The 144,179-nt window shown below is 40.1% G+C and overlaps 5 protein-coding genes across 7 annotated transcripts in view; 3 read left to right on the top strand and 2 right to left on the bottom strand.

Annotated features, from left to right (window-relative positions):
* Positions 1 to 777: 777 nt before the first annotated feature.
* On the bottom strand, positions 778 to 8,495 carry LOC147179780 (YTH domain-containing family protein 1-like). The gene is made up of 6 exons (XM_086067291.1): positions 8,063 to 8,495; positions 6,641 to 6,665; positions 5,764 to 5,843; positions 4,069 to 5,679; positions 2,080 to 2,124; positions 778 to 1,971 (listed from the first exon to the last, which is right to left on the bottom strand). Exons 1-6 carry the CDS (start codon positions 8,087 to 8,089, stop codon positions 1,945 to 1,947), a joined length of 1,815 nt encoding a protein of 604 aa, XP_085923417.1. The 5' UTR covers positions 8,090 to 8,495; the 3' UTR covers positions 778 to 1,944.
* birc7 (baculoviral IAP repeat containing 7) lies at positions 8,424 to 20,010 on the top strand. The gene is made up of 8 exons (XM_086067292.1): positions 8,424 to 8,576; positions 10,596 to 11,224; positions 14,388 to 14,487; positions 14,588 to 14,669; positions 14,815 to 14,860; positions 16,634 to 16,843; positions 19,530 to 19,595; positions 19,697 to 20,010. Exons 2-8 carry the CDS (start codon positions 10,693 to 10,695, stop codon positions 19,903 to 19,905), a joined length of 1,245 nt encoding a protein of 414 aa, XP_085923418.1. The 5' UTR covers positions 8,424 to 8,576; positions 10,596 to 10,692; the 3' UTR covers positions 19,906 to 20,010.
* A 1,068-nt stretch (positions 20,011 to 21,078) lies between these two features.
* Positions 21,079 to 65,891, bottom strand: nkain4 (sodium/potassium transporting ATPase interacting 4). Of its 2 annotated transcripts, XM_086067293.1 has the most exons (7): positions 65,522 to 65,869; positions 50,809 to 50,946; positions 49,014 to 49,094; positions 43,958 to 44,158; positions 35,192 to 35,252; positions 25,899 to 25,983; positions 21,079 to 24,090 (listed from the first exon to the last, which is right to left on the bottom strand). In XM_086067293.1, exons 1-7 carry the CDS (start codon positions 65,573 to 65,575, stop codon positions 24,081 to 24,083), a joined length of 630 nt encoding a protein of 209 aa, XP_085923419.1. In that variant the 5' UTR covers positions 65,576 to 65,869; the 3' UTR covers positions 21,079 to 24,080. The 2 variants fall into 2 exon arrangements, with proteins under 2 accessions (XP_085923419.1, XP_085923420.1); XM_086067294.1 differs by lacking the exon at positions 25,899 to 25,983 and having other exon boundaries at positions 65,522 to 65,891.
* Positions 65,892 to 73,174: 7,283 nt separating this feature from the next.
* On the top strand, positions 73,175 to 127,270 carry LOC147179783 (uncharacterized). Of its 2 annotated transcripts, none has more exons than XM_086069863.1 (9): positions 73,175 to 73,520; positions 107,957 to 108,166; positions 111,427 to 111,481; positions 111,583 to 111,673; positions 111,783 to 112,177; positions 113,460 to 113,612; positions 114,398 to 114,538; positions 118,281 to 118,415; positions 125,613 to 127,270. In XM_086069863.1, exons 2-9 carry the CDS (start codon positions 108,036 to 108,038, stop codon positions 126,099 to 126,101), a joined length of 1,590 nt encoding a protein of 529 aa, XP_085925989.1. In that variant the 5' UTR covers positions 73,175 to 73,520; positions 107,957 to 108,035; the 3' UTR covers positions 126,102 to 127,270. The 2 variants fall into 2 exon arrangements, with proteins under 2 accessions (XP_085925989.1, XP_085925990.1); XM_086069864.1 differs by having other exon boundaries at positions 73,175 to 73,516.
* Positions 127,271 to 131,497: 4,227 nt separating this feature from the next.
* Positions 131,498 to 144,179, top strand: part of slc2a4rg (SLC2A4 regulator) — a 43,572-nt gene continuing 30,890 nt past the window's right edge. Inside the window, exons 1-2 of the mRNA XM_086069076.1 lie at positions 131,498 to 131,937; positions 133,624 to 133,859. Of these exons, the coding sequence (XP_085925202.1) occupies positions 131,692 to 131,937; positions 133,624 to 133,859 (482 nt within the window). The 5' untranslated portion in view covers positions 131,498 to 131,691. The remainder of the gene's footprint in view (positions 131,938 to 133,623; positions 133,860 to 144,179) is intronic.

Here is a 144,179-nt window from a genome sequence, read left to right on the forward strand (position 1 = left end):
CGACCGCAGCTAGCGAGCACTGCACACAGTCAAAATCACTGGAGAGCGCGTATGTGTCTTTTGTACCTGGTGGTTGGTTTGTGGCTGTTTATTTCAGCCACAAGACATCGAATTAATTTTGCAGCAACCAGAAGACTGCATTCAATAATGTTTAAAAAAAGGTTTGCACCTCCTCAAAAGCCCAAACAATCTGTTTGGAAACTATTGTTGTCATCTCTTCGTCATTAATGGCAGCTGTTTTTCCGGGGTTTGCGCAGCTGCACATTGATGACATGTCTCGAACCAATCATTGGCCTTCAAAATAATTACGTCACGTTTTGGAACTGCAAAAGAGTAGATACCAGAAAAAGCGAGTAGAATAGATCCGGGTGGATTTGTTAGTGGAGATGGGGCTAAATGACAAGTAGAGTAAAGTAGATACCGGCGGTGGAAAGGAGGTTTTATATATCCGTTTTCATCAGTCTCAGGGTTCCTTTTATTCTCTACCGCCATCTGCGGTCAACTGAAAATGACTTCAAAGTGCCCTGGGCTCGCATTACCAACATCAAGTGACCAAACCCAGAAAAAAGGTGAGCTGTGACACCTGCAATGCGAGCCCGAGGGCGCTTTGAAATAATTTTCAGTCTACAGCAGATGCTGGTATAATACAAAACGACAGCAACCCGAGATGGACGATAACGTGGACTAATAGATCGAAAATGTATTGTGTGTTCGTGTAGCAAACAAAATGATTTCACGTTCAGCCGCAAACAAACCAACAAAAAACACATAAACCACTTTTCATTTGTTTTTCTTTTCTTACTCGATCGTAAATCACTTACAGTTATTAGGTTATACATTTTTCGACTTTCTCCATGAATATATAGGCTCCTACGTTAAAGCTTAGCATGACAATCAACATGAGACTTGGCAAACTCAAGTACGGAGGAGGGACGGGCAAAAACAAACAAACATGAGGATTAAGACAGAATGGTGACAAATAGAGCAAGCCCTTCCCCAATTTGGTGGGTCAAAAAAACAAAAGCAACGACATCATGACATCTTTTTGATTGTAAAAACAGAAAGTGGCGGATGCAGCATCCAAAGAAAAAGCAACAAAGAGGGACAAAAGATGTGGAGAGTACAATTTGATGTTTTGTTGTTGTTTGTTAAAAGGGCGATCGATGGTCCTGGCTTTTGGAGGACTTTTTTTTCTTTTTTTTTTAAAGTTCTTTCCCAGAATCCTCCTGTGAAATGTCTCGAGTCTTGTGTGATGTCACACGATCCCTGATTTCTCCAGCAGTGTCACTGTTAGCAGTTCAATTAGTGGGCAGGAAAAAAAAAAAATACACTAAAGCTCCAGAGAACAGAAATGGAAGTTGTCAGTAGTATGCCCAAAAAAATAGAGATTTTGTAAATCTGAATGAAAAATAAATCACTGAAGTTTTTTTCTTTTTATTGTTATTAATATGCACAGTTCCAAGTTGCCTTCAGGATGCTCCAACCCTGTTAACAGCTGGACCTCTACAACTTGGCAATGCTGCCCCCACGTGGACAAATAGTGGTAGGACATGGCCATTCCTGATTGTACGGAGATAAAGTGGCAGATTTATTCTGGGGGACACAGTCAAACCCTGATGCAGCTGAGGAGATAGTGGGCGAGGAGACAACTCGGGCGAGATGTTCAGAAAATGTTCATTTTTTTTTTTAAACTACATTAAATTTGAAGTGGGTGGAGGTCAAGGTCATTCATAACACGCATGAAATCAACTCAATCCCTGCACAAGAAGTGTTGCATGTGGGGTAGAAGGAACACGGGGAAAGGGAAGGACAAATTCATTGATGTCAAAAAATTCCCAGAATTGGAGAGGACAACACGAAGGGCTTGTTTGCATTTCATATTCTTCTGTCTCTTAAATCAATCGTGTCCTAGTGTAACTTGATCAAGCCGAAAATAAACATCCTCTATTGTTTATTCCTGTTTTGGCGCTCCTGTTGGGGGGGAAAAATGACAAAGAACAAAAACACAAAGTGACATCAGTTTCAATACAAATCAAATGCAAATCGACACTAACAATTGAGAGAAAAAGGTTGTCTGACCTGATCCATGCGAGAGCGGCTCTGAATCTGAGCAGGTTCAAACGTCTACGAGGAATTAAAAAAAACAAGAAAAAAAAAGATGTGAGCAGAAACGGGAACCAAAATGTTAGTTTGATGATGCGCTTGTGCTCAGCAGTCGCAGCGCAACATGAACAATCAGATGAATCACTTTTGCTACATGTTACAGTGCCACCCTGATTTTTTTTTTCAGTACTAGAATAAAGTGTAATTGCACATCCACTATAGGCAAATGATACAATTTATAGTCGTACCGGAGTTGAGGTTTAGTGTTTTCTTCTTCTTGGGAGGGCGTAACAAAACAATTAAAAATAAAATAAAATTGAGAAGCACTGGTATAACCGTATGTCTTATACTGCCCCCTGGTGGCCAAGGCACACCAGAAAGAACAGCAAAACACCCATTTTTACTATATTGTTTTATTAAGTACAATATTATGGAGTGCTGTTTTTCTTCATTATAATACACAGTATTTTTTGTTGGTTGGGGGTGGGGGGTGTACAATACGCAACTCGAGTCCACCGCCCTCAGCCAATAACATCATTTAAAAGGCGTTACTGTTAAAACCAACATCATTTCCTGTCTGGCCCCGAGTGGCTCTTGCACTGGACCGGAACGTGCCACATCCAATATGGCTACCACATCTTCTTGGCGGCCAGCATGTTGAGGTGGTAGCCATATTGTATGTGGCTCAGAATCCTACAGTGCATCTCTTTGAGATGACATTCTCAACTCCATGAAAATATTTTAAGATGATCATGTGGGCGAAACGAGTAATACGGGTACCTCGATTAAAAAAACAAACAAACAAAAAAATCAGATTTTTAAAATTTGGCGTGCAACTTCGGGACAACGGTCACGCTATGAATGACAGTGAGAAGGCCAACTTTAAAATAAACCTTTCCTTATCAAATAAAATGCAGTATGGTCAATAAACACCTCGGAATGCTTTTATTTTTGAAGTTGTTCCCGGCAGTGTATGGTGGCGTGGCGGCATTCTTGACTCGTCTTCCCAACTGTAGTTTATATTGTTGTCACAAACTGTTGCCAACAATGTGAACACAGCGTCATCCTGAAATCTCAAATTTTATTTTTTATTTACATTGATATTGTTTTTTATAAACATTTTTAATTATATTTGCTATATCAGTTTTTATTTTGTGGCAGTTTTGGTCCTCCATACTACAGTGCCGGAGAGAAACCACACTTGGCAAGACAACCACCAATTACTACATTCGCCAAGTCGTTCTTTTTCAGATAGCTGTAGCAGAATAATGGCGGCGAAACATGTCAGCCTCCTGTAATGTGCGGCGCTACCCATTTAATATAATTGGCTATTACTGTCTTTTTTTTTTAAGTGTTAAGTTAGCACATGTACACACATCTCTAAAAAATCTGAGCTCGCAAATAAATCATCAGTCAAGCCAATAAAAATTTTGCAATAAATCAATAATATGTTCTATGCAGCCTCACTAGTTTAAAGACAGTATTCTGGTTAATATTGTGTTAGTCGAATATGGGTTAAGCAGCAAAATCTAGCAGTTTTTATCTGTATCAGGAGGCGGCCATTTTGCTACTTGCTGTCGAATGAAAATCACAGTTGCTCAGGTAACAACCAATCACAGTTCAGCTTCAGAAAACAGGTGAGCAGTGACTGGTCGTTACTTGAGCCCCGAGCAACTGTGATGTCATCTTCAGTCGACAGCAAGTAACAAAATGGCCGCCGCCTGAGATAAAAATGACTGGATTTGGCTTCATTACTCATATTCCACAAATGTACTATTAATCAGAATGTTATGTATAGACTAGTGAGGTCACATATAACATATTACTGTCAAGAAATATTTGAGTTTTAAGCTTAAAACGGTTGGATGAATTGTGAGCTTTACTCATGCTTTTAAACACCCTGCCATTACTTCATACGCAAACGTACATCCCAAAAATGTTGGTTTGTGAGGCAAGTGCACCCACCTTGCGCACCTCCTCCTCTTCTTCCTGTCTCTTCTCGTAGTGAGAAAAGTCATCAAAGATGGAGGTGGTGTGTTTGTAGGTGGTGATGATCTTGAGCACCTGCTTGGCCTTCTCCAGGGGAACCTCCTGCGTGTCTCGCGAGTTGGTCACCGGCTTGTTGTCGTTGTTCTCCAGGCGGATGTGACGCAGCTGGCTATTGGGCACGTCCTTAACAAACAACCAGCCGACGTCAAACTTGCCCTTCCACTTGTCCTGCGCCCAAACGCCGGCGCTGGTGCCGTAGTCCACGGGCGAGCGCATCTCGGCCACGCCGCAAAAATGCCCGCTGCCGTTGACGCTGAAGAGCAGGAACACGGGGCCTTTGCCGTTCATGGCGCGGAAGGCCGAGTCCAGTCGCTTGTTGCCGTGCTCCGTGCTGCACCAGATGGAGTACTTGATGGAGCGATGGATATCGTCTTCGGAGTAGCTCTTAATGATGAAAACGCGGCCGTTCTTCAGGTTCCACTCAAAGTCCTTGGGGTTGTAACTGTGGGAGGCACGGAGCTTCTCCAGCACCGGGTGGGACTCGCCACCAGGTCCCTGGTTGGCACAAGTTTGGGGGCCGCAGTTTGCGCTACCTAGCATACCCATCATGCCGCTACCGTCGTGGCCGGGCCCGTAGACTTGGTTGCGGTTACGTGGGGCCACCCAACGAGTTTGGGGCTGCGGGGGCTGGGTGTGGTTTTGGTAGGGCTGATGGGGTGGCGGGTGGTGCTGGTGGTGGGGCGGTTGGTGCTGTAAGGCCATGGGCTGCATCTGAGGCTGCACCAGAGACTGCGGAGGCTGCATGGGGGCCTGATGGGGGATGGCGTGAGGCAGACCGAAAGGCTGCTGCGCCGCCGGGGCCACTTTGGTCACGGGTCCCTTTTCCCAGGTGCCAATGTTCAGGTTGTGTTTGATGGGCGGTGGGGGCAGAGCCCCCCCGAGGTTGGCCAACCCCGGCTTCAACTTCGCTTTTAGCTGCTGCGGTTTGGCGGGCTTGCTGGCGATGGCTGCCCAGGAGGCGGGTTTGGGTGGGGGCATTCCGATGGGCGTGGCTCCGTTCCCCGCCGCTGCCAGGCCGGCTCCGCCGATCACCGAGCCCACGGCCTTGATCGCCGACGCCTGGCCGGTGACGTCCCCCCCGATCTTCAAACCCACCATGCCCTGCTCCAGGCTGTTCATACCGGGGGCTTTGTTGAGGGTGTCACTGTGAAAGCCCGTCTGCCCGTCGGGCACGAGCGTGCCCCCGAGAGAACTGGGCGGGTAGCTGTAGCTGCCGCCGTAGGCTGAGCTTTGAGTCTGCTGGCCCTGGGAGCCGCTCGTCCCCCAGGCGGAGAAGGCGGGGTTTTCGGGGAAAAAATTAAACCTGTGAGGGTAAATGCTGCTTCCCAGGCCGCCCGGCTGGCCGAACACCGTGTCCGGCATGAAATGATGGTCGCCATTGCTCAAGGGTCCGTAAGGGGTGAGGTAAGGAATTGGAGGGTCCCCGCCTGTGGACCAGGGAGCCTCGCTGAGCGGGTACGGAAAGCCGATGGAGGGAGCGTAGTAACTGGACAGGTAAGGATCGGTGATGGACTGGTAGCTGTTGTTCTTGATGCGCGACGTGAGCAGAGAAGCAACATTAGCACATAACATCATGTCATTTTGGTTTTCATCTTACGAAATAGGATTTACCTGAGTTGATTGACCTGTGAGGTATGGCTCAAAGTCATTGTCATGGACTGTCTCCTTCTGATGCAGTGAACCGTTTTGCACTACCAAAAAAATTAATCAAAATTTTTTTTAAGGATACAAACTTTGGACAAACAAAAAATTAATCAGTTAAGCAATCAGTCGATAAAGCCCATCTCGGCAGTCTGCCGCGCACGTCGTCATAGCAACAAATGAAGGGATTTTGCCCTGGAGAGACAAACCTTCCAACTAGCTTAGCGACAGCTACAAGACGCTGGTATGAGACAAAGAGGGTGGATTTACCGGACCAAAATGCACAAAAAGAAAAAGAAAAAAAGAAAAACCTTTCATAAGTAGGAATATTATTGGTTCTATTTTCCAAATGTTTTGTAGTAGCACAGGCTTCGACGTCCACAAAAATGTCAACCAAATTAAATGAAGAGCAGTGAAGACTTGACGAATGCAAGTTTTCGTCAGGGGTCGCTCAAGGTTGCAAAAGTGTGAAAAGATGTTTTTGCCAGACATTTCCAAATTTCTTGTTGCCATCAAATTTTGAACAAAAAGAAAAAGTTATGATTATTTATTTGTCCGGAAATCACCCCCCCCCCCTACTTATTATAGAAAACATAATGAATATTTATCCTTGTTATTTTTATGAAGATTTTGTTAGGTTTGATTTTTATCTCCCTTGTCACCGCCCCCAAATTCAAGTCAATTATACATGGATTTTTCCTATTGACAGACCAACCCAGTCCAGTATTTATTTTAAAACGAAAATCAACTTTAAGATAAATAAATAAATAAAATCTGTTGGGCTGTACTCATTTACGTTGAAGACTGTTTCCGGTTCTAAAATGAAGACAATGCAGTCGTAGCTCACCTTTAGAAGCTTGTCCCTTTGATCGCTGGATTCGCGTGTGAAAAAGAGGAAGGGGATGGGGCGGGTGGGGAAAAAGCAGAAAATATATGTTAAGATATTGTGAGATCGTACCCTTTTAATTAAAGAGCGATTCCCAACCAAGGGGTCGTTGCTCATGAGTGTGCAGTAACAGATCGCCAGTGCTGCAGGAAATGATGCAATAAAAACGTCCTTTGCCAGCGATGTATAGTGACAGGCAGAACAATTAAATATTCTTATGGTAGAGAGCAAATGCAAAATGCAATTGCCCTGCAGTGTGTATCCACCTGTTGACGTTCATACAACTTTGCGTCCTGATAAACAAACGGGCTCAGATTTCCAACCAAGTCAATTCATGAGTAAACTGAGACAAGATAAAGGTACTCTTTTTTTCTTTTAGTCTATCATTTGTTTCTTGTATTGTAAGATTATGACTATGTATAATTGTAATTCTTGTAAAATTTTGATTTTTCATGTAATTCTACAACAACTGCTGTCTCGTTTTTTAATGTAATATTATGAGTTTATTGTCTTGGAAATTACTAGCTTACTTTTGTTTCTGTACAAATGAATTAATTCCTGTCAAATTCTTGATTTTTTGTTTAAAATTTTTGACTTGATTCCTGTCAAATTATTATTATTATTTTCTGACTGTATTTCGACTTTATTGTAATGTTTTTCCACACTATGACGACTTTATTGCAGTTTTATTTTTTTTTAATATACAGCATATTCCATCTTTCGCCTTGGATTTTTTCTGGTAATATTTAGATTTTATTGCAGTGCCGTAGTATCACAACTCTGTCATATACCTGTAATTTGATTTCGTCACCGTATGACTATGATTTCATGAACAAATCGAAGTTTTGCTTGTAAAATTGAGACTTTACTCTCGCAAAATGACGTCTTTTTTACGGTCGGAAAAAAAAAACTAACTTCAGGAATACAACTGCTATGTCGTTTTTTATCCAATATTCAGGCCTACTCAGCTTCTGCATTTCAATGTTAGTCGTACTCCGAGAGCCAAATCTGTCTTTGGGGTGTTAAAAGTTTTTGAGTGTCACTGTGCAACATCATGACAGAAACGCTGCGATTCAGCAGTGTTTTACTGGTTAGCTTTAGCATTTGGGGAAGCCGCTGGTCTCGGCGTTTGTGGTGTAAAGGGACATTTCTTCCCCCCCACCCCACCTCTCTCTCTCTTTAGCACGGTACCGCGCAGGTATGATTCGCCCGAACGTGTCGAGCGACACGATTTCTCTTGGACTCGAGTTGCGTGAACGCTTCCAAGTTGCTGGCGATGTCGAGCGCCTCCAAGGAGCAGACAGCCCCGTAGGTCGCTCGCTAAAGTTAGCAGGCGGCTAGCTCGCCAGCTCTCCACAGGCGAGGCGATTTGGCGTGTCCTACCTGAGGGTCAATGCTTGTGGCAGACATAATTCATGAAGCAAGTCCCTGGATTCTCTCAGAGCCCGGCCCGCTGACTGGATTTCAAGCTCCGGGATGTGCGAAGCGAATTGGCAGCTGCCAGGCTGGAGTTGCCACTTGTGCTGCCTGTTAGCAGTGTGGCTAGCGAGCAGTGCTAGTAGCTCAGCTGTGCTGCTCCCTTTCCGCTGTGCGTCTTCCCTCAACTTGCACGTTTCCTCCTCGCAAAAAAAAAAAAGAAAAGAAAAGAAAAAAGAAGTCCTTCGGGGAGTTTTCAAGTTATGGCAATGAGTCACAGCGGGGATATCCTGGCGCAGCGATGTCTTTCCTCGTCGCTTTTTACTTTGACGATTTGATTTCAGGGAGCGAGCGAGCGAGAGAGAGCCCCCTTGTGTTACGTTAAAGCCCAGTACAGTACGAGACTTCCCCAATGGCTGCTCCACACACTCGGGCCGCCGACACGGTTGCACTTCCCCTCGTCCGCGCTGGGGGGCGAAAGGTATTTTTTTATTTTATTTTTTTTCAAATACAAAAAAAAAAAGGGGCAATACCATTACAATAATTTTGCAAATTCACATAACGAGTACAATCAAACAAATAACAATACAGGGCATTACCATTTCAAATAAAGGACAGAAAGGGCAATGAAAAAAAAAAATCACAAGTACTGTCTTTCAATAAATGACGCCAGTCTTGCTGCATTCCTGGCATTAATAAGTAACAGCGAATTATTGTAAGATTTCAATTCCTTTTTCCAATGAGCAATATACGGTTTTGTTCTAAAGAAACGACATTTGTGCATATATTGTTTACCTAGTAAAATAAGATTGTTTATGCAAAAATCAAGCTGGGGGCGAAAATTTCCACATCAAGTTGATGATCGCGGAATGGTTAGGGTCATTCCACCCCATCCCCAAATTGCAAAATACATCCTTGGCATGATTATACAACAAAAATAATTCATAAACAGCATAATAATTATAATAATAATAATTATGTTATGTATATTATGTATGTATGTTTTTTTTGTTTTTGTTTTTACCTATAAGAGATCATTTTCCACCAGTGAGGAAAAATAAATAAATAAATAAATAAATGCATTAATTAATTAATTAATTTAAACACAAATAATCAGAGAAAGAGGAATTGATAATACTAACGGATGTCAAAAGGGCAGGGAAAATGGTGTTGGGATTGCTCATGTAGGGAAAATAGTATAATGCAAAATTGTTGTTGTAATAATAATAATAATAATAATAAAATAATTCATTTTCATTTTCAGTTAGTAATAATTACAATAATATAATTAATCAACCAGGATAGTTTAATAAAAAAATGTGTACATACAATTACATCACAATTCACAATACCTATAATACTTACAATAAATAAATTTGACAATTACTTAAGGAGATTGGTTAATAAAATTAAATTAATAAATCCATTTTAATTAACCAATTTGATAGGGTAAATAAATAGCTAAATTAAAATGAAGAACGGAAGAGTTTTACAGCAGTCACTCAAAGTCACCAACAGGCGGCAGCAGTGATATTTCACGTTCTACTGTACGTTCCAGTTTAATGTTCAGGCAAAATCCAAATTAAATTTGATAAATAAATAAACGCGTCATGAAATATGTAATTATTTAATACCTATTTTTATTTCCATATTTAATTATTTCACTATTTAATGTTGTCTTGTGAGCCTTGTGAAGACTTGTTTTATACTTCATCAGTTTTATATCTTTATTGTTAGTGACATGTAAAGCAGTATTTATACAGTACATTTGAACATTAATATGTAAATTAACATTTCAGATGTAATTTTTTCCTTGTGGAACGTAGTGCCGCCTTTTCATCATAACCATAACGTTTTATTTCATCTTTAAGAGCAGTTTAAAAAAAACACAACAACTTTTATTTATATGCATTTTAAATGCAACTTTATTACTTTATTATGGACACAATAGGTCTATAATAGACATTGCAAAAGTGCATACAAAGCATGGAATACAAAAGGCGGTTATGTCTTAAAAATGACAAAAGCAATAGCAAATTTACTTTTTATGTGTAAAACATTTTAGTAGAAGTATTACTTAGGTACATATTTATTTCTTGTAATAATACAACCCCCCCCCCCCCTAAAAATATTTCCATAATGTTTTAATATACTGTATTCCTGTATATTTGTAATTTGAAGTTTTTTTGTGGACTTCTTTTTTGGAAAATGTGTCTTTTTTTTTTGTTAAGGATTACAACTGATGCCTTGTTCTCACTAAACATTTGGCTCTTTTGTGTTTTAATGTTAGTCATTGTGGTCATTTCTCAGCAAAGTATTTTTTTGGGGTGGTCCAAAACTTTGAGAACCACCACTTTAGAAAAGTATATTTTCTAAACTGTTTGGCATGATCGTTAGAGGTGGAGCAACATGGCCTGTTTGGTCAGTCACTCAGTGAGCCACCAATGAGAAATCATTCCAGCATTGTGTGCGCCCCACCCCCCCCCCCCCCCCCTTCCAGAACGAAGGCCACCATGCAGGCCCCCACACAACGTCGTATGTCAACTGCTGTCTTTCACTTGCTTTGAGCGTGCGCTCCACTATGGACGGCAGAAGGGATGCGGGGCACAGCACAAACACGGACAGGAATCCCCACCATGACCGATGACAGAAGCACCATGCTCTACATCCTGGAGGAGCCTCAGATGCGCCGAGAAGGCGAGAGGCTTCGAACCTTTCGCAGCTGGCCGCCGGACGCTCCCGTCACGTGCGGGGATCTGGCCAAGGCGGGATTCTTCTTTTTAGGTCCAGGAGATAAAGTCCAGTGCTTCTGCTGCGGCGGCGTTCTAAGATGTTGGGTGCAAGGGGACAGCCCGGCCGCCGAGCACAAGCGCCACTTCCCTACCTGCAGCTTCATCCTGGGCCGCGCCGTGGGAAACATTCCGCTGCTGAGCGGATCGCCCGACTCCGTGGACGGGCAGCTGCTGAGCCAACTCCAGAGGTTGACGATGGACGACCAGGGCGCGGCGGGACAGGCGGTCTACCCCGAGATGGAGGCGGAGGATTCCCGGCTCGCCACTTTCCACAATTGGCCCACGGAGGCCTCAGTCCAGCCGGATGTTCTCATCAGAGCTGGATTTTTCTACACAGGTGCTCTTTTCCTACTATATTCTACCCCAAGCAACATTTGCATATCCGCATCATGGGTCCGATATTTAGCTTTGACTGAGTCAGTGCTCGAGTGACCTCTCATTGTGAGAGTTGATAATTGTCCTGCTGAGTCATGATGTTGTGAAGAGAACATCCTGGACTGAGCTGGGGCGGCTAAAGCAGCAGCGACGCTGCGACGCTGCGACGCTGCGACGCTGCGACGCTGCGACGCTGCGACGCTGCACTCAGACCTCCACCAAGACCAAACCTGATTTGGACTCGCAAACATATCAGGGGTCACCAACTGTTGCGTCCTCAAATGAAGGACGCTAACGCTTCACAAAGCTTAACTTCCTTCAGCTGTAGCTGCATAAAAATATGCCAAATATTGCAATTTTATAACTTGTTGACAAAAATAACTGGCTTAATGATAAGATGGCACGAAATTGTTCCTTTCCGAAACAACTCTAAAAGCTGTAATTGTTTAGTCGGGTTAATCAAGCGGACTCTGTTTCGGTCCGTTGTGGTGGTGAAGGAGCTGAGCCGAAAGGCAAAGCTCTCGATTTACCGGTCGATCTACGTTCCTACCCTCACCTATGGTCACGAGCTGTGGGTCGTGACCGAAAGAACAAGATCCCGGATACAAGCGGCCGAAATGAGTTTCCTCCGCAGGGTATCCGGGCTCTCCCTTAGAGATAGGGTGCGAAGCTCGGTCATCCGGGAGGGACTCAGCGTCAAGCCGCTACTCCTCCGCGTTGAGAGGAACCAGTTGAGGTGACTCGGGCATCTGGTTCTGATGCCTCCTGGACACCTCCCTGGGGAGGTGTTCCGGGCATGTCCCACCGGCGGGAGGCCCCGGGGACGACCCAGGACACGCTGGAGAGACTATGTCTCTCGGCTGGCCTGGGAACGCCTTGGGATCCCGTCGGAGGAGCTGGCTGAAGAGGCTGGGGAGAGGGAAGTCTGGGCTTCCCTGCTAAAGTTGCTGCCCCCACGATAAGCGGTAGATGATGGATGGATGGGTTAATCAAGTCCTTCTCAAATAGGGTGCTGGCCCCCCTGGTGGGGGAGGGGGGGGGGCTAACTGGCTGGGAACATGTTTTCTCTCAAACTAGAATAAAGTGTAATTACGCACCCACTACAGTAGGTGGCAGCGGTGCTCTCATTGTCAAAGAAGAAGAGAAGAGTATGGGGATAGATGCCACGGACTTCCGACTTCCGGGTTTTACACATCAGCGCCGCCGCGGTCCAACACTCGCACCCCCACTCCTGCGCCCCCAAACCGCGCGCTACGCGTCACGGCTATCTGAAATGCTTCGGACACTGAGACAGACACTCGCAGTCTCGCACCCGTCGACGGGAACGCGCAAGTTGATGGGTGAAAACCCGGAAGTCCCGCCTCCTCCGTGGCATATAGTCCATTAGTGCCTCTGCAGAAGCGTACTTTCAAAAATTTTTATAGACAAATGATACTATTTATAGTCGTGGCTGAGAGATGGTGGTGTGTGACATATTTTCTTCTTCCTGGGTTCATAACAAAAAATAATTGAGAAGCACTGGGTTCGTTATCCATACTAAGAAAATATACATTTATATAAGCATCATTTATCTATACAGTACATCAAACGGCATGCCAAAATGCACACCAAGTCAAAGTTTAACCTTTAAATCTTCACCTATTTGGCCGTTTACAGATATATGAGGTTTTTTTTTTAGCATTGATTACCAACCCGGTGGGTCATGACCCAAAAAGTGTGCCACGGATCCAGTAAAAAAAAAAATTGCAGGACCGGAAGTGACGTCATAGGATGACCACATGTGGCTGCTGAGGGCGCCTTTATTACTCTCTACAGGGGCTAAAATGTGAAAGGCAGTTAACAGCCAGCCAACTGCACGTCCTCATTCATTCACTTCCGCATCACTCAACAGGCCAGGCCCACCTTTTAAAAGCCCACACACATTTAGTGTCACAGATACTACAGTGTAGAACACGATAACGGTGAACCCAGGTGGAAAAAAAATAATAACCTGCATCCAGGGTTGGGAGGGTTACTTTTAAAATGTATTCCTTTACAGTTACAAGTTAGCTGCTAAAAAAATTAGCTCGTAATGTAATCCAAGTACCATAATATTAATGTAATGTAACTTGATTACTTTTGGATTACTCCAATATTGAGTATGCTCATGAAGACAAAATACAAATAAATATATATTCTTTGCGGAGGTGATAGGGACCCGGGACCCGGGACCCGGGCAGCCTACAAATAGCAAAAATACTTGTGTAATTAAAAAGCATGTAGGCTATTGATTGATTGATGTCCATATGCTGTTTTCGAACTGTCACTGAAAGCATAGCTAGCTAGCTAGATAGCTAGCTAGCTAGATAGATAGATAGTCATCCAATGAGGATGACGATGTGTGACATCAACTGCAAAATTAACTTTTATCCCAGTCACATGTTTAGCCGTGTGTATGTTGTGTATGATGTTTAAATAGTGAATTGGTGGGAGGAAGATTTGTTTGGAAGGTGTAACTCACATTATGGTGGTAGGCTAGCGGGCTAGCTAGCAAGAAGCTACAGCGCGTAGCATGCCGCTGGACTCTCAGCTCAAACTTTCGCTCCGAGTAAGTTCCAGTGAATACCGGTCGCCATTTCCTCCTCCCATCCGTGAAGCTTTTTCAAACTGCCCGCGTGTGGAGTACGCGACTCGTCAGTTTGTTCGTTCGTTCCCACTTCCCCGACATGTAGCAACGGTCCCAATCGCGCGGTCGTGCATGCGCACTCTCGCTCTGTCGCTCTCTCTCTCATCGTAGAAATTGTAATCCTCGAAGTAATCCCCATTTTTAATAAATGTACCTGTAATCTAATTACATGTTTTTTCCTGTAACTGTAAGGGAATACAGTAATCTGATTACATAACAGCGGTACATGTATTCCGTTACTCCCCAAGTCTGCCTGCATTTCACGTGCATATATTTTGGATGAAGCTTTAAAATACACCTAAATAATAAAGAACGATCACTTCCGCAACACGCCTAGGAAGTTCTTGGCATTCTGTTGTGTGCCACTAGAGGGAGCCCATGTATCATTTTTGCCTAAACTTCGTACTGGTCAAACTGTGTTTAGTCGCTCAAATCTGCTGACCGGTGTCTCTGCTGTCAGGTCACGGCGACAACGTCAAGTGCTTCTACTGTGACGGGGGGCTGAGGAATTGGGAGCCAGGAGACGACCCCTGGCAGGAACACGCTAAGTGGTTTCCACGGTAACGACACAGGCCGCTACGATGACTTCATCGACATAATGCGAAAATGCATTTTGTGCATTCACAGCAAGTAAAAGAGGATTGTTGTGTTCTTTTACAGTTGTGAATTTTTAATCCAATCAAGAGGACAGGAATATATAAGCAACATCCAGGATGCCCATTTCCATCTGGGTGACACTGTGGTGAGGTTTTTTTCTTTCTTTTATTTTTAAATCTCTACCCATTTGGAATGATGTGCTCATTATCATCATTATTAATAACTTGGCACCGGGACTGAATGGTGATTAGTGGTCATTTATTCAATCTTAAACCTATTTAAATCCCCAGGGTGGCTCACAGACGTCCACGGGCAGAGAAATTGGCTCCAGAAATGGTAGGAAATGCATTCGAGAGCGATATTTGCTGTTTTTGCTTTTTTACATGTCAATCTTCAACTGGTTTTTGCGTCCGCGAAAGGAAGAAACTGGGGCTGCACGGCAAGTTGTAACCAGTAGAGAGAAAATATCGAATCAAATGATTTGCTGATTTAATTATTTGGATCACAGCCTGGTGCCACTTTGTTTGGCTCGTACAATGGCAAAAAAAAAGAAACTGAAGCAAGCACTGTAAAAAATACTTTGTTAATTGAATTGACTTGACTTGTTTGCAATACGAGAAGTTATCACAAATTTGATCACTCAAAATATATAAAAATGATTAAAGCAGTGTTAATTTTGACAATACATTTTTATTTAGTTTTAGTTATAGTCTTTTGACTAAAATTAAATAAAGTTTTAGTCATAATTTAGTCTGCTGATTGTATTTTAGTTTTAATCCAATTTTAGTTTTTCGATGTTTTCCTTCATCATAAATTTCAACTTTTACAGAAAATTATAACACACCTATATTGTAACTGTAGCTTAACACACAAGACAAATTTAACACAATGTTGTCTTTATTAAACTAAGGTTCAATGAAACATTTTGAACTGACAATAATATGCTGTCTTAAAACAAACAAAAAAAGAATCGCATAATTACCTGAGATTCATTTTACAGCTCAACAATTAACTCATTCACTGCCATTGACGGCTATAGACGTAAAAAAATCATTAAAACTATTTATATTAGTATCACATTTCTTTCACTTTTGTTAACAAGAGTATGAAAACCTAGATTTTTTTTTATTGTACATTTAGAACAGATATAAAATGTGTGATTAATCGTGAGTCAACTAGTGAAGTCATTTGAATAATTACAATTACAAATTTTAATCGCCTGATGCCCCTAATTTAAAAAAAAGAAGATTATTAAAAATTAGTGGATCAGGCAATTACATTTTTTAATTGTAATTAATCGCATGACTTCAATAGTTAACTCACGATTAATCACAAATTTTATATCTGTTTAAATGTACAATAAAAAAATCTAGGTTTTCATTTTGTTAACAAAAGTGGGAAAAAAATGTGAAACTAATAGAAATAGTTCAAATGAATTTTTGACGTCTATAGCCGTCAATGGCAGTGAATGAGTTAACTGTCTGAGTGGTTCTTTTCTCCCACCCACATTTAATTCCTTCTTCTGATTGGATTTTGTGAATTGTTGTCACTGTGTTGTTTTTGTTGTCATTTTAGTCATTGACCAAATTGTCAGTCAATTTAGTTGTCGTCATCATTTGAATGAATCCATACTCACATATGGGGGCCGCCATTTTGTCTTTTCACCCTCATGAGAGGACGAATTCATGAGAATGTGTCGAATGTTCACCAATTCCTGCAGCTCTTTTTATATTGCTCCCCTTAAAGGGGAAGTTAGGTAAAAAAAAAATCCTTCTGCCAAAAATATGTTCAGATAAACACGGCATTCTGATTAAGGTTGCGTTTGTTGAATATGAGTTAAGCAGCAAAATCCAGCCGTTTTTGGATGGACACATACAACACATTATTGTAAAAAACAAACAAACAAAGAATTAATTTCCCCTATAAAAAGTAGTTCACCGACCACCTGATTTGGATGTAAATACCCTCAAACGTTTCTGGTTTAAATTCTAACCCATGGTGGCGGCGTTCAGAGCCAAAAAGTTGACAATTGTATCAATGTCACAATAATCAAAGCTCAAAGTTTCCGCAATGTTGCTTGAAACCTGCCTGGTTTGCGTCACCTCCCAGACGTGGTCAGCGGCTTGGCAGCGTCGTCGGTCATGCTCTCGCCAGTGGTGCAGACGGTGCTCCAGATGGGATTTGAAGCCAGCCTGGTGGAAAGTCTGGTCCAGACCAAGTTCCTTTTGACAGGCCAACACTACTCGCACGTGTCCAGCTTGGTCAGTGATGTGCTGCAAGCCGAAGAGGAGGACAGGCTGAGAAGGCCGCAGAGCAGAGGTAACGTTTGGGAGGCCAAAATAGGGATTACGGTACCGATAACTGGGGCCATACACATTAGGGAAATTATCCCATTTATTTTCATTGCTCCAAAAAACAATATTTACAGTATTTACTATAGTGGTTCTGAAATGTTTTACACACGTATATACCACTCCCCCCCCGAAATTGGCTTGAGTCTCCATGTACATATTAAAGGACCAAAATTAAAATACAGCAGCGTAGAAAGTAGGGGTGTGCCCAAAAAATCGATTCTCATAAGAATCACGATTCTCATTTAGTACGATTCAGAATCGATTTTAAATGTCCCAAAATCGATTTTATTTAAATTATTTCATACTGTTTTCCCTTTGTTTGTGTGTGCCTTTATTGGGAGCGCTGTTTATGTTGTACCTGATTTGGCCACTGAGGGGTAGTGTGGTTCCACACGGTTTAATACACTGTTAAGTTGTTGCTACATTAGAGAGTAGAAGGGAAAAGTCACCATCAAGTTATTCCAATAAAAGTTTTATTTTTTTTGCAGTGTGGAGCCATTCTTTTGGAGCTGTTCTTTTGAGTGATAAAAGTGCCGCGAGTAGCGCGCTAATTAGCAGTAGCGAGTCAGACTGGAATCGATCATTACGATTCCTTGAACATCTATAAATTGAAGCAAAAATCATTGTCAATCAAATCCCTTTGAATCCGAAATCGTTCTTAATCGAAAATCGAATTCTGCATCGAATCGCACACACAAAAATCGGAATCGAATCGTGAGACATTCAAAGATTCCCACCCCTAGTAGAAAGCCTAAATATTTATCAAAATAGAAAGAGAAATTAGGAGTACGAACCTAAAGTTATATTATTACAAACAAGAAGATACAATAAAAATAATTAAGTCAAAATTGAAAAGAAACGGCAACATTTACAATATAAAAGATTATGAGGGGGGGGAAATTATCTGAGACTAAAGATGCAATAATACAAGAAATATGGAAACATTTTAAGATGAGAAAAAAACTTTTACGGGGAGTCAAAACGTCTAAATCTCAAGACGATAAAGTCATAATATAAGAAAAACCTCAACATGATGTCACATTGAGATTATTTTATGGGAATAAAATCAAAAAAACAATTATTCAAGAATCAAATTGTAATTATTTATGTCAAAAACACATTTTCAAATAGATGAAGTGGTGGGTTGCTAACATTAAAAAAACAAAAACAAACTTCATTCGTCTAGTACCACCATTATATACATGTTTTATTCCTAAATAGCATGTTTATTATTACTGTAAGCCATTTCAATTCAAATGTATTGGACATAGAAGTAAAATAAATATTATACCTAAGTAAATGTTTGAGAGACAAACAACTTAAATTACACTTTGGGATTCATGCTGACTAAAGATGCCTGTCGGTGGCTTGAGTGACCCAGAACCGTATAGAGAGTTTGGCCAACTCGGTTTCGGCAGGGTAACGAGATGGCGTCCGTATATCATGTGACCAGCAGTTGACCAATCACAGCGTGATCAATCACACCGTGATTGGTCAACTGCTGGTCACATGACATCATAACGCCTTTTTGTTATCCCGGAGCTAACGAGAGGTTAGCATTGTTTTGTTAGCAACATGTTCTGTTCTCCCCGTGATAACTCCCACAGTCCCTCGGTTGTTTGTCGGTGTGAAAGGTTATGTCTCTGGATGGGTCAGTCCTGTGATCGATAGGTCAGCAATCAGAATTCCAGTGTGAAAAAATTAAACTCCAGCCTGTTGACCGTTAATATGAACGGGCTAGATAGAATGAGTTTGATTGGAAGTGGATGAAAGCACAATTTAGAGTGACCTCTAGTGGGGAAGTTGATATATTACAGCCAGTGCTGCAACACATTTGGATTCTAATCTCTTGCACAAAGGGCATTATTGTTGGGTTTTAAGCTCTCATATTTGAGAAATGTAGCATGTGGCTGATATTGATCTCAATTACAGGACGGGAACCTGTTCTAAATTTACTTTTGTAGTAGATGACTGCTCATTTTTTTTATCGTCATACTGGCCGCGGGTGAGCTTAAACTGCCTCCCAGCGGCCAAACCGCTTCCCTCGTTGAGTCGTTACATTCTATGAATCTGTTTTTATAAAGTATATTATCATTCAGAGCTATATTTGCTTATTAACTCATTCACTGCTATTGACGCCTATAAACGTCAAAAAATTCATTTAAACTATTTCTATTAGTTAATTTTTTCCCACTTTTGTTAACAAGAGTATGAAAAAAATTATTTTTATTTTTTTACATTTAGAACAGATATAAAATTTGTGATTAATTGTGAGTTAACTAGTGAAGTCATCAAATTTTTTAATTAGGGGCATCAGGCGATTCAAATTTTTAATTGTAATTAATCTCATGACAACTAGTTAATTTAAGATTAATCACGAATTTTATATCTGTTCTAAATGTACAATTAAAAAAAATGTGTTCATACTCTTGACAAAATTGGAAAAAAAATGTGAAACTAAGAAATAGCTCAAATGAATTTTTCACGTCTATAGCCGTCGATGGCAGTGAATGAGTTTAGGGGGTTTGAGGGTCTGGAACTCCATTTTAAATGTGGTGCTGTATTAGACAATCACACTCATTTTCACACCGATGGACCATTTTTTTATTCAACGAACCCTAACAAGCATGTTTCTGACTTCATGATAACAGAGCCAGACGGGAGGCGAAGATCTGACGCTGGGGACGTGAGGACGCTATCACCACTTCGAGACAAAGGTCACAAACGTCTTCCATGCAACGCAACTTCAACCATCTTTAAAAAAAACTTTTTTTAAATTATTTTGGGGGGGGAAGTGACGTTCTTACACTCTGTCCAGTTTCAACAGCGCGGGAACCCAGTCCCGAAGAGCTCCTGAGGCAGTTGCAGGAGGAGCGAACATGCAAGGTGTGCATGGACAAGCTGGTGTCCATCGTCTTTATCCCGTGCGGTCATCTGGTGGTGTGCGGCGACTGCGCCGCCAGCCTGCGCCACTGCCCCATCTGCAGAGCCGTCATCAGAGGCAGCGTCCGGGCCTTCATGTCCTGAGATGACCGCGGCGCTTTTTCCCGCTCGCTTGCCGTTTGCTGCTTTATGTCAGCAGTGAACTGAAATCTACAATAAACATTTGAAGCTGCTCAGAATTACGCTACATATTGATTTTGATGATTTGTTCGTTGCTACTTTAGCGGCAACATTTTTATTTACAATAATATAGTCTATGTTCCCTATTAACTCATCCACTGCCATAAATTCATTAAAAAAAAAAAAAAAAAAAATTCAGGCATCAGGCGATTACATTTTTTAATCGTAATTAATCGCATGACTTCACTAGTTAACTCACGATTAATCACAAATAATATATCTGTTCTAAATGCACATGAAGACATTTTTTTAGGTTTTCATACTCTTGTTAAGAAAAGTGGGGGGAAAATGTTATAATAGAAATAGTTAAAATGAAATTTTTACATCTATAGCCGTCAATGGCAATATCATTTTTTTATTGTACATTTAGAACATATATAAAATTTGTGATTAATCGTGAGTTAACTAGTGAAGTCATTTACGATTTAAAATTTGAACCGCCTGACGCCGCTAATTTTTGATGATCTTTTATTTTTTTTTAAATTGTATATTTTTTAAATTGTAATTAATTGCATGACTTCAATAGTTAACTCACGATTAATCACACATTTTATATCTGTTCTAAATGTACAATATATTTTCTTCTAAGTTTTCATACTCTTGTTAACAAAAGTGGATTTTTTTTTAACTAATAGAATTAGTTCAAATGAATTTTTGACGTAAATAGCCGTCAATGGCAGTGAATGAGTTAATATTGTGTTTGTGGAATAAGAATTAGGCACATTAGTTTTCATCGATTTTGTCCTCTACTGCCCTCTGCTGTTGACTCAAATTGACGTCAAAGTGCCTTCTAGCTCGCATTGCGGAGCGTCACGGCTTACTTGTTCGTAACGTTGAGCCCGACGGCACTTTGACGTCAATTTCAGTCGACAGTAGAGGGCGGTACAGGACAAAATGGCAGTTGAGATGGATAAAAATGGGTGGATTTATCTTCTTAAATCTTTTTTTATTTTTTATATTTTTTATTTTTTTTATTTTTATTTTATTTTATTTTTTTTCTTTAAGAGCTCAGTATTGTTCATCTTCTTAAATCTTATTCTACGCTGGTCAAAAATGCTCGTCTAAAAAAAAAAGAGAATCATTTCATTTTTTTAATTAAACACTTATTTACATGGACACAAAGAATCAATATGGGAAAGGGGAGACAGTCCGATCACATTAGCTTTGGGAACAAATTGGAAGAGAAATAGAAAACACTTTCTATATAAATATGAACAAAGATGTGTCATTCTTTTCAGCACATAGAACCGTTCTATGTTCTAAAAAGCTATATTACACTATGGACGATGCGGGATTTAGTAACATTTCTTTCTAATACTGGTTATTCACAATAATTGCACACACACTAAACTAGCGCAGTGATTCCCAACATGGCGGCCGCAGTCCATTGTCCCATTTCACCTCATATGTCTGAAAATGATTGATCAATTACAAATATATCTTTGCCAGCAATTGAATAATTTGGATTCAATGGCACAATAAGGTACAATAAATTGCATCCGCATGTTGCCTTTTGTACGACATTTGTGCAAGTCATACGTAGCTCCCTGCGAGTATTTTTTGCATCGTGTTCAATTGAACTCATTCACTGCCATCGACGGCTATAGACGTCAAAAATTCATTTGAACTATTTCTATTAGTTTCACTCCCCCCCCCCACTTTTGTTAACGAGTATGAAAACCTAGAAAAAAATGTATTGTACATTTAGAACAGATATTCGTGATTAATCTTTAGTTAACTAGTTGTCATGTGATTAATTACAATTAAAATTTGTAATCGCCTGATGCCCCTAATAAAAAATAAAAAAAGATTATTAAAAATTAACGTCAGACGATTACATTTTTTAATTGTAATTGATCGCATGACTTCAATAGTTAACTCACGATTAATCACACATTTTATATCTGTTCTATATCTGTTTTCATACTCTTGTTAAGAAAAGTGGGAAAAAAATAGAAACTAATAGAAATAGTTCAAATGAATTTTTGACGTCTATAGCCGTCAATGGCAGTGAATGAGTTAACAGGACCACATTACACACATTTGTGAGGAACAAGATCCTTATATCATACTTTTTGTGACATTTGTATTTGGTAGCGTGCTGGAAGATTTTCAAATGTGAAATTCACATCAATAAAAGACACGTTTGCATTTGGATGAATGAGATTTGAGCGATCACATTCAATGTGGTTCATTGTATGGTCAAAAGGAAGCACTGGGCTGAGTTGATATTTTGGGACCAGCCGGCCGGCAGTGCGGATATTACTGGCATCTGATAAGCTATTTGCAGCTGCCAACAATCCACAAAATGGTCTGCGAGTAGAACAAAAACAAGGAAACATCACATCTGTTCACAACTCTTTTGATCCTTGAATTTATAAAGCGGCAACACATTTCAAGAGGTCAAGAGAAACAAAACCTCGAATCAGAAAAATACATAAAATCAACCCAAAAAAGAAGGAAAAAAAAAGAAACAAACTTTTTTAAAGCCTTTTGCTCTTGCATATGGACGGAGTCACCAGCAGAGGGCAGTAAGGCAACAGTGGATTTGTCTCCTACTAAGTGAAATGGAGCACATAGACCAAAGGCAAAGAAAAGTGCTCAAAAGCATGACATGCCTTTGTCGAAACAATGTAAACAAGATAATACGCAGCCAGCTGACGAGCGGGGTGGTTCAGTTGTTGTTTTGATACACACGCAAAGTCAGGTCCGTAAATATTGCGACATGGTCATAATTGTCACAACGGATTTGAACCTAAACCAACAAGATGTGTTTAATTGCACACGGTCGTCTTGAATTTGAGGGAATTTACATCCAAATGATAACAGCCAAGTGTCCCATTACTTTTGGTCCCTTAAAAAGTTGGAGACTGTTTTAACTCATTCACTGCTATTAGTTAATTTTTTTTCCATTTTTGTTAACAAGAGTATGTAAGCCTAGATTTTTTGGGGTCCATTTAGAACATATAAAATTAGTGATTAATCGTGAGTTAACTAGTGAAGTAATGCGATTAAGTACGATTACAAATTTTAATCGCCTGATGCCCCTAATTTTTAATAATCTTTTCAAAAAAAAAAAAGATTATTAAAAATTAGGGGCGTCAGACGATTACAATTTATAATGACTGCACTAGTTAACTCACGATGTGTTCTAATACAATAAAAAAAAATTCTAGGTATTCATACTCTTGTTAACAGAAGTGGAAAAAAATGTTGAACTAATAGAAATAGTTCAAATTAACTTTTGACGTCTATAGCCGTCAATGGCAGCGAATTGAGTTAATTTGGATGTCAATTCCGTACCCTCAAATTAAAGCTGACAGTTAAAGCACATTTGGTTCTTTTCATTTCAAATGCATTGTTGTTTGTGGTTTGGTACCAAAAGGATGAGAATTGTGTCCCAATATTTACGCACCTGACTGTACTTCTATTTCAAATGTTTGTTGACGTTTTGTTAACAATAGGTCGAGTTTGTATTACAATCCCACGTTCAGCTACCAGCGCTTTAAACATTTTTTTTTTTTTAACACAAACACTTCATTGACGGCAACTTGGCTGTGCGTGAAAATAGTCACAAACATACAACTTAGAAAATTTGAAAACTTTGCATGCCATGACTTTTGTATTCTTGATATCGAACATTATTTACATCGTCTATTTTTGGAGGCGTGGCCCTGCAGATGGCCTTCCTTTTCTGGCCTGCCCGTCAAGTTAACAGGCAGTTGGGTTCATTCCACTAAAATTCACCCCTCCCGCCAGAATGTGAGCCCAACCAGCAATGACATGCAAAACGACTTCAGCTCCAACACACAGTGCCGCACGCTTGGAATGCTTACCTCTGCAAGAATGCAATACAAAAATATTTACCAAAAGTTGCTTCAAAACAAAACGTTTGACACTAATAAAGAGGAAGACGATCAAAGTGAGGCGTATTTTCCACGCGGCCCACCAGTGAGTGCCATGTTTGACGAAGAGTGGAAAAGTCTGGCACAATGTCCCAAAATCGTGGGACCGACATTTGGTCATATTGTGGCAAACAACTTCAGCGTCACTTCCCTCCGGAATGATTGATCTTCTATTTATGTAGACCTGCAGAGAAAACATGGAAAAAGTCAACACACTAAAATGGCGTGACCGACTGAAACGTACTCTAAGGTCAAGTTTTACATTTATTTGAAAACAATTAGGGCCCGACCATTATGGATTTGAGGCTGATATCGATTCATAAAAAATATATATAAAATGCATTTTTATTATTATTATTTTTTTTTAATCATTGCATTTCAATGGGTGTCAATAATATGCAAATTTTCGTTATTCACAGACTGGCCTGATCTCTATTCATCTCGAATAGTGGGAATCCACTGTAAATATATTGTTAATAAAAACATAAAAACTTTATTTTTAGAATTTCGGACAAGGCCCTCTTGCATAAAATTTCCAAGGACGTCACATAATTGTTGAATAGGACACACCAACATTAAGAACTCATTTTGTAAATTTTTTCACAAAAATCAACTCACTCAAAATTTGCCCGGCATATCCTTCCAAATCCGAAGAAAAGAAAAAGCCTACTCTGCTGTAGTGTAGGGCAGTATAAGACATGTCTTCCATCTCGTGGTGAATGGTGATAGTACAAATTAAAACTATAGTTGACCCCTTCATATTTGCAGTTCCAGCACCACCAACATGAACAGCGTTCCCAATAAAGGCACAAACAAGGGCAGGACAGTATAAAATCATGTAAATAAAATCGATTTTGGGACATTTAAAATCGATTCTGAATTGTACTAAAAGAATTGCGATTCTTATCAGAATCAGTTTTTAGCTCGCCCCTAATATATATGTATATATATACAATTTTCTCTCTCTCTCTATATATATATATATTGTTTTTTTTCTTTTCTTTTAAAAAAAAAAAATATATATATATATTGTTTTGTTTATTGGGATGCAATTATTATTGGCTGATGTTTGAAGGGTAATAATCGACCGATTTAATCAGTTGAGCCCTAAAAACAATGCCTGCGCATAGAATTAGGCAAATTGGTCCTTGCATACAGAAAAACAAATTCTCTCTGAGACTTTGAAGACAGAGCCACAGGACACAAAGCAAGGACACAATAGTCCCGAATCTCAAGACAAAGTAGACAAGCTCATTTTATTATACTTAGCTATTCGTATTTTAATTGTTATGATCTTGAAACGGATGGCATTCAGAAGTACTTCTTCATGCCGACGTTTGCATCTGAAAATGAAGTAACACGCGCATCTAAAAATCTTGCCTATTCAGTGTGCTGAGTGAGGGATGGCCAAATCAGAAGAATTCCATGGAAAATGTTAGATACTATTAATAGAAGCAAAGTGACATTTTGGGATTATTTTGGAATTAATGGAGAGCAAAAAATGTGCAAATGTGACTGTTTGCCTTGTTGGCTGGCATTTCTGCCTGCACGGCTTTCAGCATAAAGACAAATGATGCCAAGTTTTCCCGTATTTCCTCAGCTTACGCTCCTGGAATATGGTACGGAAAGTAAGAAGGATTAGAAATAGTCTGGCGGACAAAAGGAAGGATTAGCGTTTGAATGTAATTTTGGGCTTTTGTAATGATATACAGTCCGGTTAAAAAATATTTTATATTAAACATTTTTTTGTCTCAACACAGCCACAATGGATTTCAAACGAACAAGATGTTCTTTAAAATAAGACTTTCAGCTAGAATTTATCAAGTGGATCGGAAATTGTTTGCTGTGATTGATGAGTATTTTGGGAGGAGATGGAATATGTAACCTTGAGGTAGGGATGCAACCTTGACGTGAAACGTGACAAATGTATGCAAGCACTAAAATGTTTTGCGGAATATTCACACGCACGCACGCACGCACGTCCATACTTACAGGGACACAGGCTTTAGGAGGAGATGAGATGGTTTCTCATTGACATGGTAGAGTGGGAATGGATCAAATCCACCAATAAAATCAACTGAAAACAAAAGAAAAATCCAAATCATGAATTTGTGGAATGAGTTGAAATGACAAACACAACATCAGAAAAAAATAACATTTAAACGAGGAACAGAAATAGACGTGAAACACAAAGATGGCAGCAAAACAGAGTGGCGCCTTGAGCTAGGAGTGACCTGACTTGAGTTTCAGTTTTTCGACGTAAGAGCCACCACTCAACTGATTTTTTTTGCTTTGATACGAGTGCTATATAACTCAACTTACCTCACTTGACAACAAGTAGCAATTTGACTGACAGTCGCCCCCCAGTGGCCAAGTCGAAAACGCCAGAAGGAGTCGCAAATAATTATTTATGATGCACAAACTGTTGAAGGGGAAGTCAACCCCCCCCCCTCCCAAAAAAATATTGCCAGTAATATGTTCTATGCAGCCCCACTAGTCTAAATACAGTATTCTGGTTAATATTGTGAATAGGAGTTAAGCAGTTTTGCCACCTCTTGTCTCATGAAAATTACAATTGTTGCTCATGTCTCAGGCAACAACCAATCACAGCTCGGCTATAGAAAACAGGTGATTGGTCGTTGCCTGTGCCCTGAGCAACTGTGAGCAAGTGGCAAAATGGCCGCCCCGAGATGGATAAAAACGGCTGGATTTTGCTACGTAATTCATATTCCACAAATGTAATATTAATCAGAATGTTAGAATAGTGATGTCACATATAACATATTATTGTCAAGAAATGTTTAAGGTTGACTTCCACTTTAACTCATTCACTGCCATTGATGACTATAGATGTCAAAAATTCATGTGAACTATTTCTATTAGTTAAAAAAAAAAGATTTTTTTTATTGTACATTTATAAGAGATATAAAATTATCATGCGATTAATTACAATTCAACGGCCCTTATGTTTTATATATTTTTTATATTAAATTTGTTCAATTGTAATAAATCACATGACTTCACTAGTTAACTAACGATTAATCACAAATTTTATATCTGTTCTAAATTTACAATACATTTCTTCCCTAGGTTTTCATTTTCTAGTTAGCAAAAGTGGAATTTTTTTTCAAATTTATAGAAATAGTTTAAATGAATATTTGGCGTCTGTAGCCGTCAATGGCAGTGAATGAGTTAAATTCTTTACATTCTATTTAATGACAGTAGTATTACATGAATGTATAAAATACAATATTACAGAGTGCTTTAAAAAAAAAAAAACTAACTGAACAAATGTACTAATAAATGTTTATTTCTCAACACCACTGTATATATTTTTAGTATCCCCTCCTCACACACCCAAAAATAAAAAAATAAAATAAAAAAAATAGAACCCCATCACATTTTCTTTCATGTGTGCGACCGCTGTGAGCCCGAGGCAGCACGGAAACAGGTGGAAGGCGTCCGGCTGTCAAAACAGCCTCCGCGTTTTTATCGCTCACGCACAGAGGTGACCTTCGGCCGCACGGCCAACGCTCAACCCGCTCGGTTTATTTCCTCGCTTAGGAGGTCAGACTGGAGGTGAGGCGGCGAACAGCGAGCGTGTCAGGAGGTAGCGAAAATTGCTGCCGAGACATTTTGGAGATGAAGGCAAAAGCCTGTGTGATGTTGCTGAGGTACAAAGGCGACGAGGGAGGGGGGGGGGGGTGAGAGTGTGATGGAGGGGGTCACGCTCTACGCTTTGACTGACGGGAGACCAGAGAGATTAGGTTAAAGGGCCGCATATCAAACAGCTTCGTGCCCGGGCCCGCACAAACAGCACATGGAAAGAACAACTGACAGTGACGATAATGTGATTCATGAAAGCAGCAATTCAAACAGCCGCTTCCGTTCTTGCGAGTAAAAAAGGGCAGATACATCCTGCAAAGCCAACATTGACGGGGGGGACCGTCATGGAAACGAGAGTCAGGCCAGATCGGGTCCATCCTGATAAGCGGAAGCAGCGGTCTGCTGGATAGTGATAGGTTTGAAGGACGAGGGTTAAAAGCCACAAGAGGGGCCTGGCCCTTTCCTCCGCCACTCGTTTTTATCTCTTCATCACACACTCACAGCTTGTTTCAACAACTATGAAGCTGTCTTTTCAGCAGGCTTGATTGAACACATCTGGGAAGGCAACACTGATGTGATGGAAATTAAGTGCAACCTCACAAGTCGAACACGTAGAAATTGTCCAATTCGGTTTTTTTTTTGTTCTTTTTGTCTTTCACCATGCTACCACAAAAAAGTTCCACCGCTCATGACAAAGATAACTTTAAATGAGAGATGAACACACACACACAAAATTGGTGAATTTCTGCAAAGTAGAGGTTGACATTTTTTATTTATTATTTTATTTTATTATGCGGAGGGATTTACGCCTATATTAACCCATTGCAACACCCAACCACCGCCCCACCCCCCCGCCACATGGCTCCCACCCTTCTTGACACATTTGCTCCCCAAAACGTATATTTATTTATACATTTTATATATATATATTTTTTTTATTTAATTTTATTTATTTATGCTAGAGCATACAGAAGGCTTTGATGCAGCCTCTGAACTGAAGTGGGACGCTTGAAGAATGGTAGTTATTACAAAAACGGCCAGCAGGTGGCAGCAGAGTATAAGAGATCAACCAGGGCCATGTTGCAAAACGGCTCTTTCCCCCACTGTTTTAAACAGATTTGTGAATAATGATAAAACTTAGCTATATTCCAATGCTAATTGCTGCAAAACAGAAACATATAGAAATATACTTTTTCTTTTCCTGATAAAAGAAGAGATTAATCTTTCTTTTGGTAGGTTCCATGTTTTTATAGCAATATAACGCAATATTGTGTGGGCCTTGCAAAATCAGTCAAAATCCAGTAAAACAGCTGGGAGCGAAGGGGGTTGCTTCAGTGAAAATGTTATTACACTCTAAAAAGAGAATTGTTGACCAACTTCCAAAGTGAATATATTAAGTTTAATGTGCATTAAACTTAATATATTCACTTTGGATTAACTGAATTCAATCAATTGAAGCGATTTTTCCCCCAAGTTGGTCAACAATTCTCTTTTTCGAGTGTACACTTCATAAATAACGATGCTCAAGTTTGTCTGTTGTTTATTTTAAGATGGTTTACCTCAACTAGAAACCAGATTACAAATGTCACAAATGTTCACAAATGAAAATCCGCAATAGAGTGAATCCACAATAACCGAATCGCAAAGTAGTGAGGGAACACTATAACCCAAAATAGCATTTTTCCTTCAAATTTCATGAAATTAATGGCAATTATCTATTGTTCTCGTTTCTAAGGGCAGTTGATACTAATATTGGCCACCGTCACCCATTTTGCTTTTATTCCTATTTAAAATATATAGCATTTAATTTATTTTTCAGTTACCCGAGTTTAACCGGATACATTAAATACTTTTTATATGTTGCTGCTCTTGTGTTACTATTTTTATTTTGTATGTGTGTATATACTGTATATAAATATACAAATAAACAAAATAATATTTTAAAATATATACAGTATATACATATATCTGTGCGGCCCAGTACCAAAGTGGTAAAGGGGACTGGTTGAGGACCACTGCTGTAAATCATTTAGGCTGGAAATTAGACAAACTGAACCATGACAGACATTGACAACGTGAGCGGCTGTGTGAGAGACAGACTGGCAGGATGACAGCGGCACGAAACAAAGGCATGAAGTACCAGGAGGAAAAAGATGGGTTGGGGGTGGGACGAGGAAGTGTGGAAAAATGGCAGACGAGAAGTTGCAGAGAAATTGTGATAACAAGCAGATAGGCGGCTCAAGATATCACAACAAGGTTTCAAGCTAGAGGAGGCAACACAATGTTACAGAAATACTTCCATCCATTTATATTCCGAACCGCTTATCCTCACTAGGGTCGTGGGCATGCTTATATTACTTATTTGATACTGTCACACCGTACTAAACATGAATTTAAAATGACCACGTAGCTGAGCTTTTAAGTCTGCTAGCTTAAGGCTAATGCTAAATGGCATCTGTGTTGGGGTGCTATACAACTATCTAGACACACTAGACAAACAACCAATTACACTTACAATCACACCTAAGGACAATTAAGAGTCTCCATTTAACCTAAACCTAGCAGGCGACGACGTGCTAGCAATTTGCCCACCAGGCATGTGAAAAACTTTTGGCATTTTATGACCCGAGGACAAGGGACCACCTGCTTTGTATTCACCCAACAAACCGTCCAGTTTCACATTTATGCTGTGAAGGATTTTCTGGGACGTGACTCAGCACACGGGGCAGAAAATATAATTAGCAGACATGCTAATGTGAGCTTATCCCGGTGCTCGTCGGCACAACTCTCTGACCTACTTTACAAAGAGGATTTTCCCCACCACTTGCGCTGACGGTGTGTCTGCGCGTCAACCGATAAGTCTGTGTTAAGATTCACACGCTACGTCAGCCACGCGCCTAGATTAACACATATTACACACAAACACACACACACACAAATATGCAGCTAGCACATTACTGCAGTGATGCCATGAGATCGTTACGCAACTATATGAGATATGAGCCGTCTTATAACCAATTTTTGGTTTTGACTGACACAAACAAAACTAAACTAAACTAAACTTAAAACAAGGAAGATCACATCGTGTATTTCAAACAACCACACAATTTTTCCTTCCGTTGATTTAATGCTAACACACAATGCAAAACACCATAGACAGGCTAATGAATAGCATCACCAGTTGCAGCGTTATAACGCCGGATGCATACATAAAGACCACTGGCTTGGTCTTTTGCCACGAATTTTGCCCCATTCCCGACCAAAGAAACATCAAACACCCGACTATCAAGTAGGCCTATGTCTGATAAGATTGTCCTATTAAATTATCTGGCTGCCCGACGTAATTATATATAATAAAAATTATGTGTGTAACAGGCTTAAGCAAAGTATACTTGAACGTAAATGTGTAGACAGAGAGTATAACACTACTCAAAGGAAATTTTTCTTCATCCTTTCAGATTACCGAGTCACATACAGTAGTTGTGAAAGTCATCTTCATTTGAAGCGCGTTCACATTTGATAAAATATGGATTTTTTACTCACATTACAAAACATTTTGTTCTTTTTTGGGGGCAGGCTGGAGCAGATTAATGGCACATTCATTCATTCCAATGACAGAAGATGGTTTGAGATAAGTGTTTTGATTTACCAGTGTGGCCATGGAACGAACTTAAGGCACCACTTTATTAGTATTCAAGCCTGAACGCCATGTTAGTGATGCTCAGTATTTATTTTATTTTCAAATGTTTTTATTGGCTTTTATAGTATAAACACACACGAGCGACAGCAAGACAAGTGAAAACAGAACTGCAATAGTAACAACAATAATAACAATCCTACTACTACCTGTAATAATAGTAACTAACAAGAATCAGCCCAAACAAAATAAGAATATACAATTAACCAAACATAAAGCAAAACTCCAACACCACAGATAATGGGTCAATCTTGCAGCTTGCTCTGTCTCCAGACGAAAACTCTCAGTGAAAGTAATTCAGAAATGGTTGCCAAACCATATACAACATTTAAGTTGATCGCCTGATGGAGCATTTTAACTTTTCAAGCCTTAAATGTGCCATCACATCATCTACCACTTATCCGGGGTCGGATCGCAGGGGCAGCAGCTTTAGCAGGGAAGCCCAGACTTTCCTCTCCCCAGCCACTTCGACCAGCTCTTCCGACGGGATCCCAAGGCGTTCCCAGGCCAGCCGAGAGACATAGTCTCTCCAGCATGTCCTGGGTCATCCCCGGGGCCTCCCGCCGGTGGGACATGCCCGGAACACCTCTCCAGGGAGGCGTCCAGGAAGTATCCGAACCAGATGCCCGAGCCACCTCAACTGGTTTCTCTCAACGCGGAGGAGTAGCGGCTTGACCCTGAGTCCCTCCCGGATGACCGAGCTTCGCACCCTATCTCTAAGGGAGAGCCCGGACACTCACTAATTTCGGCCGCTTGTATCCGGGATCTTGTTCTTTCGGTCACGACCCACAGCTCGTGACCATAGGTGAGGGTAGGAACGTAGATCGACCGGTAAATCGAGAGCTTTGCCTTTCGGCTCAGCTCCTTCTTTACCACATCGAACCGATACAGAGTCCACATCACTGCAGACGCTGCATCTCCCGCACCATCTTGCCCTCACTCACTCCAAAGATACTTGAACTCCTCCACTAGGGGCAGGATCTCATCCCCTAACCCATTTTCCGACTGAGGACCATGGACTCGGATTTGGAGGTGCTGATTTTCATCCCAACCGCTTCACACTCAGCTGCGAACCGCTCCAGTGAGCATTTGACCCATCGTGACAATTTGGCCTCACAAAAGCAGCAATTGTTTACTCAGTGTGTGTGAGCATCTAGATTGCAACAATTTTTTTCCCTCAAGCTTTGTTAATTGATCAAGTTAACTAGTGTTATGCCATCCCGACTTTTGAGATCCAAATCTATAATCAGCCACAACCTCCAAAGTTTGAAACGATGAGGGGAAAAAAGTGCACGTCACCATAGCTACTGCCGGCAGGGAAGCTTAAAAAAACAAAACAAAACATGAAAGTCAGCAGAAAAGGGAGATGTAAAGAGAAAGAGAAATGCTGAAGCAGAAAGGGATTTTACTGTAGAAAGGCGCTTTAATCTACGAATCAAATGAGAATGGAAAATGAGAGCACCTTTTCTGGTTGATGTGTGTGAGAGCAAGTGTGTGTGTGCGCACAGGCAGACACGGAGCTTATTATAATAACAACGGGTTTGCAGTTGGAGATGTTGTAGCTGCAATTTACTGCACTTCAGTCTGGATCACAGAACTGCATGTTAATTATATCCAGAGTGTAGTTTCCATTAAGCAACTGCAGATAAAAATAAATAAAAAAATACATGTCACTTTGTGGCTACTGCAATTATAAAATACAGCAGCAACCATAAGCTTTGCTGACCCGATGCATAAATACTGCTTACACAAAGTGGAAGTAGCGGGAGGATGAACATTTCTGTTTTTAGCATAAAAGTTGTCATGTAAACACGAGAGGCGAGCATCTTTGGGTTTTGGTCAAGCTGACTTCAGCTGAGACGACACGGCTTGATTAGGGAGTGCGCGGTGCCTAAATGGTACCGTTCAAAGCATGCGGGGGGATCCGTTGGGTAAAATGTGAACTGCTCACAGCCAGTGGCTCTCTGGTATGTGACCACGCAGTTTAGACGTTTGAGCTGTTCCACACGAACATGCGTGCAAATTACAAGCGACTTCTAGCCGAACATGCAATTAGCTTGTGTTGTGTGTTTAAAAATCACATTGGACTTTTTGGGTGTCTGACCAAAGCGACTGACTTTATTACAGCCAGGGGCCAAAGTTATTTTAAAAACTTCCAAGAAATATAGTACAGTACACCCCCTCCTGCCCCCACCTGAGAAACTCCATACAATCTCAGCTAATCCTCACGGAGCCATTCAGCCAAAGCCTTCATAAAGCAGTGGCTAAAACGTACAAGGAATACTTTGGTGCATAAGGACAAAGCTATTATTCCTGACTTAGTGCTAATCAGATATTTATGACTCCCGGTGACCCTTTGATCAAATTCTTCCTGCTCTGATTGGCTAACCCCAAGAGACGGCCTTTGACCCGCTGCCTATCAGGTCACAGCAGCTGTGTCGTTCATCACAAGTGTCCCTCTCTGGTTTCTCGGTCTTCTCTTGTGACTCATTTCAACAGCCCTGCTGCTTTTTCCCCCCCCACACCCGTTTCTTCACCCTCTCCTTGCACAGGGACAATCAAGGTCAATTCACACACTGGAGCGCTGGAATTTACCTCACAGAAACATGGTCTTATTTGACTTGCTGGTCCAGTGTGGTTCATAAATATTGGCACATCCAAACATTGCCCAGGGTTTCTGCAAGTGTCATCAAATCTATTTTATTGCTGTTTTATTTTTATTTTTATGAAACTTACATTTAAGTGTCTACGTTGTTCTACATATACACACACACATACATGCATACAGTTTATATAGTACGGCTCTTCTGAATGTACAATAAAATAAATTCTTCAAGTTTTTCATACTCTTGTTAACATAAAAGTATCATTGTATCATTGAGTTCACTGATACAGTAATTTAATTTATAAAGCTACAGTTCACCGTTAAAAGGAGTATGAAACATTGAGTCATAGATTTATGTTGCGGTAATTTTGTGCCACTAGGTGGCATTAGTGTTTCATGTAGGATGTTGGTGACAGGAACACTTCATTTTTCTTTGCAAAATCAGAGCAACTGGTATTTGAAACAATGAAGCAACTTATGGGCTTCAGGCCATTTGTTCTTTGTAAATAATTTACAACTAGTCACCAGTCCCCAAACCTAAATATAGTTTTAGCACATTTATTGTTGTGAAACTTGTGTTATAGTGACTGCTTTGCACAGCGTTGTATGTAAATAAAGCATGAAGAACAATTGTATTTACATTTTCAATGCCTCTTGGCATATTTAATGATTCTTAATTCCATTTAAGGCCTTTAATTTACCAAACAGCTATTTAATGACTTTTGATGCTTTTTAATAACCTCAGGAAACCCTGATTCTCATCTTTTTGGCTCTAAACACCACCATAATACAAATGAAGCCATTTCAAAACATTCCACTTATTTGCCTTCAAAAACTCTTTGGTTTCTTTCAGCATTCTTTAAGTCATTGTCCATCTCCACTGTTTTGTTTTGTTTTATTCATTTTTTTCCTTTCGGACACATTGTTACAATCACGTCATATCATTTGCAACATTGACATCCGAAAGAAGGGCTGTTCGCCTTATTAATTTGGATGTAAATACCCTCAAACTAAATGAGAAAATATGCAGTAAAAAGCCAACTTTGTTACATTTCAAATCCATTGTGGTGGCGTTTAGACCCAAAAAGATGAGACGTAATATTTATGGACCTGACCTGAAAAAGCCAACACACCCACGTTAGAGACAGCTCGACAAAACAAACAAAAGGCACGCAGGTGAGAGAAAGAACATCAGAGGGGCAGAAACACAAGATTACAACCCAACCAAGGAAGAAGAGCATGAAACAGGAAGAACAGACTGAAGGAGGTATGAAGACGTGGCTTATCTGGATGAGTATGGAGAGAGAGAGAGAACAGGAGAAGCGGGAGAAAGGAAAGTGGAAAGTGATAAGTGGGTTTATGGTTCGGAATACTCACAGCTGTCCTCCTCATCTGTCATGGCGCTGACAACATAACATGCGTACACAAATCCCAGAAGCTGTGAACACATAAGCAGACACGCCAGGTTAGAAAACAACACCATGTGACCACGCGCAGCAAACATCACAAAAAGCAGCAATTGTTTACTCAGTGATGTAAAGAATTTATCACTTATAAACACTTCTGGTTTGTCTGGTCAATAGATAATCAACTAACAGATGAGTGGAAAGTGTCATTTAGCACCGCATCAATGCATGGGGTGATCATTTCACTCTTTGTGTTTAAATATTTATTTTGCTTCCCAAGATTAATGTACCTGTAAAGTGAACACACATGCCTTCTAATTTTGACACACCACAAAGAAGAGTATTGTTTACAAGCCGGCCATATTTGAAAATATTTCCAAGTATATAAAATGAATAGGGCCCGACTGATTTGTCAAGTCGTATGATTGAATACAAATTATCACAATGGGCCAACGTTTTGCTGATTCAACACTGATATATTTTTAATTTCTCTTGACGATCAAAGAACAGAATCACCCCCAACCTTCTTCTTCACCCACTTTTACGCCTTTCTCGTGTGACTTTTGTGCACTTAAGGCAGACAATGGGGCAATCTAAAGTGGCCAAGCCAATGTGCTACTGGCAAAGAAAATGCAATCGAGGTTCTACTCAGCAAATCTGGGGTGGGGGGGGGTGATGACAGGATGAACGGATACAGATATTGACATGTGAGGAAAGTTTTCCATGTGTTGCAAGGGTTTCCAGTGTACACATACTGGACAGGAGGAGCTTGCAGAAGCAAACATACCAGACAGCCCACAAGTGACTGCAGCTATTAATTTTGTGTATGTGCATGGAGAAGAGCCCTCAAAGTGGCAGATGGCTGTCATTGCCTGTGAAACAAGACCCAGTAAGAGACGGAGACCGAAAGACGGAGACCGAGAGACGGAGACCGAGACGACGCGTCTTTACTCTGACTCCTATCCATCATTTGGCCCTCTGTCATGCCAATTAAAGCAGCGACTGGCATGTTGCCCTCCTTTCACACTGGAACACTGAACAGGGGAAAGTGTATGGCAGTTGGAAGAGTACCAAGGAGAAGTGCACACAAGTTGTCAAATGTGCCAAAGAGAAGAGTATGAAAGATAGCAGGTTTAAAAAAAAAAAAAAGAGGGAAAAAAAAAAAGCATTTCAAATGAAATAGTTCCTGAGCCAGTGTTCTAACCCTTAACAACTTGGGTGAAAATTTGCACGCTGGACCTTAATCCCGTTTTGTCTTTCTGTCCCACTCCCTTTAATCTAGCATTATCGTATAATCACTGGTCTCATCCCTCCCTTACAGAGGTGACAAAATTAAATTAAAATTAACTACTATCACTTGCTATTGTCTTAAAAACATTCACACCCTCAATCTGGAGGTGACATAATGCTGCACGGCTCCCACATAGTGGAGAAAAGGCAGAGTTTCAAGGGATACTTGACTCATTTAGCCATTTTCAGCAGGAAGAAGTTACTACGCTGTCTAGAATTCATTTGATAATAATATTTTCAGGTACAATTAATACCTTTAAAAACACATCTTGCCACTTGCTGTTGGCTAAAAATTACATCAGAGTTGCTCAGACCTCAGTTAATGACCAATCACAGCTCAGCCGTTTTCTGGGTTTGGTCATGTGACGTTTGCAAACTGAGCCATGATTGGTCATTACCTGAGCCCTGAGCACACGTGATGTCATTTTCGGTGTCCAAACAGGACAATACATTTGTTCTAAAACTATTATCAATACTTACTGTAAATTGGTTAACAGTGTTTACAAATAACAGCTGATGGGGACAGACGAAAAGTAGCGATTTGTGAAACGAGAAAGAAAGAAAGAAAGAAAGAAAGGAGAAAAAAAGAAAGAAAGAAAGAAAGAAAGTCGGCATCAAACACGAAGTTTTAATAGGAAGGGCGTATTTTCTCTTCTGTGTTTTTATGTATTCCTGTTAAAAATGCACAGCTTGTTTAATGTTCGTCAAGAGCTCCTGAGACAAGCCATAATAAAAACACAAAAACAAACACAAAAACAAAGTGTCATGGCATAACATTCTCATCTGACATTTTCATGCAGTCACCACTAAATAGGTTCACCCCTTAACTGTGCTGTGGTCAATAATTGTGATGGTGACAGAACCAGTGCTTTCTTTACATTCAGCATAATAAGATTCAAATGCACCTTGACCACCAAACCCCAACAGGAAAACAGTTTTTCTTTTTTCTATTCATGCTTTTTTATCCTAGTGTTGCCGTTCGTCACTTAAGTACCTCACCCTAATCTAACCCTATGTTTATGATTTCACAATCACAATCTAAATCTGTAGAGAGCAAATAACCTGCAGCAGGCGATAGTTGCAACCAGTTTCCTATTTCTCCAATCCCAGATAGCTTTTAGGGTTTATGGAGATTCATGCACAAACTTTCAACATTATCATCATCATGCACTTCATAGAACTGAAAAAAGTTAATTACTGGATGTGGGTAAACATCTAAAGAAGTGTCATCTAGCGGACCTTCATTCACTATTTACTATGTTGGTAAGGATGAACTCCTGATAGTACTGGGGGTGAAAAGAAAGTTCAGTGTGTGTGTGTGTGCGTGAACATGGCCAGCTGCTGAGGTAGGTAAAAAAAAAAAAGAAGGCAAGTGTATCTGCAAAGGCTAATGAGGGTCAGTCGGTGAATAGACCCGCTCAGAACAGCATGTTACATTTCCACAGCACAAACTCAATCATAAAAATGTGTCCACAAGGCACACATCAATTTCATGTTATGGAAAAGGCTCTAGATGTTTTCAACCTTGACCAGGCGTACATAAGGCTCTATAGTAAATTAACCAATCCGGGGTAGAAACCATGATTGTTACTTTTCGTAGCATGATACATGTCACCACACTTAATTAATATTCATGACGTTAAGGACTGGGGGGTCAAACTCGGCGGTTCAGTCATGCTAGACGTATGTAAACAACAGCGGCAATAAAGCCATTTTAGCATTTGTCCTCCGGCAGTCCTATAGGGCCAAACGCCAACAAAAAGAAAGAAAGAAAGAAAGACAATCGCTTGCCTCTTTGGGCCGGCAAGGAATCAGGATTGTCATCTGTAGGAGCACGGCCCTGAGAAAATGTTTACTACATATGACGGTGAAAGGCTTCACTTCGCTGGCGTTAAAATTTTATTTTGGATGTTCGCACAACTTGATCCCCATTCACATCCCTCTGAATTTTTGACTTTGGGAAACTAATAAAAAAACAAAAAAACATCCTTCAGATTTGAACGGTCGTAGTGTCTGGAGTCGTTTCTGCAAGTTCCATAGCAGCAGTGTTTACTCGGCATGTTTTTTTTTTTTCCTGAGATAAATGAGAACAAAAAACAAGCAGTACTAGCATGGGTCGTTTGCGAGCGCGCGTCTACGTTGACCCCCTTCCGGTTCACGCTGCTGCCTTGCAGTCTGAAAATAGCACTCATGCGGCACCCTATTATGATTCCGGCTGAGTGCACAAGAAAAGATGTGTCTCCATCGGAGGTGTGCATTTATGGAATCATTATGGAACTAAATTGAAAATGTGTGCTTCACTTGCTTTGTTCAAAACGTGTTCAAAAATAAAGCAATACATATAAAAATCAAATGTCATCAGAAGAAATTGTGAAAACGTTAGAACATCTGATTGTATTGTTTTTTTTTGTTTTGCTTTTTTAGTTCTTAGGATGTTTTAAAATTTAGTTTATGTTGGGGTCTTGCCTTGAAGGTTGTCTTGTTGACGTTCTGTTTAATATTGCTCAGATACATAGAGTAGGTGCAGATGAGTTTACTACTTCCTAAAATAAAATGTATTGCTTTCTTAATTTTGATTTCGGTCTGTTTTCTGTTTATATGGTTATTAATCTAGATGTAAATATCATGAAATAAAAGCTAGAATTCTGACCTTTTGTCACATATTCACCGTTTACCTTCAGTATACTGTACAACAAAAACAAGCACACGCTATTATCAACGATGGGAATCTGTGTCAATCTACAAGCAAACAGTGCACTATTGATTGTGGCTCATCACCAGGAATGAAGTCCAAGGTAAAACAGAGCAATAGAGGTTAAGAGACCAAAGAGACAGCTCGAAAGGGGGGTTGTGCATATGTCTTCTAGGTTAATTACACAGGGCCCCCTTCACTGCCTGACAACGAGGCACAGGCTGCCCTCTCGAAAATGAGATGTTGATGTGTGAGCGGAGCTGAGAGTTGAATGATAACACGATGAGAGTCTGCAGAGACCACATCCACCTGATCCACTAGCCCTTCCTCCGTCAAAACACACACATGCACACTTTGCCTCATTTGCATCTTTCGCATCTAATAACTGCACATTATGCTAATGTCCCAAAACACACCTCACGAGAGGCTGTATTGCACAAAGGAAAACTGCACAAGCAAACAAAACGGGGCTTTGTCTTCACATGCAGCACCATTCAAAGAATTCAGATGAGGTCCGACTGGGTGAAAGGCGACAGGAACAGGGGACCCTTCTAACCAGGAAAAGGTAGAACAAACAATTTGGTACCCAAACTTAATGACCTGCAGTTTGTTGACTCCATACAAACGTTCCCGTATTGCCTCACAGAAGAAAGAACACATATTTGAGTGAATGTAATCTGAAGGAAATCCATTTCCCTGCAAAACAGATTAACAATTAAAGCTCTTGGCAAAGAAAGCCTTTGAGGTAGAATGGCAGACGGTGGTGTGTTTAGGAAACGTCTGATGACACAACTTCCCAAGGCTTTTGGCTCTTTTTCTTTCTCCTTTCTTTGGGCAGACTGCTCACTACTGCACTACTTAGTAATAAACCCTTCCTAGACTCATGTGACATTACAGGTTTAGTACAAAACGTTTTTGTGCTATTGTCTCCTAAAATCAGAGCATGTACTAATTCTGGACATATTGCCAGACTACAAGTACATTATTATCAATGAATTTGAAATCAAATAAGACGAATGGCCCTGGTTGATGGATGTCGGGGTGGGTAATGGGTAGTGGGCATTCTGTTTTCAGGCTTTTTAAGGCAGGCAAGTAAAAAAAATAAATAAATAATAACACAGACTAAGACAACCTTAAATACAGTCAGGTTCATTGATATTTGGACATTGAGACAATTCTAACCTTTTTGGCTCTAAACAACCACGATGGATACAAAATTAAACAAGATGTGCTTTACCCCAAGACTGTGATCTTTAATTAGAGGGTATTCCCACTTTTAAGGGCGCAAGAGTAAGAGACATTTGCCTGCTCAGCGGTTCCTTGGTCAGGTGGATATGTATGGCTGCCAAGGAAATGCCCAGGTTCCCTTATATTTCTTGATGCAGGATGAATTCGTAAGGTAGGCAACCCTGGTCCTCGAGAGCCACAGTCCCGTGCGTTTTAGATGTCTCCCTCCACCAACTCAGGTGGGGATTTGTATCCATTTTTTCAAGAGCTTACTGATCATCTGAATCACCTGTGCTGGAGGAGGGAGACGTCTAATACACGCATGACTGTGGATCTCGAGGGTCAAGGTTACATACCCCTGGTGCAGATGGACTACAACCTGAAGCTTACTGCGAAAGCAAACAAAGAGGCCAAGAAGTGGAATGTTACGCAATGGCCAAGTCAATCAGCTGACCTGAAAGCAACTGAGCATAAACTTTCACTTGCTGAAGACAAAAGTGAAGGGAAAATTCCCTCAGCAACAGCAAGCAGGAGTGGAAGACAAGACAGTTGCAGAAATTCAGTGTCTGCTGATGTGGTGGATGTGTGACTGCAAAGGATTCGCAGATTATTCATTTGTCCCATTATTTTTTCCCCTTCAAAAATGGGAGGCATATACATACACCAAGTGTTGCAATTCCTACACCATTCACCTGATTTGGATGTAAATTCCCTAAAATTACAACAGTCAAAGCACATCTCGTTTATTTCATTTCAAAACTATTGGGGGCTGTGTATAGAGCAAAAAAGATGACAATTGTGTCCATGTCCCAATATTGATGGGCCTGACTGTGCCAACTAGCAGAGCTCTCAGGAGCCAGGCCCGACTTTAAAACAGACTGGTGAGTGGTGTGAAAGTGCCTCTAATGCATGAGAGCAGAAGTGATGGTGACAGGGAGAAAGCGTGTGAAACCGGCAAGCAGAAAGTTCAGTGTGCCACCCTCTTACTACGTGAAGGTCAACCGGTTTGACATCCGGATGGGAAAATGAGACAGGAAGACAGGCTGGACTGATTGAATGCGTTGGGTGGTGGGGCAAGGAGGAAAAAGAGGAAACAAGCAATGGAACGAGGAACGAGGGAGCGAAGCAGACGTGAAAAATGTGCATGATCAGCTTTCGCTGGAAAATCCAGTGATGGCTGCCACTGAATAATTTGTCAATTTACTGTAATGTATTCATTTGGGTTTGTGTGCACTTAGTTAACCGTTTTAAGAGAAGCGTGGCTCTAATGTTATAGTGGCAGCAGATAAAAACTACCATTGATGTCTTTCTTCTCTTTTTCTTCCTTTTTGTTCCGTCATGAACAATACTCTTTCTCCTTCCCGTAAAATGTCTTTTAGACGCCACATCTTTTCTTTAACAAAGAACGCAACACAAAGGACACACAATTGCCGTCCAGCCATCCATTTTCTTCAGCGCTTGTGAGTGAGTTGGATCCTACCCCAGGAGACTTTGGACTGAGGAACTCATAGCTTCTACCCTAAAATTGAGAGATGACCACTCATCAACCTGTGCTGAGTGAAACCAGCTTCTCTTCAGGATGGTCTGTCATCATTAGCATCTTGGGGAACCCAGTGAGTCCGAGCAGACGGTGATTAGTTGCCAGCACATTAATTTTTCACCAAAATGACACAAACGACCATCCTTGGAGCCCCAACTAAATATTTCATCGAAACCTTAAGAAGCCCCCTTTGCAGAGACAAAAGCCCTTACATTCTCTCATTTCGCTTTCATTCCTCCTTTGAGCTCTGCTTGGATGGCTGCTCTGCACTTCAAACTCAAAGGAGAAAGGACAAATGTTCCTGCTTTGAGCTTAAAGCAGCATTATGCATATCATTTTAATTTACATAGCAGCTTCAAAATCATTTCTCCATGAGCTTCTTGTTGCCACGGCGAGCCTGCAACATCCATTTCAGTGATCTACTGAATTAGTGGGCTTGTACAATCTTCCTCAAATGATCAGACAAAGTTGGGCATCACAACTTGCCTGTCTATGTTCATCTCAGGTTATAATGATTAGGGTATAGATAAGAATTTAGGGATTATAATTTTGTTAAAAATGTCTTGTTTGCTCTTCCACGTTGGAAAGCAGACACAGCGTATCCAGTATGCACTCCTAACGGGTTTAGGAAAAAAGAAAAGGATGTGATTTACTTATGCCAAGAGACAAAAACAAGATATCTGAGTGCATTAGGAAATTGTCCAGTTCCACTCATGTTGATCCACATATTTAAGTTTTTATGCCTAACTGATAAAACAAAATTAATCATTGAGACTGAGAACAGTCACAGGAGAGATCCTAACTTTCACCATTCCTGCCAGGATATCAGTTCACTTTTAATCTGGCAGGTTTAGCAGACACAGCGTATCCAGTATGCACTCTTAACGTCCTTAGGAAAAAAGAAAAGGATGTGATTTACCTATGCCAAGAGACAAAAACAAGATATCTGAGTGAATTAGGAAATTGTCCAGTTCCACTCGTGTTGATCCACATATTTAAGTTTTTATGCCTAACTGATAAAACAAAATTAATCATTGAGACTCAGAACAGTCACAGGAGAGATCCTAACTTTCACCATTCCTGCCAGGATATCAGTTCACTTTTAATCTGGCAGGTTTACATTTTTTCCCCCGCTGAGTTAAATTTTGGCTACAAACATCTGTGGATATTTTAAATGTTCCTTTTGCATTTAATTGCATTCAAACTAATTCAGATGTAAAGCAAACACTGCTCTGTGAAATATATTTGAGGAAACCTTTTTTGTTTTTGTCTTGTTTTTCACAATAACATCCACTAGTGATGGGAAAATGAAGCTTCATGAAGCACTTGTGATATTTTTTGACTCCCCTAGATGGTGCTCTTGGTTTAAATATAAAGGCTAGTGCAAAGGAAATTGATTACATTTCCACTGCATCTTTCAACCAACAGTGGCATCTAGAGGAGTCAAAAAATATTACAAGTGCTTCATGAAGCTTCATTTTCCCATCACTACCATCCACACCATTCTAAAACCCCCCTTTTTAGAAACTGCCACCTCCAGAGAGAGCCAGGTGAGTCTCAGACCATCAGAACCATTCCCACTTCCACCCCATGTCACGGTTGCTTCTCAATACTTGGAATTATTTTCTTCTCTCCGCATCCGTCATTCCCATCTTGAGCAGCCTCACCTGCGGCTGAGCCCCGGGAAAAGCTTTGGTTCTTTTTGAGCAGCAAAATTGTCAGCCAGGCAAACAAACGTTTTCTAGAAATCGATTCACTGGAAACTGGTCCTCAAAAAGAATCAGTTTTCAATTACGATTCCTAGTAATGATAGGTAGCATACGCCTATATAGCCCTGTGTGAACAAATAATAGCACAGATATTTTCCACTGAAATCTTCATAAAACTCAGAAAACAATGTCTAATTTACTCATGTAGACTCGCTTTGAAACACAAATAGTGTAGGTGATATATACACATAACTGTCCTAAGTGCAGACTGATACTCACAGCAACCAGGATCTGCGTTCCACTGTGCAAGACCTCGATGTACTGGTAGTCCATGAGGCAGCCCATGACAGTAATGTAGGAGTGGCTTTGAGTGGTGTGGACCCCTTCGGCTTGTGGCATCTCTCTCCTCACACAGCCTGGCCCATGTTCGCTCCACCAAGAGTGATGGGCTGAGATGTTAAATGTCAGCAGGTCACTGTCCTGGAAAAGGCAAAGAATGCCGTCAGAATTTGTCATCTTTTCCCACAAGCAAAGATATTTGGTCATAAATATTGAACACGTTTTAAGATTGTTGGACTCTAATATCAGGGAAAATCGCTCAGACCACAGGATGACCTTGTAGGATGATTCCATTAAACATATAATAACCTAGTGTTTGTTGTTCTTGGTTGGGAAGCTGCAACTAAAACAGCCCAATTATATTTGTGTGTACCAGGCCTTAGGGTGACAATTAAAGGTGCTTCTTGTATTTCTCAGAGCAAGGACAAACAATTGATTTTGAATGCTATCCGACACAAGATGATTGAGTTGTCGCTGACGTCAAACCAGCACATTTCACCATTTCAAACAGTCATCCACACAGGATATTTTGGTAGAAAGCCAAAAAGAAAAACAACATTTCTTGATCATTAGAGTCTGAAAGTAGTTTTATTTTGGTGAAGTGACAAAAAACAAAAGTTAAAGGAAAAAAAAGTAATCCAACAAGCTAGCAAAAATGAGCAAAAAGACTTTGGAGAGGAATAGGTCAAATAATAAGGCACAAGAAAAAGCACCTACAAGAAAAATAATGTTACATCTAATTTATCATTGCATCTTTGTGAAGTAGGATTTAATGCCATGACAGCGACCAAACCAAAATTATGCAATTGATTGGACATTACTAACACTTGGTGTCATCTCCCATTATCTAAAAATTAGACCAGATCAATGGAGAAAAAAAACAAGCACAAAGCTCTCAGTAACTTCAACGACTAGATTCAGCGCACGGTCGACTCAACTAAATCAAACAAAGCTTGGCCTGTCAATGGAAGTAAGGACATGCGCATCAAATAAACAAATAGGTCAGTTTCACAGTTTCACAGTTTCAAAGTCAGCCATTTTCAAAATGAGAACCTTTAATGCCCTACCAATGTCTAATCAGCAGGTATTTAATCCCTCACGCTCACGGCAGTCAATACTCCGCTAGAGCAATCCAACCTCACGTGCCCCACCGCGACGGCATGCATTCACGACAAATGGAAACTGAGCCACATGGTCTCGAGAAGCATCCCGATAACCTCAACACATACAAATACAAACACGACTGCCTAGTTGAGCCTATATTAAGACTTTAAGACTCCATTTCTTTTCATTCATACACTTGAAGGTAGTAAGGTCAGCGCAGTGAAGTCATTGATTGTGCTCGGAAGTCCAGGTATAGGATACTCTCGATGATGGAGCACTCCAGCAGCTGATAGTCATGAGGAAAATTTTCCCCCACATATTATCAATATATATATGTTATTTCTCACGCATCCCAAGGCACAAATCAATCTCATCACAGAGATTCAAGGTTAGTCCCTGTCACCGAGTTTGTTAATAACTTTTATGGACAGAATTTCTAGGTACAGAGGCATTGAAGGGGTCTGTGGTTTGGTGGTCTCAATATTGTCATCTTGAGTGGTTTGCAGCCAAGTGTGAAGTGGTTGAGATGAGACTCAGCACCTCCAAATTGAAGCCTTCCGAATTAGTCGGAAAAGAGCGGAGAGCCATCTCCGGGTCAGGATGAGATCCTGCACCAGTATTTTGCAGTGTTGTTCACGAGTGAGGAAAAAAATGGATTGCGCGACGGCCTGGGATTTGGAGCAGCTGCTGCAGTGATCTATCGAGACTGCATCTGTCTGTCTGAGCCGAAAAGCAAAAGTGTTCCACTTGCCGGTCGATATATGTTCCCATCCTTACTTATGAACAAGAGGGTAGTGGGTCGTGCCCATCCATCCATTCATCCATTATGTACCATTTATCCATAGTCGGGTCGCAGAAGCAGTAGCTTTAGTAAGGAAAATCAGATTTCCCTCTCCCCAGCCACTTCGTCTCGCTCCTCCAGCAGCATCTCAAGACGTTCCCATTTGTTTTTGTAATGTGAACGGTACATAAAAAGATTGGATTAAAACATTTGTTTAATTGGGCATCACACCCTGCAGTGTGAACGTAGCCTATGACGGTGGCCTAGGAACATGTTGGGATTAATCTAAGGAGAAATGGATAACGTGGTTGGTGAGAGGGAAGTCTTAAATTGCTGCCCCTGCAACCTGACCGCGGATAAGCAGAACGAAATTGATGGATGTTGGAAATCAAAAAATCTAAATCTTATTTTGACTTTTAAAAGGAACGCCGACTGTAATGACAAGTTTGCTCTATATTATTTATTTGGTTGTTATTAATATAACTGAGATTTATTTCTCAAAAATGATTTCCAGTTTAATACATATTGTAGAAACTTTATTTGGACGTACGCCGTCATCGTTATTTACGTCGCAACGTGTAGAATGGCGACGGCTCTCTGTGAAATACCTATAAAGAAAGCAAAGGTAAGCCTCGTAGCGTTCCTAACGAAACAACACGCCGTCAGGAGAGTCACCCTCTCCTATGCTGTGCTCTTGTCATTCATCAGACGCATTGAAGCGTTTTGATCATCCCTTTATGAACGCTATGCAGGCTTACCTTGCTTTCTTTAGACGTTTCAATATTGCTCGGCAGAGAGCCTGCCACCATTCTACGTCACTACGCACTGAATGCGTTGCGACGTAAATAACAATGGCGGTGTACGTCCAAATAAAGTTTCTACAAAATGTATTAAACAAATAAATAATATAGAGCAAACTTGTAATTACAGTCGTGGGTTCCTTTTAAGGTTGGCTCTAAAAAGATACAGATGAAAACCACAACAAATAATAACAATAATACATTTTATTTGAAGCACCAGGATACTCAAGGTCGCTGCACAAAACGTTAAAAAACAACAAAACATTCTCTTCCATTTACCATTCCTTTTTTTTTTTTTTTTCATAGTCATCGGCTCAATTTATTTCAAATGACATCAGTCGATCCATCAAGTAAATAGGTTTTCTTTTAAATTCTTCTTAGTTCAAAATGATTCTGGATTTTGTTTACGGCAGCTTTTCATTCCTTCCTCTTTAATTTTGTTGCTTCTTATTTTGTCTGCCATGAAAATGATTGCGTGAAGAAGCTTGTTAAATAACGGCAAGTTTTCAATAGAAAATATATTAGCTGAATTGTTGTTTTTCATGAGAGTCTTCCACAAGAATTAATCTGATGACTCATCTCAAAGCATTTCTAACAATCAATTCTCGTGCTTGGGGAAAACTTTAGGACTCATGGCAGTCTAATCAGTCTATCATGTTTTTTACATTACATCAATAAGAGAACTAATGAGTAAATGCCCTTGTATGGCTTGTAACACGATGAGACTAAAAATGAGAAAAGCAGCAAGGAAGGACCGTGTTTGTTTTAGAGAAGCAGGGGCCCGTCTGTCAGTCTGTCTTGCACCACGGGGGACAAGATAGGGGATCAATAGGAGGTGACGGACCATGTGCCGTATGACCTCCCCCCTGCTTGAAGGCTCCGGCTTGCTTAATACAACACACACGCACGCACACTCCCCCACAGCGTCCTGTCAAGGTTGCGCAAGGCAGGTTTTGACTGAATTAGTCGACTCGGTCTCATGATAAAATGCGTCAGGGGTTTCAAAGAAAGCTGTGTGTCAAGTGTGAGTGTGTGTCAAGTGTTTGTGTGTCCATGCTCCATTAGCCAATTCTCCTCCTGGCCACCATATGCAGGGCTGGGAGCCCGGGCTGGCTCCATCTGTTGGGTTAATGCCCAGCCTCAGCCCTGAGCAGCTGGCCCCAACAAGCTCCATTATAGAGCACACACAAATACACACTCATAGCAGAGTTAGGTGACAGACAAGCCACACGCGACGGAGCTAAGTCTCCCACACAACGGCTGAGGTAGCAGAGCTTGAGCTTCATTTTGGATGTGTGAAAAGGTGTGATATTGGCTGCATGCGTCTCAATGGTCAGGCAGCCAATGGGGCAAAAGACAGATCAATGTGAGGAAGGGGTGGGGGGGGGGGGGGTGGGGGGCGTTTGTCGCTTGAGAGCAGAGGAAGAAAATTGGGGAAGGGCAATATTTAAGGAAACAATAGGGGGAAAGACGTAGAGGACATGGGTGGCTGGTTATATATAGTGGATATAAAAAGTTTACACACCCATGTTCAAAAGCTAGGTCTGAACTCAATGTATTACTTTATTTTGTAATCTTTTTGAAAAGGGAAGTAAAATTAAATGGCTGAAAGAATGTGGTTGCGCAAATGTGCACACCCTCTAGTGACTATGTGGCTGTGTTCGGTCCAAACATTTCCCAAACAAACGTGTGCCATTATTCCAAAAGGTATGTTTGGTGCAAACACAGCACATCATCCCAAGAAACAATGAAGCAGCGTGGGGGTTAGCATCTTGACCATGGGCTGTTTTCCCTGTTTTGCAACCAGGGTCTTAGTGGTGGAGGGAAAGTAAGTAAGTCAGTAAGTGTTCACAAAAAAACCTTCAGGCCTCTCTGCTAGGAAGCAAAAACAAGTCAGGAAAATCTAATATAAATGTATAGGGTATTAAAGGGAAGCCATTTTCAGCAGTAAAAAGTTATTTTGTCCAGAATGAATTTGATAACTAGATTATTTTTTGTATGCAATTAACACCTTAATTGAACAACTAATTTCACCTGTTTTCTGGGTTTGGTCACCAAACGGAGTCGCGATTGGTGAATTTGCAATTACATATGTGACAAGTGAAGAGAATAATTGTGGGTGTACAATGCCACATGTTTATTACATTGGTGTATTTTTTAAGTTACACAACAGAAACAAAGGTATTGGAATATCAGGAAAAACTCTCAATATGATGCTGAATAGATTCTTAATTTCATCGTTAATATCATTATATTGTGCAAGTGGTTTTAATGTTGTGGCTGGACTGAGTATTTGTCAATTTAGCCTCACCTTGGACAAGCTGCCTACGTCCAGGTAAAAGCAGATGATGAAGACATTCCAGGCCACCCACACTGCCGCCCAAACTGCGTACTGAAGGGGGAAGAAAACACGTAAATGTTACATGCACTAATACACAGCCTAAATCTTTACAGACACAAATAAAACATGACACATATTTATGTCACTCTTTTTAACCGTGGGAAAAAAAGTGTGTTGCCCCAAAAGTGCTGCTTTGATAGTGTGCATAAACTTTGGCACATCAAGTAATCATTAATTAATGAATTTGAGACAGTATGCATTTGTGTTCATTTTTAGCACACTGTGTTGTGGATGTTGGAGCATCTGTGAACCCTCGAGCAACAAGAGGATTTTCAGATCTCAACAAATCTTATGACTCTTGCTGAGTGGTGTGTCAGAGGAAATGAAGTCAAATAAACAGCGCTTTGGTGAAAACCTACCGTACGTGTTGAATCATGAAAATGTTCTCGCTATTCTGCCTCAAACAACTTCCTCTTCTTTTTATTCTGTGTGTACTACTGTAGTTTATCGCTCAGTAGGTTTCATCTGTAAACCAATATTCATCTAAGTCCTTCTGTATGTTTAGGAAAGACAATTTTAAGGGATTTTAAGGATAATTGTTTAATAGACATGACAATTGTTTGCCTATTTGTAGAAGCTCTTGAGTGTCTACACTGAAATTTAAGTGAGTTATCAAAATAACTTATCTTTGAATATTTACTTTTACTCCCTTGTCTACTTTGACTCCGTGCATGATTATTATGGTCATGACTTGTATGCCAAAAGTGACCTTCACTGTGCAGAATTGTGATGAGACCCCCCAACGGCCCATTTTAATTAATGAATTCAACCTGATTACCACTAGTTACAATGATTGAAGGGTGTCACACAATGCACTGGAGAGGACAAAATTTGCATGTCTGCACATGCACATTATTAGACACACCATTAAAGGAAAACCAGATCTTGACATTGAAGTGCCTCGACATACTCTATTGCATTTACCTTTAACAAGCTTGTGTATAATTTTGTTTATCTACTTTCCTGAGACAACTCTCTCCTTCGCTTTCTGTGGTACACACCATGTCACCATGACTGATTGTTGAGTCTGAACACACCTGCTTCGATGTGTTTTCATCTACCATTCGTGATTTTGTGCGTTTCAAGTGGGATACAAACAATTTTGTCCAGCTGTGCATGAATTTAATTCATTCCATTGACAATGTTCGTAACTCAAAACAATCATGTCGATAGTACTCCATAATATTGAACTTATAAAAATATTGAGCAATAACACAATGTAAAATGTAAAGAATGAAACTATTTGTGCATCAAGTTTTAATGCTCTAATCCAATTAATTGTGTGGCTCCTGGCGTGACCACCTTGGCCACCAGGAGGCAGTATAATATTAGTTATACAGACGAAGTGCCTCCAAAACATACTGTAATATTTAGTCTTTTATTTTTATAGAGGATAAAGAATGTGTATTGTTATATTATTTGCTTATATGCTGCTTCGTTTGTGTTCAAATATCGGTTGCGTCGACAACCACAATTATCGATATAACAGTTAGCATGTCAATGACGTTTTGCACTGTTTGGTAGCATTAAGCTAAACACCGGGCAAATATATGGTTATTTTAAACACACATGGTGTAATTGGCATTTGTTAATAAGGATTCTAATCAAAATCTGGTTGATAAACTGCAGCAACCGTGCTGAGGAATTCTATCCAATACGTTTGTCCAAATTTACTGGTACCAGGCTGTCAGTTGCATGCACTCACCACCACGATGTAGCGCGGTCGGTACTGGATGGTGCCGAAGAGTCCGAGGATGACAATGATGATGTGGAAAAAATTGGCGAGGATCGGCGCCCACTGGTAACCCAGGAAGTCAAAGACCTGTCGTTCAAGAGCCAACACCTGCAGAAAAACATAACAAAACATCAAACAGAATGTTTTTTCTGCTCGTGGGAATATTTCGGGTTACAAAGTTGCACGTACTCACATGCTGTTATTGTCTCATCAACTGAAAAACACATTTTAGTCAAGCTCGCGGCAACTGGCCGACAATTCAACACTGAGCCAATCCGGCGGAGCGGCTTGAGTGATTCTCTTTAAACTGTGGGAGCTCCCCGAGGGCAAAGACGGCAAGTTTAATAAAATAAACAATGGCAGATGGATTGATTCAACTACTGCTGAGCTAAAAGAGAGGCTCACAATTTCCGCTTTCTGGTCAACAGCCTCTTGGAGGGAGAACACTTTAAGGGAGGTGAGGACCATCCACAAAAATATTACTAGCGAGCTTAGGCCTTTATTAAACTACAAGCTGGCATACATTGGTTTCACATGGACGAACAGTGTGCAGAAACAAGTAAGCTGAATTCACTACACTGAGAGCAAAACATCCAAAAGTCTCCCATGACATACCACATTATTTGTTGTCAGGACTTTTTCCATTTCAACCCTTGAATCAATATTTCCCACTCTCCTCACCTTCACTCCTTGGGGAGAGAACAAAGCAATTTCAAGGCTCAAGTCAGTTGATGCAAGTCGACTTAGATTTGAGCAAAAATGCAGGTGAAGAACGGAGAAAGCATGTCATTCGGATTCCATCTCCCCTTTAAATCCATTGCATTGCCAATTTCGAGTGCGTGTGCACACGTGTGTCTTTGTGAGCGCCTGAAGCGACGACGCGTTTCACTTTGTGTTGACATGTTATTTTCAGCCATACACTTGAAGATGGATGAGGGGAGGGCGGGAACTTTGCCCCAGTGACACCAGCGCACAAGCAGCACGCGCCTCTTAATGAAATGGAAATGTTACAAGGCACCCAATGAAACCTTGTGACAGCCGGGGAGGGGGAGATTATCAAATTGAGTGTGATCATTAAGAGTGAACGGTCCTTGGCGGGTTTTGGCAATAACTCAACAGACGTAGTGGGAAGTGACAACGGATGGAGTGACCCGCCTCCAATGAGAATGAAAACCGTGGAACCGCTCAACCAAAGAGAACAGCTTCCACTCCAAAGAAGAGAGTAGATAGATGAGATATGAAAAGTGAGGAGAAAATGTTGAAATATAAAACAGACACAACTCAAATTGCAGGTTAATAAAGAATGACTAATTGCCAGCAGTGATAATTTTGCCGGCAAAGAAATGTCATCGCATTTTTCATCACGAAAACATTTTTCAGACAAAAATGAAACGAAAACTAAGATAGAAGCCATTCATTGAGACAATAACGGTAACTAAAATTGACTGACAATTTCTTCAATGACGGAAATTCACACAATCCAATCAGAAGGAATGAAACGCGGTTGGGAGAAAAGAACCACTCAGAAACTGTTGAGTGTTCACTGCACTTTATTTAATGTTCAAACATGTTTACATTCATTGTGAGCTGTAAAATTAATCTCAAGCAATTATGCACTTTTTTTTTATTTAGGTGAAAACTAAGTTAGATTATTGTCAGCTCAACATGTTTCATTGAAGCAATTAATAAAGACACTATTGTATTAAAATGTGTCTTGCGTGTTAAACTACAGGTACAAATAGGTGTGTTATAATTTTCTGTATAAAAGTTGAAATGTATGCTGAAGGAAAATATTGACTAAACAGTCAATTTAGATATAAAATAAAAAAAAATGCTCTTTTTCATTTACTAAAATTGGATTAAAACTAAGATACAATCAGATAACTAAATTATGACAAAAACTAACTTTAGTCAAAAGACTAACAAACTAAATTAAAAATTCTCGTCAAAAATAACACTGACTGCCAGCTTTCCTAATATGGTCCGTTTCGTCTCTCACCTGGCTGAGGAAGCATCTTAAGGAAATGGAGTCAAACATATTTGTGTGGGTTGTGCAAGTCAGCAAACAAGATGCAACTACTGCATGATGCAGTAATATGATGCGTTCATACTGGCAGCTTTAATTTTAATTCGGGCTGAGTAATTAAAAAAAATTGCACAAACAAATTATTTTGTCCATAGCGCCCGAAAAATCTGCAAAAATGTTAATCAGTTTTCTAAAGTACACGCAGATGTCTGCAATTGCCTAATTTGAGCATTTGGACAAAAATACAAAAGTAAAAGTAAACAAATATCAAAAATAATTATCACTTAGTTTGATAATGTGATTAGTTGTCCATTAATCGATTAATCGTTGCACCTCAACTTGTTATATTTCAAAGTGGAAATGTGATTTGGTTTGATGCAGTCATATCTTTTAAATCAAAACCGATTTTCCAATTAAAATTGTGTTGATTTTTGGTTACACCCCTACTGATTTACGATCCGAATGTTTTGAGTTAGGAGCATGGCCACAAAACAAATTGAATTTGTATCTCAGGGCACAGTATAGTGTCCATGATTGTTACTCAGTATTCATACATTTGTGTCATGTTTAAATTCGTAGAGAAAGCAGTATTATATTTTCTCAACAGAGTTAAAGGGATTCAAACACAAAAACATACATGCCACACAGAAATGACAAAAAGGTCTTGTTGTTCTGATGTTGGAGAATGGAGATAATGGAAGTTGGTGTACTGCCAATTTAAATCAATGAAAGAAAAAAAATAATCCATTGGTGCAAAATCCGTAAGCAGGTTTTAGTCTGGTGTAATGCAAAAAGCTTTGTTATGACATTCTGGAATTGTATAGGTGTGAGTGAGGTGTGCATGCGTGCCAGATTCGCCTCTCAATGCTGTAGTAAGCCTCTCAGATCGCCGCTAACTCGATAGTCCATCGAGATGGCGGAAATCAATCTCAGGGAGAGAACGATCTCACACACACAGACCATCATTCAGGCCTACATGGCTAAATGAGCCCACATCTCCAAGGAAGCAGATTACAGAGGAGTTGGGTGGAATTCGATCATCGACACTCTTCCAGGAGAAGTAAGCCGGCAACATAGTGGCCTGTAAAAGCCTCCTACTGATCGGCTGATTGTGCACAAATGACTCCCTGGAGGCTGGCAAGTGGACATTTTGTAAGTTCTGGCGGACTGTCCGTCAGTCAGTCGCTGGCGAACGTCCGAACAATGACTTTTTTTTAAAAATGATGTATCGTCAGTGTGGTGACCGACGGACCTCTGAGTCCGGCGCTGCCGGACACACATTTTGTTTGACGAATGACGAGTTGATGGAATGCCCACCTCTGTCTGTCGGTCCTTAAATAGTGGTGACAGAGTGATGAATGAAGTGTGGTTAAAATAAAATGAGCCTCAACTAGGGGTGTTCCATATCATACCTTCTACGATATTACCCGGTGTATCTTTTTGGGTGATAAAAATTTGAAATATTGCAAAATTGACGTAATGACATAATGCGTAACATCATACGTCTTCGTGTCTATTTGGTTGAACATGCGTCGCTCGCTGCTGCATAAAAATGTCGGAGCGTGTAAGGCTCCGACATTTTTATATTTTTATATTTATATATAGTTCTGTCGGCAAAGTCGTGTCGTGTGGAGATCGTTTGGTTACGAGAGGTAAGATATGATGCAAAAAATACAATTGTTTGCACCAATCACAAATCTATTGTTTAGTAATTATTAACAATATCGTGAAAAATATTGTCACCGCAAATTTCTTTCAAATATTGTGATATATTTTTTAGGCCATATCACCCACCCCTACGCTAAACTGATTAATTGATTATTAAAGTAATTGTTAGTTGCAGCCCTAGTCTATAATAACTTTAAAGACATCCCGTATAATTGAACAAAAACCAAGCAAGAGTTGAACATTTTACTCATGACTCTTTTTACTGTATGAGAACAATCAAATTGTTTCCGAAAACTTTCGTAGATTTTTTTCTCTCATTTCAATATGATATAAATAATAATAATGCATCAGATTTATATAGCGCTACAAATGCACCATGGACGCACCGACCTCCGCCTAAAATGTCAACAACCTCTGCAACAACATAACCCCAACAGTCAGAAGGAGAGTCGGATGTACGCATTGCTTCCCTCGCATTCATTTGAACACATTTTTAGGAAGGCAGACTCATTTGCTGATGCGCAAATAATAATTACCGGTATATATTCACGTAAATGCCAACCAAGTACGCAGATGCATGTCAGGAGCCTTATCACAACAGCTGTTGTCTTCCAAATTGAACCAAAGAGGAAGATAACTGCTGAGTCAAGCAATGAATCACAGGTCTGATGTTTCTTTGGCTTGCCTTTACTCGTCCGCTCCCAGCAGGCAGGAAAGTATTTATCACCGTTTGCTCCAATTTTTCATGCCTGGATAAAGTCATGACATATCGCAGGGCCAGCCTGTGCAACTAATAGTCCCAATCTGTAAGTGTAGAGAATTTGATAGATAGACAGATAGAGAGGCCAAGATGGTCCCTGGTCTCACACAAAGCCCATACTGGGATTAAGAGGCGGGCAGTCATCAGGAGCCACTTTACGCCTCACAGTTTGACATACGCTCTTTGGGGTCAAAGCTCCGGGAGAGGATCTTTTTGTGCTTGTCTTGATTTAGTGGTCTAGATGACCGAAAGTCAAAAGGTTATTTCAAAGATGCATGTTAACCTACACGTTATCACGCGCTTGTGCTAATGCTGTTGTGATCCAAACCAGTGCCACGCATACATTTAATGACCTAATTGCCCCGGGAGGCCTTTGACTGAGCTAACATTCATATCAGCTGGGTTATATTGTGTAGTCATGAGTAATCTTGAGGCACTGGCGGCCTAATGAGCCTTACCATTTGTAACAACTAGGTTTGTTCCTTGAATGTAGAAATGGGATGTTAACATAAAGGCAGAATGTTTTACATTACAAATCGTCACCCTCTTAAAATAATAGCCTAAGTCACATGCTGACAAAAATAAGTTAAGTTCCTTCACCTTGCCTGCAGCCAACAAGATTTTATCAGTGAATGTGGCAGAAGTATTTTGATTATTACAAACTCTTTTAGTGGCGCCAAAAACGTTAATTGACGTATACTAAAATCCCAATGAGTGGCGCCAAAAGCGTTAATTGACGTCAACTACGCTTTCCCCCCTAAATGGGCAGTGCAACGTCTTTTGCAGCGCTGATATGTGAATGGGGTCGTGAAAATGCAAAACACCCACTAACTTGGACTGCAGATGGCAGCATTGGATCTCTTTTCAATGGGCTCCCGGGTATCATATTACATGAAAACATGGCGGATCTTAGGAAAGGATGACGTGAATGATCAAAGCATTTGTCACATTAAATCTAATTCACAGCGTCACTTAACAAAAAAATATTTGTGTTAAAGTCACTGTTGTGCAGAAAATGTATCTTTTCACAAAAAGCTTGTCTTCTCCTTTTTTCCATTTTCGCTTGGTGTCACTCAAATTGCCTATTTTTAAATGGTGATTACTAAACAACGGAATAAGGTAGATGAGAGACATGAAAGATTGGATTCCATTCTTTCATTAGAAAAAAGTATGTTTCTATTGTTTTTTCTAGTGAAAGAATGGAATCCAATCTTTCATAAGGTATCCACCATGTTTATGTAGTCACAGCACACAATATATTCTGTTTGCTTTGAAATATGGGTAAAAATACTCGAAATCGGCTGGCACTCTATGGGTTGTTTTTTGGATAACGTTTGGCAATAAAAGAGTTACAAACTATAGTAGAAATTTCTGCATCAAGAGGAGGAGTGGCACCTAAACCCGCAAGGATAATTGTAATGCTTTTTCTTCTTTTCATTTTATGACCGCATATTATTTGACAGACCCAACATTGCGGTCATTCTCAAAAGTGGTGGCTAAACCACACAAACGCAGGCCATATGTCATGAACGCAGTCTCCATCAACTTCCTGGTGAATTTTGGCTCAAAACAAACTCGTAAAGCGTCACCCGACTCACCTCAATTAACAGGCAGCAATTTAACTGTGACAGAGTAAATTCTCATTATGACCCGCAGCAGCCGCTACCCTCCAGCTGAGTGCGTCAGTGAGTGTTTTAATCCACCACCACAGGATGTTAACAACTTAATAGAATAGAATATAGATTTGGCCTGTTTGAGCACACATCACAATGGCCGAATGCCCGTATCATTGGTTGAGAGAAGGAGGACGAATGTTGAGTTGAATCTGTCAAGGTAGTCATCCAGGTTGCTGCTGCTCCCAAAGCAATTTCTGTCATGTCACCTTATAACAAATGACACTGCTGCAACCATTGAAATGGAAAAGGAGAAATGGGCTTGCAAACACTTCCAGTTTTATCTCCATTATAAAGTCAAATTGCGATGTCATTGATGTGGAACACACACACACACTCAACCTTGTGCGCACACACACTGGAATTCCCCAGCAAAGGTTATCTCATCAAAATTAATGGGCTGATAAATTGATGACATTAAAAGTGTAAAATGTAAATGACCATATAAGAGGAGGTAGGGACTAAGAGTTGGTCATTCCCAAGAACGCACACGTCATTAGAATTATTACAAGGCTAGAAGAGACCGGAAGGCCAGGAAGCCCAACACCATCTTAACTCAACATCAAATTTTGACTACGTTTCAGAAATGTTAGCCACTGCTAAGAGACGGCGTCTCGAGTTACCGCTTATGATCAGAGTCCCTTCAGTTCTCTTTAGGCTGAAAAAAAAAAACTGGCAAAAACCTAAAAAAAACTAGTAAAAAGAGCTATCTTTGGAATGACGGTTGTCCAGAGAAAAAGACGTGTGCTACTGCTCGGCCCCATGCTGCCAATCGCAAACACACGAGCATTTCCAACGGCTCGGGTCTTTGCTGTCAAACTGCAAACTCAGAGCTGCTTTCCATTCGCTAGTCTCGGGATGACAGCTTTCCCATTGATTCGGCATCTAATTACCAACGCAACGCAGTTACGAAGGATTATGAAAAAAATAAATATAACACTAAATAAATAATTGTCAAGGAATAAACAACAATACATTGAGTATGGTCAAGGTGAATACCAAGTATACTTTTAGTTGTTACAGTTGATTCATGTTGAGAGAGAATATAAATGGAAGGGTGGCTGGATCGACAAATACATTCTTGGAGATATTAATCCTAAGCATTTGTAGTGTAAAATAAGACACAGTGAGTCGCGACTTAGCAACAATAGGGAAATGCGGCTCCTCGTGTGACAACAGTCGAGAACCATTGTGTGTGGCTCTACTGGTAATTCACACTGTAATCAATAATTCAAATATTCAAACCTGGAATCTGAACAGGGAGAGATAATGGGCAATGGGTGGGGAAGGGGGCTATGCTACGGAAGCGTGAAACTGCCAATGTGGAGTAAACATTTTTGACTGGCGAGTATGTTTGACCGTATATGCGATCGAGCTGGGTTGAACTATTATCATAGCAGTCCGCTATTTTCTTTCTCTTGACGCAAAGCTCCGCTCCTCCGCTTTCAGATACGTTGCGGGCACAAATGGTTCCGTGGATAGGTTGATTTGTAAGACATGCGTCATCTTCTGTCTCCTGCGTCACTCTCCTCTATGACACAGCGCTTCCCCCTCCTCCACACATGGAAATCTGCTAGCTACCGTAATGCACAAAAAACAAGTATGTTGTCCTATCGCCGCCGACAGTTTCGGATTTGGAGGGTTAAGAAAAAAAATCGAATAATCAATATCAAATCGACTTGCCTTTTCGAGCGTGATAGCGATTCACAAAACCATGAATCGATTATTTTGATCTTTTTTTCTCATTTTCATCTCATCCATGCTGATGTCAATGTTTGTGTAACACTTAAGTGATAACACGTTATTTTCATTAATAAATCTATTATTTAACCAGTTACTGCCTCTGCCAAATTTTATTTGGAATTTAATGTTTGTGGAGTTTTTTTTTCTATCCTGTCCATGTTATTTAAAAAATAATTGATGTTCCATAATTAATCAAAATCGGATTGAACTGAAGTGAATCGAATCAGAAAAAAATCAAATTTGAATCGAACGGAACCCTTGTGAATCGAAATCAAATTGAGGAAATTGGAATTGATACGCAGCCCTAACATTTGGGTACGTTGGATACGTTCAAACGTATTTAAATACATTCAAAAGTATTCACAAGTACATTCGAACGTACATTTGCAATTCTGTTTGAACGTATTTAGATACGTTCGAACTTACCGGTCAAATATGTTCACTCCACATTGGCAGCTCCACATCTCTGTAGTATACTGAGCCCGTTCCATTTGAACAAAGGCTACAGTGCATGTTGGGGCTCCAACATGAACATTCATTACACATTCAAGCAGTGCCTCACACCCATTAGACTCCCCAAGTAAAACGATGACACGTCAGGGGGTTTGGGGGCGGCTCGCCAATCTGGGCGAGAGCACATCTATTATGCAGTCACCTTGGCTTGCGACACAGACACGCACAATAAGCTGTTGTTCAATCAACATTGTTTGGCGGCGCTGGGATAGTAATGGCAGGACCTTTCGTGGTCTGTTTTTCAGTGGATGATGAGGGTGCTGACGTAACGCAATCAACAAAGCCCAGGTCAAGACCACTCTGAACAAAACACGGAGGAGGGTGGGGGGGGGGGGGTCTGACAAAAAGCGCAAAGGGAGCATTCACGCAGACACACACTGACGACGTTCTTGTGCTTTTCCAGACAAAATGTTAGCCTCCTTCATGTCTACTGAACCGGAAATAGACTCAGAATCTTCAGAATATTTTGCCGTACACAATAAGAGCAGATCCGCTGGTGTTGTCGTTTGAAGTCGCTTTCTCAATGGCAGGTGGGCTAAAACACCCGCAACAGAGTTTATATCTGCTTGGATAATTTCAATCGGTCTGCTGTCTAATACCTGCCAACGGCTGAAAAGAATATAGTGGTGGGAGGTGGGGGGTGGGGGGTGGGGGGTGTATATTAATTATGCTATTCACAACGCTATTCACAACGCTATGAATCACTGTCCAGACTAGGCATTGTGTCAACTTAATGGGTGAACCAATTACGTTCTCATTTCCAATGGCCTGCTTACAAAATCCAGTTGGCTGTGCCAAGGAAATGCACTTCATTAGCATTGACCAAACATAAATCTACATTAGAAAACAGATGCGCTCACCGACCCACGCTGTTTAAAAAGATGCCCAATTTGGGTTTAGTTGTAGCATTTGAACAACCTGGTTTCATGACCATGTAACTTGCTTAACCTTAATTACAGCAATTTAATGCGCTGATATCAGCAAGTAATGATTGGGCAGGGCAGTCAGTGTGTGAGTGGAAGATGCCAGCACACTCGCAGACGAGCAGAGCAGGTGAGCGCCATCCAAAATTCCTGATGACTATTCATCATCAATTATGAACGTTCTGCTGAGCAAAAAAAAAAAAAAGAGCAGCATAAGCCCACTACCTAAATAATCCCTTGTAATGTGGGACAACATGAGATGACAGCATGCCAAAGGATAACGTCTAGCCTTTAGAGACAGCGCTATTCAGGATCTGCTTCACTAGGGAAAAACTTTCTTGGAAGCTGAACCCTCTCAGAGGCTTTCACTACAAAGTTGGATCCTTTGCTAGCTGCTTTACATCATCGAAAAATGGAGGAAAAGTGGACTGTTTGACTATTAGGAGATTCTAAGGTTGCCTGAGGAACATGGGCACCTTCTTGTCAGAGATCAAATAATTTGCCTTACGGCACTTTCTGCATTTTACTCATGTTTTTAAGATGTGCGCCTTAAGACCGATATCTTCTCACCCAAATGTTTACGCCATTAGATGAAGTTTGTGTGGCCGTTTCTCTGAGGTCATAACCATCCGAGTAGGTCTGCATTGATTATTTGAATTACTCCAACACAAAACGAGATTGAAGAATTTCCACATGGGCTAATGTTAGTTCTTGCATCACTGTAGTGCTGTCACTAGGTGCGTTTCCATTACCCTCAGTTTTTGCGCAAAAGGCAAGTTGCGTGATTTTCGAAAAAAAAACTCTCAAATATCGCAAAAAAGTGTTTACGCTCTCATGAGGTGGTTTTTGAGACGTGTCGAATTAGAAGTATTTCGCAAAAAGTGTAATGGAAACACTTTTTGCGCATTCTCTGTAGTCATGTGACCCCCGCCCAGCACTCAGGAAAGTAGGAAGTACGGGGCCACTCGCTTTCGTGCCGGAGTTGCCTCCGGAGGGGATAACAAGTCTTTTTAAGCACAATGCGATTCAGTTATGGAGCCAATATGCCGCCGTTCGACGCACGTCCCATATCGTTGCATGAGAAATGGCCGTTGCCCCTGGCAACGAGCAGACGAACGTCATACGGCGCACGTCGAGTTATAAGCGCGCACACACACACACACACAACATCAACACCACTATCGAATATTTTTAGAATCGATTAATCGACTAATCGGATTTATTTTAATTTTGCATTAAAGTGGATTACAAAATAATTTTTCCCCCGATTACTGTTTATTAACCAATGATTGGTGTTTATTTCATACTTCATATTCGTATAGTGATTACAAAAAAGGGGGGGTTGTTGATGTTGTACTATATTACCGGTTCGGTCATTGTTTTCCAAAGTAAAAACAGAAGATAATCAGTCTTCTTTCATGAAGGACTACAGAAATCAATATATAATTACTGTTGACATGCTGAAATCTGAGAATTTGGAAAATTTGTAATAATAAAAAAAAAAGCTCCGAACAATTACTTGATTATTAAAATAGTTGTCGATTAATTTGACAATTGATTACTTGTCGATTAATTTTGACAGCTCTACATTAATGGATATGCCATCGTATTACAAAAACAGCGCTTTTACATATTCAATATTTTCTTCGATATCGACATTATTGCGATATTTAACATGTACCTAAAGAAATGACATTTTTATTAAAATAAGGAAGATCAATGTATTCTTAGATAATTGTCATTACCCTAGACACTGTTTAACTATGTGATGTCGATGCACATTTAAGTTTGCGTCTGACTGATCAGATTCAGATACAAGCATACAATTCCATAAGAATCTTATTGCATGTGTTTGCAATATGCATTTCGTATGGGCCAATAATGCGATATTTTTTCCGATATACACTACTCACAAAAAGTTAGGGATATTAGTCTTTCAGGTGAAATTTCAGGACAAACCTAAGAATGCATTCAACCCTTTGCAGGTGAACTCAATGTGACCTTTTCTAAGCTTTTGAATGCACATGTCCAACTGTTAAATGTTTCAGTACTTTTTGCACAAGTTGCTGTTCTCTAACGAGCTCATGGAGGTGGCATCATCACGGAGCGGCTGTTGGAGACTGGTGTAGCCTCAAATGGAATGGCCTGCACTTTCTGCAGACCTGAATCCTTTTATTGAAAACCAGAATTGTTTGAGATGAGGAAATCACCAGTACATCCTTCTACTTAAATGTCCTACTTTCATGATATGGTATCACTGTAGTGTGAACTTTTGACAATTGACATACATTTCACCAGAAAAGCCAAATATCCCAAACTTTTTGTGAGTAGTGTATAGTGCAGCCTTAACTTTAGGATTGCTGGCACCCATGTCACTCACCAGGTCAGGGCCCGCCTTTTAAAGCCATACACACTCATTCCTCAAGTATCAAGAACTTTAGGATGGTGAACCCAATTGGACAACCTAACCTTTTTTTTTAGTTTAGGTTCAAACTGATTTAAAAATCAATATACTTTCATGTCTAAACAATGCACATAATTTATTTTTGAATAATTAAATAAATGTTAGCAGGATTTATTAATTTGAATAAAATCGATTAAAATCATAATGGTCCTGAATGGCTAGAAATAATTTATTTTAGGGCCGTATCGCCCGGCCCAGCTGGAAACCCACCATGACCACGGCACCTTCATCAATCATTCCTGACTGACCATAATCTCCACTCATCCAACGTCATGGCTACCTGCTGACATTCACAGCGCAGTGCATCTTGGTTTGGTCCCCAATATGTCCAACGTTTCCTTGCCGGGTCATCTTTAGGTCAATAGTTAGGACAAAACCAGCTCCTCTCAGTACAAAACAGATCATTAAGCAGCCCAAGCTTCCTGGCCGTTCTCTGAGGTTGGATCGAGGTTCTGACAAGCATCCAGGGCTGCTGTCCGGAACAGTTAGGCTGCCGAACGGCAGATACTCGATCAATACAGCCTCATTATCAGCTGCCTTCCGTCGCAGAGAGTACGGTCCCCGTGCTGGGCCCGCTGATGAATAAAAGCGCAGCGCAATTCAATTAGACGATGGCTGAGAGGGCAAAAGTGGTTTGATCAAAGCTCTCAGCCCAGATAATTAGCACGAGAGGGTAGGTGCTTCACAGGAGCTATTTTTACATCTGAGCCGCCGCCTAGGTTGTTTTGTTAATGTTACTTCGGCCTGTAATGGTCAGAGACTCAGAGGAAGACATACTCAAATTCATATGCACGCGCTCATATTCACCTGGTCACCTTTTGAAAAGTCACACAAGGTTTAACGAGACTCCTCCGTGTAGTTAAACTCATCAGAAATCTGCAAGCGTGCACGTGTGGGTTTCAGCAGACAGGAAGTGTCAGATCATCCAGAAATAGTGCCTTGGGCAAAATGAAGTCGTTTCCTGGAGTGTTCGGGGACTTTTTAGGCAGAACTGCTGACAGTTTTATAAACCTCGGCACAAATGGTCCGTGTCTCTAATGAGGTCTGGTGGGGGGGGGGGGGTGAAGAGGGGACAGGTGAGTACTGAGAAGATGAGTTCATAATTTGTGTGTCGTAGTGATTGGGTACGCTATGCAGGAAAGCCGCTATCCTAACTCCTAACCCCCACAAAAGACTTTCCAATGACTGTCTTGTCTCAACAAATCTAAAGGTCGCAAAAGTGAGTGTCACACAGGCACAAGTTTGAAAGGTTTTCCTCTCAACAGACCATTCAGTCTTAACGAGCCAACTTATGCTATATGGACAAAGGGAAAAAGGCCTTTACGACAACATCGAAACAGGGTGACCGTGGATCGGTTATTACAATATGAACCGCCAAAACGGGCGCTGGAACAAGCTTCGTCTCCTTCTCGTTCCCGAACGCATGGATGTACTCCGTTGTGGCGTACCCTGGACCCTGTCGACTCCTGGTTGCTACCGATCGTCGATTCACCCGAAAAGCTTCGTCCGTGCTGCCCTTTGCGTTTTGGACACGGTGCCGACCTCCAGCTTCTGAAGGAGCTTCCTCGAAACCACGGGACGGAAGGGCCATGCACCCCTGCTGCTCCCACAAAAATCATTGACAAACAAAACGTTTATTTTGAGGGAGTTTTTCCTTTCCAACAACTTGGATTTCCTCTGCCTGACGGAGTCCTGGACTGTCGCTGGTGAGTCCACCGCTATGATTGAATTACTACCGCCTGGCTGTGCTTACTTGGACGCTCCGAGGACGTCGGGCCGAGGTGGAGGAACGGCGACTAAACAAATAAATGTAAACAATGTCTATTTACCACATCGATCACAGCTTTGAAGCCACCTTCTTTGAAGTCGGCCAAACTGTCGCATGCCGTCGGCCCAACGCTGTCCGACTCCCGACGTCGGATCGGTGTGTCAAGGCCTTAACATTAACCTCAATGCAAATCACCTAAAGTGACTAATAACACTTAATATTGAGGCACTTACTCTCGTTACGTTTCCCTTCATCTGGTTATTAGCGTGGGTCTTACACTATGGGTGGCCAAAACATGCCTAATTAAAATTAAACTGCACTGATAAAATAACCACCAGACTGAAACAACACACATGGAAATCAACCTGGCCTTTTCATATGACGTGCTGCTCTCGTGATGTGACATATTGTGGCAGTTTTAATATCACGATATTTCCATTATCGTTACATCCCAAGTGCAGTATCAACTTGCCCCCATTTGACCTTACAAAAAAAGACTGTCTTCATCACCTGCCATTAAAATGTTTACCTGAGAGGGCTGTGGCATGAACAGGCATACTTTTAACATAGCTGACTAATCAACTACGGAAATCATGGTGGTTGATCATGAATGATTTCCAAATATGTTGGTTTTATTTCTTTAAAATAAATGCAACACAATGCATTACTTTATGCCCCGCTCCGAATGATAAAACTACCACCAACTGCACATTTTCACTCTCGACTGCCGCCATCATAGGACTAATATTGTTGATACGGCTGTTGTTCCTATTGTTCTCTCATCGTTCAACCTCTCTACCCTGATTCATCTCTTTCCGCACTCTTCTTTACCCCTCCTTTTGTTTTGAGATTCTTATGAAATGTTTGAGGAGTTTGGTTCTTCACCTGCTAAACGTGTTATGTTCTTTGAGATAACTTAAGCCTGTATAAATACCAAATCATAAGAGAAACCAAAGCAAAATGCTCTGATTCTGATTGTGTACAGTAGGCTAAAGTTTGATTGCCATCTTACACAAAGGTTAAAGAGTTAAAACATCATAAGGTTTCAATGACAACTTTCAAAGGCAAAAAGTGATCATCATTGTAAAAGGCAGACAGCGTATTATCACCCGGTTAACTGAAAACAACAAACAACCTCCACTCACCAACTGTAAGGTGCAAATAAAAATGAGGGTGCACCGGCCGCTGCAGCAGCCCATCGTGTCTGTCCGCGGTGACGAACTCTGAGCCGGGGGGAGAAACACTTGGAAAAGCCGGTCGAAAGCTGCTTCAAGTATACCGAGGAAAAACTCAGTACTGGCGGAGGGAGCGGAGTCTCATGTCTCGTCTTCTCCTCGGGCGAGACCGCGATTACGTCGCGCTAAACTGGCGTTTGAGGCGACTGCCTGGCTGGGTGACGAGGCTGTCTGAGCCGGTAGATGAAGGAGGAGGGGCCGCTTTGGTCGAGCAATCAACTCCCGGCCGGGGGGGGCTGCCATCGTAATTTGGGGGCGTCAACTGGCTTCACCACCAAAACGGACACAACAAAAATGTGTCTTCTGTCTCGGTGAGATTATTTTAAAAAGGTGTTTCACGAGACAAAGAACGTGTCAAGTAGTAGCGAGTGTTTATATTTGCGGGCAAACAAAGCTATTCAATTTCCTGAAAATTCTCCATTTGAGGATGGAAGAGGCGCCATCTTGTGGCTATAAAATGAAACACACGGTTACTACAGTAGTGAACCCCCGCACATTCACGGTTGTTTTATCATAATTAATGGCAAATGTAACCGTGTAAGCGTAGACATACATGGGAAGTGTACTTGCTAACTGCTTCAGATGAACAAGCACAGAAAAGCTCACAGTATAAATGAAGGGCTGCTTACATTATGGGTACACTGTAAACCCATTTTATTTTTTTGGTAATAAAATGTTTTAAGTTATCAATTATTCTAAAATGTTTTTGCAAAAAAAAAATTACACTTGTAAACCATCTAAGTATATTTATAATATTTCATCCAAACCCGTTAGTAGAGTTTACTAGAAATTTGCATGGAAACCGATTGCCTTACTTGACTCATTGAGCTATTTTCAGCAGTAAAATAATATTTTGTCCAGAATTAATTTGATAACTTCCTAATTTTTCATGTACAATTAATACCTTTAATTATTATTTTTTAATTAATCAACTGAAGATGTCCACATCTGTGCTGATGGCTCACCTGTTTTCTGGGTTTGGTCGGATTTTGTCAGCAAACTCAGCCATGATTGGTCGTTACCTACTTCCTCAGCACAGGTGAGGTCATCTTCAGTTGACAGTAAATGGAAATGGAAAAAAAATGTGTTTAAAGATATTAATTGTACATGAAAAATAATGAAGTTATCAAATAAATTCTGGACAAAATATTTACTTTTTACTGCTGAAAATGGTTCAATGAGTCAAGTATCCCTTTAAACTGCTTTAGTTTTTACGCAAGGACTTAACATGTTAAGTACCCATAGTACAAATGTCCATCTTTGATTACTTACAGTGCAGGTATGATTTAATATATGATGTTTTTGCAAGAAGGGGAGTCCCCCTGCCTTCCATATTCTAAGTAGCTTTTCCACATCTTACCTTAACTCATTCACTGCCATTGACGGCTATGAACGTCAAAAATTGATTTGAACTATTTCTATTAGTTTAACATTTTTTTCCACTTTTGTTAACAATAGTATGAAAATGTACATTTAGAACAGATATACAATTTGTGATTAATCATGAGTTAACTAGTGAAGTCATGCGATTAATTACAATAAAAAAATGTAATCGCCTGACGAGATGATTATTGAAAATTAGGGGCGTCAGGCGATTACATTTTTTACACGTAGTTAATCGCATGACTTCAATTGTTAACTCACGATTAATCACAAATGTTGTAAATGTACAAAATCTAAATCTATGTTTTCATACTCTTGTTAACAAAAGTGGAAAAAAAAAGCTAAACTAATGGAAATAGTTAAAAGGATTTTTTTACGTCTATAACAGTCAATGGCAGTGAATGAGTTAATAGAAGATGTGGTGAATGTTTTGTAACACAAATGCAGACTTCATTCTTAATTAGTTTCCTGATCTTTTTTTTTTTTTAACAATTACATTTATCTTTTTAATTCTTCAGGCCACCTCATCCCCAGGTGTCCATGAAAGCAGATTCTGGGACAGAGCCATAATTATGAATGAGTTTGACATTGCTGGGAAATCTGCGGTTGAATATCGATAATCATGTACATTGGAGCACCACAATGTTCATGGTATTACTTGTGTAAGTAAGTTAAGTCCTCAACCACCGATCCGCTGCCATTGACGTCTATAAACATACAAATGTATTTTGAACTACTTCTATTAGTTTAAAAATTTTTCCACTTTTGTTAACACGAGTATAATAAATAAATAAATAAGTAACTAATAAATAAGTCAAATTTGTGATTTATCGTGAGTTAACTGGTGAAGTCATGCGATTAATTACAATTAAAAAATGTAATCGCCTAACAAGATGATTATAAAAAAATTAGGGGCGTTATTATTATTATTTTTTACTTCAATAGTTAACTCACGATTAATCACAAATGTTATATCTGGTCTCAATGTACAATAAAAAAAAAAAGAAGGTTTTAATACTCTTGTTAACAAAAGTAGAAAAAAAGTTAAACTAATAGAAATAGTTATTATTTTTTGACGTTTATAACCGTCAATGGCAGTGAATGAGTTAAAATACATAAACGAAAAAATAATTTTTTTGCAGCAGAGTATATACAGTTGTGCTTCAAACGAAATTATAAATGTTGTTTGCAAATACTTAATGCCCTTTTATTCAACCCCCTTCACTTTTTTTTTTTAGATCTTCTTTTTCTTTGTGGCTAGTTGCACTTGAATGCAATAAAGTACAATGGAAACAATCTTGAAAATAGTCCCAATCATCCCCTCCCTTTCCATGTACGTGTGCATGGAGGAAGGTCCCACCTCTTTCCTCAGCTTGATAAATGTTTTACGCCCTTGCGGCCTGAGCCAGAAAACACTTCACATCCTATTTCATCACACAACCCTACAATATGTCGTGCTGCTTTACGATGCCTCTGACCCACGCTGGCCTTCCTATTTGGCCGCGTCCATTTGCTTGTGGGAGGAGCTTGTCTCACTTACTTAAAGTAAAGTAACCCTAGGAGACAAATGAGCAGCATAGCCAGTTTCAATAGTGGACCACCAGGGAATGCAAATATGAATTTTGTGAAACCATTTTTAAAAACTACGCAAATTGTTTTGTATTCCTGTAGTTTACAATCGTTTTATATTGGATTATCTAACAGTGGTCCTCAACCCCCGGTCCTCGAGTCCTCAAATAAATCTCCGACTATTTATTGCAAATGAAAATGTTTTAAAACTGTGCATGATTTCCTTCGTTGTACATATTTTCAACTAAAACAAATTAATTATTTCTGTAGTATATATTTAATGCATCACTTTGATTCTTGCGCTTACGCTGTCGCTTGCGCCATGTAATTTTTTCATACTCGCAATGCATTGTGGTCTATAGCAACACGATTTTCAGAGTGTATCGCGGGTAATTTTGAGTGCCCTACATTTTCGCTCCCTGGACATTAGGACACCCTTACAAAATGGCGTGACCCCTCAGTAGGGCACTATATAGGGAGTAGGGTGCACATTCGGACACGGCGCATGTCTCCCTCAGCCAACACAACTGAGGATCGTTGTGGCTTCATGCAGAGCTGGCTGATTAACTGATCGTTTGAACCACCTGTGTTGGCTGAGGGAGACATGGAAAACCACTGATCTAGAAGATCATGTTTTTAATTTTTTTTTATTGAACCTTTATTTAACCAGGTAAAATGTTTGAGAACTAATTCTCATTTACAAACATGACCTGGACAAGAAGCCCAAACAGAGCACACACATCACAATACAAATAAAACAACAAAGCACAACATAATTATAAAAAAGAGGAGAAGGGCACTTATGCTTACAAGAACAGGTGTTCAATTTCCTGAATCTTGTTTTTTAACAAAGAAACTGTCGTCAGAGAGATGAGTCGGAGTTTGTTCTGAAAGGTGTTCAAATCATTTGCTGCTGCGAATCGAAAGGAAGTTTTTGGAGGGGTAAACTTAACTCATTCACTGCCATTGACGACTATAGACGTCAAAAATTCATGTGAACTATTAGTTTAACAAATTGTCTTTTCATTTTTTATGAAAACCTATATATTTTTATTGTACATTAATAACAGATATAAAATTATCATGCAATTAATTACGATTAAACGGCCCTTATTTTTTTATATATTTTTTTAATTAGGCCCGTCAGGCGATTATTTTTTAAAAATTGTAATTAATCACACGACTTCACTAGTTAACTAACGATTAATCACAAATTTGATATCTGTTCTAAATTTACAATAAATGTTTTCCCCTAGGTTTTCATACTCTTGTTAGCAAAAGTGGATTTATTTTTAAACTAATAGAAATATTTATATAGCCGTCAATGGCGGTGAATAAGTTAATAAACTCACTAGACCTAGTACTTACTGTAAGTATTCTGAGCGAGATGAAGAAGTGATGACAGGTAGGGTGGTGTCATGCCAAGAAAAGTTTTATAGATGAAGACAAACCAGTGATGAAGCCGCCATGTTTGAAGAGATGGCCAGCCCACTCATTTGTAAAGATCGCAATGGTGAGTCTGAAATCGGATAGCTGAATGATAAAGGATGTTCATTTTTTAAAGAGTGGAGTTTAGTGCTATTCTTTAAATAAGGTCTCCATAGTCAAGAATGTAAGTAATGTCATGTAGGCTACTGTGGCTATAAAAAGTCTACACACCCCGTCTTAATGCTAGATTTTTGTGATATAGAATAATGAGAACAAGATCAACCTTTTTTTTTTAATCCACAACTAATATGACTTATAACACTACAGTATTACCGGTTTTGCTGTAGATCATTTTACAGTGGAATAAGTTTTGAAATGCTTCATCATCTTCGTTTCATTTTTTTTTTTATATCACAAAACCTGCCATGTGAAAGGATGTGTAGACTTTCTAAAGCCACAGTTTACATTTAATATGTTTGAAGAGGCTTCATATCCTGTGACGCCTCCTCTACTGCTAAGCACGTGACTGCGTTAGACGTTTCTCCCTCCTTCCCTCCTGCATATGTTATGAGATCATGTTTTCTGAATGTGTGCTACGTGTGAGTGGCTTCTGCAGTCCTGCTATAGTGGCGAGGCGAAAGTAAGGTCACCATAAGGTTCCATTGGTAGCCTTGATGGTGCCTCTCGTTTGGCCAGCACCTCCTCTACTCACAATGCGCATCATGCGTGTATTAGTACGTGCATTTGTGTGGGTGTGTGTCCGCAGCTCTTCTTCCATGACAAGTGTGTCCAAGCCCCGACCCCCGCGGGGCCGCCGTTCTCTGCAAAGACGCTAATGTGAAGCGACAGGATGGCCAGTGGCGCTCTGCTCTCAGGGAACCCGCTTTGTGAAGGAGACCCAGCAGTCTGGCTCCGAGTGGACAACAATAGAAAAAAAAAAAAGAGACCTCAAAAGGACCGGGCTTTCGGGTTGTTTAATGCGGTCGCTTTTATTCGGCACTCCCGTCGGTTGATTCGGCCTCTCAGTGTTTCCGATTTCACATGAAGGCGCTCACAACAAAAGCGGGCACATTTGGCCATGCAGGAACAATTAGGAAGATTTTGTTTATTTTATTCTGAGGCAACTGGAGGCGAAAATAAATTCAAGCTTCAACTATGTCACAAAATTGTGCATTCATACTGTAGCCTAGAACGGGTGTCAAGGTTATTTTGAGTTTAGCGGCAACATTCGTCCCAATTTGAACTTGAGTGGGCCGGACCCGTATATTCACGGCCTAATACGCTAAAATGACGACTACTCCAAAACTGTCCTCATTTTTTAAAAAAGTGCAAATAATCATTTCCATTCGGATAGTCATTGGTTATTTTTTTTATGATCTTATTAGATATGATATGAGTAATCTGACATTTCTTAACAAAAATGAGTGCATTTTCAGTGTTTTCATAGCAGCTTACAAATCACAATGGCTCTATGTACAGTACTACTGCAGGGGTCACCAACATTGGGCACGTGGACACCAGGTCGCTCCCAAGTACCACATGAGAAGCCCGTGGGCCTGTTCGGCAAAATATCTCACCAGTGATGTGATATTGTGATTGCTGCAAGTGATCATTTGAAAATGTAAACAATAGTATAGGTTTATAGAAATCAAGGGTTGCATATTAATATTCCTAATCATTCATTTTAATAGTATTAATATTATTAACGGCAATTTGAGAAATGTTATTTCAGAAACTGGTAGTCATTCACATTAACTCTCAGTTTTAAAAAGGCTGGTGACCACTGCATGTACCGTTTAGTATACAAAAAAATAACTTATGATCTAGAAATACTTTTAACATACATTTGCAAATCCATTGACTCATCACGCCATACAAATTTAAGTGGGAACTATTCAGAAAGAGGGTGTAGTTATCTACTTTGTATATATAGGTAATCTATGTAGGCAGTCACCTACTTTGTACATATAGGCCAAAATATATGCAGATTGTGGCAGCGCATAAAAGACTTAAAAAGCAGAGTATCGTCTATTTTCATTCTGAAAATAAGTAGAGGACTCCAAAAGGGATCAACAATCAGAAGTTGTCACCGCCACCATCATCATTGCAAAGGAGTGTGTATTACATGTAGTATATATAGCGCCTTGGCAGAGGCCCGCTCCCCTCCAGTATTCTCTGAGTTAATAATGACATCATGCTTTTCAGCAGCTCCGGCAGCAGTCGCTGTAATACCTCACTAGGACCACTTGGAGGCCCGCGTGAGTGAGGCTGACTTTAAGTGAATGGATTCCTCCAGTGCTGTCAAGTCAAAACAAAAATGGAGGAAACCGCAGGATATCAGTTGATTTCTGTCAAAATAAAAGTTAGCAGTTGTGACTCCATTTGTATTCAAGATTGGGGTTTGTTCCTTCCTTTTCTGGGGAGAACATGTGAACTCCATGCAATAAGGACAGATTTCACAATTGTGTGTACAGAACAATAATAAGGTGGCAGAGTAGATGTCTGGTTAGCTGAGCATATCCACCTCACAGTTCAAAACTCGCGGGTTTATATCTGGACTCCGGGCCTTCCTGTGTGAAGATCGCATGTTCTCCCCATGCTTGCATAAGAGACTCAAACCCAGAACTGAAGGGCAGTGAGGACGTGCCAGGGAGTGAAAAAAAGGAAACAAATAATGACTTGAAATTATGTTTCATAGTTGTCTAATATGTGCTATATCTAATATATTATGATTAGAGTATTTGCTTTCTGAATTCATAAAAAAATAATAATAATTCCTGTTCAATTACTTGCCTGAGATGGTAATGACAGCAAGCAGTCAGCCTCACTTCAATCTGCGCATAATTTACGGCACTAAAAATGATTTTTGGGAATAGACTTCCAAAAAGCTTTTTGCATGAACAATTGGGGTAAAATAATAACAAACAAACCAAAAATTAGTTTTGTATTTAAATTATGAATAAGCTTGGACTTGTTTATGCTATGAATTCTGATTGATTATCTAATGAAACTTTTATTTTATTTTTTTATGTCTTGCTGCTAATTTAAAAGTAAATAAGACATTCTGGCTCTTGGCCTAGCTCTTAATATTTGTCCCACGCCAAAGATTTATTTTGAAATCTGTGCCCGGAAGCGAAGCGCGGTTGTTGCCGCTCGTCGTCACGTGCTGCTGTCAGACTGATGGAGGCTGAGCAGGGAGGAAGGAGGCGAGCCCCTCAGCTTCCGCGTCAGCATCCCTTCAAATAGCCGCTGTCACTTGTCTGCTGCACGCACAGACAGGCAATTGCGAGGCACAAAAAAAAAAAACATAAAAAGGATTCAAATCGGGCTATTGCGCGTGCTAACGTAGTAGCTTTCGTCTTGCGTGGTGACGGCAATCAAAAATGAGCGCTGAGAGTCGCTAAAGGAGGTTTGGAGCCAGTCCAGGAAGGATAGCGATGTTCAAGGCGCGTCGTCCCGGGAGAAGTCATCCCAGAAGCTGGCTGCGAGAGACGAAGATGCTCCTCTAAAGCACCGGCAGGTCGAGTGAGTGAGTACCCTTCAATGTGTTCCCCCCCTTCTGCTTGTCCGCGCTAATGACGCGTGGACTGTTTTTAAACGACTCGCCCCCTCCCTGGGATCAATCAAACAATCGCTTCTTGGTTAAAGTGCAGCGCAGCCGTTTGGTCAGCCATGTGTGAAAGTTGCCTGACCAATTTGAAAATGGTGCACCCTTAACCCCCCCCCCCCCCCCTCCCACTCCACTTTCCTTTTCCACCCCTCCCCTCTGGCGCCTCCCCCGGGCGCATTGCACGCACGGCGATTTTACATCATGCAGAGGATTGCAGCGCGAGATGTGATAAAGCTTGGCGAGAAAACTTTTGATCAAAGTCAGCGTGTGCCGCATATCAGTGAGTGGCCGGCGTCACGTGACACGAGCCTAATTAATAACGCCTTTGTGAGGAGGGCCTCCTATCTCACACACACTCATCGCTAATCCGCTCATGGCCCACAGGGCGTGGGTTGCCTTACATGGTGATCAGAGAGGAGCACCAGTCAGACTCACAAACTGCACTTGCTTCCTATGAGCGGGACAGAAAGGACAAAAATGACCTCTGAATGTCATTTCCATGGACTTTTCAACACCAAACTTTATATGGGTATGCACGCATTGTCGAGTGGACGCCATTGAGCGCTGTCAATTTTATGTTCCAACCGACGCGATCAATTTCACATTATGTCTTAAATTTCACATCATCAGATTCATGTGATGTATTCAATGTCACATTATGGCATGCAAAATTTCATATTATAATCAATTTCACGAACTTATAATGTAGTGAATTTCCCGTAAGAATGCCGGCAATTTCACATTATAACGTAACGAGTTTCACGTTATAGCGTAATCAATTTCACATCACAATGTCTTCAATTCCACATTACAATGTAGTAAGGGTGTTAGAAAAAATAGATTCTGCAATATATCGCGATATTACAGCGCGCAATTCTCGAATCGATTCGATATGCTGCCGAATCGATTTTTAAACATCAATTTTTGATGGGAATATTCAACAAAACGTTTTAGGGTTAGAATTCACACATTAAGCATAGAATAATGTATATATTAATTTAACATTAAGCCTTAATATTTTATTTCAGTGCTGTTCAAACATGAAACAGACTGCAACCTGAATTTTCAGATAAATAAATACATTTTCATACAAATCTGACAGTATACATGTACAACTTTACTGATTAGTATTTTCTAAATTTGAGTAAAAAAAAATAAAAAATCGCAAAAATCTATTTTTAGATTCGTATCTGGATTAATCGGCATCGAATGGAATCGTGACCTATGAATCGTCATACGAATCGAATCGCCAGGTACGAGGTACACCCCTACAATGTAGTAAATTTTGCAATTCACATGATGTCTTCAATTCCACATTTTATTGTTTTATTATAACACAGTAACATCCATTTGACGTTATGTGGTAAATTTCCCTTTTTAACATAAGTTTCACGTTAAAACTTGATAAATTTGACATTCACATTGGGCAAAACAAAAGGAAGTTAATGCGGTTTTATGAAGTCTAGTGTACATTACTGCATGTAATGTAATATCGCTGTGTTGGGTGTGCGCCTTTAAGAGGTGTGGCCTAATGAGTGACATCAAGCGTCGGAGCTAGTTAGTCTACATGTGAGCGTCTGGGCATGAAATGTGGCCGACAGTAACTCGGTGCGAGTGTTCTCATTTTGTGTGTTTGAAGTGCATCTGTAACTGCGCCTCTCCTTGCCCATATGGGAGCGGCATTACAATACCATAATCTATTTGTTTTGACTTAATGAAGCAGCGGCGAGATGCAAGCTGTCACTCGCACTGTTAGCAAACATTTTAAATACGAATTCTAAATGGTGGCGCGTATGAAAGTCCACTCGCTTGATGCTAACGCACAGTAACAAAACGAGCATCGCAGCACATTGACTCACTTAATTGTGAAACTCTATTTTTAAGCACAATATTGTCAAGTGATATTTTGAAGCCTTAAAAAATCTCGCGTCGTCTGGTGCACCTCATTCCAGCGTTTTATGTTGACCGAAGCACGATGGTTGCCCCCCCCCTCCGATGACCAATGTCAGGAATGACGTCTTTCACATAAGCTATGAAGCTGCAGCCCCTGCCAGGAATCCCGGGCAATGATGTTCACAGCGTGCAGCACACCCACCCTTTGCGCAGGCGGGCGAGGGCAGAGTCAGCCTTCTGCCGGGGGTTAGGGAACAGTCAGATGCTCCCCACAGGCCAGAGAGAACAATCCCTGCCGCTGTTGCACCCGAGGCGACAAGAACCGGAGTGCTCCTTTCTCCCACGTGATGCGCTTCTGTCTTCATCTCGTAGATAAAGTATGCGGGTTCGAGTTGCACACAACTTTAATTGCCTGCCCCTGCATGTATATAGCATCACTTTCCTATAGCTAGCTGATGTATGAATTTGATTTGTTCGTATCTCAAATCATCATTCCTCCATGAAATGAATGGAAATGCCATTAATACATTCCAGCCTCCCCAAAATAACAAATCATTATGCAATGTGTTTTTTTTAAAAGAGAAAAACAGTACTCTGGTTTCTGAATATAACTTATAGCTATAGCTAGCCATATAGTGTAAAATTTTATGATACTTAGGAAATTATGTAAGATAAGCATTTGATCACATCTTAGTCCACCATTAGATTTGTGGTTTTAATAGTGCTGCAATGACCTAGCCTGGAAATATTCGGTGCAAAAGACGGCCAACATGTACATCAGTCGCTAATGCTAAATGCTATCTTGGTATCTCGCGACTGCAGTGAATAGTGGGACTACATTTCCCATGATTCTTAGATGCAAAAGCAGGAAGTTCTAGTTCCGGTCACCGTCTGCTACGTAAATTCGTCCCAAGTCCGATGCAGATAAAAATGACAACGCAAACAGGAATTTGGAAGTAAATAGGAACTAACTTAGCAGTTACATTTCCTTTTAAAGGGTTTATTGTATTAATCGCTATGACAACTGTGTGATTGACAAAAAACGGGACGCCGGAACGGGACCTGCGTAGTAGCGGGACAAAACTACGAGGTTGGCGAAATCAGCTGGACCCTAGGCTCAAAACCAGGACTGTCCCTGGCCAAAACGGGATGTCTGGTCACCCTTACCACCGGTGGCTTCACTTCTTGCGAGAGTAAGCGGCATTGTTAGTCCATTCATATATACGTCCGTGATCTTGACACACGTCTTTAAAAAAAAAAAAAAATGCTTCCAGTGCCGTCAGCTGCTGGGGTTTTAATAGCTATGTGTTTCTTAAATGCTGAAGGAAACAAACTATCATCTCTCCCGCGTGCCATTTTGAATGGACTTTCGCCACCAAAAAGTAACGTTGCTCATGAAGAATACGCCACAGCAAAAACACAAATTTGATTGCAGGGCAGGGTTGGGAGGGTTACTTTTAAAATGTAATCCATTACAGTTACAAATTACCTGCTAAAAAATTTAGTTAGTAATGTAATCCAAGTACAATAATATTAAAGTAATGTAACTGGATTACTTTTGGATTACTCCAATATTGAGTATGCTCATGTAGACAAAATAAAAATAAATATCCCCACAATATACTATACAATGTGCCCCTGCTATTTGCGGGTGGGAGGGACCCGGGCAGACTACAAATAGCAAAAATCCTTGTGTAATTAAAAAGCATGTAGGCTATTGATTGATTAATTGATTGATTGATTGATTGAAGGCCATATGCTGTTTTTGAACTGTCACTGAAAGCAACCACACCTCACAGTTTGATAGCTAGCTAGCTAGCTAGATAGCTAGCTAGATAGCTAGATAGTCATCCAATGAGGATGACGATGTGTGACATCAACTGCAAAATGAACTTTTATCCCAGTCACAAGTTTATCCGTGTATATGTTGTGTATGATGTTTAAATAGTGAATTGGTGGGAGGAAGATTTGTTTGGAAGGTGTAACTCACATTATGGTTGCAGGCTAGCGGGCTAGCTAGCAAGAAGCTACAGCGCGTAGCATGCCGCTGGACCCTCAGCCCAAACTTTTGCTGCGAGTAAATTCCACTGAATACCGGTCGCTATTTCCTCCTCCCGTCCGTGACGCTTTTTCAAACTGCCCGCGTGTGGAGGACGCGACTAGTCAGATCGTTCGTTCCCACCTCCCCGACATGTAGCAACGGTCCCACTGGCGCGAGCGTGCATGCGCGCTCTCTCTCTCTGTCTCTGTCTCACCCTCTTTCGCACTCTCTCTCATCGTAGAAATTGTTTTCCCTCGAAGTAATCCCCATTTTTTATAAATGTACCTGTATTCTGATTACATGTTTTTTCCTGTAACTAATGGAATACAGTTAAAAAAAAAAGAAGTGCAATCTGATTACATAACGGCGGTACATGTATTCCGTTACTCCCCAAGCCTGTTGCAGGGTAATAACCGTACTTACTATACAGTACATCTACAACTATACAACAAAAGTAGCACACAAAAAAAAAAGAAGCTTGCAGGCTACTTATCCATATCAATGTGGTATAATATCAGTCAGACAGGCGTGTCCTAGCCAGAACTGTTAGTGCAGTCGTTAGACGGGCCAACTTTTAATGCTATAGATGTGGAGACCAAGAGGCAACGGAATCATGTCTGCAAGAAACGCTCTCAATTATTCATGCTGAACAGAAACCAAGTGAAGAAACAAGGAGAATAGATATTAACTTTGGCCACTAAACATTCACTACGTGTGTCATGATCTTAGATAGTGTCACACTGGGCAAGATCTTATTCTTTTGCACGAGTTAGCCTGGAGCGTTGGAGCAGTCTAGTATAGCGAACATAAATATAGTGGATAAAGACACAAGGGAAATAAAATGAAAATAATGTATTAAAAGCACAATTGTTTGTACTAGTAGCCGTAACTGGGCCTTCAGGGGATTTAATCAACTTGATCCATTTCTTAATACGACTTTGTCACAATCAAGTGACAGCACACCACTGTGTCATCATCTGGAGCAATTCACAATCAATATTTGTCTAATAATGTGTCAAAAACATAAAATATTTGAATAAAACACATTACACTTCCCATACCACCAGTGATGCTGATTAATAAATCGCTACAGACGAGTTTTGCCAGTCCAAGTTTGACGAAACATGTTGTGCTCTGACCAACCAATCAGAGGACGGAAAAAGGCTGATGTCATCGAGGGCCAGCAAGCTGGCCTTGGGACAACCAACAGTCCCATTTCTAATATTGTTTCAGTTGCTGTACATTGGCTGGCACTCCTGATCCTGGGCAGATTCGATTGACATGGTAGCACATTGAGGCTGTAAATCGGATGTTCCAAAAATACGACAACATCCACAAATATGAATTGGAAGTAGAGCAGCGAAGAGAAACGCTATAAAATGAAGGGAAATTAGGCAATAGAATGCTGGAAATAAATGAGTACAATTTCATGAAACAGATATTAAAATTTTGGTTCAGAATCGTTAAGCCTAATAGCATACATGCCCAAGTTCATTTTTAAAGCTACTGAACGTAGAATATTCCATTTTGAATTGCTACTGCCACCTGCTGACGAAAAATTAAACTGCACATACTGTTCTTCACATACGCACCACGCACATTACGTCACATCCGCAGACAGGGCGCGGGAAATTCTAACCCGAATCCAGTCTGAAAACTATTGGCCAGAGGTTTGCACAGGAGTACCCATTGTGAACAGCTAAGGTGTTAATCTACTAATTAGAAGGCATTTCAGTCATAAATGGTGAAATAAAAAGTTTATTGTAAAGTTATTTTTGGGGGGGAAAAAGTTCCATATTGCAGCTTTAACTTAATTTCACACCAGGAATAAAAAATAAAAAAGCCAACGTGTTTTCTTTTTTTCTCTCCCTTTTTTCCCTCTTTTTTTTTCATGCCTGTGTAGATCTGCAGTCATCCAGGTCATAATTCGTCAAGATTTTTGTTTGTTTGTGTAATTTGTTGTTGTTTATTTTTTGGTTCTAAAAATGTTCAAATAAGATTTGGGCAACTATGCAGTTAGGCTGACTAAATTTAGGTCAGTGCTTCTGCCAGCGAGAAGCCCTTGCCAGGGAAATCATGATTAAATAAATTGGAAAAATTCCTTTTACACTTGAGATACTCAAGCTAGACGTGATATAACATGCTGCCATCACAATAGTGCTGAGTTTTGACTTTGATTTTTGAGGTCTGTACAACAAATGTTCTCTTTTTCTCTTTTTTTGATTGCTAAAAAAACGAAGAATCTATCTTTTCGTCAAGACAAGAAAATACCATTTGCTGCTGTACATGTGCAATTAAGAAATAAAAAACGGTTGATTCTCTATTTTTTAAAAAAAAAAGGGAAAACAGCTGCTAATTTGTTATATTGACATATTTTTATTGTTTAATAAAACCCTTACTTTAGGTCCCTGGATTAACCTGCAAAAAAATAAAATAAAATAAAAAACTACACAAAATTAGATAGTTGCTCCATAAAAGAAGTCATTTTGATTTACCGCAAAGGGGGAAAAAAGAGCCTTGTATTATGCTATATTATTTAAATAATAAATATGTATAATATATGTATGTAATAAATAACTATATCACATTATAACTTTTTTTGTCTTATGTATTTGTTTTTTATTTTTTTATTTTCCTTTCTTTTACTCTGCTGGCATTGCAAATGAGAATCTGTCCTCAATTGCCTTACTTAGATAAATACAAGTTAAATACAAATAAGTAAAGAAATAATTACAACATCAACCAAAGTGGGTCAATTTGTAATTCAATGGATAACACCTTGACAGTCACACACATGGCCTCGCGGCGAATGTATTTGCATCAGTCGAGCACGTGAGCCGGGGGAAAGTGTCAATTGTTATGATCTGCTGTCATGGCGATCCAGCGGCTGCAGCAGCGGGACAGCTGTTCTTGGAAAGATCGTATGACATTATCGAAAGGCTTATCATTTGCGTCCTGTCCACCGGTGTGTGCGGCTTACGCATCCATTGTCTGGCCGCGTCAGACCTTCCTGTTTGAAAGACGGCCTACGTGCGATTGATTCGACGTGACGAGCTGTGCCGTTTTTGCGTTGGCTTTGTGTCACCTCGTGAATATCGAGTTGTCGGTCTTGCCTTATCTTTTGCTACCTCGGGGCTGCCAAAGAGTGAGGCCACGTTTCAGCTGGTGGCAAATTGGAGGGGACCACTCCATTCTGTGTTCAGAGGGGTGGTTTCACTGGTTTGGAGATTAAAATGGCTATTTGCTATACGTTGCAAGTTGTATTTGTTGTTGTGCGGTGCTTGGTAAGATTTATGGTTAGACATTGCGGGAAGAACACACATTAGCCTACTTAAAATTAATTAATAATTGAATTCATTGCTATTGTTCTACCTTGTACATTTGCGTTTGGGTAGCCTCTGCAAGACTTGGCCCACTTTTCACTCGGGAGAGTGCTTTGTAGGTTTTTGAACATTTTTCTGAGCAATTTGTACCATGGAATTCCATTTTATTCCCACTCTAGTGCTGGCATGCTGTGCTGTAGGCTTATCTTGTAATGCAGAAGAAGCCAAGACATCATCAGGTAATCTGATGCGAGAAAAGGAATCCCAACAAAGCAAACGTCTTGGCGTCATTTTATACTTGTGGTCTTTTCATTTGCTCGTTTGTTTGTGCACGAGTCGCATCGATCACCTCCCTTGTGCAATACAAGATTCAGTGCTGCTGGAAATAAAAGCAATTGCAGTGAATCTGGGATATGACTTCATGTTCGGCGCATAGAGAGGGGGTGCACTCCGAGTTGCCGCACATTTGTGAGTTTACCGACTCCAATTTGGAAGGATTTAAATATTCTTGTTTATATAGGGCAACGGTGCCTTCCGGCTGCTTTTCAGCACAGAAGCTTAAATACACCTTTGTTTTTGGCTCTTTTTCTATGTTCGGTTTGTCACTTGAGGTGATAAAGGGCAAAATAGAAATACGTCAATCTGCACATTTTACTGTGCTACTGCACTACAATTCTCAATTTCCACCATGGTTATTTGAGTGACCAAAACAAAAAAAACCAAAAAAATTGGGATTTTGTTAACGGAATGCTAAAACAAAAAAATAACAACAACGTTTGCAAAACTCACTATAATTAAAACGAAAATGTCCTTTTGTTTTCATCTTTGTCAATGATGTTCCTGTCAATGTTCCTGGGTCAGTTACCAAAAAGAGCCAGAAACAGCAAAACATGTACTTAAGACAAATTATAATGACTTTATTTAATTTTTTTATACTTTATAAATCTAAAACTCTTACAATCAATCTGATCTGCAACAGTACAGGAGCGTTATTGCTCGCTAAATAGTACACAACATTTTAAAAAGACAAAACTAATTCAAACAAATCATTAAAAAAATAAAATAAAATAAAACTAATTTAAGTCATGGTCCAAAGTTTTTCCGTTGCTGTTTGTAAACACAACATTCAAAACTGACGCTCGAGAAAGCAGCCAACCATGAACGAGCGTGAAACCAGCTCACCAATCAGGAGCGCGCGTTCACACAGCCTAATTTGCATATGCAGACTAGACAAGACACATGACTTAAACTCCTAACACGTCAGCGGAAACAGTCCACCAATCAGGAGCTGGCGTTCGCACAGCGAAATTTGCATATGCACTGATAGTAGCTTGCCGTCGTGGCTTGGCTGGAAGGAAGAAAATTGAGTCTCGGCCTAGAAACGTCCCGGACCGGCCGAAACAAATCTTTGGGACTACACCTTTAACTCATTCACTGCCATTGACAGCTATTGACGTCAAAAATTAATTTGAACTATTTCTATTAGCTTAACATTTTTTCCACTTTTGTTAACAAGAGTATGAAAACCTAGATTTTTTTATTTATTGTACATTTAGAACAGATATAAAATGTATGGTTAATCGTGACTTAATTATTGAAGTCATGCAATGAATTACAATTAAAAATTGTAATTGCCTGACGCAATAAAAAAAAAGGTTATTAAAAGTTAGGAGCGTCAGGCGATTCGAATTTTTCATCGTAATTAATAACATGACTTCACGAGTTAACTCTTTTAATTTTAACTTTAACTTTCTAATTTTTTTTATATCTGTTCTAAATGTACAATAAAAAAATTCTAGGTTTTTTATACTCTTGTTAACAAAAGTGGAAAAAAATGTTTAACTAATAGAAATAGTTCAAATGAATATTTGACGTCTATAACCGTCAATGGCAGTGAATAAGTTAAAGCTAACAAAATAAAAAAATAAAAAAACTCAAAAGGAAATAAAAAGTCCCTAACTATTTTAACCCCGATTTCTACTGTTTGGACACATAGTTGAGCGCAACGTGTTTCAGTATGAGGAGGTGAAGTAATTAATCAGGCTCGCCGACAGGAGGGCGGGATATGTTGGCTAGCAAAATAAGTTGGCCTGCTCTGCCATTTGAATTCATTTGCAAGTTTTGCCCTGGTTTGGTAGCAGCTCTGCTGTTAACATTAATGAGGCGCATGTTCGTCTACATGTCTCAGCAGCAGCAGCAGCAGCAGGCGGGCGAGCCCACCTTTGCAGACGGGTCCTGCTTATCGATTCCACTGACGGTCACTTGATGAAGAGGACAGCGGAGCGTTCATGCTGACTGTCGTGTTTATTTATTCATTAACAGGCGGTTTGTTCTCTCTCAGAGGACTTTTTGCACCTGCTACCACTTGGGCGGTGAAAAGCATCCACCTCTTCTTCGAGTGCGGGGATGCCGAAAGTCGCGGAAGGGTGGAGTCGAGGTCTCCCCCCAGAGAAGCAGCTTCTCTATCGATTGGTTTAGTAAGAGAATCTGCCGGCTTTTAGATGCGCTGCTTAATGCGAGTGTCTTGCTGAAAGTGGGATCACATCAAGTGAACTCCACCCCAGAGGCTGCCTCCGTCTTCAAGGACGAGTTCACAGCCGATCAAAACATCCGCTTGAAGACGCTTTACAGCATTTCATATCTACACTCCCCGTGAGGACTTGCGTCACACTCTATATGTTCTCTGCATGGTCTGGTTCGTTTTTTGTTTTTTTTCATATGATGTTTTGTATGATGCACAGCAGGCGGGAAATAGTTGGTTACAGGTAAATCATAGCACAAAAGTCACATGAACAGAAGTGATCCAGGGTTATTATAGTTTTGGAATTTTTATTGTATTAAAATTTTTTTTTTTTTTGTGTTAGTTTTAATTAGTTTTCAGGGCGGTTATGTTAGTTTTTGTTAGTTTTATTTGATTTTATTTATTTAAAAAAAAAAGCGTAACTTTAGTTTCATTTTAGTTAGCTTCAGTATTAGTTTTCATTTAAAATAAAAAAGTGTATTACTTGTGCTCAATATTTAATAAACACCATGGTAAAATGAAAAAAGTAACACATTTTTTTACCGAGCGTTGCATTTTCGGCGGAGTTTAAATGAAAAAGCAGGCGAGTCGAGCCTTTGGAGGCAAAAGTCAAGCATGCAAAATTGTCGCTTAGGAGTGACGTCATCTGAAGGTGCTTTTCTATATTGGCTGCTGCGAGATGACATCACTTTCAAATGTCCTTATTCCGGTTCATATCTAAAGAAATCTACTTAAAATCACATTTAAAATGGCTAATACATTAAATTAAATACCAAAGACGAAAACGAAGGATATTTTCGCTGTAATTATAGTTAGTTTTAGCTAGTTTTGTAAACATAAAATTTAGTTTGTTGGTTTTCATTAAAAAAAAAAACATTGTAGTTTTTATTTTATTTTGTTACTGAATTTGCTTATTTATTTATTTTCGTTTTTATTTTTTTGTTAGTTTTCGTTAACTCAAATAACCTTGCTGATCACCTAATAAAGTTTGGCTTGCAACTAGTGTTTATACCATTTTTTTAAATTTAGTCTCAGTTTTAGTCCAGTTTCATGAACTAAAATGTCCATAGATTTTAGTGCAGTCTTTATTAAGTGGATGACATTTTTATTTTTTCTTCATTAGCAAATGAAAATGCATACTGATTTAGTCCCAGTTATTGTTTATTAAATGGGGGATTTTAGTTTAGTCTACACGTGTTAACGAAAATATTTCCGTTTAGGTTTTGTTAACGAAATTAACACTACTTGAACACAGAAAGCAAACATAAATAAATACATGAATAAATAAATAAATATCTGCTACTAATGATTATTTTATGTCTTGAAGGACTCAACGGTTGACACAGGACAGTTAGACAATATAGCTTAAGCCTACCTACCATCGCTAGTTAGCGTGTATTGTAATGGCCACCGCTGGTTTTAGCCACCAGTGCACTTTCAATCACTTTATTGAACAGAAGTTAACAAACACGTAATAAGCACCCACAACTCACGCCGAGTAACTCAACAAAAAAACTAAAAGCTAACTTACTCCCATTCGTTGACACCCATGTCACTCACCAAGCCATGCCACGCCTTTTAAAGCAATGCACACTCAGTCAGAAATACTAAATGTTTTTGATTCGATTATATGAACAATGGATGGAATTCGATTCTTAAAATATTATATTTTAATATTATAATATATAACGTTTCAGTCCCCCAGTTGCCCCTTTTTTTGTAAACAGCTTCAAGTAGCTCTTATGGCTCTGTGGAACGAACGAGTCATGGTTTTGTGAAACAAGCCATCTGGCGTGTCAGGTGAAGTGTCATACGCGTCACGTGTGATCTTCCAACCCCCGCAGTCGCATCCATTTGTCCGCCTATCTTTCAGCAGGCAGCGCGGCAGCAACATCACACAAAGTGAATCTCCAGATGCTGCAGTCACTTGGTAGTCTTGTCACAGTGTGGATATTGTGGCTTCCCCCCCCCCCCCATTTCCCCCTCCTGCACGCTACCATAACTGTCAATCACAGTGGTGAGCCAAGAAGCCCGCTTCAGAGGGGCGCTGAGCTATTTTCGGAGGAAGCAGATTCTGTTAAGTCGCACAGCAAAGTGACACAACTGGGGTGGAGATTTCTTGGTGCCCCTAAACAAAAACAAAAAAAAGTCTTTATTTAGTACTTCACTCCCATGACACCTTGTAGATTTGCACCTCACACCTTCTATGAGATAATACGCTTCATACGCCCAACAAAAATATAAACGCATTTTTATGAGATTTTTTATTTTTGTTGAGTTTTACGTAGGTCACATTCATTCAACGCCTAATTTGAAGTACGGCACCCAAGCAAGTGTGTCAACGAGAACATATCTCAGACTATTTTTATCCTTTTTTTGATATGTTTCTAAATTTATGCATCACACAAAAGAAGCTGAGATCCCAAGTGGATTGGTTGTGTTGTGCTGTGCTCGCACCTGCTGTCTTTATCGCTGCATTAAGTCATTTGATCAATAACAAGATGAGCTCTGTCGACATGCTAGCTGTCACACCATCTCTGCTAACTCATTTACGGGACCTTGCACTACACTAAATGGTAGCGTCCCGCTCTTTGCCGTATTAACTAGGGGTGTGAATTGCCTAGTACCTGGCGATTCGATTCGTGTCACGATTCATAGGTCACGATTCGATTCAATATCGAATCTATAAATTGATAATTGCGCTTTTTTTTTTTTTTTACTCAAATTTAGAAAATACTCATCAGTAAACTTGTACATGTACACTGTAAGATTTGTATGAAAATGTATTTATTTATCTAACATCACTGAAATAAAATATTAGGACTTAATGTTAAATTAATATATACGTTCTTCTATGCTTAATGTGTGAATCCTAACCCTAAGTAAGACGTTTTGTTGAATATTCCCATCAAAAATGGATGTTTAAAAATCGATTCGGCTGCATATCGAATCGATTCGAGAGTTGCACGCTGTGATATCGCGATATATTGCCAAATCGATTTTTTTCCAACACCCCTAGTATTACCACGTTTACACCAGATGCTCTCTTTCTCACTCACATACACACATGCACCTGGTGATATAACTGCCATTTCCTTCATTGATAGTCAGCAAGGACAAAATATTGCACATTTGCACATCTATCCCAAATTGTAACGACATACGTCCTCATTATGAGACTTACTCATACTTACATTGCAAGAGAGCTGCTTATTTCTTGGACCAAATGTGAGTGGGCTAGCTATGGAAAACATACAACGATATAATGTTTGTAATGTATGTAATGTTGGTGGAAATGTGTCTCAAAATGTGTACAGCGGTTGGTGTCCAAACTACGGCCCGGGGGCAAATTTCGGCCCGTCGTTCATTCTTCAGCGGCCCGCGGCATATACTGTACATATAAAAATGACATTTGACACGGTTCAAAAGGTGAGTTAAATTTTTAAAAATAAAATACAAAAATAGGGTGGAGGTGAGCAGAGTGAGAAAAAAATTGGTGCCACTAATAATAATAATACATTTGTGTAGAGCTGTTCTAAATACGCAACAATATAAATAAATTATTTACGACTTACACAATTACTCTTCAAAACACTTTGGTGAATACAACGAATCCAATTATTACAGCCGAAGCTTACAACAGTTTGTGGTCACTGCAAAATTTAGAAAAACTATATTGAAGTTTTTCAAATTCACCAGAAAATAAAAACAATATAGAATTGCTTACTTGATTGATTTTAGCATGTTTAATGAATTTCAGTCGAAAGTTCCTTCCATTTTTCTGTATGTGGCCCTCAAACAAAAATGTATGGACACCCAACAAGTCTACCAAAAAGGTTATGTGGCTTCTCAGATTTGATCATTAAAGGTCGTAAGGGACTTCACCAATCATGTTTCCTGGACTAACACTTAATCATGTGTAATCTGTGTTCATAGTCAGATGGCATAAAAAAACTTTTTTTAGGCTCCAAATTGTTATCTGTCGCTTTTCCACAGCATTGGATACTGTTAGTCGTCTAATGTATTCATAGGCCGAATGGAAGGGGAAAGTGGAATATAACATTTTTCCAGCATTGATGTCAATTCATTGAAAAAAAATGAAAAAAATTCTTTTGGAGAGGGGAAGTTATTATTTATCTATATTGTTTATTTTTTGCTCCCCCTTTTTAAAAATAGTCTTTTACAGATTGTAGGTCATAAAAATGGTGTAAACAGTTTTGAAATGATTCATCTTGCTCTCATTTTTTACATTACACCACCTGACATTAAAACAGGGGTGTGTAGACTTTGTATCCACTGGACACGCCGCGCAAAGAAAGGCAGCATGACTCACCTAAGTAGGCGCCTAACGTGCTTGATTGAGCTGCAACCCGCACATCTCCTTTTTTTTCTCCCCGTCACGTTTATCTGCGTGTGCATCGCGGCCGCAGAGCGCTTGAGCATCATCTGAAACCTTGCGCGTCGCTTAGCGTTTCACAATTCACACGAGGTAATGGCTTTCCCATAAGATGCCATTGTTGAGGCTCAGCGGCCTTTTAAGGCCGGATCAAATCGATGGCCTGCCCGACGGAGGCTTGAGCCGAGCAGGGGAGCTTCATCGTGTCTGCGCGGCCACGATAAGGCTCGCGTGGAAATCGGCCCTTTCACATGGAAAATGGAATAGTGACTATTAGACACGCTCATTTGGATAGCGCAGGCTGCTGCGAATGCGGTAGCGCGGCAGTTTAGGTGTGTCTCACTTCCGCTTTGTTGTGTAAGAGCTTAGCACAGTTTGCACAGTGCTTGAGGTCCACGCTGGCGCCCGAGACGCGCACCTAAACGCACGCTTTGTTTCGTTTTGATGCACAGACTTAAAAAGCAAAGCTTGCAAGTTGCAGGAGCGACCCGTGCGAAACCAACAGGGTGTGCGGTGTAACCGTGTGACAGCCTGCAGTACTTCCTCTGTCATAAACTGTGCATTTCCTACAAAAATGCATTGGATGATTACCTTTGTGTGCCAGTTTTATCAATGTGTGTGTGTAAGCACGAGAGAGTGAGTGGAAAATGTTGCGCAGAGGTGTCGACATATGTAAGTGTTCCAATTGGCTCCCAGCATTTTTTCCTAGGGGAAATATGGGCAGCAGCAGCATAAGCTGATAGAAGTGTCACAGACTGTGTCAGTCCTGGATGTGTACGCTCACTTTTTTTTTTTTTTTGTGTGTGCTCGGTGTGAGTCAGAGATGGATGGAAAGAGGTCTAATAAAAGTGCAAGGTGTGCTCATATCAAAACAATCGCACAAGAGTGAAGATGTTTATTGACTGTCATATGTGCAGTAAAATAACCGACATTAAAAATATGCAAATTATCCTTGCATTCTTCCTTTCACAAGAATAGAAAAGATTTAACTCATTCACTGCCATTGACGGCTATAGACGTCAAAAATAATTTTAATTGTTTTTATTAATTACATTTTTTTCCCACTTTTGTTTACAAGAGTATGAAAATGTTTTTATTGTACATTTAGAACAGATATAAAATGTGTGATTAATCGTGAGTTAACTAGGGAAGTCATGCGATTAATTATGATTACAAATTTTAATCGCCTGACGCCCCAAATGTTTTATAATGTTTTCTTTTCTTTCTTTTTATTCATTCATTGCCATTAACGGCTACAAACATCGACAATTTATTTAAACTATTTCTATTAGCTTAAATTTTTTTTCCACTTTTGTTAACAAGAGTATGAAAACCTAGAATTTTTTTTATTGTACATTTAGAACAAATTTGTGATTAATCGGGAGTTAACTAGTTAAGTCATGCGATTAATTACAATGAAAATTTTTAATAATCTTTTCTTTTTTTTAATGAATTTATGGCAGTGAATGAGTTAAATTAGGGAGAAATTAAATTATGGAGCCTGCCAAATACCAGCCACCGATACGTCAGTTAAAAAAATAAAAACATCTGACATTAAGTCCTCCTCAGCAGTAGATGGTGATGTACTAAAGCAGTTTAACACGTCACCAAATCGTTATCAGTATCAGAAAGAAATGCCTTTGTTCACAATTTTTTGTCATTGTGTTAATAAAGAAATAAAAACTGTTGGGCGACCATGAGCCAAATTGTGAGGGCCCTTCATATAAGATAAGTATATTATCTCTGTATAATTAGTTGTTTTGTACGTTTTTTGTTTTTTTTTGGTGGGGGCAGCATAAAATCTCTTGAATAGTTCCTGTAACATTCGGCATCTCAGCCACTAATGCTGGAAAACTTGCAGAAAGGAGGATCAATGCCTAAAGATTTGATTAAGTATTGTGTAAATCATGATTATAACCGCATTTTTAAGACTATAAATCTTCTTAAAACAAATAAAATGGGCGGGTTCTGTGACTTATACTCAGGTGCGACCTAAAAATCCTCATTCCCTAACTAACACAAAAAATATTTCCTAACTGTCAAAAGAAAGCAGAATAAATTGAATCAGAAGAAGAAATAGAAAATAAAGAAGTAGTTGTCATTGCAACTATTGTGTGATGTAAGTTAGCTCCTGCCGCTAGCATGTAGCCACAACAAGGATTTACTATTTACAGCAACAAAATACACTAAAACCGACCAGAAATCTATCTTTGGCCACAATGCGATGCAGGATTCTAGTCAAGGTAATCCATTTTAAACAAAAAACAAAAAAAACTTTTCCCGTCGTTAGAAGTGGACGTTTTGTATGTAACCAGAACTCGTTGGCTGCCGTCAACACGGGGTTCGCTTGGAAATTCACTCTGAGCGTGTTTGGGAAGGCAGAGTACGCTCCTCTTCCATTAATTCCCAATTTCAGCCTATAACTGAACAGCACATTCTTTCTGACAACTTTCTGAACGGTCGAGGTTAAGCAGTTATACTCCATTTTTTTCCTTCTTTATGATATATTTTGGTGCGATTTATACTCCAGACTAGCTAGCCCATAAATCCGCTAATCCCAGTTATTTGTTAATGGTGTATTCCATTTGAATTGATAAACCATAGCCCATTCATCTGTGATCATCTGTTAGCAAAAGTGCACCGTCAACGAAGAGTTGGCCTCTTGGCGAGGCTGTGCGTGCGTGATACGAGTCAGGTCCTCTTTCAAGGCTGCTCGCTGAGTCGTGCTCGTGTGTGTGGGGAAAGTGTTTCTCTCTCGGTCGCAGTGGACCGAGCGGCAGAGGATGCGCAGCTGGCTGCCAGGGAAGATAAGGGAGAACGATTCTTGCCATTTCCTCCCTCTGCTGTTTGATCGGAACCTCCCTCGCTTCATATCGCTTTGACTGCATGTTTATGACAGCTCCTCGTCTCCTCTTGCCTGCCTCCTCTCCCGCCGCACGCTGCGCTTCTTCTGTGATGTTGCCTTGCATCGGGAAGACGTGGGACACGTGCAAGACACGCCCTGCTTCCTTCCCTTAAAGAGGTAAAGTGAGCGCGCCAGCATTCACAATGAATAATTGAGCTCTGTGGCTGTGTGCAGAAATAGCAATCTTCCACACAAGTGTGAAAACATCAGTCGCCGACCGTCGCGCCCGCCTTTGTGTCCGCTTACATTCCAGGGTTCGAGACACAAGCTCGTCTGTGAGCTTTGAGGATTGTCGATGGCTTTCAAAAAAAAAAAAGTGTGCTCCCCCCCCCAAATGGTTAAGCTGAGTTCCCGTCAGGTATTTTCTGATTGATTGCCCAAAACATTTCCACTCAAGCTGCTGCTGCAGTGGGACTGAGGTCAGTCTGCTTATGTAACTGCAATAAAGTCACCATAGTATAAAGTGAAGTTACATAAAGTTATTCTGGCCAATATGCCATTTTCTTGCAGTCTTCAAGGTTTAATAATTTTTTGGGGTCGTGTGCATTTAAAACGAAAAATCTTAAATACATGCTTTCCTTGACAAGAAAAGAAACAATATGGCTAGACCGATTATCGGCCAGGTCGATATTTGGCACTTAGATGAATATCGGTATCGGCCTATAAAAAAAAAAAAATCTGACAGCTGATAATAGATCCATTTAAAACGGTGTTAACCTTAAAGAACTATTTCTTTACAGCTTCAGTTAACTGTATAAGAGACGCTGCTGACTTTTCAATTAAATTAAATTTAAAAAAATGATTACATTCTTTAAAAGAAAAAGAAATGAAAGGGGACAGAAAGAAGAAAAACTTATATCGGTCCCTAATCAACACTCACAAGAAATAAAAGAAAAAAAGTCAACACAAAATAAATGACAGCAAACAGTCAAGACGCTCATTAACTTTAGTCTTTGTTTGAAAGTTTTGAAAGTGTAAGATTTCAGTTATTTTTACATTATTTATTTTATATTTTAATATTTTAGATTCTGAAGTATTCGGTTTAGGTGAACGGTATGGGATTTTAAATAGGTTTTAGGTGAATTAATGAGTACACACTCACACACACGCACACATGCACACGCACATGCACATACAAAATAAAAATAAATAAATAAATAAAAAGAGAGCAATGATGATGACATGTCAAATCGGTACAATTACCGAATGAACAATACTGAGCTCTTAAAAAAAAGATTTCAGTTATTTTGAAATTATAGGAAAAAAATGAGTTACTGTAGAAAACTATGCATGGTATTTAATTAAGTTTTCATTTCTGATGACCCTGGGAGTTCCCCAAACTTAATTTTTTTTTTTAAACAACATTTATTCTATTCTACTCTATCTGTCATGTTTAAGTTAGCCGGCTACAATTAGATTCATTGTGACATTTTTACTTAAAGGCACACTCAAATGAAACTGGTAACATTTAGGACTCTATGTTCAAGTCTGGCACAAAGCGCGGTCTAGATCTGTGCAGGGGCGGGCCAGACCTTGTTTTGGTATTTAGCGTTGTTGGCGGGAACACAACCGACTTGATACATAGCTAATCAAAGTGGCGCAATCCCTCCCATGGCGAAAGGAAAAACTTTGCGTAAGTCCATGAAAGAAGTCGAAGCACACAGAGCATGTTCATAAAGAACTTGAAGCAGAATTTCCGGCGGATGATATGAAGTTGACCAGTGAGATCACTTGCCCGTGATCAAATGATTGACACCTCAGAAGTCAGAGGCCTTCTTTCTCTGATTGGTTGGTTTTTGGGCGCTGCGGTTTCTTGTCAGCCATTTTTGGCAGTCGGCCTTCCCCAACGTGCCCCCCAGTCAGTGTGCCCCTGGTTCCACCACTTCTTATTGTGCTGCTCCTTCAGGTGTGCCCGCCTTGGCTACTGGGAGGCAGTGTCGTACGACAGCCATGCAGGCGCAAACGAAGAAGGATCGTATTTCTACTATTTTTCATCAGGGATATAAATTAAATGGCTTTAAGTATTGCTATAGGCTATGGTAGGCCGATTATCGACCGGGCCGATTATCGGCGCCGATATTCAGCATTTTGACGAATATCGGCCATTTTGAAGAATCATATGGCCGATAATAGAGCCATTTAAAAAAAACTGTGAATTTCAGGGAATTAACTTAAATGTATTATTATTATTTTTTTCTGAGATGCTGCTGATCCTGAGAACTCTCTGCACCCTCTGTTTTTGTTTGAAATTAAAACTAAGATAAGTAAGTAAGTCGGATTGGATGTGATGCAGACACATCCAGCTGTTGGCTCGAAATGACGAGAGCCGTGTAACAGGAGGGAGACGGAGGCAGATTAAACGGCAATCCTACTCATCCAGCCCACACATGCTTACCGTCCCTCTGCTTCGCCCCTCGTATACACACACAATCCACACGCACACTACTTTGTATATTCCAGGCTGTGGTGTTAAAGGCTGCTGCCATAATAGGTAACAAACCTGGCTTCAGTTCCCAATATGGGCAGCGTCAAGGCTGCCAGGAAAGGGGGGGGGGGGGGTGGTGACGATGGGAAGACAAAGTGATGATGAGCGTTTGTGGCAGAGCATGAAAGCCAGCAGAAATTTTGTTTCCAAGGATGCAAAATGTACGTGTGTGTGTATCGTAGGGCTGATAATTTATAATATTAAATAATTGTCCTAAGTATAACTTTGATGTCCAGTTTTGTGGAAGATCTTGCCTCGAGAGCTAAAATTAATGAGTTAAGTTCGTTTGGTTGCTAGTGAGCCATATAGCTTTAGCCTAGCCCATGTAGCTTTACAGGCTCTTAACTTGAAGCAAATGTAGGAATTAGGGGTGTCAGGCGATTCAAATTTGTAATCGTAATTAATCGCACATTTTATACCTGTTCTAGATGTACGATAAAATATAAGTTTCAGAAAATACATTTAAACTAATAGAATATGGCTGTGATGCCTGAATAGAAGTAGGATTTAATGGCACAAAAAGAGTTGAGTGAGGATTGAGTCTGGGAGGGGTCCAAAGCAGGCAGCGAGGCAGGGGGTGTTCTTGGCTAGGCTGGTACAGGGGCTCGGGAACCAATCTTCCGGAGGCACTGGTGCGAGGTAAAAGAACGCAAAAATCAATTAAGACACTCAAAAAGGAACTTAGTCTAAATACCACTGGTTGCAGCAGGAATAATCTGGCACCTGCATGAAGGTCAGACGGACTTTTAACTGCTGCTGATTGCTGACGAGGTGCAGGTGTGAGTGTGTGGCCTCCGGAAAGTGCCCCGCCCAGCCTGAAACAAAAAGTCAACAGCAGCACAGAATTTGCGAAAGAAACTGGGCCCGCCAAAATAAAGGCTGCTGTGCAAGCCCACCACAATGGCTGCATATTTTAGTCATTAATACAGTAATTTCATAATTCATCGAATTTAGTTAAGATTAAAATTATGAACTGTACTGTAAAAAAAATGAGTGTGATATCAATTTGTGTTGAGGTCATTTTTCTGCCACTAGATGGCATAATTGCATTTGTAAGACGGTGACAGCTCAGTGCATTTTTCTTTTCATATATTTTTTCTTTTTCACATAAGAGCTTTAACTTGAAGTAACTTGTGAAATTCTGCACATTTTAAAAATGGTCAAATACAACTTGACCAGTGGCGTAGTGGGTATATATATAATTTTCACCATATATATATTTTTTTAAGTAATCCAGAAAACGTCCTCTTTTAGAGACGGTAACATGTAAGAATTAAAAATCCGTCATTTGTACTTGCAGAACAGTTTGGTAACACAAACAGCCTGAAATAATGTCAAATGTATTTATCATGAGGCAAACATAAAGTATATGTTATAACACAAATTACTAGGGGTGTGCCCAAAAATTTATTCTCATTTAGTACGATTCAGAATCGATTTTAAATACCCAAAATCGATTTTATGTAAATTATTTTATACTGTCTTCCCTTTGTTTGTGTGTGCCTTTATTGGAAGCGCTGTTCATGTAGTACCCGATTTCGCCACTGAGGGGCAGTGTGGTTCCACGCGGTCTGATACGCTGTTAAGTCGTAGCCACATAAGGGAGTAGAAAGAAAAAGTCACGATCAAGTTCTTCCAATAAAAGTTTTTTTTTTTCAGCATGGAGCCGTTCTTTTGAGTGATAAAAGTGCCGCGAGTAGCGCGCTAATTAGCATTAGCGAGTCAGACTGGAGTAGATCATTACGATTCCTTTAACATCTATAAATTGAAGCAAAAATCATTGTCAATCAAATCATTTTGAATCAAAAATCGTTCTGAACCGAGAATCGATTCTGAATCGAACCGCGCACCCAAAAATAGGAATCGAATCGAATCGTGAGACATTCAAAGATTCCCATCCCTACAAATTACAATATTTTGTGAACAATGAACAAAAATTGTGAAAACAGTCTGGTTAGACTATCAATATTGTTTTGTGCTGAATCTTAAACTATTTGTCTTTCTTGTGTTTTAATTTACCGGTAATTAAAAATCAAGTACCAGCCTATAGCTGAAAACTTAACTAGAGCATGTAGTTAGTTTGTCTACCCTGGGAATCTAACCCACATCGCGATCAAGTATCCCGCGTATGAGGTTCAAATCTGAGCTAAATTTCTGGGTCACCATTGTGGCTCGAGGGAGCATTTGAAGGATTGTTTTCCTCGACATGACCCGCCTTACTCTGCCTCTGATTGGCTCATCAGTCCTCATGCCAAAAGTTAGCCAATCTAATCAGTGTCGGCAGGGGGTACCAGCCAATTAGAGGCTGAGGAGGGTCGGCCGTGGCTGAACGGTGTGCATCAGGGCGGATTTAGAAGTGGGTATACTCAATGCTGACTGAAAAAGAAGTGGGTTTACTACGTATACCCTGGACTTCACCACTGAACTTGACTCCAATCGCCACAAATATATGCATTATTATTAAATTTAATTTAAAAAATAATAATTTGTGCGGTAAAGAAACTTTAATTAAGCTCAAAATGAACGCACTGATTTTGACCCCCTCTCCTCTAGTAGGAATGCTTGTTTGTTTTGAAGACATTCAACTGAGGATGAGACCATCCACACTGTTTAATCCGCTGAAGAACCCGCCTCAGCAACAAACTGTTGGGAGACCTCATGCCTGAGTTACACGATCCACGGGCACATCGCGTCACCATTTTGCTTGTTGGATTGGATGTTCACAGGTTGTTGAACTTTTTTTTTTTGCATGGTTTTATTGCAGCTGACCGAAGTTTTGTGGTTCGATTTTATAATGGATTTCAGTGGACTCAAACCCCCAACCCTAACCCTGACCTGCGGATACGAGCTTGACGGACCTCGACTGTTTCGGGGTGTGGTTGGGGCAGGGTTTGCTAGTAACCCATTTGGGTTGATTCAAGATTCGCTGGCTAGCTAAATAATAATGAAAAAAATAGCAAACGTGGATTTACGACTTCGAACTGTAGTGATTAATAATGTGATTACAATAATAATGAAAATAATTGACCAAGATTGACCAACGGTCTCTTGAGGTCTCCCTGATTTGTTGGAATTTAGATGTTTCTGGGGTTGGTGAAGGACTCTGGTTGGTGGCCCGGTGGGTGGTGTCTGGTCGGTGCTGGATTTCACCTTCCTTTGTTTTCTTTGGTCCTTCCTCGGGTCTCCTGACGGCAGTGTTCGGTTTAGGTGAACGGTATGGGATTTTTTAATAGGTTTTTGGTGAACTAACGAATACACACACACTCACACGCACATACACATACTCACCCACATACAAAATAATAAAATTTAAAAAAGAGAGAGCAATGATGATGACATTACCGAATGAACAATACTGAGCTCTTCAAAAAAAAAAAATATATATATATATATATATATATATATATATATAATGAAAATAATTGATTGTCATTTTGGCCATAATCATGCCGCACTAAATCCGAGCTAAGCGAGGCGGTTGGAACCTTTTGTTTGTCTTCGATCCGTCTGTTTTCATCCCATTGTAAGTGTTTTACAAGGAAATCAAGATGATTCCGTATTGTAAAGACACGCCAGGCTGAAGTTGTGGCGGCGTAACGGGGAGCGAGGTCTCCGTGGATCATGTGGAACTCGGTTCGAATGTTTTCTCTCATTTGCAGCTAAGAGATGGAGCCGCTCGCGCTTCTCCTGCATCTTGTCTCGTTGGTTTTTTTGTTCTGGCGTCTCTCGTGTTCTCCTCTCCCCCCGTTTTGTGTTTTTCTTGCTGTGACTTTTTCTCTCCACCTCGTTTCTCCTTCTTTTTGGCGCTAGCTGAGGGATTGGGAGGGCTCCTCCAAATTGGCACACAGATGAATAATGCATCTAAAGCAAAAGGCAGAGAGCTGAGGTTTTGATGTTTCCGTCAGATTCTTCTTCTGTATTACACTTAATGTTGGGAGTTCGCCTGACGCTTTGGAGGCCAAAACAGATGTTTGTTGCTTTTTTACCCATTTTATATTTTCGTGTCGCTTTTAGTGCTAAACAGTTTCATGACTGTGACCGGATGCTTTTATCATGCAACCTTCGCACTGTTGCTATTTTTTTTTTAAGCCGCATTGTACCGGCAGAATCACGCGGGGAATCATTGTGTATTCCTACTACATATCCCCACGCTGGCGTTAAAAAATAAACTGCAATCGTGAAAATAAGCCGGCAGCAGCGCCGCCATTAAAGTAATGAGAGGGACGTTAACGCAGAAATGTACCATAAACACGGGGAGAGGAGGAGAGGGAGAGCTCCCCGTTCCCATAAGGATAAATCTCAAATCCCGAGTGTTGCTTCTGACTCATTCTGCTTAATTAAGACGAGTCAACTGAGAAGAAAATGGAAAATGGGGTCTTGGCCTGCTTATGTGGGGAGGATCAGCAATATAATGTAGCAGAGGCTCACGAAATTCCTCAACGGAACTGTCGCACTCGAAGAAAGAAGGACAGAACGACCGACACATTGCCCCGCCCCCAATACGGCATCCCGGCTTGGTTTCCTCATCATTATCATCCGGTTTCATTTGTAATTGATGTTATTAGTACGCCCCACACTTGCCCGCAGTTAAAATGCACACACACCACAACTCTAAAAAAAACCACAACCTCTTGGGATTTTCTTTGCGCTTTGTAACGTAGGATGAGGCAAACGTGTGAAATGTCAAAATTTGGCGGTGTTCTAAAAGTGGTTGCCTTTGGAGGACGTTGCAGGCTCGCGATTGGGGCTTGGGACGGATAAGACAAACAATTGTTTATACCCAACAGCAACCACAGCAGCACTGCCAAATGTCGTCTTCTGAGAGTTGCAATCTGTAGATTTTTCTAATGTTTATGTGAGTTTTATGACAAGTCCCCTTACGATTGCATCTTTTGACTGCCTTGAAAGATCCTTCCTGCATATGGCAGAGAAACAAAGATTGTTAAATGAGCAAAAATAGCGTCACGATTTGCTTAAGTGCAGTCTTATGTAACATACAGTAGAATCCATCATTTATTCACGCACACATTTTCACGATAGCAAGTTAACACAATTTTCATTCATAGATGGAATTAAAAAAAATACAGTCAATGTCGTTAAGACTTTTATACATTATGGATGTAACCATATGTAGTTACACACAGTTGCACATGCACACATTTTAAATTATATATTGTATAATGTACAGTATATAAGCCTTAAAGCTGGTGTCTTACTGAGTGGCGAATGCTTGCGAAAGTAGCGAATTTGGGGATTTTGTCCGGGTTGGTAAAATGTTGCAAAAGGTTTTGGAGATGTTCACAGGCAGTTTTTACTTGTTGAAAAATATATTTCTCGTCGCAAAAAAAATTGAATCTAATAATATACTTTATACTAGCCATCTCATCAAATCTGTACCATGTGCTTATTGTTAATTTAAAAAATTACTTACATTTCTTTTTCAAATCTTAAAATATTACTGAACTCCTCCAAATGTGTTTTGGCCCATCTCTGGCCTCTTTATTATTTGTTTATGTCGTTGTTTGACTGGAAGTAACAGGAGTGAGCTTTTAGCATATGTTAGCAGATCGTTATTCGTCATTGGGCCATAAAAGTTGTACCTCCAAAATGGCCACATTTCAGGAGAGCCCAAAAACGGCATAACCTCGCCAGCCAGATTGATAATTGTGATTCTTCACATTATCAATCTGGTACTTCACTAGGCAGACCCGTTCGGGAAAGGCGGGACTAGCTGTACAATACTTCGAGCTGATTGGACGATACGGCATCTTTGCGCATTTGTTTTGACCAATCAAGGGAACGGATGAAAATCTCGTCTTCCGTCTAGTCTTAAGGGGTGGAGCACGAACATCATTCTTTAATAGATAAAAATGCGCTAAACGCTGTTCAAATTCAACAAGGAAACGGTGAGCAATTCTGCGAGAACATAATTAATTGCAGCATCCATTCGTCTGTTAGGTTTGTTTGTTTCCCCAGCGCTTATTGGTTTCGTCCTCCCTAAACATCGCCTGATTGGTCCGACCTAAAAAATGTCGACTGCAAACGTATCAGCGGGAGCGGTACTAGATATATTCTCCGGGGTTTGTGAATTCACAAATAATGCGAGAATTCATCTGCTGGCAAGGTTAAAAAAAAAATGCCATGCTTGGTCAACCATTAATATTATATATATTTTCAGCACTTTATATTGTTCAATTATTTGTAAAAAAACAAACAAAAAACAAACAAAACAAAAAAAAACACTTTATACAAAATAGTATAAATTAGTGAAAAAATATAAAATTTGCTAAATTGAGACTTACGAAGTTTCAGCGAGAGAAATGAAGTAAAGCCACGTCTTTTATGCGGATAACATGTTGACACTAAGCACAGTGATTCAAGAAGAAGTTGTGTTTTTAAAATAAGCAAATAATGATAACAGGCCTGAGCTGAGATTTTAAGTCATAGTTGAAATATCATGAAAGATACAGAAAAATAAATGCCAGGATTTACTTTTTGGCCTCCCCACAGCCTGGAGAGGATTTGAATGATTCAACTTCCTGTGAACTATTTGGCTTGCAGAAAAGTGTCAAATAAACATCTAACTTGTTTTTTTATTTTTCTCTATCATCTTGAAATGTAGTTGCCACAAATATGTATAGAAAAAAAAGCAACATTTGCAGCGGATTTAAATGATTATATTTCATGCTAACATCTAAATTTAGGAAGCAGGGACAATTTTTTTCCACTCTTGAATGTAGCTTAAATTAAACTTTTACATTGCATTAATTAAATATGCAATCAGATCAATGTGCACGACATACTGTATTATATATTTTAAAAAAGTATGTCATGGTGAATATGAACTGGGACACAAACGGCACCGATTTGAATGAATGGTCCATAAATGATTAAGACAACAATAATGAATATTCAACACAATAACAAGTGTAGCAAAATAAACGTAACAACTCTTACTACTGCATAGTAATTAATGCAAGCTGGGTGAATTTTGTTTGTCGGCTCGGGTTAACAAAATATGTTTCTTTAGCCAATAATGGGTTTTTGTTTTGACATCATTTTCATTACGTATTCATGTCACGCGACGTATTCTGCAGCGAGCACTTGACACGCGGGAAAGACTATTTTCAGCGCCAGACTAAAGAACATTCGCCCGTGTTCGTTCGCCGCTCCAGCCAGTGTTTACAGCAGCGAGGCAGCGCAAGTGGATTATATTAAAATATTGAAACGCAACTTTTCATTCCGATCAAGGACGTGTCATTCAGCGTAGGAACGTCACATAAGGGCGCATTTGTGATATGTTTTTGAAGTGCGTTTTTGGCAGAGGGTGACATTGAGAGTAAGCTCTGAATAGTTGACGTCGGGGATGATGGCGGGATTTGTGGTTGAATTTGATGGACGTAGCCTTCATTACAAAGTGCTTATGATTATGATGACTCTGTTTTCTTTGTTGTAAATGATGGGAACCCAGGACAAATTGCTTTTCAGGTTAACTGTCTGATGTGGCACTTTGTAAAAAGGTCATTCCGGGGTAGGTTGTAAACGTCATTGCCAAGTGCTAAAGTCCACAGCAAGCGTGCGTCTGCTCGCGGCTTAGCGATCGCCATTGCTGCTGATGGCAAAAATGTCCGAGGGTTAAGCCGCAAGAGCGCCCCCCACCCCCCTCCACCCCCTTTGCTAGAGTAGTAGTTTGCTTCCTCAGCCTCCTATTGCTTCATGTTGTAGAAGGAAATGGCGGCAAAATCCAAGTTGACAGATATCTCATTTCCCATGAATGAGAAATCACGATTCCCAATTTCCATGGGACGACTTCCCAGCGATGAACAACACGTTTGTTTTATATAGTGGCGGGCGCTGCATTTGGGACCTGGGTTCCAGTGGGGACTTAAGTGACCTAATCTACCTTGTGGCTCAGGGTGTAGAGATGCTCGTTCAGTAGCCAGAAGGTCGGCTGTTCGATCCCCACTCTCCCCAAAGCATGTGTCGTTTTGTCCTTGGTGGTGGTCGGAGGGGCCGTAGGCGCACACTGGCAGCCTCGCTTCCGTCAGCCTGCCCCAGGGCAGCTGTGGCTACTTAATAGCTTACCGCCACCACAGTGCGAATGTGTGAAAGCATGAATAATGTATCCGTTCCACTGTAAAGCGTCTTTGAGTGTCTAGAAAAGCGCTCTATACGTAAATCAGATGCATTATCATTATTATGACCTCTGAGTACCACCAATATGACAATATTGCAATTTTGCAAAATAATATACAAAAACACATCATAACAATCCTGGCATTACGGGCGGAGAGAGAGAAATTTGCATAATAAGAATAAATACACATAGACATAGATCATCAATGTACAGTATCCCCCCACTCCCTACTGGTTTTGTAGCATCGATGCAGAAACCCTGAATGTCCAAATAGGTCAGTTTTATATTTTTTTATATTTTTGAAAAATGTTTTAGAACAAATATATTAGTTTTTTTGACACTTGAACTGTCTGTGGAAGTGTTGGAAAACTCAATATGTGAAAAAAAAAGTTAGGTTAGATACATTTGAGACAGGCCGTTTTGTTAAAAAATATATTATTGTAATGCTTCAAAACGATGAGTTTTCTCCTTTAAACTGCTTAGTCAGCTCATCACTTTATTTATTGCACCTCTCATGGCTCTAAGACCTTTGAAAAAGAGTTTGGGAAGATGATGTAACTACAGTTGTTTTTTGTGAAGTATGAAATGATTATTATTTATTTTTTGGTCTGGTGCGGTTTCACTTCCAGATGGTCTGAAAGGACATTTGTCCCAATACTTCTGTCCACATAGTGAATTCCAGAACCACTCAGCTGAATTTGTCTCATTATGATGAGAGAGACTGGATGCTTTTTGCAACAATGGTGCAGCGGCCTCATGGATCTCTGGCCACGTACAATTAGGAGAATTGCATGGACGCTGGCTGCGTTAATCCCATGTGGGCACGGAAAGAGGCTTTTTTTTGTTGTATATTTTGGGGTCTTTTTGTGATCATTCCTAGCACTTTGATCAATCAGTGTTTAGCATCATCATCGAAGCTTTGAAAGTGTTTCCTTTCTTTTTAGAATTAGAAACACTTCACTTTAACCTGAATGATAAAAATATTGTTTCATTATTTTTTTTTAAGCATTATTACATTAGTAAAGTTATAGATAGATTATTTGTCATGGATTTGATTAGATTGTGAATGTGGTACCAAATGAAGTTACTAGTGTGTTTATTTTTAGGTGACTGGAGGGAACCATAGAAAAAAGGCTGAGGTTAACCTTTACATTTGTTTTCACTTTTGCTCCCTAAAGCTGAATGAAGTAATTAAAAACACTGAGCTGCTTGCAGACACTTTTTAAAAAATATATATATATATTATACGAAAGTATGTTGATAAAGCACATTTTGCAGTTAATTAGCTATTTTTAAGATCTTTAAAAAAAAGACTTCTAGAACTATATTTTTAAATAAGCACTCTTGTTTTGGGACTCTACATGTTTGCAGACCGAAAATAAATAATACATCACACGTCCAAAATTCGAGAACTAATTTTTGGCTTCTATCGAGGATTAAAACGATGTCCAGAGTCTGACGCAGGTCAGCTGTACCTGCGAGATATGCAAAATGTGCAGTTCAAATAGTGCTGGATTTCCATCGTGTGCTGTAAGACTTGATGCAATTCCGCGTGTGTGTGTGCTTGAGTGTGTGTGCGTGTGTGCGTGTGTGTGTGTGTGTGTTAGAATAAAAAATTTACCTAGGAGACCTGGATAAACGTAAAGAAGATTTAAAGAGGAGGGAATGATGGTGGTCTTGCACACACCTCAGACCACAGGATAATCTGATAAAACATAACATAATTTGCCCTTGGTTGGAAAAGGGCACAATTGACGTCATGTTTGGTTACCTCTGCTTATGTATTTCCGGTGTATTTCTGGCCGGAAGCACAGACTTATATACATTAACCTACACGTATACTGTATATTACTGTATATGTGTGTATAGATACAAACGATGGCGTTGTCGCCATGGAGACAGAAAATAACGTGAAAATGCCGCAGAGAAATTAAAAGTATTCAAGCGAGGCTCGTTTAGCGGGTGGGACGGCGCTGCGGATACAAGTCCATCCTGTACTACAGTCCCAAGATTTATTTAGAATAGAAATAAGTGAAGAAAAAAAAAAGACGCAGAAGAAAAGAGCATGCGCGCATTCTAAACCAAAGCCCCGTTTATATGAACAAGAATTTGCGTTATGAAAGGCTAATACAGGGTCGGAATAAGAATAAGAATAAGAGCATATTTGGGTTTTTGCGTGTGTTTACATGGCCTTTCAAAACCCCAAAATATTGCCAATATTCAGGTTTGTAAAGAAAGAAAACTCCACCCATGCGAACAGTTAACTGCACTCTGCGCTACACTTGTGCTTGGCGCGAAAACAGGACCGTTTGAGTTTTTCTGCTCCATTTTCATGATGACTGAGTGATTGGGATTAGGACATTAAAGGCACTTTATCGAGATACTGACCCGGTTGTTCAAAGAATGCGTCACTGAGCCTCTCACGCCATATTATGTGTAAATAACAAAACCAAACCACCAGTGTATTTATATTTTTAGAATCGATTAATCTATCGATTATTCATTTGATTAATCGACTAATTGGATTCATTTTAATTTCGCATTAAAGTGTATTGAAAAAGCATTTTTCCCCTGATTACAGTTTATTAACCAGTGATTGGTGTTTATTTCGTTCTTAGTATTCGTATAGTGAGTCAGTCATTATTTTCCAAAGTACTGTAAAAACAGATGCTTGCAAATGTCTTATTTTGACTAAACACAGAAGATAATCAGTCTTCTTTCATGAAGGACTACAGAAATAAGTCAACAAATACTGTTGATATATAAATAAATAAAAATGTCTCTAAACGATTACTCAATTATTAAAATAATTGTCAATTAATTGGATAATCGATTAATCGATTAATTTTGACAGCTCTACAGACCACCACTGTCTTCTTACATCCCAAGAAACTTTCCCAGTTCGGTCCTTTGCATCCACACGTCAACACGCTTTTGTGGCTCTCAATTTGACCTCATCATCACTATCAGTCTTCATCATCACCGTTGGCATCTTTATTACAGTAGCGCCATCGTCGTTGCTCTCCCGAATATGAGCGGCGCCGCGATTTTCTCTCGTATGATGTTGTGAAATGAAGACAGATGCTGGAATGAGAATTGTTGCACCTTAAATGGCAGCGTGCTGCAGGGGCGTCACGCAGATATCGCCTTCCCTCCTGCAGGCTCGTCTCACCCGTTATGAGCTTCACATACTGCTCGCTGGCGTTCCACTCCGCACGCCTTGTATATTCTCATCTGAATTTTTCAAAGGGCGCTGACGAAATGCAGGCAGAAGAGACGGACCGCTGGTGACCTCCTTCTCGTTGCCGCACCCCCCCGCCCCCGCCACCCCCCTCCCTCCCCGCGCTCGTCGCACATTCTGGCAGGCTTCCCCGCTCTTCCCCTTCGCCGTCTTCATCTTCATCTGTCATCACCCGCAACCCTCCAGGTTCTCGTCTCAGCGTTTTAAGCAAGCCCCCCTTCCCCGCGTTCGCCTTCGACCTCGCCTCCTTCCACCTGTCAGGCCTTTCATCCCGCTCATTTGTTCTCGTGTCTCATCAGCTCCCTCGCCGCCATTCACAAACTCTCTGCTTCTGTCTTCTCCCGCTGCCTGTCTGATCCGTAAAGGGCTGTCTGAGGCCTCGGTGCTGCTAATTCATTCGCCGTGCATCGCCTGGCATTTCTGCAGGGTCAGGCAGACACACTGAAAGAGAGGAGGAGAGGAGATCCAGAGGAAGAAGGGAAAAAGCAGGAAAATGGGACACGGGGGGTTGGAGGGGAGATGTCGTTTTATCTCCAAGAAACAGAACGCCAAGAATATTTCACACAGCTTCAACCTCTTTCTGGTTCCTCGTTGGCTTGTTGTCTGTATGCCACGTTGTTTTACAAAACGTGCACATTTCTGCCATTGTCTGTGTTTGTAAAGAATGTACCTGTGGATGTAGAAGATGCACATTTGTGGAAAGAACTGATCCTGACCACAGTGGCTGTGTTTACATTTTTAGGTCTTCTTTACAGCCCCTTTGAAAAGCCTTATGTACAGTATAGGTATGCACTATTTGGTCCAACCATGTACACTAGTCCAACAGTTGTCAGTTGCATTTATTTCATTAAAAAAAAAGGAAACAAGAATTGAACCTAATGTTAAAACATGAATAATGAATAATGTGATATTGTTTTGTCAATAGAAATAGATATTGTGACCAAAAAGGTTCCTGTTGCTGTGATGATCCGCCAGCAAGCTTCCGTATTTCCTGCTTCCATGACAAAAGGAACATTCTGAAAGATTCAAGTGTCAAAAAAGACAACATAGGTACTGTACAGTGTTGCTGGAGTGGCTTCGGGCAGTAGGCGGGGTACACCCTGAACCGGTTGCCGGCTAATCCAGAGTTCATAACCGCACTCGTATCACAAATCATCTTTCCCCATTGAAATGAATGGAAATGCAATTAATCCGTTCCATATCTCTCTCTCTCTCTCTCTCTCTCTCTCTCTCTCTCTCTCTCTCTCTCTCTCTCTCTCTCTCTCTCTCTCTCTCTCTCTCTCTCTCTCTCTCTCTCTCTATATATATATATATATATATATATATATATATATATATATATATATATATATATATATATATATATATATATATATATATATATATATATATATATATATATATATTATAATAATAAATATATCACTCAAGAGTATTGTACTCTTCTAAAAGCAGTACTAACCTCCACAAAACCTGCAAACACAAAGAAGAAAAAAAAACTAATGTATTGTCCTTTATGTGTGATCTAAATGCAGTTGGCAAACCATCTTAATGGAGCATTACTGTCACCAATTAAAATCATCCACATATTCAACATTCGACTTGCCTGGTGTACAATTTGGAGCCCATCCCCGAAAAGGCCATGGCTGGTGCCTCATGTACAAGACACGGCACTTCCTGTCTCCCTTCGTTGGTCATTGTTTTTCATCTTTATTGGACGGGTTGAGCCTGTTAAGTCAATTTCATTGCTATGTACATGTGCAATAACAATAAAAATCCATTCCATCCCATGTCCAAAAAACACACATACAGTACAGTCTATGTCAGCAAACGAATTCCAGTATTTGTAACTTAATATGACATATTTATTGGGGGGGTTATTTCCCAGAAAATAAATCCAATTTGACCCAAATAGTAAATGGAGAAGACTTATATAGTGCTTTATATACACTTTACTGTGTCCAAAGCGTTTTACAAAGTCTGATGTTGAACTATTTGAAAACCTATTATAATCTAGGGAATAGTTTTTAAATTTCAAACGGCTTACCTTAAATAGAATCTCGCATTGCATTGTGGCCAACAATGGTAGAATCTGTACAGTGGTCCTCGCACAAACATCCTGAATGCTGGATGGGTTATCCTGCATGCCACCTTGCTACAGTAGCTAGCTACGGAGATCATAGCTATAGAGCAAGCTGTGTGTTTGGCTCCAATATGTTCATTAAAACTCATTGAATTCTTTAGCGATGTTGTCATTTTATAACCTAGCTTTAACATAGATACATTAAATGACATCGATAATAACTCCCTGGTCAACACGGCAGCCACTCAGAGTGAATGCTCTGTGTGTTGATGCCTATGCGGCCATTTTCCTTGAATGTACGACTTGTACGTGTTGCTGCCTTTTTCTTTACAATCGCGCTTGAACTAGCAACCATTGAGAAAAAAAGCCCTGCGATCAACATGCGCATTTTGCGTTTGCGTCACCAAAAAATTCAGAGCATTGTGAAAAGAACATCAGCTATGATTTCATGTGTATGGACTCCATACACATTTTTTTTGACCATGTGTCAACTGACTTTCCCATATGGTTTAAGTCTGTAACTGTCATAGAAAGTGGACGCTAAACAGTTAACCATGTTAACAAAATGCAGGTTCCGGTTACAGGTGGCAAATCTAGGCCACAGTTTGGATTTAGCCCCCTGTGCTAGCTTGCTAGCTCCCTAGCAGATAAATGAGCAGCCGGGGAGCTAGCTATCAGCTGGGGCTAAAGCCAAACTGTGGCAGGGTTTTTACTTTCTGGACATGGATTTGCCACCTCTGCGGTGACATCACATCATGTGATCCGAATTCACAAGTTTTGATTAGATTTTTAATTTGTCACACCCATTTGAACGAATGTCCAAATTTTTGTGCACACCACTAATAAATGCTAATATATATTGTATTCAAATGTGAATAGTGGATTAAAAGAAATGTATCAAATTTGTATAAAAGGTTTTTTTGTTTTGTTTTTCATCTAAAAGTAGTTTTTCTGGTCCTTCCCACAGTGATACGCTACACTCTGGGGAGATCAGTTAGTTTTTAAACTAACATGAATAATCTCTGACAACTCAAATGAACATTACAACACTATTTGATTTTTTTTTTTTAACAACAACAAACAAGTGCTGTGAAGTCTTTTTTTTTTTTTTTTTAGCGGGCGCATACTCGCTGCCTCGTTAGGTGTTCTATTTTCTGTGAATTATTCTCCGTCAGAGTCAAAAATAGCAACCGAAATGTCAGAGCGAGACAGTGACAGAAAGCCACAGGCAGGCCAAGCACACAAAGCATTTCTCCGTCTCTGCCGCATTACGTCTTATCTCTCATTTCTTTCATTTGCTGCGTCTTTCTTCCTCCCCCTGTCTCTGCAGGTTTTCCTGAGCAGAGCGTTTGTGTGGCGGAGTTTGAGCTGAGAGCGGAAGTGAGTGGGCGCGAGAGGGATCGTGTGTCATGGCTGACAGCGAAGGGACAAACCTGGAGGACCCTACCTATAAAAACCTGCTGCTGCTGGGGGCCATCGCGGCGGCGTCGGCCTTCGTCGTCACCATCCTCATCGTCCTCGTCTGCGTGGGCTGCCAGAGGTGAGGGCACGCTCACGGGATATGAATCTCATTAGGGTCGCGGTTAAGATGGATTTTGGCTCTGGTTTAGGGCGAGAGGTGGAATACACCCTGGACTGGTCACCAGCCAATCAAAGGGCACAAACTAACATTGACACTCACATTCACACACCATCTCAGAGCATTGAATCTGGTCTGTCCTAACCAAGCCTTGTTGCATGAACTGATGAAGCCTTCTCAGATGAGAGGAAAAACACCTTGGAAGAAAAACCGAGCAGTCTAGTTGCAATCGAGGTTATTATAGTTCACGAAAAAACGAAATATGTACAACTAGAATTGAAAAAAACGTTTTCATTATTAAAATAAAAATGACAACTATTTTGAAAAAATTAAAACTAACTGAAACTGCAGTATATCTTACATTTATAAAACTAACTATAATAATATTGATATAGCTAACTATAATTACATTGAAAATGACATTTGTTGAGCTTTAGGGGTATGTATTTTAATGTATTTTTTTGTTAATGCTGTACATCCATACAGAAGAGGAAAAGTCAAACAGTTGTTTGAGAATTTACTCAACTTTACTTTATTACACAATACTTAGTTACTTTTTTTCAAGTCTTCTACTCGACAAATATTCAATTTAAAAAAAGCTAAAACTAATACTAGAACTAATTAAAAACGAACTAAAAAAATTAACTTGCTCTATTTTCTTTTAATTAAAACTTACTTTTAAAAAAATGTAAGTAAAAAAAAATAAAAAGTCCAAAACTATTATAACCCTGATTAAGATTCCTTGATGAACCTAACATTGAAAAGTGGGAAGAAGCTCGGGATAAAACCCCAAAAAGCGCAAGGAGAAAATGAAGATCATCGTTGATGACAACCGCTCGTCCACCGTGCTACCCTGTGACACAAAACCATCCAACATATCATTTCATCTGTTGGCTTCTTACGCTTCTGAATAAACATGTCACCGCTCCCCACTTTTTCTTCTTTTCTTCTTTTCTTTTGTTCTCTTCCCTCAATACTCATTTTATTTATCCAAGTCAAAGTTGGCAGTTAGTAATCAGATGACAGAAAAATGTTGACCTCACCAAGGACCTTAGGAAGATGAATTTGGAATCAGGTTGGCATCAAACTCAAGGCCTAGTGGCCAGATCCGGCCCGCAACATTATTTTATGTGGCCGACAAAAGCAAATCATGTTTATCAACTTCCATGATCCTTGCTAAAATCTGTAACAAAATGTCAAATCCTCACGTGTAATAAATAATGACATTGAGATTTTGCAGGCATCTGGTCAGGATGCCTCCTGGGCTCCTCCCTGTTGAGGTGACTGAGGGGAGGGAAATCTGGGCTTCCCTGCTAAAGCTTGGATGACTGGATAGATTGTTCAAGTTACTGTAAAAAGGGTCATAAAAAATGACTGCAAATTTTTATGACCCTTTTTACAGTCACTTGAACAATAATTGAACAAACTTATCCTTGATATTTTTTAAATTTTAAAACTAGTATGCTATAAATTTCCTTTGTGTATATAATAATACCACGAGGCAATTCAACTTTACTTGGTTTCACTGTCATGATGGCCCTCTGAGTGAAGCCATAAGTACAAAGTGGCCCGTGACAAAAATAAGTTGACACACCTGGGTTAAAGGAACAGTCACTGTCTGCAAATTCTGAAGCCCCAGGCCAGATTGGATGTCCGTCTGTCCATCCATCATCTATCGTCCCATCCATCCATCCATCCATCTGTCCCCCCACCCACCCGTCTGTCCGTCCAACCATCCATCCATCCATCATCTATCCTCCCATACACCTGTCCACCCTAACCAACCACCCACACACCCTTCTGTCTGTCTGTCCATCCAGCATCCATCATCTATCCTCCCATCCGTCCGTCCTGTCCATCTGTTCACCCTAACACCCATCCACCCACCCGCCAGTCTGTCTGCCCTTCCGTCCGTCCGTCCCTCTGTCTGTCCATCCATTCATCCATCATCCATCCATCCGTCCATCTGTCCATCTATCCACCCGTCTGTCCATCCATCCATCATCTATACTCCCATCCATCTGTCCATCTATCCACCCAACCACCCATCTGTCCGTCCGTCTGTCCATCCATCCATCCATCCATCCATCATTTATCCTCCCATCCATCTGTCCATCTATCCACTCAACCGCCCATCTGTCCGTCTGTCCATCCATCCATCATCTATCGTCCCATCCATCCATCCATCTGTCCACCCACCCACCCGTCTGTCCATCCATCCATCCATCATCTATCGTCCCATCCATCCATCCATCTGTCCCCCCACCCACCCGTCTGTCCATCCATCCATCCATCATCTATCGTCCCATCCATCCATCCATCTGTCCCCCCACCCATCCATCCATCCATCCATCCATTATCTGAAAAGCTTTATCATCCACATGCATTTACTCTTACAGGGGTGGGCACACTCGGTCCTCGAGGGCCGGAGTCCTGCATGTTTTGGAGGTTTCCCTCTTTCTACACAGCTGATTCCATTCAACAGGACCGTTATCAGGCTTATGCAGAGCTTGCTGATGAGCTGATCATATGTCAGATGAGTTGGAGAAGGGAAACATGCAAAACATGCAGGACTGCGGCCCTCAAGGACCGAGTTTGCCCACCCCTCTAAGTGGTTCAGCCAAGAGAAACGCTACAAAAATCATTAACAAATACGTGCAATCAACTCTTAAATTAAATGTAAGTCAGTGCTTCCAATGTGCTTCAGCCATAAGAAAAGGCCCGTAAAAGTCAGATCGCGTATTATCCATTGCAATGTCATACTTATTTGGAGAAAATAGCTTCTCAGAACAGCGAGAGTCACTCTCATGTGAAAAAGAACTGAGATGAGGGGGCGGGGTTAAACATTCCCACCTGCACCATTGGCTTTGTTGTTTTCGTGCTTCGTCTTATCGCTTGCTTCGCGCCATGTCAACAGTTGCCTATAGCTACCACCTCCGAGGATTCACAACGACTCTCACCTTCTTTTAGAACAAGTTGCTGTGCTTGAGAATAGCAAAAGTACAAAATGTAAGAGAAAAGCATGAAGGAGACCGCATAATGAATGGTTGCATGAAAAGCACAAAAATGGTTTATAAAAGGTAGAGCAACACCCTTGTGGCGTGCTCTGCTCACTGTTTGGATTTAGCTGCTGACTGGACATTATCTCGTGTATCTGCTGAGAGTATATATCAACTGTCCAGCGGCTCCCTTTGACCTTTCTTACTTTTGCTCTTTGTCAGAAAAAGCAAGAGCAAGCACCCTTCGGCCGGAGAGAAAGGCACATCTGTAAATATGGTCAGACATACTTTCACTTTCTCCCTCTCCATCTTATGACATGCAGCTAAACGAAAAATGAATGGAGCTTTGAATGAATGTGTTCATGTTGTGTTTGACAGCAGGGTTCCCTTCGACATCCAAAACTGAATTCTATGAGCAAATCGGACACCAGGCTGCATGAGATCAATCGCTTTCCTTGCAACGGCAACTGTAAGTGATTTACAATCAATGGCAGCGGGTGACCACCAGGCAAGCTTTCTTGATGATTTACCGCCTTTTGCGCCGTCCCGCTTTCTCCTGCACCCGCCCTCTTGTTCAGCTGTTAGCAAGAGCCGACCGGCCAGCATGGACCTCCTGCTCCTCCACAGTCGGCGCTCCCAGACGGACCTGAGGCCTTCGCAGGGACGGCAGCTTCCGCAGATCCCCACCAGTCCGCAGGGATCCGGCCAAGGGGGGGAAGGGGACGTCGGAGGTGAAGGGGGAGGGGGGGAGGCCAGAGACCACACTTACACTGAGGTGGGCCTGCGAAATAATCCCACGCCGACGCACGTCTTGGACGACGGCCTGTACGAGAGCGTCAGTGTCCGGGAAGGGGACGCCGTCCCCAAAGTGCCCGCGGCGCCGCCACCGACGTCCACCAACGCTATGACTTCAGTCAGGGTTGCCCAAAGCCCGCCCGCTCAGGCCAACGGAGCCCGCAATGGAAATGGGAATGTATGTTCATACGCACAGCTCCATGTCTGCAAACAATTACTCAACTTTATTTATAGCGTACTTAGCTGCATATAAAGTGCTATACATCAAGTACAAATCAGGCATATAAAAACAAACACATTTAAAATAAAAGTAATAATTTAAAATAATGTAATGACATAAAGACAGTCAATACAAAAAATCACTAAAACAATGCCGAGTCGAAAAGCAAAGAATGTGTTTTAAAAATGGACGTTTAGCATTAAAAATAAAATGCATTAGAGTAATCCAGTTGATATGTGACAAAGGCATCGTGAAAAGGAGAGGCTTTACTTTAACCATCTGCCTAAGATAACAATAATAATAAAAATTTAAAAAAGGATTTAGCAACAGCGCCAATTTGCCGGTCCAATTTAAAACCCATGTTCGAAATAGACCATCCACACAGCAGTGAAAGGAAATATGCTTTTTTAAGAAGGAACCCATTTGCAACAAATGCAAAGAAAACAGCAGGGGCCCTCAAATTAAACCCTGTGGAACACCATATGACATTGGGGCAGCGCGGGACTCAAAGCAACCATTTAATTTCATTCATTTTCATTTCATTTGTTCATTTATTTCAGGCAGCAATCAACAAGATATTATTTTTTTCCAAACAATGCTGAACTAAACCTAGCCTGAAAAGGAGTGGAAATAAGAAACACTTTCAAGGCTAAGACAAAATGTCCTGCCTGCCGAGTAGGATCCAAACCACTCGAGAGCACTAATTAATCAATGAATTACTTAATTAAAGCAGAAGCACCCCTTTGTGTGTCTCTTCCATCTTGTGACGCACCTTTCCACGCAGGGGCTTAAAATCATTTGGCAACTATTTCGCACAATTATAGTCGCTGCTGTTTCCTTATTTGCCACTATAGATTTGCATTTGTTGATGGCAGATGTTGCTCTTTACCTACCAGAGCCTCGCTGCAGCAGTTTTTTGTTTCTTTTTGGGGAAAAACGTGCGAAATCTGTCATATGGCAAGCATTTTTTGTGTGTGTGCCAGTTTTACCAGCAGGTGGCGCATTTGGGACCTGGGCCTTCACTGTGAACTGAAGTGACCTTATCCATTCTTTAATATCACCACCATTACTCTTAAATACATCACACTCACCACAAATAACAGATTTTGCAAGATCCTTGTCATTTATCGAACAAGTACTACTTTTTGAAATCTGAGAGGTTGTCAAGTTTTCCTTTTTTGCAGCTTTTCCCGGAACGTAATGAACACTGTATGCCCTTGTATTTGTCTTTTCTTTCCAGGGTGGCAAAGGGAACGGCACCATTAACGGAACAATGGCAGGGAAAAGTAATGGGGGGAGCGGGGTTAACGGGTCCCCCCTGTCTTCCGTCAACTCCCTGGCCATCCAAGAACCTACTGCGGCCGAGTACGCTTCCATTCGCAAGTTCAGAAAGGTGAGCTATCCGTTTTCTTGACTTATAGATTGTATGTTGTAGGGCTTTATGTAGCAGAACATCAAATTTTGTTTTGGCAGTATTTCTTAGAAGCATTAAGTGTGCACTCTAAAAACAGTTGGATTGAAAATAACCCAGATTTTAACTTTTTGAGTAATTAAACAGATTAAATTAATAACCCACAAAACAAACTGGGTTTGGGGGGGGGGGGGGGGGTCGCCGTGTTTTGGGTTATTCGTTCGACCCAACTTTTTGGGCAAATTGAACAACCCATTTGAATTGGGTCAAAAATGAACCTACCCAACTTTTGGAGTTATTTAGTCCAAAACATTGGGTCAAATTAAATTAATAACCAACAAAGCAACCCAATGTTTGGGTTGTTTTGTGACATTATTCATTTGACGCAACTCTTTTAACTAATTGAATAACCCAAAAAGTTGAGGTGGTCCCTTTTTGACCCAGTTTTGGTTATTTTTGACCCTACTGTTTTTAGAGTGTGATGTTATTTATTGTTAATTATATTTGGTCTGAAAGTAAATAGCTCATTGCAAAAGATGAATGAGGCATCTGTTTCGATAAGTTGGGCCGTACCAAAAGTCAACTGTAACTTAAAATCATATCTATTTCTGTTCTCGTTAAAATATTTGAATAAGAAGATAGATGTGTTATTAAAGTCTTAAAAATACTCCCTTGGTATGCACGAGAACTCCAAAAATACATGCATGTTTCATTTAGTGCTGTTTTTCTTGAGTGTTGTCTATTGTGTCTTCACTGGTGATGTCAAGGTTGACAAGACAAACAGGAAGGAAAACAACGGAGCCGACAGCCAGTCAGACCAATCGAGCGTGAGCGACTCGCCCTCGGCTGCTGCTCCGCAACTTCCACGCAAACCCCTGGAGCCCTTTCACCTGCACTCTTTCCCAAAGGTAACACATCAACAAAAAAAAAAAATCGAAAATAAATAAATAAATACACACTGCAGCAAGTCAGCTTGACAAACCACTAGAGGGCACTGTCCACAAAGTAACCACACTTGCAGCGTAGCTTTGAGAAAATACAGTAACATTAAGATAGATAGATAGATAACAATAACATAATGGCTGCATTTGATTGATTTATTCATTCGTTTTTCAGTGAATAAATGTTATTTGGTGACTGGCCTTTGCAAGTTCGGGCCGTCGTTGAGGCTTCCCTGCGCTTTGGCTGACACGTTTCGCAGTTCTATTCTTTGTCCTTGGGTTACAAAGACATTGTTAGCTTGTGTTTTTGTACTTTTGATGAGCATTGTTAAACCACAAAATGGGGAGCGTGCATATTTCTGCATTTGTGAGCGCAGATGTTGGTCCTCTGCTTCTTTTTTGCTTTGTGCTGGCTTGGGAAGAGTGGAAAGATACATTATGTAAGAACTTGGTGGGCTGCCAAGAGCCGCCTCCGTGCGCTTGTGTGCGCAGGCGCGTGCGTGTCGTGCACTCCCATTGACTATCAGCAAGGCTGCCTAGAAATGGCAAACAGGTAGCCGATAAATAATGCTCAACATCTTGAAGCCATTTGGTTTTTGTCTCCGATTGCATATTGCCTCGCGCTGGAGGAGTGGATACAGTTTTGATCATGTTTGCATGTTACGCACCGTAATTGGTTTCTAATCGCGTCAGTTTGAAATACAAATGATACCGTTTGAGCATGAAAGGCCAAGTTGCTTGTAATTAAATATGCATGATTTTTTTTTTTTTTTTTTTTTTTTTAACATATTTTTTTGCAATAGTATGGCAAAGGATTCTCTATTGCCTGCCTTCCTTTTCCCACAATATACAGACAGTACAGTACCTCGGGGGTTCGACTCTCTCTGTATGCTAATATGACAGGAGCTTTTTTGAAGTGCTGATTTGCATGAAACTTGTGGGCAGGTTGCTTTCTGAACAAGCGTCAACAAGTTGAATCTGAAGCAGCATGCATGCAAATTTAAGTTGGTGAGGAGTAATAGCATGTATTTTTAATAAGTTCAGTTGGAAAAACAAAGTCTCCAAAGTCTTAACTGAACTCAATTGGCAACTTTTACACGATGACGGACTGTTTTTAACTGTGCCCATCTGGCCCTAATGTAGGCCGAAATTTCATTTATAGAAAAACATTAAAAGGGCAAAAACAACATCTATAGCTTTTGTTGTTATTTTTGACCATTTTTTTATTTTCTGCAGATGAATGCTCTAAATAGAAATCCAGTGGTGCCTTGAGATATGAGCTGTTATTTATTTGGGGTACTTTGACTTGAGAGACAAAAAATTTGCCGTGCTGTAACTACTCGAACTCCCAGCAGCGGTTTGGCTGATAGTGAACATTTGTTTACAAAACATTTAGTGTAATGCAAGCAAACAATGCAAATTGTCATATGCTAATGAATAGCTTTGGAGTCACGGTGTTACGACCCTTTCGGCAATAGGAAATTGGGCGCAAAGGGCGGCTGTGACAGACAATATATAACGATACTGCAGGGTTTCCACAGGTCATTAAATTGCATTGAATTTGGGTAAAATTAAGGCCTTTAATGTAATTAAGAAGGATTAAATACAATGTCTAGAGGCAATTAAAAATGTAAATACAATTGTTGCTAGTTGTTGTGTAAAGGAGTCACTATAACACAATTAAGCAATCATAAACGTGTTATAAACATGTGTTTGTGGAGGCTGGTGACTAGTTGTCATTTACAGTGAATAAAATAGCCTGAGGTCCACAAGTTGCTTCATGTTCCGAATCCCATTGGCTACGAATTTGAAAAGAAAAATGTTCAGTTCCTGTCACCAACATCCAACATAAAACACTGATGCCACCTTGTGGCAGAAAACTACCTCGGCACTAATCTGACTAAATTTTTAAACACACATTTACAGAATACAACCGCAATTGTATTTAGTAACCATCTTTGTCTACTTATGTTAATTAACATAAGTATTAACAATCCCCCCCCCAAAGTGCATTTAGAGCAATTAATTGTGAGTTAACTATAAAAATCATGCGATTAACTACAATTAAGAATTGTAATCAACTGACAGCCCTAATATATAAACATTACATGTATTTGTATTTGTGTGCGCGCGTGTGTATATGCAGTATGACATGTAGTGATAGACGTTTTTTTCAAGGCTGATACCGATTATTAGTAATCAAGAAGAGCGATAACCGATATTTCAAGCCGATATGCATTTGCAGTCAAGGAGGAAATATTAGCATCAGAATAAAAAAAAAAATGTTTTTTTTTTTTTAAATTAATAACACATAAAGAATTGACAGCTTTGTTTTAAAATCAAAAATTGCAGGTAGCTTCCAGGTTCATCAGCATGTGTTACATTTCTGCTATAAATAAAGTTTTCCAAAAGTTCAACATCATTTTTTAAAATTCAAAGTGTAGGGAGTTTCCAGTGTCAGCATCATTTTTTATACAGTGCAAATTTAAATAAATCCATGAATGAAAAGTTCCCTTTACCTCACTGAGCGCCAAATGCATGCGAATGTAGCTAATTTGGGATTTTCGTCAGGGTTCGTAAAGGGTTTCAAAAGATCTTTGCAGACAGTGGAAATTTTGTCTGAATATGTTTGAAAAATCTTTGGACAAGTAAAAGTGTTTTCCTGATGAAAACCCTAAATTTCTGCCATTTGCAAGCATTCACCACTCAGTGAGATATCATCTTTATTGGCCTTGAGATTCGTAAAAAGGCCGATGCCAATATTTGTCATAATGCCAAATATCGGCCGATAATCGGTCTATCCCTACTGACATGGGCATGACATTAGTTTTAAGTTGCATTGAAAACGGCATGAAAAAGCATCAAATTAGTAGGGGTGGGAATCTTTGAATGTCTCACGATGTGATTCGATTCCGATTTTCGGGTCTGTGATTCGATTCAGAATCGATTTTTGTTTAGGAACGCTTTTTGATTCAAAATGATTTGATTGACAATGATTTTTGCTTCAATCTTTAGATGTGTAAGGAATTGTAATGATCTACTCCAGTCTGACTCGCTAATGCTAATTAGCGTGCTACTCGCGGCACTTTTTTCACTCAAAAGAACGTCTCCACACTGCAAAAAAACAACTTTTATTGGAATAACTTGATCGTGACTTTTTCCTTTTACTCTCTAATGTGGCTACAACTTAACAGTGTATGAGACCGCGTGGAACCACACTGCCCCTAAGTGGCCAAATCGGGTACAACATGAACAGCGCTCTAAATGAAGGCACACAGACAATGGCAAGACAGTATAAAATAATTTAAATACAATTTTGGGACGTTTAAAATCTAGTCTGAATCGTACTAAATGAGAATCGTGATTCTTAGGAGAATCGATTTTTTTGGCACACCACTACAAATTAGATTTGCGTAAATCATGAAGCACCAACTTCTTATAATTCATTTTATACATTGCATTTTTAGAATGTCATTACTAGAGTAATGATGTGTTTTTACTTATATGTGTTTTTATAAAATATAATATTATAGATTGCTGGTATTAAAAAAAAAAAAATTACAAAAATGTTTTGTTTAGGTATGGGCAAGTACTAATACCGGTAGTATCTTGCCACTTTGGTCTAATTTGACAAGAAATTAGAAGAAGAACTGTTCCAGATTGTAAACTGCAATAGTTGCCTGATCTCACGATTGAATTTGTTTGTCAGGAGCCGGTGTTCATGGGCAACGGTGAGCAGTACATCTGGAAGCCGCCAGAGGATGACGATATCATCACTTTGCACCCTCCCCCGCACCGCACCGAGAACGGACAGGGACACCCGTTGCCCCCGACTGCCAAGGAGGTAGGGGAAGCTGCAAACAGACCGACAGACAGACAGAAAGACAGAAAGATGTGTGACTTGTGGCTGCTATGTTTATAAATGGGGGCGCCCCTTTGATTGGGCATGCCGTCATAACACGGCTGCCCTGTGACCTTCCTGTCATACTCGGCTTGCAGCCAGAGGTTAGGTTACACGCGTCCCGCGGCCCAACCCCCCTGCATGAACCCTGGCCGCAATCCCCTGGCACCCCCCTAAGCTACGTCTCCAACGGACAGCCCACCAGATGGATCCAACATAAGCATCACTCGCTCCCAAAAACTAATCTCCGCTTCTCATCCATGGAGATGTTTTTTTTTTTTTTTTCACTCAAGCAACAGGCCTTCGTAGGCGGAATGGGATGAGCCCCAGTCGGGGCCGGTCCTGCCAACGGACCTATTCTTCCTAATTATATGGCGGAACTGTCTGGTGGTAAGAGGAGGAAGTCTGCACTGTCCAATCGTGTCTCAATGTCACATTTCCGACCACATCTGCTTCCACATGCAGCGGCTCCTCCCCCGTTAATCCGCTCGCAATCCGCTCTTTCTTTTTCTCTGCGCTAGTGCTGTACGCCGAGTATGACAATCTAAATCTAAATCTAAATCTAACTGGCTAAATGATTTATTTTATTAATGAAAGTAACACATGTTATAGTCACTTACGTGTTACACAAACATTGACATCAGCAAGGATGAGATGAAAATATGTTCATAATACTAATTCAATAATTGTAAATATAAACTTAAAAAATTCTGAATTGTCTTTAAGTGCAATAAGTCAGGTCTTTCATAAATGTAAGAAAATACTTTTACATTTATGCGAACAGTAAACTCCAAGAAAACAGTAAAATAAAAAAAGGCCTTTAAAATGTTCTTTTCTTTTGAATTTATGGAAAAAAATAAATATTAAAATAATTGATTCATGGTTTTATGAATCGATATCAGGCTTGAAAAGGAAAAAATCGATTCATTATCGATTTTTCGATTTTTCAAACCCAGCCCTAATTTTGTTTTGAGATTAGTTTTTTTTTTTGTAAATGTAATTAGTTTTAATTACTTTTCAGAAAGGTTTGTTAGTTTCTTCGGTGATTGATTCATATAGTTTAACTTTTTTTCACCCACTTTTGTTAACAAGAGAATGAAAATCTAGATTTTTTTTATTGTACATTTAGAACAGGTATAAAATGTGTGATTAATTGTTGAGTTAACTACTGAAGTCATGCGATTAATTGCGATTAAAAATTGTAATTTTAATTAATCGCATGACTTCACTATTTACCTCATAATTAATCACACATTTTATATCTGTTCCAAATGTACAATAAAAAAATTCTAGGTTTTCATACTTTTGTTAACAAAAGTGGAAAAAATGTTATACTAACTAGTTCAAATGAATTTTTGACGTCTATAGCCGTCAATGGCAGTAAATGAGTTAATTGGGTGAACGTCGCATGCATAATCAAATATTTTGGAAAAATGTCGGGGGGGAAAGGAGTGTAATATAAACACAATTAGAAAAGTAGTAGAATGAAAACTACAGATACTCGCTCTCAAATGTAGTAAAGTCAAAGTAAAAAGTACCCCTTCATTAAATTACTCAAGTACAACTACATCAAAAAGTACAGTAGCAAAGTACTTTTACTTCTTTACATTCCACCACTACTGCATCTAAACTTAGATGCCTCACAACCCTAATATCTCAAAGCGGGATGGTTTCGCTTTCCAAACACTAGCGTCATGTTTCAGGATGAGTATGACAGCCGTTCCAAACACGCAAGCCACAAGCACGACTGTCGCCAAGGAGCGACATCATCTGGTGGCCCTTTTTGTTATTGGCTGCTGCCAGATGAGGTCGCTTCTAGGCAACACACAATCAAAGGACCAAAACTTCCAGGCGACTGTTCAGGCTTCACTTTCCTTCTTCCAGCTAACGGCTGTGCTGTAATACCCAAATAAATACAATGAAGGACATTTTCGCTATAATTATAGCTAGTTATCTTTCATTTTGTAAATGTAAAATGTCGTTTTCAGGTTTTTTTTTGGTTTTGGGCGTTTTTCTCTCTCTAAAACTCTTTAACTCATTCACATAGACGTCAAAAATTCATTTGAACTATTTCTATTAGTTAAACATTTTTTTTAACAATAGTATGAAAACCTAGAATTTAATTTTTTTGTACATTTAGAACAGATCTAAAGTTTGTGATTAATCGTGAGTTAACTAGTGAAGTCGTGCGATTAATTATGATAAAAAAATTTAATTGCCTGACGCCCCTAATTTTTAATTATCTTTTCTTTAAATAAAATTGTTTATACTTTTCTTTAAAAAGAAAGAAGAAAAGATTATTAAGAAGTAGGCGCGTCAGGCGATTATTTTTTTTGTAATTAATCGCATGACTAGTTAACTCACGATTAATCACAAATTTTATATCTGTTTTAAATGTAAAATAAATAGTTTCTAAGTTTTCATACTCTTGTTAACAAAAGTGGGAAAACAATTTAACTAATAGAAATAGTTCAAAATAATTTTTTGACGTCTATAGCCGTCAATGGCAGGGAATGAGTTAATAAAGTCTAAAGTCAAGAGTATAGTTGTCGAATTGTTCAAGCACATAACGGCAGTCGACTGTTGCTTCCAGAGCGTCTGGCCTTGACTTCGCGTTACGTGTTATCTCTATTTCGCTCTGTCATGATTTCTTTCTCCGACTCGTTCATTGCCACGTTCACCAGTTTGCAGTTTCTAGCTGCCCGTATAATTTGTGTCTTGAGTAGGGGAGACAAAACAGAAAAGAGCACGGGCAGAGGGGAGGGCAAAAGACAAAATACAATGCGGCGCTGGCTTCCTCAACAGCTGCAGCCGCGTTCTGAAATCCCCACCGTCTTGTGACTTCCTTCCTGTGCTGCTCGATGTTGCAAACTGCGTATGCACAAACAGTACACGCATTTGCTCAGATATGTTTGTGTAAACACTTTAGAGCGTACACCTTGCTCTTTGTTTATCCATAAAGGTCACAAAAGAGATTTGTAAGGGTGGGGTGCATGTCCCGCTTTGGAGAAGAAGGGAGGGGCAAGAATACCTTGAGATATTATTGACCCAATTTAACTCACTGCACAATAAGCAGAAGTTTAGCAAATAACTAAATACTGAACAAGTCATCAAAAAAGTGTCAAGCTGTTTACTGGTAATGTGTTTTTAAAACAACGACATAGAGTGTCAGTTTAGCTTAATGCTAACACATATGGAAAATGCCATTTACATGCTAGCGGTAAGCTCTAGACTCTAAGGACAATATTATTGAGTGCTTTTTTTCCAATTAAAAAACAACACAATTAAATAAAAAAAATCTGGAACGGATTAATGCCATTTCCATTCATTCCAATGGGCAAGGTTAATTTGAGATACGAGTGTTTTAAGTTATTGGTTTGGAACGAATTCAACTCAAATCTGGAGGAACCATTGTATTCAAATTCTCCAATCACAACTTCAGATGGGTAAAAGTGCAATGGGGGTCAAGATTCTTGTGTGGCTTCTTCCTCTGAGAATTTTGTTTTAATGTGATGTCAGGTGTGTGCAAGAAAGTGCGCACAGCCTGTCAGGGCCACCAAAGTCGAGCTGCTGGTTTTCGGTGTGATCATCGAAGGTAAACACAGACACCTCCCACAGTCCTCTGCTCTCGTGCTCGCTTGCTTGCAGGAATTTGGACACAAAAAGTCACGGCAGTAGATAACCAAATTCCCCACACGACCTCGCGCAGGTTTCACTACAAACCTTAAAAGTAGACACAGACACGCAAACACCACACATGTACTGTCGTGCTGGGAAATGATTACAATTTTGGCATCTCACCATTATAACAACAATCAAATCGCTAATGCTAGCAGTCAATGTAAAATCCCATTGACAGGCAAGTAGACAATTAGCATCAACTTCTGGATTGATTTTCCTTTAAATAATGAACATTCACACACAAACGTTATAGGAACACATACAGACAGGAAATATAATAACACTCAATGGCATATACACTGCATTCTTCCTATTTCGTGAAAAAAAATACATGGTTTTAATTAATTTTCTGGTTGTTCTTTCAAGCTATATATATATATATAAAAGATCTACCAGTAGGTTTGAGATTTTTTCCAAAGCTTTTATTTATTTATTTATTTATTTTATCATTAATTTATTTGTTTATTCATTTATTTATTTGTTTATTTATTGCTGGCAGTTTCAGCTGAAGCAAGGTAAGAGATTTTTTTTTGTCTTGAAAAAAAAAATTTCTAACTTATTTTAAAAAGAAGACAAGAGGAACAGCATAGCGCTTTGAGGTTTGGTACACTCTAAAAACAGTTGGGTCAAAAATAACCCAATTATGGATCAAGAATGAACTGATCCACTTTATGGATCAATTTGACCTAACTTTCTGGGTTGTTTTATACAAAAGACCAAATTTTTTGACCCAAGTAAAGATCTGAACAATATTTATGATTTCTTGACGCAAAATTAGTAGAGGATCGGTCCATTTTTGACCCATAGTTGGGTTATTTTTGACTCAACTGTTTTTAGAGTGTACCAAACCTCAAAGCGCTATGCCGTTCCTCTCGTCTTCTTATTAAAATATGTTTGAAGGTTTTTTTTCAAGACAAAAAAAAATCTCCAGCAATAAATAAATGAACAAATAAATGAATAAATAAATAAATAGAGTGTAGTTTCGAAATCAATCGCTAATCATGTTTACTAATTGTGATTTCTATATCAATCAAAAATAATCGCAACTTTTCCCCTAACAACTCAGCCCCAATGCACAGTATGCACGCACACACACCTCCAATCACAACGCCTGGTTCGAGGCAAATGAAATGAGAGCAAAGTCCGTTAGCGAAAAAAAATGAGCAGTTTTTTTCTGTCAGCAGGTTGGCTGGCGTCCAGATCGTTCACACCAGAGCTCGCTGTTGTGTTGCCAAAGCACTTGTGAAACTTTAACAGGTCTATCCACTGTGAGACTAACGCCGTGGACTCTCCGCCGAGACCTCGACGGAGCGATAACACAGTTTACTCTGTCTTATCCTAGCCTGTCAAAATAGGTCAGGTTACAGCACAGAGCAAACACAGTGCCACTCTCTCGCCCGCCCACACTATCAGGCTCACACCTCAAATTAGCACTCTTTAAAGTTGTCTCCCGTGTTCGCACATTGTACCTTTTTGCCTAAAATACTTTAGGTTGTAAATATTCCTTGTGGTATAGGTCAGAGGTTGGTAGTCACACGCTACATTTTGACTCAAGTGTTATTTTGGATATATTGTACATTTTTGAGTAGCATTAATGTAACATGCTGTACCTCGTACTTGTGTATTTTTCTTCAGAAGAAACAGCTTACAACTTTAATAACTTAATTGAAAAAAAACTTGGCAAAAAAGTCAAAATCAGTGACTGAAATAATAAGTGTGCACACCCTCTTATAAATGGGATGTGGCTGTGTTCAGAAATCCCCAATCACATTTAAACTAAAACACACCTGCCACCATTTAAAGCAACACTAAGGAACTTTCAGTTTACGTTGATTATGGTGACGCCATATGGACAAAAGCGGTAATGTTATGTCTGAAGAAAGACCACATTTTTATCTCACTCCAGCGAGGGAAATCCGGGCCTAATGTTGATCCTTGACTGTCCTTTCATCCGGGGTAGCTTTTGACGTATGATATAAAGCAGTTAGCACATTTGTAGTTTTTTTGTGTGGCGGTGTTCCTACCATCCGCCTCAAAGTGGCTTAGTGCCAGTATAAATGATACAGATCCCCTCAGGCCATGGCAAAGGTGGCATTTAACTAGTTTTAACTCGATATTTCATCAGAAGAGTTATGAAAATATTTTATTATGGTTTGAAAAGTTCCTTAGTGCTACTTAAATATTCCTCAAGTTAACCCAAATAGGGGGAGAGAGAGAGAGGGGGGGGATGCATCATGTGATCTCAGGGAACAATTATTTTTTTGTTTTTTTTCGGGCCTTCCTAGAATTAAGTGGAATTGTGCATCCACTGCAGTAGGTGGCAGTAGTTGCAGTGGAGAGTTGGTAACGAATGGAGGCAAAATATTGTCTTCGTCTTTCTCAGATGCTGTGGTGTTTTTTCCCCCCTGACATTTAAAAAAAATATAAATTAATTAATATCCCCCCCCCCCCCCCCCCCCCCCCCAGACTGTTCATAATTCCGTGTTGGAGGCCCAGTTCCCGCTGAAAAAAACCAGCCCCAAAATGTTATACAACAAAGTGTTATACCACTGACACCACCATGCTTCAGTGGAGTTTTGATGTTCTTTTGGTGATGGGCAGTATTACGTATTTACCAAATGTACCTTTTAGAATTCACAGAACCAAAACAAAATCTCCCAATTAAATGTGTGAAAATGTGCTACGGTCTGACGAGACCATGACGGAATTTTTGGTCATAATTCCAAGAGGCATGTTTGGCAGAAAAAAACTGAGACTGGCACATCACAGCCTGTGCAACCATTTCAAACATGTCTATTTTTATTCGAATTTTTAAGAAATGAAAATATAAAACTGAATGGAAATAGGAAAAAGGGCCCAAAATTCGCAATGCTTAGAGGGGTTGGATTTTAAAGCGTATCGAAAAAAGGAAAATGTGAATTTTGGCTATGGAAACAGATGACAACTGACAAGACCGGATACACGTCGCAATTACGTTTGTAGTCCCGAAGCAATGTCGGACGATAAAGAAAGGTATATTTGGAGGGACACCGACACTGAAATCTTATTGGAATTAATCAAAGAAGCGAATATTCATGCAATTTTAGATGGAAAACAGCAAAGAAATGCCTCAGTTTATCAAGAATTACAAAAGCATGCGTCCTGGTCTTCTTCTTTTAAATTACTGGTGGATCACATCTCTATGGTGTATACCGCCATCTATAGCAGCGGAGTCCCCTCTCAATATTTGCAAAAAAAGAACAGGTGGAAACGGGCATATGTCGCATGTCCGCACATTTTCAGTAAATTCGCTTAAAAAATTCTAAACAATTGGATGAAGACCCACCTTATGATGATATCAGAATGTCAATCAAGTCCTCTCGTCCAAGAGAGGTTCACTTGAATTACATTCAAGACACATTCATCCATAGGTGAGTTCAATTACCCACCTGTGACTCTCATTTTTTTTTGTGTTGTCAGATTGCAGACACCTACTCCATTGTGTGCAAAACCCAGAAGAAAAAGACTCCCATGGAAAACAACGGAGCCAAGACCCTTCCGCGCTCCTTCGGCGGGGAACGAGGAAAGGGCCGGGGCCGAGGGGTCCAGGTCCAGGCGCGTTCCCAGGAGGAGCCCTGTTACGAGGCGACGGGTGACCGGGCCTGGCCCGCGTGCGCGGCGGCGGAGTCCGACGCCGCGTACGCCACCATTGACAGCCACCGTAAACGTGAGCAGGCCGGCGCCGGTAATAGCGCGGCTGGCGGCGCCGCCACGCTCAAGAGGAAGAAGCAACAGGCGCCGCCTGCTGCACCTCAGGGCTCCGCGTCCAACCCCCTGCCTGTTCGAGGCCTGCCGGGCGGAGATAACTTCTATGAGACCATCAGCGATGTGAAAGGAGGCAACAGCTCCAGCACCACCACCATCTTCACATTCAATGATGGAATGGAGATGTATGTCACCGGCCTGTAGCTGGCAGACGTGCAAATACGGCCCAGAAAGATCCCGACAGGGACCGTCCTGTGCACTTGCCGTAAGGTTGCTGTACATATTCAGAGGTACTACGACTACTCCAGACAAACGAAATGACGATCAAATTTGTGTTGACATCAGGTACAAACAGGGTTTAATCCAGGTTCAGACTTTCCCTCATTGGTCTGTGGTTCGGAACCGGCCTCGACCCTAAAAGGACCAAAATGTTTTATCAAAAACGAGAAGAAAGGAAAAAGACGACTGGAATACTCATCCTCAAACATACCGTACTGTATCAGTGACTTTACTCATGTTTACGGCCATCATTTTCCATCATATCTTTATTTTTGTACGAACAGTGTTTATTTGACGCGTGGCGTAACTTCACAATTCAAGCACATTTGAATATATGTATAGAACATGTAAATGCATGATTTGCGCAAACCGCAGTGAGCAGTAGCAATGATGCTGGCTATATTAGGTGAAGGAGGCCGTTACAAACGCACGCACACAAACACACGCACTTGGGGGGGGCACTTATGTAATATAAGCAGATGGATGTCACCAAGATTTTTGGAGCTCAGCTCAACCTAAGCAAACATCTGAAACAGGTTCCCTGTGCACACTGACCTGTTGCCTGGCAGGGAGACTTTTGTACAAACAAAGGTCGGACGGTCATTTGGAGGCCTGCTCAAGCTCAAATGTAAGCCAAGTCACGGCAAGGCGTCCATTTCTCGAAGCCACCATCAAAACTTAATGGCGGTTTATCAAAAGCGGCCCTTTTGCTATCTCTTCTGTGTTTAGTTTTGGTCCTCAATGTAATCCTCAAGGTAATTACGACATCAGTTAACAATGCACGCTCAGATTTAACAAACATCCATCTGTAGCCACAGGGTGATGACACACCTCTCTACACACACGCACACACACTTACACACACATTCATGCAAGCATGCTTGGCAGCGTTGAACAGGGTAAAGCGATCAGGTCCGGAGTTGCCAGAGTGTTGAGCAAGAGTTGGAGTGACAGATTTCGCAATACAACCGTTTCCATATTAGTTTAAAACAGTGGTTCTTAACATTGTTGGAGGGGGCGAACCCCACCAGTTTTCTATGCGCATTCGCTGAACCCTTTTTTTTTTCTTTTTTTTTTGTTCCTTTCAAATTCAAGACATAGAAGTATTGGGTTTACTGGTGACAAAATGAACATGGAGGGTAGCCTTTTCTTTGTTTCCTTTAGTTGTGTTATATTCAATTATTACACTCCACAATTACAAAATCACCATAATTGTAAAAAATAAAAGAAAATATTATTAATACTAATGTAGAGTTGAGTTGTTTAAATGTATACATAAATTTTTTTATATATATTTTAAAACAACCAATTTAATAAATTGTGTTTCATCCAAAAGGAACTTGCATAATTATAGTGTTTCAATTTTTTTTATTTGTCTTAATAATTTTTACATTTTCTTTTTTTTTGTACCCCAAAAAATAAATGATCGCCCTAATCGTGATGAATATTTTCTTCATAATCGAGCAGCCCTATTGGCTTTCATCGCTCAACTCAACTCTATCTATGTTTATAGAGCACTTTAAAACAACCACTGCTGTTTTCTTAAGATGGAACTCAGGGGCAGCAGATACAATGAAAACAGCATAAGTCCTAGATTTGAACCATGTGGAACGCCATATGTTCTGTTATACATGTCAATTAATACTGCACATTCGTCCGACCGCTTCCTTTTTTTGCTCGACATAATATGAAGGGATTAAAAAAGAAATCGTGACATACCATCACAACAGCTACAAGTCGACTACTGAGCGCGCCAAATTCCCTGCAGCCAATGATGGACAAGTGGGGCGTGTCATCACAAATGATTTGAGTCGGGTGTGTGTCTTGACCTCTCCCGAATCCCTGGGGTTCGAGCGAACCCAGGTTAAGAACCACTGGTGTAAAAGAATGATTTCTTCTCAAATACTTCATCAAATAAGTGACTTGTTTTCTTTGAAATGTGATTTTATGACCATTTGTACTATTGCACTCAGCAGCTGCGGAAAAAGGCCGTCTACATTTCTTATCGTAAATGTCCCGCTTTGCTCTCTGGCTGGCGAGTCAAAAGCTGCGCTCTCGATGGTTTTTTGAGGCAAAAAAATTTGATAGTCGGAATAGCAACGGAAAGCTTTGCACTCCAAAGAAAACAAGCGTGGAGTGTCCTCTGGACGGTTGGCCCTCGCCCTCTCCTCAGCCTGCTCTCCGGCCCCCGCATCCTCCTTTGTAAACAATGTCGTTTTTCATGTAGCTTTGGGGAAGAAAAGAGGACAAAAGAAAACTTCAGTGAATGGGCGTGAGGTTACGAGGCAAGAGCGATGAGGGATATCGCGGGACGATCTCACTGTGAGAGAGCCATGCAAATGTTTGGAAGGTCAGTAGCATACGTTTGAAGTGTTACCGTGTGAGAACGTGCGCACGTGTGTATTTTATTGCACTGTTTTGTTTTTTTCCCCTCTCCTTTTGGACAATGAATAGCTCACGCCACTGCCATGAAACGAGTCTGCTATTTGTTGGTGCAATTTATCCTGCTTGATCCAAAAAGTGCATGCGTTAATATATGGAGATGAAACAATTATTGTGGTACTTTATTAATCTCATGTTTGTTAGTCTTCTGTTGTAACTTTTTTGCCATGTAATGCACAGCAGCACCCCCCCCCCCCCCCCCCCGCCCCTCCCTTTCCAAAGCAGCGAGCAGGAGGAGGGGGAAGAACTGGAAAAGATTGATTGAAGCCACCAGGATTTTCAAGCCTCACTGTTTATATTCTGCGAAGGGGGGAGCAAGAAGGAGTGATAGAAGTGGGGGGAGGGAGAAGAAGCACAAGCACGAAGCTGGATGCGGATCACCGCGAATGGACACAGACCCGACAGAACCTCCTCCTCCTCCTCCTCTTCTTCCTCACACACTCGTACACACACACATGGGTCGGCACACACTGCAACACTGAGCCATGTGCGTTTCCAGTTAAGGGGAGGAAGCACTTTTTTTTTTTTGCCCCTGCCTTTACTCCCTAGCCCAGCTGCGTTCACTCCCCAATAATGGACACAGAGCTCGCTTTGCCCCACTTCTTAACCTTTTTTTCCCCTCGCCGTGCTGAGGAGGGGCTTGCAATGTCCACTTCTGAGAGCGCGAACGTCAAGCTTGGTCCGTTGTGACAGCGATGCAGCATTTGCCCAACAACTGTCTGATATGAAAAATGGCAAACAGCTGAGAAGCCTCTCAGCACAATGCTGGCTGGCTCTCGCTCGTAATCCTTTCCCCCTGGCTGTCACTTTAGGCCCCCGTTTTCTTTATCTTGATACAAAGCACTGATATGATCTCTTTGGTGGAACATTGTTGTACGCTGACGGAGACAGATGTTCGCGGCACAAATACAGTACCAATATGTAAATGTGTAAAATACTCTGCTGCTGTTCTGATGTTGTCACAATGTAGAGTTTGCGGTATATTTGTTGGGGGGTGGGGTGGGTGGGGTGGGGTGGGCCGGGTCAACTGGTTATCACAGACACATTTTTATTTGTGAATGCAAATTGATCCTTGCTTTTCATGCACAAACAGACGATGTTTGCTAATTGTCTATGGATATAGTTATGGGCCAATACTGCTGTGACAGCTGTAGCCAATGTTGTATCTTGTCAAAGCACAGGGTTTAGTTGGAAAATAATATACACATAAGTATGTATATGTATGTGAGTGTATATGTATATGTGTAGATATGCACACACACATATCTATATTTACATATACGTATATTTACATATATATATATATATATATATATATATATATATATATATATATATATATATATATATATATATATATATATATATATATATTTATATATATACACACACACAAATAAATATTATGGCAGTGAAGATATGCAAAAGATTGTAATGTTTTATATTATCCTTCATAAAATATTAAAGTGAGTTTTTACTTTTCTAATAAAGTGGCACATTATGATGTTTTTGTCTTTTGCCTATACAGCCCCTCCTTTGAACCAGCCAAGGATACAACATAGCAATGATCCTCCTCGCCAATTGTGAGCTATTAACAAAGCACAAATAAAGCACACAGCCACCTGCGGGCTGCCTTAAGTTGTTCTGCAGGTTTTGAAATGTAATATTGCAAGCTGACAAATGTATTCTTGAAATAACTTGTGTTTTTTTTTACATACTCTATAGACTACTAGGGCTGTAACAAAAACATAAGATTTGATTAATATACCGACTTCTCGGTTCAAAACACAATTGGATTTTTAATAAACAAACTAATGCAACAAATACAATCCATCAATTTCTGAATATTTTTTTTAATAAATATATCATTAGCCTATATAACAGATTTATCCATCCATTTTCTGAACCACTTAATATTTTAATTTATACCAATATTATATTCACAATAAATATAATTTAATAAGTTGGGCAGAGTAGACTGCAGTTTCTTCCACAGTCCACACCCTACTTACTAGTGAATTATTTTCAGGATGGTGTCTTAGAACATTTCTGCTTCTCGGGAAAGGTTATAACCTCTTTTTGATTTTTCATTGATGGCACATTCCCAAAAAATAAAACCATTAAACATGTAACATTAGGTCAGGGGCGTGGCTTTGGTCAAAGACTGATGGTGGGGGATGAATGACTTAAAGCTACATTTAAATCCTGCTAAGAGTTAAACACGTTGTAATATGCTTTCTATTCAGTAAAAGATGACTTTCTTCTAAGAATTAGGACTGAAATAATAAGATTTTTTTTTTATGCAGGGACGTCATGTTTCGGCCTACACTATGTCTGAAGTTTTAAATAGCCAAAAACAAAGGTGGGAGGTGCAATTGCTTTAGTGTGTTTGTTTGTTGTTGTCTCGCAGGATGTATTTTTGAATAATGGTATATTGCAAATTATTTTTATTGATCCCAATTTTTTACTCGTCCAGCTTAAAAACACATCGATCCTAGTCATTGTCTGCTGATAAAAGTGTCCATCAACAATTTGACACGGTCGCTAATTTAATCCAACCGATGATGTGGAACACAATTGACAGATAAACTTAAGTGCGATGATTTTGTTTCATTTTTCTGCTCTTACTCGCCTCAGCCCGGCTAATGTGTCGACATCGACAGACACCGGCCGGTAAAACGAGGAGGACGCCCACCTCCCCCTCTCAACCAATCAGATTACACACAGTAGTGACTGACGCGTGTAAATGGGCCAATCATAGAGCGCCTTACTGTGGACGCGTGCCAGAGTGTAATGTTTATGTACGGCCACGACCAATGGGGTTGAAGCTCAGGGGGCGTGGCATTCTTTTGGAGGAAAGAGGCAAAACAATCTTTTTATCCTCGGGACCGGGCGGCTTTTTGGATGTCCCGGCTCGCCAAACGCTCCATGTAGAGTAGACTTAGAAGGACGTTACAAATAATAGCCAGCAAGTCGCGACAATCCCGTTAAATGTATCTCACTCGAGAATTTTGCACTAAGATCTTTAGAAAGCGGGGTTTCTTTCTTTAGTCTCCACTTGGACGCTCTTAAAATGGATTCGAGATCTGTTTTGGACAAGCCGGTGGTTGGGACACGGCTCCCCGGCGCGGACTTCGGCTACCGGGGGACCCGTTCGGTGCTCCGCGACAGTCGGCTGGAGAAAAGCAGCGGCGGCGGCTTGCGGGCGGGAGCGACCACAAACGGGACCGTCCTCTTCAAATGTGTGCGAGACGGCCAGGCGACGAAGGATAACGCCTCCGTTGAAGGGAACGGACGAAGATTGCACGACGGGGAAAAAGTAAGTTGTCGATATTTGAACCACTCTGTCAACTTAGTGGCTTTTTCTTTTTTTTCTTTTTTTTGCACAGGCCCACCGTGTTGCGCACTCGAGTGCCAAGTTTGACGCGTTACGCGCAGCTTTCCGCCGTCCGATCTCGGCGCACATGTCATTACACGCTCCGAGTAGGCCTCAATCCGGTTTTGAAAGTGTTATTCACAATTCATATCGAGCTCGTGTGTTTGCAAAGTTCACCGGAAAAAGGGTATCAAAGTGTGTGCCCCTCCCCCCTCCTCCATACTTCAGGGTGGAGCTTTGCAAAAGGCCCAAAAAACAAAACAAAAAAAAAACCCACTCCAGTTGGCCTCTTGCACTAATGCACGCCGCAAGACTGCTGTGCGTGCTGCACGTTTGTTCCTTCGAGTAATTGCTAAAGTTTTCAGTGTTCGCTTTTATTGTTGCTTTGTATTTCATCACCCGGCTGGTCTGTATGTGCACGCGTTTTAAATGATGTCACATCGCAGCACATTGGTCATGTGGCTAGAGTAGCCCCCCCCAAAAAAAAAAGTCAAATGACTCACGTACAAGTGAAAAGTGGTCCTCTGGCTCGGAGTAATTACGATTTCTCAAATACAGAATAACGTGAATAACTTCAAAATATCAAAATAAACATGAACTTGACAAAAATGTAAAGTAGGATCGTACTAACGTACTACATTGTACTAAAACAATATTATATATTTTAAAATGCCATCTTTTATAAAAATTGAATCGCAACAAATCAGCAACCACTCACCGGTTAGCACATCTGTCTCACAGTTGTGTGGCTACTATAGCGGGTTCAAATCCAGGTTCCAGCCCTCTTTGTGTTAATTTGCATGTTCTCCTCGTGTCGGTGTGTGTTTTCTACGCTTACTCACTTATTTGAAACGCATTCATGTTTGGTTCATTGAAGACTCCAAACTGTCCTTTTTTGGTGTGAATGTGACTTTAAATGATTGTCGATATGTGTCATGTTGATTGGCTGACAGTCAGTCTCAGGAGTACCCCGCCTCGCACCCAAAGCCATCTCGTTTAAGCTACTGTACACCCGCAACACTAGTGAGGATAAGGTGAATGTATGAACTGTTTTATTTTTATTTTTATGAAATCAACTTATATTGTTTACATACATGGTAATAATAATACAATAGGCTCACAAGGCTGAGATTATAAGCCACAATATGTTTTCTCAAGTTTGAAGTGGAGTTCTTGTAGGCTGAAATGTCGACATTTACAGTAGCTGCTCTTTTTAAATTGCATTCACTAAAAGGAGTGAGCAATATGTAGGCTCAATGTAGCAAGTACTAGTGGTGTTTCTTATTAACAAAAATACTCGAGTAATCAAAACAAATGTACTTAAGTAACACTAAAGTCAATTACCAGCTTATATGTGCACAACGGTCATGGATGAAATGACACCGTAGCCATGTACAGTACATGAAAATTCCAGTTAGTGTTTCACTGTAATTATTGTCCTTTTGTTTTTTTTCTAACTCCATATCTGAAATGAGTAAAGAAAATGAGTTTTGACAGACACCACTGCCCCATCCCAAACATTCGGACATATTCCGTTTAAAAGTATAACTACCATAATCACTTTCGCTTCTTCAACCCACGTCCCTCGCACTCATACCTTCAACTTTTTTAATCTCCCACTTTTCCCAGACTGGCCTGGGCGAGCACAGAGACACTGGTTGCACTGCGAGCCTGAAGAGGACCAGTCCTACTCACTGCCCAGGCACAAATGGGCAAGCGCCAGGCAGCTTCATGCACTTGGACATCAGGAATCAAGAGAGGCAGGTGGAGATGGCCACCGGCTTCAGGCCAGCGCCAGCACAGAATGCACCGCAGATGGAGAGACAACAGTTCGCTTCTTCTCATATCCCTGTCCCCAGAAACAGGTAGGACATCTTCAAAACACGTTTTGCCTCTTGCTTTTGTTTGTTTGGTATTGTGGGAGCTTCCCATTCACGCATCATAACATGACTTTTGTTTATGAGAATCCGTATCAAATGTTCAACTTGTGTTGCTCAACATTGAAAAGCGAACTTTAGTGTATGTGCTACGGTATATACAAGCTGAGTGTCCACATGTGGTAGTAACAGTTTTGGGGCGGAAAAGTGAGGTTATTGATTGGTACTAATAACATTTTGCCTGCCATGAACAATGTGTGCATATTGGATCATCTTGTAGAAAAATAAACTACCGGTTTTCCCTTTTTCCATTGAATGATACATTATTTGACTCCACTTGCTGCTAACACTATCCCACTGGCAAAAACAGGTAGTACCAGTTACTTTGCAGTACTATTAACTCATTCACTGCCATTGACGGTTATAGAGGTTAAATATTCATTTGAACTATTTCTATTAGTTGAATTTTTTTTTAACCTTTTGTTAACAAGAGTATGAAAACATAATTTTTTTTCATTGTTATTTTAGAACAGATATAACATTTGTGATTAATCGTGAGTTAACTCGCGAAGTCATGCAATTAATAACGATTAAAAAAATTAATTGAACCTCATTTTTAATCATCTTTTTTTTTATCACATCAGACCGTTAAATTTTTTTAATTGTAATTAATCGCATGACTTCAATATTTAACTCTCGATTAATCATAAATTTGATATCTGTTCTAGATGTACAATATTTTTAGGTTTTCATACTCTTGTTAACAAAAGTGGAAAACATTTCAAACTAATAGAAATAGTTCAAATGAATTTTTGACGTCAATAGCCGTCAATGGCAGTAAATGAGTGAAGAGGACACGGTTTGCCAGGATTGCAGTTATGCTGACAGGTAGCACACGGGTGCTGCATCCTTCTTATTTTTCAGAATATTTGGCTCGGAATGATCAAAATAAACATGCGTGGTAATGTTACGCCCAATTCATACTGACTGCGGAACGGCCACGGTGCGTTTTCACGGACTGCAATTCACACCGCGTGCGTTACGTGAGCTGTCCGTGTCCGGAAATCTGCACCCGCCAGACCACAAGTTCACGGGGGTTCACGCTGGAGAGTTGATTTCACGCGCTAACAACCGTGTATATAGAGTCCTATTTGTATACAATGGCTACACTTGCCTGTTGTCACATCGATATGCTTTTGGACATTATTTCTGTGACTTCTACCATGTGGCTCTTCGACCATGGGTAAGTACGTTTTGTGTTTAATTAGTGTTATTTTCTCATGTTTAATTTAACTCATTCACTGCCATTGACGGCTATAGACGTCAAAAATTCATTTGAACTATTTCTATTAGTTTACATTTTTTCCCCACTTTTGTTAACAAGAGTATGAAAACCTAGAAAAAATATATATTTTTTTGTTGATCAGGGGCAGACAAAACAAGTTTTACTTCTTTGTGTCCCCTTCCATTCTTTTGCTTTAATTGGAATTAGAATTTTGCTTTTTATTGTCTTTTTTTCTTTTACAAATTAATGAAATAAATTGATTGATTGAGTTAACTAGTGAAGTCATGCAATTAATTATGATTAAAAAAAATTAATCGCCTGACGTCCCTAATTTTTAATAATCTTTTCTTAAAAAAGAAAAGAAAATATTCTTTAAAATGAAAACATTTAAAATGAAAATGCAAAAAAGAAAGAAGAAAAGATTATTAAGAATTAGGATAATTTTTTCTCCATAAGTAATCGCATGACTTCACTAGTTAACTCAATCAATCAATTTATTCATAACATTTATACTATATCAGCAATGTTATTTGCATTTGATTGCAATATTTGGCACCAGAGTGCTGAGTTTTCATTTAAGTTTTGAGATCTGCACAATAAGTGTTTAAAAATTACATTATAGCTTTATTTTTGTTGTTATTAAAAAATATATATTTTTTAGCCTGCTAAGGGACCGATTCCACAATACTTCCATGATCATATTTACATGAAAGTCTGTTTCAAGACATAGGTATATATTGTAGGTTGTAAAATTTTACGCCATATTTCCTAGCTCTCCTTTCCCCTTACTGTGGCCAACAACCACATGCCGAGAAGTATATGTAAACACAGGAGAGCCTGGTTCACCTCTGTTGTTGTTTATTGTTCCAAGGGAACGTGTTCAGTGCTTTTTTTTGTTATTGTTTTGAGTTGAGTAGAGCAGAGCCAGTACTATGCAGTGGAAAAGTGGCAATGGTGTTTGTAATTGGTGTCAGGGCAAGAGCGAAAATGCCCGTTGTTTAGTTCTGGTAAAACTGCTGCTATTGCATTTCCTTGTGAACCTGACGTTTCTCGACAATAAGCCCACTTAACCACCGCTAAACCCTCAAAGGACGCCGACTTGAGCCGCTCATTTTTCCTGTTCACAATAATATCAGACGCAATGCAAACTGGATTTGTAAGATTATGAAACTTTAGACTGGCTAATCTAGCTGTGTGACAAAGCTAACAACAACTAACGGGGTTTGATGTACAGTACGGTGGAACCTGGAGTTATGAATGGTCCTGTTTATGAACAATTCGGGTTACACGTCGCATTTTCGCGCTTCTTCTTATATAACACATTTCTGTAAACTGAAAACAGCCCTTTCTGTTGACCTTCTCTATTGACAGCACATGCTCATTCCGTTTGTCAGGCAGCAAAATAAGCCTTGTCGTCTGTTCTGTTTTAGTTTTCACATGGAACTGACTTCTTGTGGCCGTTGTTTCATATTGTTTTTCCCGCACACACACTTGTACGCGGGGGGACATTCTTTATTTTTACCCCGGGCGAACTTCTATGTGCTCACAGTTTTGCACAAAACAAGCAGCCAAGCGCCCTCAGGGACAAGCCGCGCGCACTGATAAGTGATTATGTAACAGTCAAGAGGACTTGGGAGAGGCTGCAGGCTGGGCCTAAACACTCCTTCTTTTTGCACCGCCACTAGTTGACTGCCTGTGCCTGTTTGTAAAACTGTTTATACATTAACAGAAAAAAAAAAAGGTTGAATGGTTCTCTGCATGGATTGTAAAATGTAACGTCCGTCATCGGAGCCCATTTGGATAGTGGGCGCGGTGCACGTGGTTGTTTTCCTTCCGTCTTCATCCCAAGAACGTCATGTGCTGCCTCTCGGCTCATACAGTGCGCGTCTCCGGGTGGTTTGGCAAGCATCCACATGCTGTTTTGTAGCGATCTGATCGGATTGGCAGATATTTGGCATTTTATGCAAAATTGCTGATCGGCTGTAATGTCCTAATTTGTAGATGAGCAAAATAAAACGCAATTCTTATCCTAAATTTAAAATCATTTGGGGTTTTTTTGTCGGAGAAGTTTCCCATCACACTTTCTGTGTATTGAATGTTTAGAAGCGTTTTGGGGATAATTTTTAGGTCAATGGCTGTCAATTATACACACATTTTGTCAATTTGTGGGCCAGGCCGATCCCAATTCCCCGCAAATAGCATCATGGGTCCGGTCGACTAAACAGTAAATAAACAAGTTGTTTAAACAGATGCAGTATATTGCGCCATCTTCTTATCAGATCAGTGATCGTTTATTTTTTTTAACTCTCTGATTAGTGGCGGCCTCCAAATTCCTAATCGTGTCCAGCAGGGGTGTTAAACTCGTTTTTATCGTGGGCCGCATTGTAGTTACGGTTTCCCCTCAGCGGGTCATTATGAGTTGAAACCATATAATGGGGATAGACCGATTATCGGCGTGCTATTTGGCATTTTGACAAATATCAATATCAAATGATAGGCCGCAAACGCTTGCGAACTCAGTGAATTTTGGGCTCTCGTCAGGGTTTGTAAAATGTTGCAAATATGCTAACAGACATTTTTTTTATTTGTTATAAACAGTTTTTCTCGTTGCAAAGAAATTTTGAACATGTAAGACACATTTTCACTGTCTGAGAACGTCTTTGGAAATCGTATTTGTTAAATGTTAAAAATTAATTGACATTTTTTTTACCTTTCAACACACATGCTTAATGGCATTTCAACAAAGTTATGTTTTTTATTTTTGACGCTAATATTTTCAGTTTTGCCGCAAATAAGTATCGGCTCCGAATATCGGTTATCGGCCTCTTTGATTAGCTATCGTGGCCCACATAAAATGATGGGGCGGGCCAGATCTGGCCAACTGGGCCTTGTGGGCCTCCGTGCACATGTGTGCATCAGAATGACCTTTTGGTACCTGTGCTAGTCACAACTCTGCGTTGATCGGTTTTGCCATCGAATTGAACTTAACCACAAGGAATAATGAAATTAATGATTTATGCTACAGTGACAGCTTGTGGAACACGTGACCGGATTTACCAGTTTTTCCAGATATGAGCTGTCAATGCGCCGATTTCTCTTTTTTTTGTTTGTTTTTGTTTTGACTTGTGAGCAAAAATCCAAGCATCGTTTGGGCGGTGAGCGCAACTCAATCCACTTCACAACAAGCACACGTTTGTCAGAAAAACAAAAACAAGATTCACGATGTTTATTGCCACTCAAGTTGAGGTTTGTCCAACTGAACATGAAACATAGACGGGCTTGCAAATAGCATATAATTGTGGTGTTGTAACCCTTAAAGCAACAGATATTTGAACATAAACGGTGCTTCATCACATGTAACATTACTCACAGGTAGGGCTGTCACGATCAAATCTTTTTAAAATGGATTATCCTATTGATGATTCTATCAAATAATCTATCCCCTGCACCCCCATCCCCCAAAAAATTATATTATATTTTATTTTTTTTGTTTGTTATCCTCTAAGATTGAACACGAGTTGAATTGAGTCGATACTACTACCCATTTATTATCTTTTGTACATTTGTATTATTAAACAACAACAAAGTTATACTCCTTTTAAATGGTTAGCATTAGCGCGCTAGCGATGACCATTTAAGGTAAATAAACAAAAAACACCATTTAGTTCACACATAGATCATTATATCTATGTGAGTTGAATTGAGTGGATATAACAACTGATTATTTATTATCTTCTTTGCATGAGCATCATTAAACACCAACAAAATTAGCCTGTGCTTAACGGTTAGCAATCGCGATGAACATTAGCGTGCTAGTGGTTACCATTTAAGGTAAACAAACACAAACTACCATTTAGTTCACACATGCGTCATTATATCTACATTATACATGAAATAGTGTCTTGTGAGTGGAGCTGCCTCTTGGCTACGATGAGCTCAATAACTTCGAGTCCACTGCGTGCGTTTGCTAAAAAGGTCTGGGTAGAAACACGGACGGCGGCGCAATCATGACTCCAGCGGAGCTTTGAGGCAGACATTTTCAGTCAAACTATTTTTAAAGTCGACTTATTCGACTTGGTTGACTTTTTTGTCTGAACAGTATCCGTCTTTCTTAGACTGCCCCTGGTGGCCAAATCACACACACATGGAGTTGCAAATAATTAATCACGATGAACAAACTTTGCATTCTATTTAATGTTGTTATTAGCGCTGAAGATTGTTTTCTGACAACTGCGGCAAGTTTATTTCTGTGTGTGCATGCTTGGGGTGTGACTCATTCCACACTTGCTGCTGAGATCATGTAAACAAGACATTTATTTATTTTTATTAAGCAGTAATGCGGCGGCCATTGTGTTGAGGGATTCAAGTTGTTTAAAGATACTTAAGCATGAAAGCTACAGCTCACCTTGAGAGTATTTTTTTTTTAAAATAGGCCTTCTTATTTTGGCAGTTTTCCTGTCTTTGAGCTTTGTGTCTTTGCAAAGTTCACACCTTGTTGTTGTGACGCTTTATAGGTTACCGTTCCTCGGGCATGTCAAGGCAGAGATCCTGCTGCAAATGTGAAGCAACCAATATTGGCATTCATCAATCATGCTTATTACTTTCAAGGCGATACAATCTACTGTATGTACAATAGGGCAGCGACTAATCGAATTATCTGTCAATTAGGAATTAACCGATGAAATGGATAAAAACAATACATCCCTTTATTAAAATAGACAGGATATTGTCTCTTATTGACAGTGCAGAAAATGCACAAACAAAATGAATTATGATTCAGTCACAGGTTTGGTCCGTAACATGTTATAAAATGGGCAAAAAAATGTGGTTCACTGCTTTCCAAAGTAAAAGTGAATGAATTATTTTGATGTCTGTTTTCATGACGGAAATTAGAGAATGTTTACTCTTGACAGGCTGAAATTCAGATTTGGACACTTAAACAATGTTTCTCAACAATTGATTAATATAGTATACAATACATAAACAATCAATTGTCTATTTGACAACTAATTGATTAATGGTTGTACCACTAATGTCACATGCAATTTTTCTGCTGGAAATGTTGGCGTTTAATACTGTTTTAAGATGCAGGAATTTGCTACTGAATAAAGACATTTCAACTAGTCTTTATGCATGTCGTTTTTTCTCTCTCTCAGGCTTTTTTCACCACAATGTTCAGAATAATGACTATCACTGTGGTTATGTCCAAGCAAGATGTTCTGTATGGTTCGATGAAACCTGTCAGTACCAGCATTACAATTCCTGCTTTAACTTTTTAATTTGGTAGTGCTGTTTTTTTCGTTTTTTTTTTTAAATCCCAGCCTTTTTTATTGGCTCTTCATGCATTCTGAATTAACCTGTGTTTTTATTTATTCATTTCAAGCATACTGTATGTCACATTTGTGTATTCATTACATTTGTATATTTCACATTATGCACGACTTTGTAAACAACTGGCATCTTAATAGTCAAACATGGTGAAAATGCAGAGACAAAGAAACTGAACAACCGCAAAACTTCCACTTATGACTGAAGTGCTTTCAAGTGAATGAATGGATGAGATCATTGAAGAGTCTTACTGGTTGGTCTTGCTGATCCAACTCCAAAGTGCCTTGAGTGTGACTCGACTTATGAGTTTTTCAAGATAGGTGCCATAAAGCAAAGAGAATTACACATTTTGTATTTAAAACAACCAAATATTATAGCCATTAGCCTTTTAGCCCACTAGCTTGATGCTGAATAGCATCTACGTTGCGGTGCTTTAACCATATAAGCAACAGACTATTTTAAACACAACTGAACTGCTTTTGCAGGGAAGGCTGGAACCGATTAACGGCATTGTTTTGAGTTAAGTGTGCTGACGGGCCCGACTAAACTTGTATCTCAAGGGACATAACAGTGAAAGAGAAAACGCGCACATTTGCATATTGTCGTACATTTCTCTGCAACTTTGCATTGAATTTGAGCACAAATGCAGCGACACAAATGAGAGGCGACTGTTTCTGAGTCTTCCTCCATTCTGTCCGTGTTAAGCTTTCTGTCACTCTCCATAATGCACAGTCTGTTATACTTGTCAATACTCATCAGTGTGGGATCCAACACGCTGATAAAGGAACAAAGCGCAGTTTTTTCGTGCGCAAAAATTGACCCTGGTGCAGCGGGGCAGGGAGCGGGCAGTTTGTTTTGGAATCGAAAGCCTTTTTTTTTTTTTTGTCTTATCTGTCTTTACCCAGGTACACTGTCACCATTGTGTAGTGAATAGAAAGCGCTGACTTGGCATATAGACCAAATACAGAGCAAGGAACCGCAGTGAGGAGTTTGAGGTCGAGTGAAATAGGCATCTGTGGCTTGAACATAATGACAGTGCAAGGTTTTGACTGCCAGGCTGGCAGGCTGCAGCTTGACACGCCTCAACACCCCCCCTCAACCTCCACTACCTTTGACAACCCCACTGCCGCCACTCTGCTCCCAAAGGAGATATTACTGCCTGTTGCTTAAGGTCAGAGTCAGATGAACAGCTACCCGCCCCCACATTTGCCTGGGATGCCTAACCCACACCCGGCGACATGCTTTTTCAACAAAGCAGACCAAAAATAATTGCTGCCTTATAAAAAGTAGTTCTATGTAGTCGCTATATATTCTCTTTTCTAGTTACGCACAAATCGTATATCTCTTACATATGAATTCCCTCCAGCTTTTTTTGTCTGCTGTCTAGACGACAAGGGGTTAATGCCTGCATTGACTCAGCCATGGGTGAAAGGTCATCCTTAACGAGCGGAGTCATGCGGTAGGGGAGGGTCGAATGGGGAAACAAGTAGGGCAAGTCCGGCTGCTCACCCTCAAACCACAACTGTCGCGCCGGAAAACCAGAACTGTCCAATTCATCAACAACTAAATCGATAATCAAATTAATTAACAGCTATTTTGATATTGATTAGTTATTATCAGCCATTGTTAAACTTAAAATTGCCCTCATTATTATTTCAGCCTCTCAGCAGTTAATATTCTGCGATTTCCGTGGTCCGCCGTGGAAGATTATTTCTGACAGTTTATGGACCAAACCAGTAACTGAGTAATATGAAATGATTCCAAAAATAAGGGTTATTTGTAACTGTAGTATGATATACAGTTTACACAAGAAAAATCTCACAGCACACCACCAAACAAAATAAATTCTACCGACTTTGCACCAAGGAAGATAACTCGCTAACTAGCATGGCTAGCATCAATTTGTTTCTGCTCTGATGTGACTTCACAAAGCGGCGAAGAGCAGCAAAGTCGCGACTCATTTTCGGAGAAATAAGTACTGTAATAAAAAGTATTAAAAAAAAAAAGATTGAAAAGAAGAGAAAACATCAATGGTCATCGTTAAGCGCGGTTTGTGTTCAAAAGGGTGTAGGAAGAAGTAAGAAAACGTATCTAGTCCTACCACTTGTTCATTCTATATTTTTGACTTATTTCATATTAATAAGCTTAATCAGCATAGTATAATATTAATATAGCATAGCTCAATCAAAAAAAAAAACTACACATACATACAACTGCACTTACATATATATATGTACATACATACTGAATGCCGACAACATATATACATGCAGTATATAAGCACAAACCCCCAACGCATTTATTAATCACAAACTCACACATCCAATTTTTATTACATTCAACACATTTTCAGGTCAGTTCCAAAATTGGTCCACAAATGAACACCTTTTATGAAAACACCTTTGCCTAACGTTCTTTCTTGAATTTTTTTCCTAGACGCCTGTCATAGCAACTCTCTGCTTCTCAACATTGTAATAATGATAATCACTGTTCTGAAGTCATTCGTTATTATTATTATTATGATATTTTTTTTCTTTCTTTTTTTCCCTTTCTTTAAGAGCTCAGTATTGTTCATTCGGTAATGTCATCATCATTGTTCTCTCTTTTTTTATTTATTATTATTATTTTATTTTTTATTTTTTTTATTTTGTATGTCCGGTGCGTGCGTGCATGCATGTATTCGTTAGTTCACCCAAAAACTATAAAAAAAAATCCCATACCGTTCACCTAAACTGAACACCGCCGTCAGGAGACCCGAGGAAGGACCAAAGAAAAGAAAGGAAAGTGAAGTCATTCGTTATTATAATGAGGGCGTCCTGCTGACGGGCGACGCAATGGAGTAGTGTGGCGACGAGCCGTTCATCATCTGCCGCTACGCTGCGTGGAGCAGAAATCGATTTGATCCGCGAGGAAAAGAGTAGGCGGTGCGGAGGAACGTTATCTGCAAACGGTGCGCCGCACAGGCACGGTTCGAACAAAATATGCATTGATTACACATCACACCGTGTATGTCTTCACAGAGTGAGTTGGTGTTTACGCATGGGCCTGTAGGACAGGCAAGGAAAAAAAAGATGCAGGGGAAGGAGAAGGCTCAGACACACTTATGTAAGGCCCTTTTGCCTCAGCAGCGCTCGTCTACATACCAACCAGAATTTGTTCTTTGGCCCATCTTCCTTTTGACCACTGACATTCATTCGGCTTCACTTAATCTCACAAAAATATTGTCTCAACCAGTAAGATAAAATTATTTTATCCACCAGATCCACCACACCAGCATCTATCGAAATTCAAACACAATCTGCTTCTTCCTCTGGGCGTTGATTCGGTGGAGGCTGATGTCGGTGGATCTCATTGTGCTTCATCTGTCCTTCCTTCCTTCCCTCAGTCTTTCCTCTGGTCTCTTGAGGTCTCCATAATGTGTTGGAATTGAGATGTTTCTGGGGTTGGTGAAAGACCCGGTGGGTACTAGGTAATGTCTGGTCAGTGCTGGATTTCACTTTCCTTTCTTTTCTTTGATCCTTCCTCGGGTCTCCTGACAACCTCACGACTCGCTGGATTCTGAAGTATTCGGTTTAGGTGAACGGCATGGGATTTTCAATAGGTTTTAGGTGAACTAATGAGTACACACTCACACGCACGCGCACATGCACACACATGCACATACTCACCCACATACAAAATATATTTTTATTTTA

Source organism: Leptonotus elevatus, chromosome 2, assembly GCF_054856555.1.
Source record: "Leptonotus elevatus isolate MCC_2025b chromosome 2, RoL_Lele_1.0, whole genome shotgun sequence".
Taxonomy (NCBI): Eukaryota; Metazoa; Chordata; class Actinopteri; order Syngnathiformes; family Syngnathidae; genus Leptonotus; species Leptonotus elevatus.

Coding starts and splice junctions, on each gene's coding strand:
- LOC147179780 (XM_086067291.1), bottom strand. CDS start 8,089: ATGTCTGCCACAAGCATTGACCCTCAG. Junction 5,680..5,763: donor TCACAGGTCAATCAACTCAG/GTAAATCCTATT, acceptor TCGCGCATCAAG/AACAACAGCTACCAGTCCAT. Junction 2,125..4,068: donor AAGAGGAGGAGGTGCGCAAG/GTGGGTGCACTT, acceptor AATTCCTCGTAG/ACGTTTGAACCTGCTCAGAT.
- birc7 (XM_086067292.1), top strand. CDS start 10,693: ATGCGGGGCACAGCACAAACACGGACAGGAATCCCCACCATGACCGAT. Junction 11,225..14,387: donor AGCTGGATTTTTCTACACAG/GTGCTCTTTTCC, acceptor CTCTGCTGTCAG/GTCACGGCGACAACGTCAAG. Junction 19,596..19,696: donor ATCACCACTTCGAGACAAAG/GTCACAAACGTC, acceptor CACTCTGTCCAG/TTTCAACAGCGCGGGAACCC.
- nkain4 (XM_086067293.1), bottom strand. CDS start 65,575: ATGGGCTGCTGCAGCGGCCGGTGCACCCTCATTTTTATTTGCACCTTA. Junction 49,095..50,808: donor GACCGCGCTACATCGTGGTG/GTGAGTGCATGC, acceptor TTCCCCCTTCAG/TACGCAGTTTGGGCGGCAGT. Junction 35,253..43,957: donor GAACGCAGATCCTGGTTGCT/GTGAGTATCAGT, acceptor ATGTGTTCACAG/CTTCTGGGATTTGTGTACGC.
- LOC147179783 (XM_086069863.1), top strand. CDS start 108,036: ATGGCTGACAGCGAAGGGACAAACCTGGAGGACCCTACCTATAAAAAC. Junction 114,539..118,280: donor ACCTGCACTCTTTCCCAAAG/GTAACACATCAA, acceptor TTTGTTTGTCAG/GAGCCGGTGTTCATGGGCAA. Junction 118,416..125,612: donor TGCCCCCGACTGCCAAGGAG/GTAGGGGAAGCT, acceptor TTGTGTTGTCAG/ATTGCAGACACCTACTCCAT.